General features: G+C 35.9%; 2 protein-coding genes across 4 annotated transcripts; both read left to right on the top strand.

Moving 5' to 3' along the window:
• Nucleotides 1-7,314: 7,314 nt before the first annotated feature.
• Nucleotides 7,315-63,535, top strand: LOC145688277 (uncharacterized). Of its 3 annotated transcripts, XM_081762274.1 has the most exons (5): nucleotides 7,477-7,527; nucleotides 29,041-29,112; nucleotides 32,008-32,065; nucleotides 34,772-34,856; nucleotides 63,393-63,535. In XM_081762274.1, the coding sequence occupies exons 1-5, from the start codon at nucleotides 7,508-7,510 to the stop codon at nucleotides 63,422-63,424; spliced, it is 267 nt and encodes an 88-aa protein (XP_081618400.1). In that variant the 5' UTR covers nucleotides 7,477-7,507; the 3' UTR covers nucleotides 63,425-63,535. The 3 variants fall into 3 exon arrangements, with proteins under 3 accessions (XP_081618399.1, XP_081618401.1, XP_081618400.1); XM_081762273.1 differs by lacking the exons at nucleotides 7,477-7,527; nucleotides 32,008-32,065 and adding an exon at nucleotides 7,315-7,377 and having other exon boundaries at nucleotides 63,393-63,530; XM_081762275.1 differs by lacking the exons at nucleotides 7,477-7,527; nucleotides 32,008-32,065 and adding an exon at nucleotides 7,374-7,391 and having other exon boundaries at nucleotides 63,393-63,530.
• A 56-nt stretch (nucleotides 63,536-63,591) lies between these two features.
• On the top strand, nucleotides 63,592-96,017 carry LOC145688278 (trehalase-like). Its single transcript, XM_081762276.1, has 5 exons — nucleotides 63,592-63,729; nucleotides 67,569-68,351; nucleotides 69,761-69,903; nucleotides 84,655-85,247; nucleotides 94,640-96,017. Exons 1-5 carry the CDS (start codon nucleotides 63,650-63,652, stop codon nucleotides 94,649-94,651), a joined length of 1,611 nt encoding a protein of 536 aa, XP_081618402.1. The 5' UTR covers nucleotides 63,592-63,649; the 3' UTR covers nucleotides 94,652-96,017.
• The last annotated feature ends 48,162 nt before the right edge of the window (nucleotides 96,018-144,179 follow it).

Genomic DNA, 144,179 nt, shown 5'->3' on the forward strand with positions numbered 1-144,179 from the left:
CAAATTGGTTAAAATTGTCATAGAAAGGGCGTATCCCACATATACTAGAAGACCCAGGTAAAAAATAGATATGATATTCGTGATTAGCATGTCCGAAAACCCCCATATGCCAAGTTTCATCCAAATCGGTTAAAATTGTCATAGAAAGTGCGTATCCCACATATACTATACGACCCAGGTAAAAAGAATTCTTTGCTATGTTGGAACGGGTACACCCCCTTTGCTATGTAATCTGCTATGTCCGTAGCCTCTGTGGGAAATAGGGGTGTCCACAATAGGGGTTAAAAAGGGAACAAGTACATCCCCATTATTCTCTTGTTTTTTGCTGTGTTCGAATAGGGGTTGGAAACGATGCTCATAGAAGAGAATGAATACACCCTAAACGAATACATCTCTGCTATGTTCAATTAGGGGTAAATTGAATTTGCTATGTTCTTAGTCTTTTCTTAAGGGTGGAAAAAGTGATCATGAAAGAGAATGAATACACCCCTTAAAATGACTATCTGTAGACCGTGGTTGGACGGTTCAGTAATCTTTGCTATAATGTGCTCATTGTCTATGTTAAAATAGGGGTTGGAACGAGCACACCCTGCTATGTTACGTAGTCTTATGTATTATCTGCTATGATAAAAATAGGGGTTGGAAAATAAGCTCATAAAAGGGAACGAGTACACTCCTTAAAAGTGTTCATAAAAGATTATCTGCTCTACTATGTGTTCGTAGTCTCCATGTATTCTCTGCTTTGGTAAAATAAGGGGTGGAAAAAGTACGTAGTCTTATGTATTATCTGCTATGTTAAATAGTTGTGTGCTATGGTACATAGGTGTTCATTGTCCGCTATGTTTATAGTTAAAATAGGGGCTGAAAAAGGGAACGAGTATACCCCTGCTATGTTTCTTAGTCTTATGTATTATCTGCTATGAGGTGGAAAAAGTGGTCATAAAAGAGAATGAATCCTTCCCTGCTATGTTACGTAGTCTTATGTGTTGTCTGCTCTGCTATGTGTTCGTAGTCTTATGTAATTTCTGCTATGTTCAAATAGGGGTAGGAACGAATACATCCCTGCTATGTTACGTAGTTTTATGTATTATCTGCTCTGCTATGTGTTCGTATTCTCTGTTATGGTAAAATAAGGGGTGGAACTGCTATGTTCAAATAGCGGTTGGAAAATATGCTCATAAAAGGGAACGAGTCCACCTCTTAAAATGTATTCATAAAAGAGAACGAGTACACCCCCTAAAAAGTGCTCATAAAAGGGAACAAATACATCCCTAAATCTAGGTCGTAAAGGACTGTGGCTGGACGGTTGAAGGTGCTCGATTTCCCAGGGGCTTCTGAGTTGGCCTCATATGTTTTAATGTGAGCCAGATCGATCCATTTTCTACTAGTGATACTGATTAAACGCTTTTACTCATAAATCCAACAGACCAGCAGAGTTCAATAAGAGTGGAGAAAATGTGGGTTAATTGTTATTCGTACATATTTTCTCCAATAAAAATGTTAACAAATCAAGGCATTATCTAAGGATTTAAAGACTAAAATTATATAAAAAAATATTTTGCCTGTAGTGCTGTGTACGTTAATATAAAAAAAAGAATATTAAAAGCTTTTGAAACCGAACTTTTCAGATCAGCTTCTGAGGGCTCGAGCTGACTCGGTTGGGTGAGTTGTTGGTTCGGCTCACTTCTCGCTCCGGCTAAAAAGTGAGCCGAGCCGCTCGAGTCATTGACAACCTTAAACCCGGGACGATCAGTTTTGAACATGTTTGGCTGGCACCTTATAACAATTTTTGGCTCGAGCCCAAATAGTTGCTCCTCCGGAACTCAAACCCAGAAGCTCGTGAACGATGTCCTTCCTTGCCTCCTAGACTTCTGGACGACCGAAACCGGCAGTTAACCAGTAAACAAATAATATATATATATATATATATATATATATATATATATATATATATATATATATATATATATATATATATATATACAGGGTGCGGCACGTAAAACCGGCCCGTCGTAATATTCTGGTATATTGTGTTTTTGGCAACACTTAAATAATCTACCTTCCTACCAAGAGATGGTGTGTCGAGGTCGGGTCGACTTACGTGACCTGCAGCAGTCACGTGCAGCCGCAGAAAGTGAAACTTGTCGAAACCAGTTGAGAAAAAGGCATCGCTGTGTCAAGCCGGGTGAGTGTCAGTGTGTGATAATGCCGTATTCGATACCCGAGCGTGTTGTCATTGTTGAAGGGTTCATTCTCACTGGATCTTTTGTGAAAACAAAGAATTTGTTTCGGGAGAAATTTCCAGGACGTTCTGTGCCAGAAAAAAGCACCATTCAGGGATTGATTGAAAAATGGCGGCGTACAGGATCGGTTCAAAATGCTCCCAGGAACAGACGACCATCTGTCTGCACACCTGAATTAAAGATGCAGGTGGAGGAGATAATGACAAGAAGTCCTCGAAAGTCAACCAGGAGATTGAGTCAACAGGTTCATGCTAGTGAGAGAAGTTGCAGACGTGTTTTAAGGGGACTGAAGTTAAAACCGTACCGGATAAGTGTTGTGCAAGAACTGAAGGAGCCTGACCTGCAGAAGAGGGTGCATTTCTGTTCATGGCTGTTGAGCAATGTTGCCAGTGGTTTCTTGGATCCACTAATGCTCATCATGAGTGACGAGGCGTGGTTCCACCTGTCTGGGTACGTAAATTCCCAAAACAACCGGTATTGGTCGACAGAAAATCCACACGCAATCCACCAGGTACCCTTGCATGATAAGAAGATTGGTGTTTGGTGTGCCATTTCCGCCACACGCGTTATTGGGCCCATATTCTTTGAGACGACAGTGAACAGTGACGTGTATATGGGAATCCTGGAGGAGTGTTATACACACTTGACCGAAGAGGAGCGTCAGTTATGTTACTTTCAGCAGAACGGTGCAACACGCCACACATCAGCTGCATCATTGTCCCTTGTGCACGAGATGTTTACACCAGAGAGGACAATCAGCAAAGGATTGTGGCCTCCTCGGTCAACAGACTTGTCCACGTGTGACTTTTACTTATGGGGACTGTTAAAGGGAAGAGTATACGAAACAAATCCACACACAATTGAAGAACTCAAGACCAGGATCCAGGATGTCACCAATAGCATTACAACACAAGAACTGACAAGGGTATATATGAATCTCCTCAATCGTGCTCACATGTGTGTTGAAGTGGGCGGAGGACACTTTCAGCACCTGCTGTGAAGGCTGCTGTGAAGGTGAGTAGTCATATTCAATACATTACATTTCATTTATGTGTTGTAGTTAATCATATTCAATACATTACATTTCATTTTATGTGTTCACTTTACGTGCCGCACCCTGTAGTATTCAGATATGTTTATACATGTTCTAATATTATTATTATTTGTATATTGGATAGTAATGACATTATGTAGAGAAAAACTTTAAAAATCGTTTCATACCGTATAGGTGAAAAAGAGAGAAACAAATATTCCCTTTCTTAGCCAAGAGGACAAACGAGTGTTCACCCAGAGTTGATATATCAAATTCATCTGGGCGCCTTTTCTGCACAGTCAGAAGTACCCTAAAATACTCCGACATGTTTATGACAAGTCAGGTAGCCATTTTTTTATTTTTCTTTCTCTTTGAATAGTCGGTATTGTGGGCATCTTCAATTGTACGAGTTCGTTTAGGAGCGGGCGGTGGACATGTGTAATAAACCAACATCCCCAAAGACCATTGACCTTGCCTTTGACTCGATCGTTCGAAAGAAAATTACCTTCCACCACTTCCGTAGAATGATTCAAACAGAAATATAAATAGATGACTGTATATGAGGTCAAGGCAAACGAAAAAAGAAATACGTTGTATTCTGCTGTTTGGTGGGACAAGTGGCCTGAAAATTCCCCTCAGAACGATTAATTTTTTTGTTACTCTTAAAAATACTTTCATTTGCTTGCATGCTTTATTATCAATAGGGTACCCACGAATAGTTTTGCGTAAGTGGTGTAAACACCTCCTCTGTACTCATCATATTATCTACATATCATATAATGATTGATATTGATTTCTGAGGAATGGGATAAGATGGCTCTGTGGTAAAGTATTCACTTCTGGTGCGAAAGGAGCCTTGTTCGAGCCCAGACGATGTGAATTTATGGCGGAGAATACAGTGTCCATGGGTTTACTCAGCGCGCTCCTATACTCTAATCCCAGCACTTTTCATAATAATTCACTTTCTTCATTCAGTCGTTCCTTTTAGTCCAAAGTTCATAATTATGGTATGTAAAGCTAGAAAATTTTCATTTATTTATTTTCTACCTTAAGAACTCTGAATTCATGGCTTCGTCAGACAATAGAAAATGTGATAGTAACAGCACTTTTCATATGTTCGTATCCTTGATCTATTCCGCTATGCTATAGGATACATGCTTGTGTGTCAATAATTTTGTCAACATTTTTTAAATTGGAAAATTGTCATTTTTTAAAACAGAAATTGTAAGTTTATTATACCTACATGGAGTGTATCGAGTTCTGATACTTTATTAACTTAATATTTTGTATATGACATAGATTTAATACGTGAGGAGGGTAGAGAAATTCATTTCGCATTAGGGCTAATTTAAAAAGACGTCGTTTTCATCTTTATTTTAATACGTAGTACATATATATTTGAATTTATGCTTTATTTACAATAATTTCTAAAATAATTTGCAGCATAATCCAGTCTCACTTTTGTCAATTATTTCCCTATTTATTTTTGCGTGATAGACTCTGCGCCCTAAATATACTATCCGAAGTCAAGAGAGAGATTACATTCCTTACACTCAATAGAACATAATGAATTAGAAACAACCGTTTGGCCTGCTGTAAAGGTACCATCCCACATCTACTTGCATCTGAGGAAAAACAACTTGAGCGGAATTTTAGCCACTACTAAGTCTCCTAGCCTTGACGTCATGGCAAACATTACATTATGTAATAAGTTAATATTCAACAAGAACATACTTCGAAAACAACTCGACTCAACGCGAGGGGTCCGTAAAGGAATTGGGACCTCTTTCTACTATTCTCTGTATAGTAATTAAAACTACATACAAATTTGCTTCGGGGCTGCTTCGTGGCTAAGCAGTTAGCGTGGGAGACGCAGGTTCGATTCCCGGCGGGAGCTCTAGTGGTTCGGATTCCACGTTAGCCAGTATCTCATATAACATCGCCACTGAAAAGGACGCTAAACTTAAGAGCAACTCAAGGATTTGCTTAGTTTTGGATATATGTCAATCTTGAAAGCAAAATTAATTTCTATAGCAAATTCATGTTTTAATTAAATTCTCAAACACAGGTTATCACCACTCACAGTTCCCGGGGGTCAGTTAACCTTGAGGGAGAGTTCACCCCCTTGACCCCGTCTGGCAACGGGTCTGATGCTCCTCCGAAATATAAATCCGGAACAACCCGGAACCTCCTGAACGATATCCTTGCCTCTAATAATAATAATAATAATAATAATAATAATAATAATAATAATAATAATAATAATAATAATAATAATAATAATAATAATAATAATCAGTAGTAGTAGTAGTAATAGTATCATTGATAATAATTATATTTTGTTATGTAGGACACTTGAAGAGAGTATTTGAAACTCCACTCAGGGTATGGCTCGATTCGGCTCGACTCGACTCGAAACTCGACCCAAATTCGAGTCGAGTTTCGAGTCGAGCTGGAGGAAATTTTTCGAGCCGAGTTCTCGATTCGAGCTCAAAGATGTCTGTTTCGAGTGGAGTGGAGTTTCAAAGAAAACTCGCTCGAACTCGCTCGTGCCCATCCCTATGTATTACAGAAAATATTTTATGTTACGTTGTTGCCCTATGATCATACTTAACGTGTTAGTATGATAAGTTTTTGATTGCAATTTTGACTTTTCTAAGCAATTCACTTAATAATCAAATAGTAATAACAACAATAATAATATCTTGGTAGTGGTAATAGTAGTAGTAGTAGTAACCATAAAGTATTTGTCTTGAGGCTTGGCCCACCCTACCTTTTGTTCCAGGAGCCGCCACTGGGTATAACCACTATTTGTGTATCGCTTCAGGTTCAAAAGTTAAGCTCCGGGTTGCATTATTTATTGGACACCCTGTAGTATATATTGCAATAAAATTAACTCAAAAATTCGTTATATTTATTCCATATGGGCTATAGATAGCTACCGTTAAAGTCGCCGCTAACCATTAATGTATTGACTCATTAACAAATTCGTCCAAGATAATCGTTCTAGATATCTATGGCGAAATATACAATTAAATAATTCGCTTACCTGTATAGGAAATTACTATAGATAGCCACCAGAAAAGTGTCATTACTAATATTGTAAAATCGGTTTGTAAAGTCGCCATTATCCGTTAGTTCGTGCAATAATTAATTTTGTTAACGAACTAGGCCGAAATTATCCCTCTAGCTATTTATTGCAAAATCCAGAATTCAAAAATTCACTTGCATTTATGGGATATGCGCTTTAAATAGCCACCATTTTAGTTTAGTTAATAGTTTTTGGAATAATTCTGTAAACGAGCTGTATGTTGCAGAAAACGGAAGACGACAATCAGAACGCGAAAAACAAATTTTGCGTTGAATTGATGTAAACCAAGGACGTCATTTCGTTTAAGCCTTCGCTAAATCTGTCCAGCACGAACCAACGCAAAACATGCGAAAAGCTATTACAACACTCGTACCTGTGAGCGCAAAGTTGAGATTGCTATTGGCTATGCGGATAGAATAAACGCTTTTCACATAACCCGGGTTCTATTCCCGGAAGAAGCTCATGCGGTTCGTATACCAAATTGTAAATCCATATCTCATACATATATTACCACTGCTAAGCTAAACTCAACTTTCATTAATTGCATAATGAAAAAAAAAAAAACTAAAAAGCTATTTTCCCATTGCTTTGTAACTAACAGTTACAGAATAAGGCACGAGGGACTTCACTGCGTTTTAATCGATTAAATTTCCCAATCGTGACGCAATACAAATAATGCAATAAGTAGTTATAAAAGTTATGTCATCTATCGCAAACTAACGCAAATTGCAAAATTGGCATTGTTTTGATACAAATTATTATGAAATATAGCCCATCGTACACTGTTTAACAGTTTGCGTCAATACAGCGAAAATTAGCATTTTAGTTAGTGGTGATCGGAATACCAGTTATAATTACATTTTTGTGTGTCGTTTTTATACGCAGAAATTTGCGAAGTTTGCTACGGAATGACCCACCTGTTACTTACGGTCTTCTCATATTTTGGATCTGGCAACGCCTTCCCACAATGCAATACTCGCAGCGGAGGCTCAGACAAACAGTAAATAGTAGTAAGTTTGGAAAGGTGTAGCTTCGAACAATTTTTAGAACCTAATATTAATTTAGATTTATTATGTTATTTAAATTTGTTATAAATTGAGTCAATATATGCACTCATATACCTGGACATGATGTTTTATTATGTCCGTCTTACCAGATAGGTAATCAAAAGTTCAGGGGGCAGAACTAAAAGAAGTAGCAGAAACTTCTGTAATGATAAAGCGCATAAAAAATACGTCTTCCGTGTGCTATGTTGTCACACAAAGGGATGATTATAGTCATGTAGTATGAATATCTCTTACTAGAAAGTTCACTCTTACTACCTTAGAAAATGTTTCTTATGGGAGGAGTGGCATTAATAGATGCGCATTTGGGCAAGTTTGAACTTGACTAGAACATTCATTGGAACCGATTCATCTGACCCGGCTCCGGGAGCAGTTAAGAAATCATTTCCCATGCATAATTCAACAGAGCATTTTAACAATTAGTTCCTCTAAACAGATGACCTGTTACGAGGAACTCACTCTCACACTACATCGAATAAGAAAAACGTCTTTAGCAAATGCCTCATAAAATGCTCCGGGAACCGGTTCAGATAAATCAATTCTTAAGTGTAATTAGGAATGTTAGCAAATTGTGCATCAGAAAACCACCGATGAACCTAATCTAATCCAATACAAATCTTCCGAACTATGTAATCTACAACTACGATATTTAATTCTAGAGTTTCTAAGCAAACCTCCCGACAAAACGTTAGCCAACCTCTATGTAACGTCGTCGCTACAGTAGAAAACTCGAATAACAATATCATAATTACTGATCCCACACATGAAAAAATAGAACAGCAACATCACTTATCCATCACTTCAGTTCACAGTACTGAAAAATGTTCTTTTCTACATAATGTAGTAACAGACCGAAACTCATCAGCAAATTACCATGTTCCTGTAATCAGCTGGCTCTGAAGTATTTTTATAATGAAATTAAGAAAAAACTGGAAATGTCCATTCACTTTCCCCTTAATTAATCATTCTACACTGATTACCTTTATTATATATATATATATATATTGTTATTCTCATGCTGACATATCATCTCATTCTATTCATTTCTCCGTAAATTTGCATGGGTTCACTAGAGCAGAAGTTCTACCAAAAACAAAATTTATAGGTAAAATACGATCATAATCCTTTTAAGGTTTATTCTTTACAGCCCTACAAGCATACGAATACTATCAAGCTCCATTCACCGTGAAAAATTTTTCGTAAGAGTGTAAATATAAATAATTTTTGTCAATGCATAGGGCAAGGTTCTAGATTGCTGGTCCCCTTTCCCATTGAGCAGTAATAAAGACAGAAAACAACGTGCCCTGCGGGGCTCTAACCCGCCTTCACTCACTAACGCTCGCTCGGCTATACTATGTCAATTAAATGTATATACTTTAGTACAGAAAGAAACCAACCCAGCTACTAACCTACATGGGGGACCAGTAATCTAGAACCTTCCCAGTGCGTAGCGTATTAAAATAAATTTTAAATGGTAATGAAAGTATTATAAGTGTAACTATTTACTGAAGCGGAAGGATACAAGAATGCGAAAAAGGGGGAAATAAAACAGCTGGAATGTTCTGTTCGTGTTAGCAATGGATGTAATACAAACATACCTTTTATTTTATTTTTTATGTATTTTTTTTTTACAAAGAATTGTGTGATAAAGAGAATAGAATTATAAAATTTGTGCAGCGTCATGGTATGATCAAGTGTAAAATTAACAGTGCAAAGTGCGGAAAGGAAGTAAAAATTCAACACAAAGACAAATACGATGTGAAACGTTTTTCGTAAAAAAAAAAATGAGAGTGTGAATATGAGTAGTTAATGTCAGTGCACAACATATCAAACTGAAATTTGACTGATAGTGAAAGTATCGCATGTGTCAGTATGTTCTTCCACTGTCCTCGTTTATGTATCTCCCCCGGCGTTGACTCGCCTGCTCCCTAGGACGCATCCCCTCGCTGCACTTGGGCCCCCTGCTGCGCTCCTGCTCTGACTCGATTAAATAGCATTCGTGCTTTTTTTTTTTTTTTAGTGCCACCTAGCACAAGCTGGTTCGTGTTTTACGCATTGTAGTTTTTATGCCATATGTGTGCGCTGTATTGATACTGAGCCCTCCTGAAGTCAATCTGAAAGTAGTAATGAAGCTCCTTACTTAGTGCATACTCTGTTAAAAGATATACGAAGCTCTGCCCTAACCTGAAAATGTAAGAATTATGTATCAATTTGGTAGAGCCGTCTGCTCGAGTAATGCCATTTGTGTTTCGTGGCCGCCATCTGCGGTAGTTAACGTTTGCAAGTAGTGTTTTACAAATGTAAAACCTTTACAAGTGCAATAACGTACCTAATGTTACGCGATATAAAATGTTATTTTGCACTATTCTCCTTTAAGTGCGTACTTCTATCACTAACGCGACTGCTCCCTACGGACGTGCTGTCGCCCCACCCCCCTACTACTCTCCCGTCCTGACTCGGTTAGATAGCCTTCTTGCGGCTAAGGTTCCGCTGATGACTCCCCGTGATCAGTGGAACATAAAACTCTTTCAACGTTATTTACCTAATTTCAGTCGTTCTGTTCGTATACCTTGCGCACAAATACTCTTGTTTCATTTCTCTACTTCGTTTCTAGTTATATTCCGCAAATGTTTGTTAATTTACTGATTTTATTATTCTTCACTAAGTATGCATACTTATTGTATTACTGTGCAAAAGTAGAAACTTTCGAAGTGTTTCAAACTCCCGTATGTTCACAAATAACGAAAACAATTTTCAATGGAATAATGCACTTGTTTCCTTACCTTACCACAGTGAGGAAGGAGCTGCAATTGGCTTTAGAAAGGCTAAGTATAAATGTAGCATGTGGACATATAATACATAAATCAACATAACAAGGCAAACCAACTTGCATTAGGTAGCCACTCGAAGGCACGAATGCTATGTAACCGAGTCAGGGCAGAAGCGCAGCGTGGGTCCCGCACAGAGGTGTGTCCGTAGGAAACAGATGCGATAGAGACTGTCGGTATACGCATAAACGAGAATAGTGGAAAAACATTTCATATGACATAAAACACTTGCCTTGCTTGCGGCACTTCCATGATCAATTTGTACACTGCCTTCACATAGGAGTTCGCTTCATCATCATCTTTATTATGGAGTAGTACTTAGTAAGGAGCATACTGTCCATTTCGTATATCAACCTTGTTATACGTATGAGTATTAAGATCTCGATATAATGTGATTTCTTATACAATTCTGTTGTGAATCAATTCGCATATTTCTTCCATAGATTTTACAGATTTATACTCCTTTAAAATCACAGCTTCGTCCCATTTTGTCTCTGAAGCATGCATTTAACAAGTAATGTGGAAGTATGTTCATCCGAGACACTAATTCGTTAGTATTTCGCACATATGAAATCATTGTAGAAGATTGCCATTAAATTATATCGATACTAGCAGAAGTTTCCGTTCGGAACACGAAAAGAATAACATGTAATAAATATAAAACCGGTACCGGGACTTTGAATGTTAAAGGAATTGTCCATTGTTTCCCCTTAGAAATCGAAATTTTCCAAATAGTCGAGAGGCAGAATCTGGAAAAGTCTCCAAAATAAGAAGTTGGATCAACCCGAGAGAGTAACAGCAACCGGTGGTCCTAAACCATCAAGTCCACTATCCTGATCATTTCTAAACCGCCGGTCGCTTGATGCAGCGGAAGGTCCCTCATACATCCCCTCCCCCTCTACTGAAGCTAAAAAATGAGCGTTTCAAATAAAAGGCTATACCTACGAAACTAATCAAGATATTAATGAATTTCTTTTTCCGGTTTTATCTCTAAGGTGTACTTTACGATTTTGTTTACTCATGCTTTAGATAGACCCAAAAAGTTTTCGGAAAATTTAACTTAAACATTAAAAACTGACATATTTTTTCCTTAATACTTTCTTTTTTGCTCTGTACCTCCCAAATGAGTTGAGATATGGAGAGAACATCCCTAATTAAATTTGTAGAGCATTAAATTATCTTTCCAATATTATTAGATTTACTTCCAAAACTAGCCGTACGGCAAGGTAAGTTTGAAGGAAAGTGCACTTTGATTCGAATGCTGATGTTCCGAATGGTACCATTGAATTTCAGCTCACGTCAGTCAATAAAGGTTTTCTTTCCGAGATGAAAGCTGATTTTTTCCCAATATTTGAAGAACAGTTCTCACCCTTCTTGCTTGAGCTCTCCTACGCTGTCATGATCATTTCTAGATCTCCGGTCACTTGATACGACCGTGCGTTAAAGATCACAACATTTTGAGATAAGTAGAGATGTCTTCTATAGTATTAAAATCCATTTATAGTTGATATTCAGGTTGATTCAGATTTTTCAACTCTATTTGTGTGCAGTATTTCCACCGGACGTTGAAACTAATTCCTTATTTCTTTAACAAAAATGTCTATCTTGTCATAGTGAAAAAGCCGAAAACATAAATATGGTAAGAACATATGTAAAGATGTCTTAAGTGAGGGCAAACACCATTTACAGGTGATATATAGGGTGATTGATATTATCATTGTACACCTAAATGGTATTTCTAAAGTAATGAATGGGCTGTATTTTCTTAATAGTCACTTTAAAAATATTTTTGCAGAAACCTCAATAATTCTATTTGTATGTAATTTATGAGAATATTACATCGAACTTCATTAAACACTTACTAATTACTAGAAACATGCATAACTATAATAATAATCTACATTATCGTATAAAATCTGCGAAATATTACGTTTTACGTTTCTTTAGTCTTTTGAATCCTTATGAGATGAATCATTTTCTGGTACAGTCCGCGGCATAAAATTTGTTACAAAAATTCTAAGTCCAAATGAATAACAAACTCTTGCCCAGTTTTCTTATGCATTCCCGCAATACATGTATAAATCGATTAGTTGCTTCTAGTATTTATTCCAACTCCTCCCCGTCCTCCACCTCTCCTTGTCTAAAGCAGTGTGTGTGACGTAGTACACTCTTTCCATTCAGCTGAAAAAGAAACAGGAATCAAGTTTACAAGGTTATAGCTTTAAAACAATCTTTTCCATTCGTTTGTTCTGAAATATTTTTAAGAGCCTAAATTAAAGGAAAGTCACACAATCTTCCCAGAGCTTCATAAATATCTTTAGTTTCATTCTTTTCTTTCTTTAAAGAGTGCAAGCTAGTAAGATGCTCCCTAAGAAATCTATGGAAATTGCCAAGAGCTCTAAAATATCTACGGACAGAAACGAGTTTTATTCAATGATTCATTGAATTTCTTTTCAGTAAGTGCAAGCAAATGTTTCAGGGGCGTCATTTGGGCAGGACAGGAAGGTGTAATTCCCCCTCTCTTGAGCTTCATAAATACGTATTTTTTGATCAAATGTATAGTAATACACTAATAAAAAGTGAAAATCTTATGTCGCCGGAGAATCTCTTCCTTCCCCCCCCCCCCCCCCCCGAATAAAGTCTAAAAGACACCGGTTTTAACAACAAACCTAGAGCTACGATAGCACATTACTAAAGAGCTTACATTTGGTTTCAAGAGTCGAAGGTTTGATCTCAAGCCAGATGACTTCCTGGGTGATATTCAGAGAGAGAGAGAGAGAGATTCCAGTATGGAGACAGAGAGGGATGATTTGTATACACAGATTTAGAATTGGGAAAAAAATGATCGGACAGCATTCGTATTATGACGAAAATTCTGATTTTGTGAAAGATAAGAAGGGAAGTTTTCGAACTGCGAGGATCACATTAGGCAGTTGTCGAATTAATGTGGAGAACTCTTTTTAGAACATCAGATGATTACGAAAGGAGAGAAAGATCTTCAGAACTGCGGAATTAAGATTTTAAAAGATCTGATTTCGGCGACGGGTTTCGAACCACGAACCTTGTGGTCATCGAACCATGACTTTATCCATTCTGCTACGAAAAATTCTATTACTCGTTCATGTGTGTTTCCCTTAGCTGCGTTGAAAGCTACCTTAAGGGGATATTCCAAAAGTTGACTCGGTAGATGCGCCGTTCAGATAGGACGTAAACCTGTTGTAACTTAGTTACAATGTGCAAAATGTTCTTCCTCTTCTTCACGACACTTTTTAAAGCTTTAAAATTTGTTACTATTGTTTTAATTAAGTTACATTTGATAGAACCATCTGATAAAGTAGTGCCAAGCCGTGTGCGTCATTGTCGGTTAGGTGAATGGTTAATGTAAGTTACTTTTACGTGGATGGTCCGAACTTCCAATCAAGACCATTCTTATTGATTATTTTATTTGAGCTACGGTCATACTGTATATTCCACAAGTTCAATTTTGAAGTAATGTAGTCACAGCTAGTTTAATTCGAAATAATTTTCCAATATTATATTTGTTACTAAATTTACATGGCACTCCTCACTTGTTTGTAGCCCTGCATAAATGCAAAATTGTTTTAAAAGTATATTTTACTTTCAAGTATTATTGATTTTTTTTTAAATTGTCCTTCAACTTTATTTTATAATTATTTTCTATTTCTTAATTGTAACATATTTTCTATTTACATTGTATTCTATGTTATACGTTTATTATTTACATTTTATGTCTTCCCTTTGAAGAGGAGCTTTTGACAATTCAGAGCAGCAGGGACATACACAGGATGCAGGCCTTGGCAATCCAGAGCTTTTGCCCCACGAAATCACTACTTTTTTGTTTGTATATATATATCTAATTTTATAGATGGTGATAGCAGGGGCGGATCCAGGGGAGTGTGTTTGGGGTGATCGCATCCCCCAGAATAGGGAACTTTTTATACTGTTTATTTTAAAAATAAAACATATCCTAAGTATTTTTCATCTTTGTTTTATAAACGTAAATTAAAACCTAAACTAGATAGGCCTTACTTTCTTAAGAAAGTTAATTCTAAAGAAGAGCTCTTTCTCATTTTCTATTTTTTTATTTTCTTTCTTTTCATTCTTTCGTTCTTTCTTTTTTCTTTTCTTTTTTTGCAATCCGCTCTTACCTTGATTTGACTTCGAACGACCACCCCTCCCAAACAATCATCCTGGATCCGCCCCTGGATGATAGACATTTTAGTAAAATATGCCCTCAATCGCTGAAATAAATTCCTGTCAAGCTTTCGATCGCTGAAATAAATTTCTGTCTACGGCCCTGCAAAACAGTGACGATTTTAGGGAGTGATCAGTTAGTAATGCCTCCCTGGAGCAACGACACTTCCCCAGAAGTCATATCTCCGATAATTCAGAATGTGATTTGTGCATTATCACTTTTCACTCTCAGTGTCTTGAAACGCACCAAAAAGGAACTGTTCTGAAGTATTTACTGGTTGTCCCTATGACCCCATTTCAATATGGCCAACCTTGGACATATACACATCTGAAATATCACCTTTTATGTCAGTGATCCCGAAAACTATCCATTCGACACAAATATAGGATATTTTCGATTCTTTATTCCAGTCACCCTCCCATTGTCAACTCGAAGCCAACCAAGGCTTATTTTGGACTTACGCAGCATCCACAGTGTCACTTTTCATCTTTGCACATGAATTCGACACTAATTTCGTTCGTATTTGACTACTTTTACATGTCACCTTCACCTCTTGGTAGGGATTTTTTCAGTATCTCGCCCCCACAACTATGGAGAAATTTCAACCAACTAAGTATAATTATAAATTATCATCTGAAACACAACAGTACGGGTGATCTTTTTCGCAGAGGAATTCGTTAACTACTGTTTCAATATCAATGTATTGGCTTTTTTTGCTGTCCATGCTGAAGATTGCCAAAGGGCTAAACTTCATCTGCACTATTGTGCAATGAATATAGGTTTTAGTGGTTTAATTTACTGAATACTCGCTTAGATGTTGCTCTCGTCACAGAAAAAGTGATATACAGTTATAAAAGAAAAACGAAATGAAATATCTAATTTTTACGTCCCACGTTATGCCGACTATGCTAATGGAGAGAGTAATGGTGAGAAATAAATGAAATTGTTTAATGAAAAAGTGGGAGGAAATGGGAGAAACCCGAGGACACTCATGCACACGGTGTTTGTCCATAATAAAGTTCATTCGGCGTGAGCTGGGATCGAACCAAGGATCCCATGCACCATAGGTAAAGTTATAAAAGAATAGGCGTCTAAACAAATAAGGAACACTACTATCAATGAGAGTTATATAAGATTAGATTTTTAGTTATTTCATTCTAAGTTAAAATTTCAATCAATCTTGTTCTTCATTACTGTTCGAAAACTTAAAGTTGTTGCTGCAAGGACGTGATAAATCTTTTCAGTAGACTTCGCAGTCCCCTCCACAGCTTCTTTTTCATGTAAGGCTAAAGTAGTCTCATTTTAGACATCGAGGAAAAATAGTGGAATTACGAATTTTCAATGGGCCCCGTTTTACTCTGGGCTCCCTCAACGCACTGCCGTTAGTTACGTCACTGTTCAGGATGCATGATGCAGCTTCTGCTTTTAGGAATACTTTCTAAGGCAGTACGAGTTTTTTTTTAACTGCTGTGTGAATTAAGTTGTATTTGCTAGAAGTGTCGGTTAAAGGAAACTAAAGATCCTACACTCAAACACAAATAATCTCTTTCGAAACTCTAATGGAAAACGAAACGAATCGTCCTAAACATGTTACGCTTTTGAAGAGAAAAAGAGCAAAGCAGTAGTTGCACATACGCTTAATGGTGTTTCTTGGATACAAATTTATAACTTACAAAAGTCATGTTCACGTCATGGTTTGATAGATGAAAGGTTAGTAAAAGGAATTCTTACGCTGGTGGTCGTGGGTTCGAATCTCTGCTCTTCTTGTTACTTTTTTCTCTTAGCTACACTTAGTTTGTGCATTCCAAACCTCGAAGTTTGGTTTGGATTATTTATGAAAGCAGGTAGAGAATTAATTGTAGTCGAAATTAGTTTCAAATATGAGATTATAATTACATATTTTGTCTTTAACTTATTATCGTATCAATTTTTATATCAAATTTTCCAGTCTTTATTTAATTCATCTTCCGGTGTAATACAATGAACATTTGCAGAGCGACGTCAGTCGGACGAAAGTACTATATTCCATTGTTACTCTAATATACCTAGGTATTTGTTCATATATTTATAAATTGTTTACTAAGTAAAAACTTATGGCGGTCCACATTATGTGTCATATAATAGACCGTACGAAGGCGGACATAGCAGAAGGCGTATTGCAAATATCCCTGGTGATAAAAAGTAGGGGTCTTCTTCACTAGATTCGAACCACTGTTACAGGCGGTTTTGGTTTACATAGCAAGCATAATACCAGGCCACCAAGTCTCGCACGTTAGCCTCTTTATTAATGCAGAACATACTGAGACACTTACATTCACTGGTGTCACGTAATGTATTTCATAAAATTTTGTTAATAAGTGAGTCGAATTAGGTAGCCCTCGAAAGGGCTGATGGTGTTGTGGGCGAGCATTTATTAATAGTGTGTATAGTCCCCTTGGAACTCGATTACAGCTGCCATACGCCGTAGCATTGAATCCACCAGGCGAGAGATATAGCGTTGGGTGCAACAGATCGACCACGCATCTTCAACACGCTCCCAAAGATCATTAGATGTTCATGGAGGTTTGTTAGACCAGGTTTCCCGCAATGTTCTTGCAACAGAGGCCCACATATTTTCAATAGGGTTCAGATCTGCTCCATGAGGAACCCAGTCAACTATTTCGACATCAGGTTGCCTCTGCAACCACGTCTGAACCACATTTGAATTATGTATCGAGCTATTGTCCTGTTGCAAATATAATATGCCGTCACCTACATGAGCTTTTATTTCCGGAAGCGTTTCATCCAGATGTTCCACATACTTGTGGGCGTTTAGGCGACCAGGAATCCTGTAGATTCCTCCGAAATTTGCAGCCTTGCATATCCATGCCCAACAGTGGACAGTTACATGTCCCATTCGACCAGAACGGGAAACGTATTCAGAGGCATACCTTTTTCCAGGGGGGCGGTAAACACGCTTCGGCCCGAAGTTTGCACTGGAAAATATTTTTTCGTCTGTGAAAACGACCTCGTCCCACACACGTGCAATATTTAACTGTGCAAACACCAGTCGGTCAACCATGTGGTCTTCTGTTAGTCGCTCCTTAACAGCTGCCCTGTATGATCTCAAACCAAAGGATTTGAGTCTACGACGGACAGTCGTAACATCGCCTGGGAAATTGGTTTCTCTCGTAACTGTCGGGCAGACATGAAAGGGTGCTCACGGCATTGGGCAATTACACTCTGGTCTTCTTCGGCAGAGGAAACTCTTTGTCGCCCACTTCCTCTTTTACGTCTTACATCTCCTGTTTCCTCATATCTCCTCCACCACCTCCGTGCTGTAGCACGGTTAACGCCATATCTCTCGCCTGCCTCGCTATAGTTCATGCCCGCATGCTCAATTAAAGCAATCACGCTGCTTTTAACAGAAGCTTCGTAGTGAGCCATTTTCACACCAGAAGCAAAATGATAGCTTTGCTTAGGTGTTTGAACGGAACGTGCTTCATGTGACGTCACGTAACAAGGCGGAGTTTCCTCTCATTGCTGTAGACGATATCGTACGCCCTCTGCTGGGTGTTTCGTGACGGAAAAAGTGCTTTTAAGCAGTTCATGGCGACCGCTTTGAAAGCAAATGTAAAGTATGAGAATTAAATTTGTCAAATCTGTAGTTTGGTGTAGAGACAAAACAAAATTGGAAACCAAAGGTTTAAGAACAACTCAGATTATTAATATAAAACGAGTCAAAGATTATTAACTTGTATTATCATACAAGAAATGCGAGAATTTTGAAACAAAGAAAAATAACTTAGAAATTTGCAACTGAAAAAAAAAAAAACTAACTTAAGCACACTAAAGAGTATGAGTAGGGGGATTAATGGGAACGTCAGCAATGAGGCTATAGGTCCCCGTCTCGATTAACGCGAGGGATGGATTTTACCATTTCACTTTGACGGAATAACGTAGAGGATGGAGAGGAGGGGGAAGATACATAACAGCTATAAATATAAAAATAAAAGTGACAATGTTCGGTGGTGAATAACTCTTAAACTACCCAGTCGTTCTCAATCACATTTTGAACATAGATGAAATTCGAACCTGGGAAGCTTTTTGTTATTTCATTTTGATATTAGAACTTGCGGAAGAGGAGGGGAGGGTAAATATATGAAAATGAATAAAACTTATTAACTCTTGAACAATCCGACTGATCCCAATCAATCAAACATTCAATATAGATAAGGTTCGGACCTGGGATGTTTTCATTTTTTGACTTGACGGCACAATGTAGGGGAGGGGAAGGGGGGGGCTATGCAAAAAAATAAAAATAAAAATGCTGTCTTGGTGACTTCATCACGCTTAAACCACCCAACTGATCTTAATCAAATTATCAACATAGATGAGGTTCGGACCTGGAGTGGTTTTTATCATATCCCTTTGATGGTAGAACGTAGGGTAGGAGGAGGGGAGGGGAGATATCTATAAAAATGAATAAAACTTAACTCTGGAACCACCTGACCGATCTCGATCTAATTTTCAACATAGACGACGTTCGGGCCTAGAAACTTTTGTTTTAATATTTTCACTTTGACGGTAGAACATAGGAGAGGATAAGAGAAGGGGAGATTAATATATAAAATTAAATAGAACAACTCTTGAACCATCCAACAGATTTCGATCAAATTTTCAACGAACATGACATTCGGGCCTGGGATAATTTTTGTCATACCGTGCCCCCAACATGGAGAGGGGAGAGGGATACATAAAATCATCGAAAATGACCAATATCAAAGAGTGCTTTAGTAATAGTAAAACCATAACATATTACTATTTTTCTTTAATTTAGCCCAGCGAAATCGGGGTGCGACTTAGATTCGAGGACGTCTTAAGTTCGAGTAGTTATCGAGAAATAATTAAAGATATTAACGTGTTATTGAATTACTTTGCTAATAATAATAATAATAATAACTAATTATTATTATTATTATTAGTATTATTATTATTATTGAAGATTTGACCATTCAAATATTGAAAGATCAAAATATTCAAGTACCTAAAGACAATTAAACGTGTGTCATCGCCGACTAATGATCACCAAAAATTCTAAATTTAAACAAAATATTCACACATGGTTCCGACTTGAGAACCTCCAGATTATTAGCTAGCGCCTTGAGCACAGATCCACGTTCTATATGCGCTAAATGGTATGTTTTAGTATGTTTAAATTAGATTTCCTTGCCTCCAGTTACAAAATTCTAAGTTAGTATTTTTCGTTCTTTCAAAATTTCTTTCGATTTTTTTTAATCATATAAGTCAATAATCTTTGGCATAGTTTATATTAATAACGTGGTTGTTCTTAAACCTTTCGTTCGCTATTTGGTTTCTTCTCCACACCAAACTACAGATATGATACGTTTAATTCTCATACTTGTCATTTGGTTTCAAAGCAGTCACCATTATCTGGTAAAGCAATTTTGTTCGCCACGATTCATGAGTTTTGTAACAAAACACGTCAAGAAATGAGTTAAATGAAGGCTGCAAGAGTTTATATCAAAGTTGAGTATTGTGAGCTAGTGACAAGCATGTAATAACGTCTCGTATTTGAAAATAATGTTAGCTACTTTTAATTCACTAACTGCTATTAGATTTAATTCAAGCTTAAAGAATTGGAATGAACAAACTCAGTGTAGCTTAAAGAAACAAAACGTAAGAAGAACGGACGAGATTCGAACCCTCGACCACCAGTACAAAAATCCTGTTCACTAACTCCTCACCTAACAAGCCATCAACTTCTATAAGTTTGCAAGCAAATTATACCATTATACGTTTGTGCAATCAATGTTTTGCTGTTTTCCTCTTCAAGAACGTAACATGTTTACGACGATTCGTTTCGTTTTCCATTAGAGCTTCTAGAGAGATGATTTGTGTTTGAGTATAGGATCTTTTGTTTCCTTTAACCGACAGTTCTATCAAATACAACTCAATTGAAACAGCTGTAAAAAAAAAAAAAAAAAAAACTAGTACTGTCTTAGAAAGTATTCCTAAAAGGGAGAAACTCCATCGTGCACCCTGAACAGTGACGGGAGTGCGTTGAGCGAGGCCAACAGCAAAATGGGGTATATTGAAGATTCGTAACTCCACTTTGAGGGGTTTTAATTAATTTCGCACTTTTTCCTCAATGTCTAAAATGTAACTACTTAGCCTTAGATGAAAAGGAAGTTGTGAAGGAGCTATAGACTGTGAAGTCTACCGAAAAGATTTATCACGTCCTTGCAGCAACTATTTCCAGCAAAAGGGAATAAGTACATCAGACCTAAGTTTTCAGAAACGCTAAAAAACCTTCCCGAGGCGTATTTGTATTTGTTTCAACACGTGTATAACTGATTAATTGTAGCAAAAGAACTGACAAACTCTTAAGACAAGAAGAAGAATCTTGTATTGTAGCACTGCAATTGGTGAGCAAAGCTTAAAAGTGGAAAAAATATGTTTATGTACTTATTCCCTTTTTCCAATCAGTGGTTCAATTATGAGCTTATATTTTTGAGGTGTTAAAAATAATAATAATAATAAGAAAACTTATTAACTGATAGGTTACGCTGGACTCTTAATTGTGTATATGAAATAATGGAACGTGGGGCTATACAGAGGATTTTGGATTTCTGTTGGCGATCAATTAATCTTTACCCTAGTAGGGAATACTGGTTGGTCCGGATTTCGAACAGTATTGAAGATCAAGATTAATTGAAATTTCAACTTAGAATGAAATAAATAAAAATCTAATCTTATACAACTCTCATTGCTAGTAGTGTTCTGTATTTGTTTAGACGCCTATTCTTTTATAACTTTACCTATGGTGCATGGAGTTGTTGGTTAGATCCCAGCTCGCGCTGAATGAACTTTATTATGGACAAACACCGTGTGCATGAGTTTTCTCGGGTTTCTCCAGTTTCCTCCCACTTTCTTCATTAAACGATTTCATTCGTTTCTCACCATCACTGTCTCCATTAGCGTAGTCGGCATAACGTGGGACGTAAAACTTAAATATTTCGTTTCGTTTTTCTTTTATAACTGTATCTCACTTTTCCTGTGACGAGAGCAACATCTAAGCGAGTATTCAGTGAATTAAACCACTATATTCATAGCACAATAGTACAGAATGAAGTTTACCTCTTTGGCAATCTCCAGCATGCAGAGCAAAAAAAGCCAATACATTGATATTGAAACAGTAGTTAACGAATTCCTCTGCGAAAAAGATCACCCGTACTGTTGTGTTTCAGATGATAATTTATAATTATACTTAGTTGGTTGAAATTTCTCCATAGTTGTGGGGGCGAGATACTGAAAAAATCCCTACCAAGAGGTGAAGGTGACATGTAAAAGTAGTCAAATACGAACGAAATTAGTGTCGAATTCATGTGCAAAGATGAAAAGTGACACTGTGGATGCTGCGTAAGTCCAAAATAAGCCTTGGTTGGCTTCGAGTTGACAATGGGAGGGTGACTGGAATAAAGAATCGAAAATATCCTATATTTGTGTCGAATGGATAGTTTTCGGGATCACTGACATAAAAGGTGATATTTCAGATGTGTATATGTCCAAGGTTGGCCATATTGAAATGGGGTCATAGGGACAACCAGTAAATACTTCAGAACAGTTCCTTTTTGGTGCGTTTCAAGACACTGAGAGTGAAAAGTGATAATGCACAAATCACATTCTGAATTATCGGAGATATGACTTCTGGGGAAGTGTCGTTGCTCCAGGGAGGCATTACTAACTGATCACTCCCTAAAATCGTCACTGTTTTGCAGGGCCGTAGACAGAAATTTATTTCAGCGATCGAAAGCTTGACAGGAATTTATTTCAGCGATTGAGGGCATATTTTACTAAAATGTCTATCATCCAGGGGCGGATCTAGGATGATTGTTTGGGAGGGGCGGTCGTTCGAAGTCAAATCAAGGTAAGAGCGGGTTAAAAAAAAAAAAAAAAATAGAAAAGGAGAAGTAGCTCTTCTGCAGAATTAACTTTCTTAAGAAAATAAGGCCTATCTACTTTAGGTTTTAATTTAAGTTTATAATACAAAGATGAAAAATACTTAAGATATGTTTTATTTTTAAAATAAAAAGTATAAAAAGTTCCCTATTCTGTGGGATGTGATCGCCCGAACGCACTCCCCTGAATCCGCCCCTGCTATCATCATCTCTAAAATTAGATATAATTTACAAAAAAAAAAAAAAAAAAAAAAAGTAGTGATTTCGTGGGGCAAAAGCTCTTGATTGCAAAGGCCTGCATCCTGTGTATGTCCCTGCTGCTCTGAATTGTCAAAAGCTCCTCTTCAAAGGTAAGACAAAATATAAATAATAAACGTGTAACATAGAATACAATATAAATAGAAAATATGTTATAATTAAGAAATAGAAAATAATTATAAAATAAAGTTGAAGAACAATTAAAAAAAACAATAAAACTTGAAAGTAAAATATACTTTTAAAACAATTTTGCATTTATGCAGGGCTACAAACAGTGAGGAGTGCCATGTAAATTTAGTAACAAATATAATATTGGAAAATTATTTCGAATTAAACTAGCTGTGACTACATTACTTCAAAATTGAACTTGTGGAATATACAGTATGAGCGTAGCTCAAATAAAATAATCAATAAGAATGGTCTTGATTGGAAGCTCGGACGATCCACGTAGGAGTAACTTACATTAACCATTCACCTAACCGACAATGACGCACACGGCTTGGCACTACTTTATCAGATGGTTCTATCAAATGTAACTTAATTAAAACAATAGTAACAAATTTTAAAGCTTTAAAAAGTGTCGTGAAGAAGAGGAAGTTCATTTCGCACATTGTAACTAAGTTACAACAGGTTTACGTCCTATCTGAACGGCGCATCCACTGAGTCAACTTTTGGACTATCCCCTTAAGGTAGCTTTCAACGCAGCTAAGGGAAACATATGTGAACGAGTAATAGAATTCTCCGTAGCAGAATGGATAAAGTCATGGTTCGATAACCACAAGGTTCGTGGTTCGAAACCCGTCGCCGAAATCAGATTTTTTAAAATCTTAATTCCGCAGTTCTGAAGATCTTTCTCTCCTTTCGTAATCATCTGATGCTCTAAAAAGAGTTCTCCACATTAATTCGACAACTGCCTAATGTGATCCTCGCAGTTCGAAAACTTCCCTTCTTATCTTTCACAAAATCAGAATTTTCGTCATAATACGAATGCTGTCCGATCATTTTTTCCCCAATTCTAAATCTGTGTATACAAATCATCCCTCTCTGTCTCCATACTTGAATCCCTCTCTCTATCTCTCTCTCAATGTCACCCAGGAAGTCATCTGGCTTGAGATCAAACCTTCGACTCTTGAAACCAAATGTAAGCTCTTTAGCAATGTGCTATCATATTTGGTCTAGGAATTAATTCGTGCGGGTGGACAAGAGATGGCGCAACGAACGGAGCGTCCCACAGTTCCGTGTATCCACACATGTGTTGCAAACCCCTGTCATCGCGTATCGTTCGTAGTATAGGGCAGTGGATTAAAGCGTCAACAACACCAGTTTGTAGTTAAGTGAACATGGCGCAATTTGTGCCTGATAAAGTGTTTTTGCGGGGTGTCCTGCTGCATTACTTTAACATGCAGAAAAGTGCGACTGAAAGTCATCGTATTTTGGTGGAAGTGTATGGTGACCATGCTCTAGATGAGCGAACGTGTCAGAAGTGGTTTGCACGGTTTAGAAGTGGTGATTTCGGCTTGGCAGACCAAGAGCGAGCTGGACAGCCAAAAAAATTTCAAGACGAAGAATTGACAGCATTGCTCGAGCAGGATTCGTGTCAAACGCAGGAACAACTTGCAGCAGCATTAGGCGTTGATCAAACAACAGTCTCCAAACGCTTGAAAGCCATGGGAATGATTCAAAAGATGTCACATTGGGTTCCACATGAATTGAAAGACAGAGACGTTGAAAGACGAAAAACCATTTGCGAATTGCTGCTTCAACGACAGAGCAGAAAGGGGTTTCTGCATCGAATTATTACGGGTGATGAGAAGTGGATCCATTACGAGAACCCTAAACGAAAAAAGGCCTGGGTGAAACCAGGTGAACCAGGTCCATCACAACCAAAACGAGATATTCACTGTGCAAAGGTTATGCTGTGCATATGGTGGGATATGAAAGGTGTGGTGTACTATGAGCTGCTGCAACCGGGTGAAACTATGAATGGAGAACGTTATCGACGACAATTAATGCGTTTGAAGCAAGCTCTGGCCAGAACACGACCAGAATGGGAGAACAGACATGATAAATTTATTGTTCAACATGATAACGCTCGCCCACATGTCGCAAAACCGGTCAAAACCTATTTAGAAAATGTCGGATGGGAAGTTTTACCCCACCCGCCGTATTCACCAGACGTTGCTCCTTCGGACTACTACTTGTTCGATTGCATGAACAACGATTTGATTGGACAGCGGTTTACTTCTTCAGAAGATATCGAAACATGGGTCTCTGACTGGATCGCTTCCAAGGATGAGGACTTCTTTCGCCACGGAATCCGTACATTGCCTGACAGATGGGCGAAAGTGGTGGCTAGCGATGGACAATATTTTTCTTAAGGTATTTATGTATTTTGTGTTTGTACTACAGCTTCAATGTGTGCGTACCAACCGCACGAATTAATTCCTAGACCATAGCTCTATAGGTTTGTTGTTAAAACCGGTGTCTTTTAGACTTTATTCGGGGGGCGGGGGGGGGGAAGGAAGAGATTCTCCGGCGACATAAGATTTTCACTTTTTATTAGTGTATTACTATACATTTGATCAAAAAATACGTATTTATGAAGCTCAAGAGAGGGGGAATTACACCTTCCTGTCCTGCCCAAATGACGCCCCTGAAACATTTGCTTGCACTTACTGAAAAGAAATTCAATGAATCATTGAATAAAACTCGTTTCTGTCCGTAGATATTTTAGAGCTCTTGGCAATTTCCATAGATTTCTTAGGGAGCATCTTACTAGCTTGCACTCTTTAAAGAAAGAAAAGAATGAAACTAAAGATATTTATGAAGCTCTGGGAAGATTGTGTGACTTTCCTTTAATTTAGGCTCTTAAAAATATTTCAGAACAAACGAATGGAAAAGATTGTTTTAAAGCTATAACCTTGTAAACTTGATTCCTGTTTCTTTTTCAGCTGAATGGAAAGAGTGTACTACGTCATACACACTGCTTTAGACAAGGAGAGGTGGAGGACGGGGAGGAGTTGGAATAAATACTAGAAGCAACTAATCGATTGATACATGTATTGCGGGAATGCATAAGAAAACTGGGCAAGAGTTTGTTATTCATTTGGACTTAGAATTTTTGTAACAAATTTTATGCCGCGGACTGTACATAAGTGTTTATAAGTAAGTTATTAAAGCTACAGGTTTTCGTGCACTCCACTGAAGCTCGCACACACTTGCAATTGTTTGTGTCCCACATATGTTTACATGTACACTCATGTCCAAAATTATTGTCGCATATCTATAAATATGTTGTTGTAGGAATATAATTTAGTAACGAATTCGCCCGGGATTTCTTATGATGTTAGTATGTGTATGTTGGGAAAAGACATGTATGTGGTAAATTTCATGTCAAAAGAGCAGTAAATATGAACAATAAAACGAAAATAAAACTTTCTTGTCCATTTAGCAACATTTTTTTTCACTCATTTTAATTTTCGTATTTATAATTCTTTTCCTATGAAATTTACCACAAATATACATTTCCCGATTATATACATAGTATCAGTATTAAAAGTGCCCTCCAAAATCATTATCAAACTATATTCTTACAAGAAGACAGTTATAGATATGCGACAATCATTTTGGACATGAGTGTACAAGACTTTAACTCTGGACAACTTTTAGCCATAGACATTTTAACTGGCAAACTACGAATGTAAAATTGGTACTCAAATGGACCACTCACGAGTCTATGGCTAAAAGTTGCCGAGAGTTAAAGTCTTGTACATGTATACATATGTGGGACACAAACAATTGCAAGTGTGTGCGAGCTTCAGTGGAGTGCATGAAAACCTGTAGCTGTAATGGTAACAAGTTTTATAACTTACTTATAAATACTAATGTACCGGAAAATGATTCATCTCATGAGGATTCAAAAGACTAAAGAAATATGTAATTTTGCGCAGATTTGATATGATAATGTAGAATATTATTATAGTTATGCTTGTTTCCAGTAATTAGTAAGTGTTTAATGAAGTTCGATGTAATATTCTCATAAATTACATACAAATAGAGTTATTGAGGTTTCTGCAAAAACATTTTTTAAAGTGATTATTGAGAAAATACAGACCATTTGTGACTTTAGAAATACCATTTAGGTGTACAATGATGATATCAATCACCCTATATGACACCTATAAATGGTGTTTGCCCTCACTTAAGACATCTTTACATATGTTCTTACCTTATTTATATTTTCTGCTTTTTCATTATGGCAAGATAAACATTTTTTTTTAAAGAAATAAGGAATCATTTTCAACGACCGGTGGAAATACTGCACACAAATAGAGTTGAAAAATCTGAATCAACCTGAATATCAACTATAAATGGATTTTAATACTATAAAAGACATCTCTACTTATCTCAAAATGTTGTGATCTTTAACGCACGGTCGTATCAAGTGACCGGAGATCTAGACATGATCATGACAGTGCTCAAGCAAGAAGGGTGAGAACTGTTCTTCAAATATTGGGAAAAAATCAGCTTTTATCTCGGAAAGAAAACCTTTATTGACTGACGTGAGCTGAAATTCAATGGTACTATTCGGAGCATCAGCATTCGAATCAAAGTGCACTTTCCTTCAAACTTACCTCGCTGTACGGCTATTTTTGGAAGTAAACCTAACAATATTGGAAAGATAATTTAATGCTCTACAAATTTAATTAGGGGTGTTCTTTCCATATTCAACTCATTGGAGAGATACAGGTCAAAAAGAAAAATATTAAGGACAAAATATGTCAGTTTTTAATGTTTAAGTTAAATTTTCCGAAAACCTTTTGGGTCTATCTAAAGCAGGAATAAACAAATTTGTAAAGCACACCTTAGAGATAAAACCGGAAAAAGAAATTCATTAATATCTTGATTAGTTTCGTAGGTATGGCCTTTTATTTGAAACGCTCATTTTTTAGCTTCAGTAGAGGTGGAGGGGGTAGAGACCTGCACGGGCCGAATTTTTCGGCCCGAGCCCAATCCAGCCCGATAAGTTTTAAAATTCTTGGCCCGGCCCTGGCCCCATAAATTTTTTAAAAGTTTTTGGACCGATATATATATATATATATATATATATATTTCTTTTTAAATTTAGCTCGAGCCCCAATCTTTCTCAAGATTTAATATTAAACTTGACCTAACCATCAGAAACAGTTTCTAAACTCTGGTTCACAACCTGACGCTTGCCTCCCGAATGATACCATTGCCTCCTAGAACTTTGCCTGTCATCGAGAGAACAAAAACTCCATTTCCTGTAACAAAAATCTAACTTAATTCATTTTTAGCATAAAGTGAAGATGGCAATATTGTTTAGCGACAGGCAAAACTTTCCCATCCCTTCTTGTCATATTTTGTGTTGAGTGAAGGTCAAGGTCGGAGCTCAATTTACCGCGCAATGCCTGCAATCCTCTATAGTGAAGTTGGAACCGCTAAGCAACATAAACTATAAATAGCTATTGCATTCTTTGTAACATTTTTCACGGGCATACTTCTTCAACGTTTGGCTTTATTCCAATTATCGTTTAACGAAAGTCAATGATTGTTAAATAATTGCAATTAATCGGCTCCAGCCCGGCCCGACCTGAAGAGAAATCAGTGTCGGCCCTCCCAAGCTCGGTCCCGCCCAAAGTAATAACAGAGTCTGCCGGGCTTCGGGCCGAGCCCGGCCCGTGCAGGTCTGTAGATGTTTGGTGTACGGGGAAACCTTCCGCTTGCATCAAGCGACCGGCGGTCTAGAAATGATCAGGATAGTGGACTTGATGATTTAGGACCACCGGTTGCTGTTACTCTCTCGGGTTGAACGAAACTTAATAACCACGTGTTCTGCCTCCCGACTAAAAACTGTATCACGTATTTTTAATGAATATTTTGTGTACCGAGGAGCATACGCCCAACTTAAATTCCCATATTGAGTGCTTTCTGATAAAAGAAAGAGAAATTTAAATAATTTAGTTTTTATTTATTTATTTATTTATTTATTTATTTTTTTTAAGGTGCGGAGTTCTCAAAATCGCTGAAACATGTATCTTCTTACTTTTAATTTAGATTTTATACACCTCCACCTTAAGCTAATTTTCCGATTGGGCATTTTCTGAATAAAGGAAGAGCAATTTGAATATTACAGAAATGATCCTTTCCAACCGTAAGAGCGGAATTTTTAGAAACATTTGTTTCACTATTCTTAATTAAGAAATGTATTTACCGACTTTCGTAGAGACAAAAACATGTAATGTCACATTTAGTTTTCAGTGTTGCCAAGAGTGTTGCAGTATTACAAGCATTTTATTACATATGTAATTTTTTATGTTCTTAGGTCTCCGAAAGATGTGGAGGGTCAACAAACTGATAACTCCGGCAGGAAGGAGGCTCAGGTGGCTCGTCCAGGGTAAGAATTTCCTATTTACATGTTTTTTCACTTTAGGTTTAATCAGTATTAGGTCAGTTACAAAACTGAAAATATTCGCGTTAATTGGCTCTAGTTTTATTTTTTTTCCCCTGCACTTTGCGTTTCATTTCATTGAAAACTTCAAAATGTTTATATTTACACTGAGTGCTTACTGAACTGCGACCACTTCTCCACATAAGAAAATGTGCCCAGCAGCCAAGCTGATTCATTTCTTCTTACAATTCCTTTTAGTACATTCTTAGAAATTACTACAACCATTTTCTTGTTTGATATGAACATCGTGTGAGTTCTTTATCTTAAATTTTGGTGCTTAAACTTTGTATCCGTCTGATTCGTTAGTGCATCTAACTATTTTTCCAAAGACTTTTTTATCATCAAGGTTCTTTTGAGAATGTTTGGTACGTGCACATAAACCAGTACCGAATACTTTCAGATTTACGTTATCCAATTTTCGCCCACACGAAAATGTTTGAAATAACCCGGGTTTTTCTAAAAGAAACTGAATCACCTGGGCTCATATGGGTTTTTCGGGTTTAATTGGGTTTTTTGATATATTTTAATGTCTTTGGGGTAAAAGTGTGGTTTATATTTCAAGATTGTCATTGTTACAACTCGCAACAATTTTCTATTCACTGCTGATTTTTTCAAAAAAAGTGGCCGCCATTTTGAAATTTTACATTGGGTCCTCGAGAAAATCTATACAGCAAATTTAGAATCTCTCGCGCTTCTACCCTTAAATTTTCAACTTAAAAGTCCGAAAATTGCACCCTGTATCGTGGATATTCGCTGTTTTGAAAAATGCCCGCCATTTTGAAATGTTTTCGTTGGATCGCAGCCAAAATATACCCAGCTAATTTAGTGTGTCTCGTGCTACTTTGAAAATTTCAACTTAAAAGACCTAAAATTGCGCTTTGCAGCGTGGATACCAGCTACTTTGAAAAAATAATGGCCCCCGTTTTTAAATTTTACATTGATATGCCGCCAAAATCTGTACAGAAATTTAGTGTGTCTTGTGTTTGTACCCTGAAAATTTAAATTTAAAAGACCGAAAGTTGTACCCTGTAGTATGTATGATGCAGGCAGACAAATGAACAAATTTAGATCGAATCATTCCTGAAGCCTCAGTGATGTTCATCAAATATGAATACCAAATATATATTAATTTTTAAAACAAAGATATAATTCATGTTTCATAAAATAAATTTTGAAAATGTCTTATGTCAAATAAATATTTTCAAGCGTAAAATAAATGTTTTATTGTTCAAGTTCACTTCCGATACTTTGTGCGTTCAATTGCTGGAATTTCGCGAGCACTTGTTGAAAGACGGTTCTTTCTCGAAATTAATTTAAAATAATTAACAAAGATATAATTCATATTTTATAAAGTTCATATTTTATAAAGTAAGTGTTTTAAAAGTCTTAAATGAAATTAAATATCTGCAAGCGTAAAATAAATAGTTTTATTGTTGAAGTATTCACTTCTGATCTTTGTGTGTTCAATTGCTGGAATTTCCCGAGCACTTCTTTCACGACTTTTTTTTTTTCTTTCTTGAAAAATGCAACTTTCTTTACTGCATATCGAAACTTCAACTAGTACGAAAGTTTGAATTGATCACTTGAAATAGTAAGCGTTACGTAGTCTTCGGAACTCCGAACGTTAAGCTTCTTAAATTTGACAAGAATTTTTACGCTATTTCTGGGTTGATTCTACAGAATGCTTATTTGAAAAGTAGCAACAAATGACTGAACTAAATTGTTGTTGGAAAACCAAATTTTACTGAAGAATGCTTGTGTTACCATCAAAGGTAAGAAATAATACTAATAGTTTTACTAATGTATTTACATGTTTACTGGTAGTACGGAACCTATGGCCTTAAACCCGTCAAACGTGTGAAGGATAACGTCCTTTAGTGTCGGCGAGCACACTATTCACTGAAAGTATTTTCTAAAATATAAAATTGCATATTTTACTTCAAATAGGCAATAAGCATAATCCATACATTAATTTGTTCTGTAATTATCTCAAGCTAAGGTAAGTTTTATTATTATTATTCATTCAGTTCATTCAGATCTTTATAAAGGTCTTATGTTGAATGTTGTATGCCTTGACGTAAAAGCATCTAATTCGCTCAAGGAAAGTCCAAAATCTGATAAATATCGCTTTCAGGTTAACAAAAAGCTCAAAAGCGCAGGTGGGTTTTAAGATTTTTTTTTTTCCAGGTAGGTCCAACCCGAAAAAGTCCGTCGGCTTTTTTTCGGGCTGGGCCCACTTGGGCAAACCCTGCCACATGACAGCTCCATGGGATGCTTATTTACAATAATTGGTTTCGTAAAATTTAACAATATTCTGCTGTTTCACACACTTGATACCATAAGTTACTAGATATTTCATTCTTTTTCTTCTTCTTCTTCTTCTTCTTTAGAAACTTCAACCACAGGCATAAGCTAATGAATATGACAGATTAATGGTGCAAGTTAAATTTAGTATCTTAAAGAAGTGAAAACATGCAGTTATGATCCTGCGGTTTGAAACATGTAATATAAAGTTAGCATAGCACAAAAAAAAAAAAAAAAAAAAAAAGTTTCAAATGATCAAGTTATTTTTTGCTCAGTTCTTTCTATCTGTGTTCTCGGGATCTGAATATTGATTATATACTATCTGAATTTATTGAACTAACTTTACTTAAGACCAGGCCTTTATGTTGAGCCTATTACACAATATCAAGTAAGGAGTAAGCTACATTAATTGTAAGCTTCAAAATGTAGCAATTACTGCTGTGTAATCTTAGTATTTCGATATTGAAGATTGGGATCACTTAATGTGATAACACTGTTTCTTAATCAGTGAAGATGTTTTTTGCAATTTATTTGCAGTGTGTGCCCACGTCCATTTTTATCTACAGGCATAATTTCAATCAAGGACCCTATGACCGTAAGTTACAAAGTCTCTGTTGTTGTGATGCTTTGGGCATGCATTGTGTTTTGGTTTCGTAGAATAGCATGTGTTTTTGAGGTGATGGTTTCGCTTTATTTAATAATAGCTTTTGCAAGATTTCCTTTTTTTCCCCTTTAAGGGATATGTAAAGACAGATTTAAGTAGCTCGGTGGTATCATGTAAAGAAAAGTTTTTTATTAAAAGTTCCTGTAATTACGTGAATATTGTGATATTTCTCATCTGAATATAATTTTTTTAAACTAAAACCGAGAACGAAAAACAGCTTGTCTGACCTTGTGAAAGGAACAGTACGCAAGATAAGGAACAGTATGCAAGATGGTATTTTAAGTATAAGTCAAAAATAGTTACTTAAAACAATTCCAAGATTATTATTTAAAGAAAAGAAAAACACAATTTCCTTTAAGCCAAAAAAGACAAATGTAGAATGTGTTTTCGAAACTCTAAAATAGACTTCAAGATAGTATATAAACCAACAGTTTTACACACTTGGTATCAAAAAACATCGAACATCAATGATCGCTCGTCATTCAACGATCTAACCTTCTCTGGACGTCAGGACGCTAAGCTTTGTAGCGTGTTCCAGCCAGCAACTATGGGAGGACTAAACAGACTGTGAGTATGCTTGGTGCACATCATATTACATGACTTAAGCTGTGTTAAAGAGAGCACTTAATCAAGTGAACGCTCGAGAGAACTCAAGGACTGTTTCCTTGTGATATGAACTCCGTACCACTATACTACGCACATCTTGTTGTAATTCTGCATGATATTGTTTGTACTGTATCGTTTATGTAAATTTATGATGATGTTGGTTAAATATATTCTTTTGGGTATATTTTAATAAAATTACTCTCATATATGACATAACTCGTTTCTTATGTCATAACACGCATCCTGTAAGTTATACATAAATTTAGCACCTATAATTATATTTTAATTCTATAAATCTCATGAAAACGTGACATTCAAGCATCATTTTAGTGGTATAGTGCACAGAAGACGACTTATAAATTAGCAGTCAATTAATCTTTAATTCGGACCACAGTACTAAATTTTTCGCTCTAATTTCTTAAATTAAGTCCTGCTGCAGTGACTACTTACACCTTTATGAAACATGATCAAATTATAATAGGCTATTTTAGAATACTAAAAAGGACTCCCCCCCCGCCCCCCCCGAATACTTCTTGTGGATTTCTAGTGAGAAATGATATATGCCATATTTTTGAACTGTTACTGAGATATTAATAAAATTGCCTGAACAATCATTGAGATCTTCTGAAAAAGCGAAGCCTCAAGAACAAACTACCCCAAATGGATACGTTTCAGGAGACATAGCTTACACGACATCATAGTGGTGTTAATGAGAATAATTTGCTAATATGAAGAAAACAGCTTGAGCGATTTTTGAGAAAACTGACCGAAATAAACTCATTCCGAAGAATAAACTACTACTTGTAAGTTTTTTCCAGGAGAAATAGCTTACTAATATTTATACAGTTGTTTATGAAGTATTTGTTTACGAAATATGAATAAACTCGACCGAGCAGTTCTTGAAAAAATCACCTGATAAAATCTCACCCCAACCTGTATTGTATTTGTGTGTTGTGTTATTAAATAACAACACAGATACATCCGGAAGAGGGATACTCAATTATTATTAAGGTTTCCCCCTGTACCAATTACAATGAATCAGGTCTGTCTAATGAAAAATATTACACCTGTTAGTTCATTATTATTCGAAATTTAATGAGTTGGAGTTAATACAATTTTCGTTTAAAGGATAATTTCAGGAATTAATTATTGTGAGAGAAAATTTGTGTATATTTTACTATATATGTGTATAAACGTTTCTACAAAAATTAACGATACAAAAATAAAAATCCAACTACAAGCATAAATACAACAATGTTTTCTCAATAGAAGATACCATTCCTCATTAATACAGTAATTTATATCCTTCACAGATTATAATAATATAATTCCGTTGTGCTTCGGTGGGTCACTCGCACGGGTTATGAACCACAAATATGTCATGATACAACAGACAAAAATTCACGTAAAGGTATAGAAAGTTTGATTCTAAAAAAAGTGCCAATTTAGCGAGCAAAAGACTAGTTAAAGCAATTAGCTAAATAATATAGAAGGGTTATATACTTCGGTTTTCTATTGGATCACGTAGGGCATATGGTCGAACTAATCCGTCTAATGCCGACACAAAGTTACAGATAAAGAGTTTATAGAACTTCACGTACACTCATGTCCAAAATTATTGTCGCATGTCTATAAATATGTTGTTGTAGAAAAATAATTTGATAACGATTTCGCTCGGTATTTCTTACAATGTTAGTATGTGTATAATCGGCAAAGGCATGTATGTGGCAGATTTCATGTCAAAAGAGCAGTAAATAAGAACAATATAACGAAAAAATATTTTCTTGTCCACTTAGCAACATTTTGTGTTACTCATTCTAATTTTCGTATTTATAATTATTTTCCTATGAAATTTACCACAGACATACATTTCCCGATTATAGACATAGTATCAGTATTAGAAGTACCCTGCAAAATCATTATCAAATTATATTCTTACAAGAAGACAGTTATAGATATGCGACAATTATTTTGGACATGTGTGTACATACCTGATTTCTAATGCGTACAGTGTTTTGTTTTCTTTTCTAGCTTCCAAAGTGCGTGGTAAAAAGCAGAGGGGCACCAAGAAATCCACGGCCAAAGCAGAACTTGAGAATCGCAAGAAAGTGTCGAGGTATGAATCTAATGAGTGTCTTTGTGTGGACTTTTAGAGAAGGTAGTTGTGCTCCTTTATTAGTACTATTGTTATATTAGTAACTACTTGAAACGTCGGTTCTTCGCATGAGAGGAATAAGTTTCTTTAAATATGATTTAATCTACTCACTGAGCAAAACAATACGTTTATTGTAAAAATTATTAACGTATAATAGTTTCGTCAACTATCCACTTGGCTTCATCAGACACTATCTAATGATAGTGTCTGATATGAAGCCAAGTTATGACATGAATATGAAGATAATTGTCTGGTGCAGCCAAGAGGATAGTTATCGAAACTGTTACACGTTAATAATTTTTACAATAAACGAATTGTTTTGCTGAACGAGAAGCTTAAATCATATTTAAGTCTACTGAAAGTAAAGTTTGTACGATCCGCAGCAAAAAAAAAAAAAAAAAAAAAAAAACCTGCAACATGAGCATGTAAGTTTATTGTGAAACTACGCCTAACAGCGCAGGGAATCATCATAACGTCCAAGTGTCACGAATCACGCCAGGAGAAACCTCGGCGTCCTCCCCTGCACATTTATTTTGGAGCAAAAGACTTCGTCGTTTCACAATGAACTTACATGCTCATGTTGCAGGTTTTTTGCTGCGGACTGTACAATGGAAAATATTACAATAACTCTATGGAAAATATTTTAAAAGTATATTTGCAAACACTTCTCCCCCCTTCCTAACGGTATTTATTTGAATTAAAGTTAAATAAAATAAAGCTCAGCTTGACCCAAGTGCTAACAATGTTCAAAAATGCATTTCATACTGCACAGTTACTTTTTTTTCTCGAAAAAATTAAACATTTTTCCCCTCTTAACATACTTATTTCAATCAGTCAATTTATAGAAGTCCAAATCAACCAAATTTTAATTATGTTCAAAAATTAATTTTTAATTGTTCAAACGTTTCCTCATTTTGGTCATCTTATGAATACAAAATATGAAATAAAAATATATTAAATAATTGGCTCCTAACCTCCTTTACAAGCAGAATGTTCGAGAATACTGGAGCACGTGACCACTTACTAAAAGAGTTTGAATACCTAGTTTCATCTCCCTAACATGAAAGTCTCATCAGATACTCAATTGTTGGCGTGCATGTTTAACTTCCCCTTCCCTTAAGATACACATTTTAATGAAAATGACATGATAAAATCTCGCGTTCCCACACCATATTCATCTGGTAGTTTGAGGTGCTTTTCAGGTGTTTACACTATTTTGATAAATGTATTGTTGAAATAAAATTAAATCTTTCAGTTTAACGTGACACGATTATGTCCTTTAGGCAAAGAAGACGGATGACTAAAGCAAGAGAATGATGATGGAAGAATTGATGGAATAAGAATGTGGAAGGAAACCGCAGTATACCGAGAGAACCCACGGACACGATGTTGTCCATTACAAAGTTACTTGGGGGAGGATCGGACCAGGACCCCACGCACTAGAGGTAACCGCTCTACCAATGATCCACCGCGCCCCCCTTAAAGTTGTTATTAAACTTAGAGATGATTAGGTCCAAACTATTCAGTTCATTTAATATTGAAAAAAAAAAGCATAATTTGTTGGTCGGGAATTTAGATTGAGTATCTTCCTGATATATAATCAGTGTCATCGGTGTACTTATCTAGAAAATATATTATAATTCGGTAACTTCAGGATTTCAGATTAGAAATTGTTAAAAATGATAGTCGCTAAAACAGTCCTAATCTTACTGCTTAAAAATGTTAGACGGTTGTGATTTATGGTTCAATCAAACGGAGAAGTGTATGACAGTTATCCTAAGCAAAGAACAGTACCGGAAAATAACTGAAGCAAATTAAAAAAGAAATAAATTATATTAGCGCCAAATATCCATCGTAGGAAACTAGCAAATAAGTACAATACATTATTATCGATCCATTGTTGATTGACTAACGAAGAAGGAAAATACGGTTTTTGGTTTCCATCCCATCTTTACCAATTGTCTGTGATCTGCCCAAGATACATAATTCTAGTGTCCATGTTCACCCAACGTTTATGATCGCAATCACCGTGTTTATCTGTTAGGAAAATGGTTAACAAAATGTTCATTTACTGACAGTACGTCATTCAGTATGCCGTTGATAATAGCACCAGGATTGATTTTGTGTGAACCATGTAAAACTGGCCATAGGCGCCAGTGATTTGTATACATCCGTAGCATTTGTTTGAGAAGTCGTCTTTTGATTTACTTTTTTTTTTTTTTAAACCAGCATTATCAAGAAAAACGGTTCCCCCTTTATAGTGAATATTGTTTGAAATGGTTTTGAATCGTAATTTCTAGAATTGCCAGAGTTACAATACATTCGCTGTATGTCGACAACATTCTGATCTTATATCAGTAAAATGCAGAACTACAACTTCAGCAAACTACACTGCATCCACTGTGGTTCACAATTGAACATGAAACAAGTGAGAATTTATTTGTTTCAATTTGATTTTTTTTAACCTTACGATTTCTAGACTTAGTGACAAATAAATCACTAGTTTATAGAAACATGTCTTTCAGCACACACTGTTGAGGTAAAATTCAAAAGCTTGAGGAATTTCTTTATAAGAGAAATCAAGTTCACATTATTTAATCATGAGTTACAAGGCAGAATAGAGTACTTTCTTTGCTTCGGCCAAATGAAGGTTACAAGATCGAAACATTATACAAATTGTTAGGTTGGATATAGCAATAATAATAATAATAATAATAATAATAATAATAATAATAATAATAATAATAATAATAAAAATAAAAAATAAATAAATAAATAAATAAATAAATAAATAGCAAGTGATACTGAAGGAAATTCATTTGTACAAAAAAGGAAAAATAAAGAAATTGTATTATTTCCATCACTCAAACAGCTCCTGCATAAGTACTATTTTAATGTTTCTTCTTTAAATAAATAAAATAGAAACTACTTTGTAGAATCTGACTCCTTTTGCAGGCAGCTGCGATGAAAGTTACGTAAGTATGACGAAAAAAATGTCAAAACTAGGTTAAAAGAATACATCGTTATACTAAAAGCAAAACTCTTACTTCTAGTTTATCAGAACGCTTCCAAAGAACTATCTACGAGGTCAGTCGCGTTACTGTGTCTTACAATGGGGAGGGGGTAGAAAGAGTAAGACAGGAAGAGAGAAATTCAAAAGATATTCTTTATTAATAGCCATAAATGCAAGTTCAATTTAGGCATGGTAGTTTAAAATTCAAATTCTTTATTTATTGCAAAAAAAAAAAAAAAAAAGAAAAAAAAAGAAAAAGAAAAAAAGCCAAGTACTAGGCACTTTCAACCCAAAACTACTCCCATGTGTTCTCAGTAATGGTCATGATTCAATGTTCCCCCCCCCCTTTTTTTTTTACACTGTTGGTATCAGTCAAAATACTAAGGTTTTCCTTGATTTCTTTCATTATAGAACACAATTTTTTTAATTTTTTTTTTAGTTTGTTTAGTTTGATGATATTGTGATTTTTAGTTACAAAATTGCTTTTATGATTTTCATTATCCCTGATCTCTAAATGCTGGAAGTTACTTAAATGAAGTTAATAGAAATTCTGAACAAGCATTTAGAAAATGCCTTCTGATTGTTCTGCTGATATTAAAGTCATTGATTTTTAGAAACAAGTACCGAGTTTTCAACTTTTAAAATTGACTTCTTACATGATGCAGATGCGAGAATCTTAGAAATTTGTACTATTTCTACGAATGTGAGAACTAAAGTAGGGCTGCACAAGCCAGTATGCTTGTTTGTTGAGTCAGCTTAAGTGATGTACTCACCATTTGCCTCACAATAGTACGAATAGCTCGTGGCTTATTAGTTGACTTCGGATCGATATGCACTAAAAAACGGCAAAATGTGCATGCAAATATGCGCTAAAAATCACGAAAATATGCACTGAAAATATGCAAATATTCACTAAAAAGAATAAATATGCACCATTCAAAAGTAAAGTTAAATGAGGAATATTATTTTCTGTAGAGAAAAAAAGGTGTATTGCATGAACTACATATACTTGGTGTATAACTATGATGCATTCATGCTACAATACACAGCTATGTAGTTTCCGGTATTTTCTGACAAAAACCTGTATTTGTCAGTCAAAACATTACTGTACGTGGAAAATGTTACTTCCGTGTCACGGGTTGTTAAGGGATAGTATTTCAAAGAAGCATTGCTACTGCCGATAAATCTGAAATTCTGTGTCAATTGACTGTGCTTTTCGAAAAAATGCTTGTCAAATTGGACATGGCGGAGTCTGTTTCATTATTGAATCAAACAGCTCAAATGCAATACAAAGTCCTAATCATCGCTCTTCTAACCTCGTTATGATCTTTGAAATTGAACTGAAATGAGTATTGATAAACACAAGTTCGCTTTTAATGTTTTCAGCTCCGCAAGCGTCTACGGCTTCTTGAATGCATTTGGTTTCTTCCGGTTCAAACAGCTCAGTATGTGAAACTAAAATACATGTATATAGTAATTTACAAATAAAAAAGATTAGAATGCGACAATTGTCTGTGAATAAAGAATAAACATACTCAGAGAAGTAAATAAATATTTCTGGCATAAGCATATAGTAAAACCTGCATATAGAAATTGAACAGGACTCGCAAAAAAGAACCCCGCACAATCCTTATGGAAATTGGATTTCGGTGGAATTGCTCGAAACCGCGATATGTTGTAAATACTGTGATTTTGAGAAAAAGTATCGATGGTCACAAAAAACAATCACCGACCATTTGGCCACTCCAATCCACTTTTTTCAAAATAGCAGAAGTTAACAGTATTCTGGATTTCGGTGGAATTACTTGAAACTGTGATATGTTGTAGATATTGTTATCCTGAGAAAAAGTCTCAATCGACACAACCACCAATCACTGACCGTTTGCTCATTACAGGGCAACTTTTTTTGGAAGCAGCAGAAGGTAACAGTATTCTGGATTTCGGTGGAATTACTTGAAACCGTGATATGTTGTAGATATTATCATCTTGAGAAAAAGTCTCAATCGACACAACCACCAATCACTGACCGTTTGCTCACTACAGGGCCACTTTTTTTGGAAGCAGCAGAAGGTAACAGTATTCTGGATTTCTGTGGAATAGCTTGAAACCGTGACATGTAGATATTGTGATCCTAAGAAAAAGTCTCAATGTGCACAACTACCAATCACTGACCGTTTGGCTACAGGGCGACCTTTTTGAAATAGCAGAATGTTACAGTATTCTGGATTTTGATGGAATTGCTTGAAACCATATATCGTAGATATTGTTATCCTGACAAAAAGTCTCAATGGGCACAAGTCCAATCACTGACCATTTGTTCACTATAGGGTCATTTAAAAACTGGCCGAGTACAATGACGTTCTGGATTTCAGTGAAAATGAATGAAACTGATATGTTGTAGATCTTGTCATCGTTAGAAAAAGTCTTAATGGGCATAATCACCAATCATTGACTCTTTGGGCACTACTGACTGGTCCACATTTTTAAGAACAGCCAAGTATAACGATATTTTAGATTTCAGTGAAAATGAATGAAACTGTGATGTGTAGTAGATGTCGTATTCCTGAGAAAAGGTGTTAATTTATGGCTACTGAGTAACGTTAGATCAGTTAGTAGAGCGTTTAGTCACATTCGAAAGGTTCGACCCAGGCCGATCATATTCTTTATGACTTCCGGGGTTTTCCTTTGTCTTGCAAGATGAATATCGGTATATTACCAGTGCTTAAATGGTGTTAGCTGCTACTCACCACCTCCCTTTACCGGGTTGTGTGATCGGATGAGAAGATCTAAACAGTTTCACGCTTTCATACAATTCCACCAAAATCCCAGAATATCGTTACCTTCTCGTGTTTTTTTAAGGCCTCGTAGTGGTTTCAAGCAGTTCCACTGAAATCCAGAACACCGTTACCTCCTGCTGTTTTGTGAAATATTTCGTTAAAAGTAGCCCTGTAGTGGCCAAACGGTCAGTGATTGGTGGTTGTGCCCATTGAGACTTTTTCTCAGACTCACAATATCTACAAAGTATCATGGTTCCAAGCATTTCCACCGAAATCCAGAATACTTTTACATTCTGCTGTTTTCAAAAAAGTGACCAAACAGTCTGTGGTTGGTGGTTGAGCCCACTGAGACTTTTTCTCAGGATCACAAAATCTACAACATATCACGGTTTCAAGCAATTCCACCGAAATCTAATTTCCATAAGGATGGTGTGGGTCCTTTCCATTAAAGATTTTAAAGTTAAAGAAGATAGATCTATGCTTAATAAAAGAAATAATATACATACATATAATGAACATAGTGAGGCAAAATAAAATGTACATACCGTATTCAATTACAGTATTTGTTTATGCTACGAATTAATACGCATAAAACTTAGTGAAAAAAAAAAAAAAAAAAAAACTACACACTATTTCCAAGGCTAACGCCTTTTCGGCGCTCCTTCCTCTACTTTTGGCTCCCTTTTGATCTATTTTGTATATTATGCTCCTGGTTCCATGTCTCTAGACCAGCTAGAGAACGAGTAATTGGTATTTAAAATAACTATGGAAATTGCACTTCGTTCAAAAACTCGCACGGTATCTAGGGCCTTAATGGCGGTGGACTAAAGGTTAAATGTGTAAGTAGAGTAACAAGAAAACGAAGACCTTTACAGGCAACGTAGTTCATATCCCTAACCTATCACAGAATGTCTAAAATTTTTTCTAAATGGTGCGTTCTGTAACGTGAAAATTTCCGTTAAAAAGTATATTTTAACATCTGTTGTTCACAACACTGATTCCGCCTAATCAAGATAATTTAAGTCTTTTTTTTTTTTTTTTTTTTTTTTTTTTAAGTTCACGGGACCGTGAAATATTTCCGTTTTATAAAGGACTTGTTGAAGGCAGTTTTTACTGTATTAAAACCTGTATTCAAAACCGTATGTTCTTGTTTAAAAGAAAATAAATCCATTTGAAATTACTTTTTGTATTCAATTATGTGTAGATACTAGAATATTTTCTTCTACCGTAATACTGTCCGCATCAAACAGCAATAATTTACAATGTATAGTATTGATACTTTAAATGGAATAAGTTGATTTGAGGGAGACATGGAACATGAATGGGATGAAGGTAAATTTATCGAAAACATAACAGAAAATTTAGTAGGAAAGTTAAGTTTTGAAAGGCCTAGATGCGTATCAAAACAACACAAGCTTACATTTAAATACTCTCATAAACTCCTTAAAGGAAAACTCGGGAAATTACCTCCTTATCTCAGACAGGAACTACTGCGACAAGTTTTAGATTTTGTAACGCAAATATTTTAATTAATTGTAGAGCTCATTTTCAAAAAGGTTGTTCATTTCTTCCCGAAATACATTTTTCAGAGCTTTGGGATGAACTCTGTCGAGTATGCAAAAAACGCCACATCTGGGTTACTTCATAGTTGTATAAACCCCTTACCAGACTTGAAAGTGTTATGAAAATATAAGAAGGCCAAAAGATAGGGCGGTGCTGAAGTTTGAGCTTTTACTGTCGAACAAAATGGAAATGTCCTTCTCTAAGAACAAGCTTGTTTACTTTGAAAATATTACTTGTTAACATACATTTTGCAAAATATATTTTCTTCTTCAATCCATTGTTTTAGAACGTAACTTCTAGAAGATTTTTCTTTAAGGAGGAAGCCACAGGACCACACAATTTCAAATCCATACACACAGAACAGTAGCAACTTTAACTTCCGAGATGGGTGACGTGGAAAGTTGGTTGTATGTGATTTGACATTATTATTTATATCTTCCGAAAAGGTGACAGTCATGCATCAATGCCGGGAGAATGAATCACTCACCCTTTTCTTATTCTTCCTTCACGCGACCTTGAAAGATATTCTAAACTGACAACAATGACCCATTTCAAGTTCTTGAGTCTATTTGTATTAGAAACTTGAAATTCCATTTATTAGGAAAGTTTTTTTTAAAAATTATCAATTTGACCATTCCTTTAAATATGCATTTATATGCAATAACGACATAAACATGCACTATCCTCCGAAATATGCAAATATATGCACTTTAAAACTCTGCTATTTTATCCCAAAACAGCTCAAACGAATTTCTGTGTCAAAAGCATACCAATATCACGTCAGGACAAAAACATGCAAATATGCAAAAATCCGAAGTCTACTTATTAGTAATCAAACTTTGCTCATCGTACATGGAAGACACTTCTCAAGTTCTAAGCACGTAAATTATTAGAGAGAGCAATAACAATTTTAAAATTTCCGCCTAACCCTCCCCTTTCCCTTATACTTACTTCCAAATTTCTAACAAGTAAGGCAGACATAAAAATAATAAAAATGACCGATATTAGTATCGAATCCATAGTTTTTGGTTTTGCTTAGATGAAGAGTGACACTCCAGTTGCCACTTAAGTTGAAGTTGAGCCCCCATTAGCTCCCTGGGGGTGGAAATCAAGGAAATCAAGGAGGTTATAAAATAGAGGATCTGCCCATATGTATCTTCATCCTATTAAATCAATGAAGCCAAAAAACAACCGAGCATCGGCAAGTCTGATTGGCTACTTTCGTTTCCGCCATGATTGTTGGCTCAAAACATTGCGATCTTATTGGCGGAGTGGGCAGAGTAGGGGTGGGGGAAACTGTGACGTATGGCTTTAAGATTTTCTTGTAAGGGCAGATCCTCTATTTTATAGCATCCTTGGTGGAAATTGTGACATGCAAAAATAATTGAAAAAGACCGATGTTAGTATCGTATCCATAATTTTCGAGGCCCTTAAGTTGATTGCTAGTATTCCCTATAGCATTTAAGTGTAGCTTTAATCCTCATTAGCACCCTTATGGTGATGAAAAGGGGTTGACATGTTTAAATGATAAAAACGACCGATATTAATCTCGAATCTATAGTTCTCGATGTCGCTAAGATTAATAATTATACTTCCGATAGCGTTAAAGTCTAAGTTCAGCCCCTCGGCATGCAATGAGAAGAGGTGAAAAACAAAATCTCTCAGATGAGTGAGATTAGTGTCGAATCCATAGTTTGAGTTTATCAAGCTATTAGGTAACAATCGCGATGACGCAATCCCAAGTTCAGACATGAACGAGTATGTCAGCTGGATTGGGAATATACTGAGGCAACGAGAAAAGCGTTGCTCTCACATTTATATATTTGCGTGTGTGTGTATGAATGTATATTTTAGTGTAACTCCGAAATGCTGGAACAATTTTAACCAAACATCGTAGACATATGTTCAATATAGGAGAGAAAAAAATACTTTGGGAATGAGGCACACCAAATGTGGGAGTTGGAAGGAGTAACATGCAAGAATGATGCAAAACGACTGATATTAATGTGCAATCTATATTTTTCGGGGTAACTGAAATATGCAAGGAGGCTTCCAATGTCGTTTAAGTCCAAGTTCATCCCCATCGTAAGAGGGTAGGTGAAAAATAACTAAAATTTTTGTCGAATTCATAGTTTTCGGGGCGGGAAAACATCTGACTCGTCTGAAATAACTTTTCTTTTTACTTTATATGCATTTATCTTGGATGTATTTAGCATGTTTTTTATTATTATTTTGTGTATAAACTCTTTATTTTATAATTATGATGTAATGCGTTTTATTGTATTCTGTATTATTCTTGGCGCACTTGTGGCTGTTAAGCTATTGCTGCCAATAAACTGTTTTAAATTATTATTATTATTATTATTATTATTATTATTATTATTATTATTATTATTATTATTTGAAAATTGTAACTGTAGAGTGTTCCAAGTACATAGGCTCTTGTCAGGGATTGTGGAAACAAACAACTACGAGAAGAATTAACACAAACCAGCCGAGATAAGACGTCGAAGTCCGGAACAATGGAAAATTGTAGTGCCGGCTCATAGTTGACACTTTAGCGCTAAGGGTTAATGTTCTTTGTTTGAACTCTCTTGCTGTGCAGAAGAAAGAGCAATGTTTCTCTTTTGAAGCTGCCCAAACAAAGTTTCCACAAGTGGCATTATTCTGTTGAATGAAGATTAGTCATAAAGATAGTCTGTTAGTAGTTCTTGTAACATTATTCTAAATACTGGTTTATTAATATTCGGTTTTCAAGGTATTGTAAAGGAAGCCTACACTATCTATATAAGCGAATAATTAACTTATTATTATTATTATTATTATTATTATTATTATTATTATTATTATTATTATTATTAATAATAATAATAATAATAATAATAATAATAATAATAATAATAATAATAATAATAAGTATTCTGCCTTTTGGTAGGTCCTGGGACTAATGAGGTTTTTGTTTTCTTCTTCTTCTTCTTAATTTTCAGTTTGGGCCTGGAAATCTTTCCTCCATGTTTCTCGATTTTCAGCTTCCTCTTTTAACTCCCAATATTTTCTTCTATTTTCAAATCGTCTATCAGTTGTATTCTTCTCCCTACTCCTCGCTTTCCTTCCATCTTTCATTTTATGACGATATGAAGAAGACAATTTCTTCGCAAGATGTGCCCAATCCAATTGGCCTTTCTACGAAGGATGGCGGCTAGAAGCGTCCTCTTCTCTATTATCCGTTTTAAAACGTCTTCGTTTGTTACTCTTTCTGTCCATTTTATCTTCTCCATCTTTCTCTATCACCACATTTCGAAGCTCTCTAAATATTTCTTCTCTAACTTCCGTAATATCCAAGTCTCTGAACCATACAGTCCAATGCTCCATATATAGCACTTGACCAACTTCTTCAGTCCAACATTAAGCCTGCTAGTTAAGAGTGATCTTTTCTTGTTGAATGCTTCTTTAGCTATGGCAATTCTTGACCTGATCTCTCTGGTGCAGTACGCGTCTTTCGTCAAAATACTTCCCAGATATTTGAAATGGTCAACCTCTTCGAGTACTCTCTGTTCTACCCTGATCCGTAAGGGCGTTTCCACAGAATATTCTCATGACTTTAGTTAATTCATACGAAATAAAATTAAATCTCAGTTTAACATCTTACTTTTATGCCCTTAGACTAAGGCAGACGGATGATTTAGGCAAGTGCACGATGATGGAAGAATTGGGTGGAATAAAAATGAGGGAGGAAACGGGAGTACCCGAGAAAACCATGGACATGATGATGTCCATCACAAACTTACTTGGCTGGTGATCGAACTAGAAGTAAGCGCTCTACCACTGAGCCGCTGTGCTCACCATAATTAACTCATAAATGAGTGTTTACTTTCATTTCTTTTAATAGTCTGCAACAATTATTCTTAATTTGTAATTCTGCGATTACTTTTTTAAATAATAATTTTAATGTATTGGTTAAGACTTCAGCACAGTCATGTGGCTACCACTCTTCTCTTAAGAAAATAATAATAATATATATAAAGTGAATTCCATGTGCTGATTTTAGTATTATACATTTCAGAAATTTTGTCTAGGCCAAAAGCTTTCTCGTTCACTGGTAACCTTGTCACGTTGTACGAGCATTTGAACGACCAAAGCTTTTATTAAATTTCAGGGCTAGGGGAAAGCAGATCGGACATTCGCCCCAAGAGTCCGTGCAATAGAAATCTGTTAATTGTAAGTTCGTTACAACGCAACAGAAATTAGTGACTCTTTGAAGGATTGTTTTTTTCGTTTTCAAACAAGTTAATGGATTTTACAATTATAGAAATACAGAAGTATGTCAAGAAGTATATTTAAGATATATATATATGACAGTGGTAGAAAGCAAAATTATTCCCTTTCTCACTGCGACTGCTAATAATTTTACTTGAAAAACTTGTTGTCACACAACGTTCCAACACTAGCATTAGCTACCACTGTGTCCATGCTACTTTGTGTTCTGTGTTTACAAATTAATTGCTATAGAAAACTGACATAAATGTCTTTTGTAGACTTCATTATACACATGATCCCACTTACATTCCTTCCTAAATTCTTTCTACGAACATTACCCTTCATCGATATGCCCAATAAGTATCGATGTTCATTGATAGCTGTTGTTTCATTTGAAATATCTTGTAGATTTTATGTATATATATATATATATATATGCTAGCTTTGGCTAGCTGGGGGCTTTGCCCCCAGACCACCGAGACTACTCGGCCTACGGCCTCGCATTTCTTATATATCGGCCTTTGCATCAACAGTGAATTTCGTGAACTTGCTCTTCATATTTCCTGAATCTGCCCATCCGGGGGCTACGCCCCACCACACAATGTCTTCACTCGGCCTACGGCCTCGCATCTCTTGAACTCACAATTCTGTCGTTTCTTTTCCGATTTCAACTATCTAAAGATAGGATTTTGTTTCACAAGGAAACGCCCATTTAAATAGCATGGGAATTTCTTCATCCCCCCTTAGACCCATAAAAATTAAAAATATTCACTTTGTGCAATTTTCCTGTCGGTTAGTCTTGGAAGGCTACAATCATACCAAATTTCATCCTTCTAATCCTGCCGGAAGTGCCTAAACATTTTGGGGTGTAGAAGACGCCCCATATAAATAACATGGGAAAGATTTTTCAGTTTCCCATAAAACCATTCTACGGTTAGAATTTTTTATTTCTGATGATTCTCTTAAGTAACGCTAACGAAAACGTGCAAGGATACCGAATTTCAAGTTTTTATTCCAATTCTAAGTACCTAAAACATGAGGTTATAGGCCCCAAAAAAGGCCCATTTAAATAACATGGGGAAATTCTTCATCCTCTCTTTAGACCCCCAAAAAGTTAAAACTATTCACTTTTGGCAATTTTCCTGTGGGTTAGTCTCAAAAGCTACAATCATGTCAAATGTAATTATTGTAGCCCAACAGCAAGTGCTCAATAATTTGGGGATGTGAAAGGTGTTCCATATAAATAACATGGGAAAGATTTTTCAGTTCCCCATAAAACCACTCTACGGTTAGAGATTTTTATTTCTGATGATTCACTTAAGTAACGCTAACGAAAACGTACAAGTATACCGAATTTCAAGTTTTTATTCCAATTCTAAGTACCTAAAACATGAGATTGTAGGTTAAAAAAAAAAAAAAAACATTTAAATAACATGGGAGTTTTTTTCACCCTCTCTTTAGACCCCCTAAAAATTAAAAATATTCACTTTTGGCAATTTTCCTGTGGATTAGTTCCGGAAAACTACAATCATGCCAAATTTAATCATTGTAGCCCTAGAGGAAGTGTTCAATAATTTGTCAGCTCATGTAATTTTATATATAGTTAAGATATATATATATATATATATATATACAGGATGGCCCATTTTAATCTTTCCACAGAAATATCGAAAACAGTTGAACATAAATGAACCAAACAAAGACTCAAATAGGAAATAATATGGGGCAGATCGAATGGTGATGATGTGGTGCCACCCAGGGTCGTCCTTCATGGGGGCCCGGGGCCCAACTTTAAAATTTTAAATGGAAACAAGGGGCGAGTGATATCTCATTCGATAGAACTTTAAAAACTAAAAAGCGTTGTGGGAAAAGATTTTTCATATATCATCGTATTCAAAATAGCCGCCAAGATATGTTGCTGTATCACGCAAAACGTCCAGTACCACTAATATGAAAATGGTTGAACATAAATGAACCAAACAAAAACTCAAATAGGAAATGTCACAAAGCAAATCGAATGATGATGATGTGGTGCCAGCTAGGGCCGCCTTTCATGGGGCCCAGGGCCGCTTTTCATGGTCCCAGGGCCGCCTTTCATGGGGGCCCAGGGCCCAAATTTTAAATGGAAACATGTGGCGAGTGATACCTCGTTTGATAGATCTTTAAAACCTAAAAAGCATTGTGACAAAAGATTGTTCATATGAGAACCTTAGTTTTTGCAAATTGTATTTACGAAACAAAGGTACCTGAAATGTGTTTGTATAAAGAATAGATAAAGTATGTAAAATTCTTGTTAAATGATACCTTCCATTTTGATTGCAGGCAATGATTTGATGCAAAAATGAATCAACTGAAATGCGAAACAAATTTGTCGAACAATGTGTACAAACGTTGGTTTTGTTCAACAGTCGTCTGCACGGTATTTTTTTCGATTATTTCTCTTCTACGTCTTTTTGCATGTGATTGAATATGAGCTTCACTGAAATGTTGTCCACACTTGCATTCCGAATAGCTTTCAGCGGTAATCTCAGTTGTGATCCTCAGTAACAAAACGGTACATACTGATGCACGTGCCGAGCAAACTTCTTGCACATTGTGTTAAATTATCAGGGGCGGGCAAAATGTTTGCAAGTTCCAAAACTGTATTATTCAAACCTTTGCTTCTCATTTCAGTTGCTCTTTTTTTTCCTATCCAATCACACCTCGCAATGCAAATGGGTGTTAAACTTGAGTTTCACCTTATTTTTATTAATTACAGAACTAGTCACTTGTACACAACAATATTTCACACATACCATACATATTGCAAGTAAAAGTGGGGTTCTCATTTGAGATTTTCCCATTCATTTCCGCTTCACCCATTTACGGAGGGAGATCGGAACATGGTTTGAAAAAACCCGGGCTTTTTTGAAAAAGCCCAACCCACCTGGGCCCATATGGGTTTTTTCGGGTATAATTGTTTTTTTTCGGATTTAATCGGGTGTTTTCGAAATATTTCAATGTCTTTGGGGTAAAAGTGTTAAAATGTGATTTATATTTCAAGATTGTCATTGTCACAACTTGCAACAATTTTCTACTCACTGCCGTTTTGAAAAAAGGGCCGCCATTTTGAAGTTTTACATTCGATCGCCGAGAAAATATATACAGCAAATTTAGCATATCTTGTGCTTCCACTGTCAAAATTTCAGCTTAAAAGACTGAAAATTGCGCTTCGTAGCGTAGATACTCGCTATTTTGACATTTTATGGTATGCAGCCAAAATCTATATGGTATGCAGCCAAAATCTATACAGAAAATTTAGTGTGTCTCGTGCGTGTACTCTGAAAATTTTAACTTAAAAGGCCGAAAGTTGTACCCTGTAGTGTGTGTGGTAGAGGCAGACAAACGAATTGAGTTGATTTTGAGTTTAACGTCCCTTTCAGCAGTGAGGCTATATGAGGGGACCTACTGATTAAAGTGGAATCCGAACCACATGAGCTCCCTCTGGGAAGCAAACCCAGGTCACTCAAGCCGAAAACGCGTACACTAACCGCTTAGCCATGAAGGACCTCGGCAGACAAATGAACAAATGTAGATTAAGTCATCCAGAAGCCTGACTAACGTTCGCCAAATATGAATACCAAAAGGGTCTATTAATTTAAAACAAAGATACAAATAATGTTGTATGAAATAAATAAATGTTTCAAAATGTCTTACATGAAATTAACATCTTCCAGCGTAAATAAACCTGCCATATTTTCTCCATGAGAATACGGAACACCTCAGTTTCCCCCCCCCCTTCCCCTCAACTTTCCAACACAATGCAATGAACTGTAGTCTGGTTATGAACAAAAGTATAATAGGCCGCGGTAGCTCAGTGGTAGAGCGTTCACCTCTAGTGCATGGGGTTCCTAGTTCGATCCCAGCTCGCGCCAAGTGAGCTTTGTGGTGGACAAACACCTTGTGCGTGGATTTTCTCGGGATTATCACGTTTCCTCCCACTTTCTTCATTCCGTCATTTCATTCATTTCTCATCATCACCGTTACCTTGAGCATAGCTGGCATAACCGTGAGACTAAAAGTAAAAGATTTCATTTTATTTAATTTTAATTGTTTTTCAAGAATATAATTGGCGAAAGTTCACTAAGCAGCAGCTGCTTTTCTCTCTTCGTACCCTGCAATTAATTGTATAGATAAAGATGCCTAAAAACTTCAGATGTGCTATAAAAATGCTTTTCAGGAAAACAATATGCAAATTATTTAAATCAGTGGTACACTCTACCTTCAATATTATTCGCGCGTTTAGCAATATTTATTTACATGGCTGTATTTGCCAAAATTACGTTCGTCAGTTTAATCTGATGAAAAGCTTATTTTTCTCCCTGTGTCGTGTGTAATTGTCAGGACCAGATTTACATTTTTCTAAGACCTGGACCAAAGCACAATTCTGTGCCCCTAGCCTCTGAAAAAGATTATAATTCTTGTTAACTTATCTAATGTGTTGCTGGAGAACAGGTCAGCCATCTTCCCTGTTCAGTGGTAGAGCGTTCACCTCTGGTGCTTGGGGTCCCGGGTTCGATCCCCGCCCCCGCCAAGTGAACTTTGTGGTGGACAAACACCGTGTGCGTGGGTTTTCTCGGGGTTCTCCCGTTTCCTCCCACTTTCTTCATTCCACCATTTCATTCATTACTCATCATCACCGTCTCCTTTAGCCTAACCGGCATAACCGTGGGACGTAAAACTCAAAGATTTCATTTCATTTCCATCTTCCCTGTGTTAGTAAATGTAGAAACACTGAAAGCCATTTTTTTTTTAATGTTCCGGAGAGTATCCGAGTTTCCATCAAGTGCAATGGAAAAAGTAGCATTGCAAATTTCACTCGCTATCAAGTCGAACAGGGTGGTTTAATAACTTTCTCGAAACTGCTACATGCAACAGCGTACTGTTCATTCACTAATTACACGATTCCCAGCCAGTGTCAGAATTTTTGGTTTTTCACTTTTCGAATAAGCTGATATTGATAGCAGAAATGTAACGGAGTTAAAATACGGACATTTCCCTGTCCCGACTAAATTTACCGGGACGCGGGACACTCGGGGCCCAAAAACGGGACTGTTTCGTTTTTTACGGGACGTATGGCTGGCTTAAGCGTAAAGTAAATAGTTTTATTGTTGAAATATTTATTTCCGATCCTTCTGCGTTTAATTCGGGAATTTACCGAGCACTTCTTTCACGGCGTGTACATCAAAACTTCCACTAGTACGGAAACTTGAACTCAGCACTTGAAATAGTAAGCGTTACATAGTCTTCGGAACCCCGAGCATTAAGCTTCTTAAATTTGACAAGAATTTTTACGCTATTGCTGGTGTTGATTCTACAGAATGCTTATTTGAAGAGTAGCAACAAATGACTGAACTAAACTGTTATTGTTCAACCAGATTTTAGTTGAAAAAACTTGTGTTTTAGAGCAAAGGTAAGAAATAATACTAATAGTTTTACTTACATATGTACTATTAGTACCGGCACGGATGACCTTAAACCCGTCAGACGTATGAGTGATAACGTCCCTCGGTGTCGCCGAGTCGATGAGCACACTATTCACGGAAAATATTTTCTAAAGTACAAAACTGCTTATTTTACTTCAAAAGGTTATACGCATAATCCATACATTAAATTGTTCTATAACTATCTCAAGCTAAGGTAAGTTTTTTTTATTATTATTATTATTTATTCATTTAGTGCATTCAGAGCTTTATAAAGGTCTTATGTTGAATGTTGTATACCTTAGCGTGAAAGCCTCTAATTCGCCCAAGGAAAGTCTAAAATCTGATAAAAATCACTTACAATGTAATTACCTTAGTCGTACCAATAATATACTAACAAATAGGTCAAAAACCCAGGTGGGTTTTAAAGTGGGTTTTTTCAAGTGGGTCCAACCCGAAAAATCCCACCGGGTTTTTTTCGGGCTGGGCCCACTTGGGCAAACCCTGGATCGGAAAGATAATTTTCTAAGAATTGCATTTCTTCTTTCCCATTATGTCAATTATTCTTTAATAATCTTTTTCTCCGTTGCATTATTCTCGAGCCGTGGAATGATAAATACCCTCTGTGATTTCCTATACGAGTTTTATTCTGTTCATTTATCTCCAACTGTTTTCATATCAGTGGTACTGTACGTTTTATCTGATATAAACTACATGTCTTTGCGGTCATCTTGAATACGGTGACCGATTTGAAAAATCTTTTTCCACAACGCATTTTAGTTTTAAAAGATCTATCGAACGAGGTATCACTCGCCCCATGTTTCCATTTAAAATTTTAAAGTTGAGCCCCGGGCCTCCTTGAAGGGTGGCCCTGGATGGCACCGCGACATCACTATTCGGTTTGCCCCATGGTATTACCTATATGAGTGTTTGTTTGGTTCATTTATGTTCAATCGTTTTCGAGATATTTCCGTGGAAAGATTAAAATGGGCCACCCTGTATATATATTAAATAAACGAGTGAAACATGCAGACCTAGTATAGAAAACACGTCATATAATTCCGAAATAAATGCCTTGTGTTTCACTGTTTCTAAATTTGCATGAAAGAATTATGTAACTTTTTTGTCAGATGTCAAGATGATTACTATTAACTGACTTCAATCTTGCTGCACTAAAGCGTAGATCTAATGTCAAATCTAGGGGAACCAGTCATGCATGAAAATTATTACAAAGATTAATTAAATTATTTCATTCTTGCTTAGAAAATCGCTGCATAGCTTGTCGAAACAGTATTAGCTCCAACGCATGATGGTAAACATTTTTTTGAATATAAATATATGAACAAAAACACCAGAGGTGCAAAATGTGCAGCCAAGTTCGTCAGCCTCAAAAAGTGTTGAGATGAGGATGGATGAGCCAAGTTCCTTGGCCACTGCATCTGAAACGAACACTGGAACTTGGCGCGAGGTGTCTAACATATTCGAATATATTAAGATGTATGTTCCTAGTTTCACGGCCGGGACATTTCAGCCCTAATGCTATGGTGACTCCCAAATCCACCACGCTCACAAACACCATCCCTAAGACTCGTTAACATCATTTACCTTGACACTTCGTGGAGGAATGTAAGGTTTCCTTGTCTGGGTTTCGAACCATCAAATCTTACTGCAGTATACTGTATATATGCCTTAGCGTCTTAGCTAAGTTGATATTCCTAAGGTTGGTGGTGGTCCCAAACCCACCACGCCCACCACCATTATCCTAAGGTTCCTTGACACCTCTTGCCAAGTTCCAGTGTTCGTTTCAGATGCAGTGGCCAAGGAACTTAGCTCATCCATCCTCATCTCAACACTTTTTGAGGCTGACGAACTTGGCTGCACTTTTTGCACCTCTGGTGTTTTTGTTCATATTTCACTTATTTTTGTAGTTGACCATGTCAATATCGTATATTGAGATTCTCAATTGTGGTATATTGCTGGATTTAAATTTAAAGTTGTACTTTTTTAAAGTAGTCATAATGTGTCACATGCAACATTAGTTTCCAAGGGCTCTCCCACCGGGAATCGAACCCAAGACCCTGTACAAGAAAGGCGCACATGCTAGTCACTAGAACAGCGAGAGGATTTATTCTATTTAATATCTGTCAGAGAGTTATGTCCAAACGAGATTCTAATTCATTTACCGGAACTACAAAATCACGATCGCTAATATCTCATTTTTCATTACCTAAATACGAAGAGTATCAACAGGGCCCAAAACCCTTGATTCTGAATCCTCGCTGCTACATCACTAGACATAGCGGGTGTTTCAATATAATTAATGGTTCTTTACCTTTCCACATTGCGAAATTACGTAGTTCATTACATGACGCGCATGTTGCGCAGTTTCATACTGCCTCGGGTTTTCTTACACCTTTCAAATAGCTTGTAATCTTAATTATATTTTCCACCAACATATCCTAACTGTATATAAAACTACATGAACTGACAAAAAATTAATGGGGTGCTTCCGGTTGACGTGAAAAGTTGAAATGATGAAGAGGGTGAAGAATTTCCCTATGTTATTTAAATGGGTCTTTTTTCGGACCTATAATCTCATGTTTTCGGAACTTGGAATAAAAAATTAAAATTCGGTATGCTTGTACGTTTTCGTTAGTATTACCTAAGTAAATCAGTAAAAATAAACAATTCCAACTTTAGAGTTGTTTTATGGGGAAATGAAAAATCTTTCCCATGGTATTTATATGGGACACCTTTTACACCCCAAAATTATAGGGCACTTCCTGTAGGGCTACAATGATTAAATTTGACATGAATGTAGCTTTTCGGAACTAACCGACCGAAAAATTGCCAAAAGTGAATATTTTTAATTTTTAGGGAGTCTAAACGGGAGATAAAGAAGTCCCCCATGCTATTTAAATGGGCCTTTTTTGGACTTATAACACTGGTCGGCATGAAAATCCTCCCACGAGGTTGAAAGGGTGTACCGGATAGATTTTGAGACGCTGATTACGAATATCTCATCGAGAAAGTTGCAGCACGTAAGTTTTTGGCGGGGTGCTGTTTCCATAATTGACAGAAAAATCGTATTTTTCGTATTTAATATGTGTTTTCCGTGTTTGGAGTGCATAATTCTGAAGTTTTATCTTAATATAAGAACTGTTACTATACTAAAATTCACCTTTAGTTCGGAACAAAGCGGAAGTGCAGCGTTGCCGCTGCTTAACGCGAGGGAATGGTGTCGTCTACTTCAGACCAAGGAATTCCAATGTCGAGCACTGAACAGGCAGGAAGGAAAAGAAGAAAATAGTTTCATTGTTTTGTTTTCAGATACTAAATTAAAAAAAAATATATGTCAAATAATATGAATTACGTTCACACTGTAACATTAGTTTCGTAGTAAGTTATCTAACGTAAACTATGAATTTCATAATTTAATTGCATACTGTGAGAAAGTAAAGCAAATTCATGGAAATGAAATGAGAGAAATAAATTCGTCGAAAACTTACCATGTAAGGTCAATCTTGTAGAATACTAACTCCGAGATCCTCTTCGTCTTCCATTCCTTCGTCCACTGCATTATCAATTGTTCCCTCCCAAATACCACAATAACCCTCCTCTTCAGAAGTAGTAGACGTGTTACTCTCGAGATTTATTAATGCCTTGTCGTGTATTATTTTGATAAGACCGTCTGCTTCCCACATTTCCTTTTCAACATTTTTTACGCAATCAACAACGATTTGCGGCCACGTTTTATAAATTTAAACCCCATATCAATGATGAATCTTCGAAGAGTAGGAATAGAAAACTTCGGTAGGTCACTATCTTCATTTATAACGCGCTGAATATTCGCTAAAGTAGGGAGTTCGTTTTTTCTATACATGTTATGAATTTTGCGCCGTATTGCTGCTTGTGTAAAGGTATCATATTATCATATTTCTGTAGCCGAGTCACTTTCCTATCATTCGGTCTCTTCTTCCTAGGAGTGGACACTTGACCATTATTACTCAAGAATTCCCGCTTCACGTCATAATAGTGGAGGGAAAAATGAGAGTTGCTTCAGATGTTTTTCTTAAAGTTTCTCTGACAGTTTCCATGCCCCCTTTTCCCCATGATTACGAAAATATGTATACACGTTTAACAAAATTTTTTTCTCTCCTGTAGTGAGAGGTTTATTTTGTTTCTTCTGCTGTTTGTAGCACTGAGGAGACTTTGAAGCCATTGCGATTTATTCGCAAATTGAAAATCAAGAATAACAACACAACACAACAAAACTACAAAACAAAATGTTAAACACTACCGCAAACTAATATAAAAACAATGTAGATAAAACACTTGGCACACAACCGCTCGATAACTACAAAGACACCAAAATGTCAAAGTGAATTGACAACCCGTGGCAACGTCTCCGGTCATTGTTGTCGGATTTCCGCAAAGACTGCGTGAATGCATTAAGGTTAATGTTCAAAAGCCATACATCACACACAGCAACACGGGAAATCCGACAACACTGACACCCACCCCTACCAAGGCCTACCCCATTGTCAATGAATGGTTGCTAGTGCATGACCATCCTTCTTAGAAATCGGCTAAAAGGGTGTTCTGGGATTCATCAGAGATTGCCTTACTAGGACAGTGGGGTATTTACGGTTTTGTTTCAGGGGGCTTTGCTAACTTTATTCCTTGAATGTGAAAATTGTAAACCTCATATTCATGCACTAATATCTTTGGAGAACTTGTACTTAGCGTTGTCTAGTACTGGGGGAAGAGGCTGCTTTCTTTTTCGTTTGTGAAATATATACCAGAAAAAAAAGACATAATTATGTATTTGTATGTTATTTAAGAGCTAAAAAACTAAACATTTCTTTTTTATCCCACATATTTCTGAAAATGAAATACAAATGTTGAAGACAGCCCTGCTCCTCTGATCTTCCACATTATTTTTCAACTTTATAAATATCTTAACCACCGCTTTTTTTTTTTTTTTTTTTTTTTTTTTTTTTTTAAGTAGTTTATGCGAACGCCCTTGCCCGTCACACTAATGTTAAAAACATATCAGCATCCATAGTACCATATAAAATCAATTTACAGTGGAAACGTTCTCATATTATTTACTATACATTTGTCAGAAGTATTTGTGCCGCACGATCTTAATTGCCCAGCAACCAATGGTAGAGAAGCTCAATAATAATAATAATAATAATAATAATAATAATAATAATAATAATAATAATAATAATAATAATAATAATAATATCCATAAGGTTGAAACTCTCACGCTTTTCTGGTCAGTTGCAGTTCACAATTCAGGTTGATATATTTGGAAAGAAGGAAACTTTTCTTGATCCTCTATCTCAGGGCTAAGGAATTCAGTTGTAATTCAAACCGATTCCATTTAAATGAAATGAAATCTTTGAGTTTTACGTTCCACAGTTATGTCGGTTAGGCTAAAGGAGACGGTGATTATGAGAAATGAGTGAAATGGTGGAATAAAGAAAGTGGGAGAAAACGGGAGAACCCGAGAAAACCCACGAGCATGGTATTTGTCCATCACAAAGTCCACACGGCGCGAGCTGGCATCGAACCAGGGACCCCAAGCACCGGAGGTGAACGCTCTACCACTGAACCACCGCCCCCCCCCCGATTTCCGTTCTAATCCTAACTTGAATTTTTGTATAGCCTATATCCCAGGAACATTCTTTTCTCTAGTTCACGACCCCCCGGAAACGTACCCCCTTCCCTTGGGTTGCAAAGATTTATTGTCGTTCCACACTGCATACACGAAAACCTAGGCGTTATTGACGGAGAAAGGTTTCGTAATCAACTGGCGATCATTCGTCGGCTCCCTTTTGTCTAGACGACAGACAGATTGTTGAAAACAAAGGCGCCAAGACATACATCACGTTTTCGTGTGAAACAAATCTTCGTGTTAGAAGGTGGTGTTACGCTGTCTGTGTATACCGTAGGTGAAAAATATTTTTGCGTGAAATATTGACGTTTGTGTTAAACGAACATGCCGAGAACTTGCAACAATTCGACAGATTCATTCTGCTACATATGTGGGGAAGTGATTTCCAAAGGACAAAGTAGGCCATTGTCACCGTTCCTGAAGACAGCCTACCATCTGTACTTCGGGTGTAAAATCTGCGACCATGATCGCGTTAGGGCTCCGAAACAAAGTTGTAACTCGTGTGCGCGTACTCTCACAGGATGGCTGAAAGGTATACATAAATCGATGCCGTTCGCCGTACCTATGGTTTGGCGCGAGCCCCGTGATCATGTTTCAGACTGTTACTTCTGCCTGACTAATATAAAAGGTTTCTCAGAAAACATTAAGCATAAAATACAGTATCCTAACTTGGATTCCGCGAGGAGACCTGTGAAACATGATGTTTGTCTGCCTGTACCCGTACCAGCAGACTCATACACCCTGTGCAGTGTTTCATCCGATGAAGAACCTGCTGCTTGTGAGGATGTTGCACAATCTTCGAGTACACAGTCAGATCCCAATTACGCTCCAGTGCCTGACACTAATGAACCACATGTGATAAATCAGGAAGAGCTGAATGATCTGATCAGAGACTTAAACCTTCCCAAGTCTAAGGCCCTGTTGCTTGCATCACGACTTCAATAATGGAATCTACTAAAACAAGATGTGAATATATCGAATGTATAGGAAAAGAGAGGTGAGCCTAGTTCCTAATTTTACAAAGGATGGTGATTTGGTGTATTGCAGTGACATTCCATCGCTTATGGGACAACTGAAGTTGAACTACAACACCGAAGATTCTAGGCTATTCGTAGATTCCTCTAGGATAAGTCTCAAGGCAGTGTTACTACACAATGGCAATGAAAAGCCAGCCATCCCTATTGCTCATTCTGTACATATGAAAGAAACATACGAGAACATGCGAAACCTATTGCAGAAAATAAAGTACGAACAGTTCCAGTGGTCTGTATGCGCTGACCTTAAGATTGCCATCCTCACCGGTTTAAGAGGAGGTTACACACAGCTTCTTGTGTCATTGGGATAGTCGAGCCAAAGATCAGTATACCATCACAAAATGACCGCCAAGGAAGCAACTGGTCCCAGGGGAGATGAACGTGGCTAATGAACGTCTTGTGGATCCGGAGAAAATATTCTTACCACCCCTTCATATGAAATTAGGGCTCATAAAGGTCTTCGTCAAGGCCCTGAACCGGGAGCATTTAATCATCTCAGAAAACTATTCCCAAGACTCAGCGAGGCCAATGTAAAAGAAGGTGTTTTTACGGGACCTCAAATCAGAGATGTTTTTAAGGATACTACATTTTCTTCTAAGCTTAATGAAGTGGACAGTGAGGCTTGGGAGGCCTTTCGAGAAGTGTGCAGTAACTTTCTAGGGAATCATAAGTCACCTGATTACAAAGACATTGTGGGCAGGTTAATTACTTCATTTCGTAACATGGGATGTAATATGTCCCTAAAGTTACATTTCCTGCATTGTCACCTGGACTTCTTCCCTGAAATGTACAGCTTGCGGGAGGTCTCTGACGAACACGGGGAAAGGTTTCACCAGCAAATAGCTACCATGGGGAGGCGCTACAGTGGTAAATGGAGTGTGAATATGTTGGCAGACTTCTGTTGGAATGTGACACGCGAGACACCCTGTAGTAATTACAAGAGGAGTAGGAAAACCAAGTGATACGTAAGTGCTAAACTTTAACTTTTTATGCAGTTTGATCTGCATAATTTATATTGATATTTAAATTATAACGTACAAATTATTATGGGTGGAGAATAGCATCTTTGGGCGGATATTGAAACACCCCCCTCCTCCCTGAAAACTGGTACGTCCTGGAGAAAAACGGGTTACCGATTCGAACTCAGGAGCTCGAAACCTATAGGAATCATGTATTTTCGTTTGTGGAAGCGAAAAAAAGTTTCATTTTGCGGACTAGTGTAATCTCATATTTTAGGTACTTGAAATTGAAGTACAAACGTGAAATTCGGTATGCTTGAACGTTTTCGTTAGTATTACCTAAGTAAGTCAGTAAAAATAAAAATTTCCAACTGTAGAGTGGTTTTATGGGGAACAGAAAAACCTTTTCCATGTTATTTATATTGGACGTCTTCTACACCCCAAAATGTTTAGGCACTTCCGGCAGGATTAGAATGATGAAATTTGGCACGATTGTAGCCTTCCGGGACCAACCTACAGGAAAATTGCTAAAAGTGAATATTTTTATTTTTTAAGGAGTCTAAAGGGAGATGAAGAAACCCCCATGTTATATAAATAAGCGTTTTCCTGGAATACAAAATCTTATCTTTTAGATAGTTAAAATAGGAAAAGAAACTTGAAAATCGAGAATTGTGAGCTTAAGAGGTGTGAGGAGTAGGCCGAGCAAAGGCGTGGGTGTGGGGGCGAACCCCCAGGTGGGCAAATTTAGGAAATATGAAGAGCAAAGGCACGAAATTCACTGTTGATGAAAAGGCTGATACGAAAGAGATTCGCACACTGTTCACAGATAGAGGCACGAAGCATCAAGTACACTTTTGCATAACGACTGTGGTAACCATAATATAATTCCTGGTACCAATATATTTACGAAATCAGTTACATTTTGTTGCTAGTCTCACATAAATCCGAACAATTGGATTTCTCGTTTCTTCGAAAACTTCATTAATTCCAAATATTCTCACCTCAACATTATCTTACTTATCAAATTAATTTCAATATCTATTTAATACCAATGACTGCAATAAAGGAAAAATCTTCACCAAGGAAAGAAAAAAAAAATATTGGCTTTTCTTGTTTGGGTTTCCAACCACGAAATTTACGGCAGTATGTACGTGTCTTAGCCCACGTTTTTAAAAGTTAACTGATTCACAGAACATGCCTCATTAACTTGCTTAACTACTTATTACTAGCTTTCACTTATTTTACTCGCACACTGAGAAAAATGTATATGGCGTACGTAAAAACGTTGGCTACATGTGTAAATCCTGTAGTTTTTGGACTTAACGTACACTAAACGTATAACTGAAAAAGTATATTTTAAACATACTTTCCGTATAAGTGTTCCGAATAAACGTACTTTCCGCACGAACGAAAGAACTGTATGGAGGCGGTCATGATCTCACATACAGATGGCCATATATAACTTATAGCTGACGTACCTAACATACGGAAGATTGTTAGATGTCAGACATTCTGCAACGACATTGTGTAACATCTAAGCGGGAAAGAGGGCAGTACGTGTGTAGCATATGGATAACGTATGTTAAGTATTGATTTCATTAGTAAACATAAGGATCCCGTATATTTGTACACTATACCGCTGTCCAGATAACGGATTTCTCTCAGTGACCTTAGCTCGTTTTTCTATTAACCTAGAACGACAGGGACACGAACACAGAAACATCGAGGAGAGTTAAGACTCCAAAGGCTCTTCCACCGGGAATCGAACCCAGGACCCCATACACCAAAGGTGCACGTGGTAGCCAATAGACCAGCGAGGAGGGCACCAACTCGATCACTCGGACGATTGACAACATTATCACTATACACATATGTGTTCAATAACGGTATCGTTCCCGATTTCTGATTGTAAGGACATTTTTTTTATTTTTTATTTTATTTTATTTTATTTTATTTATTTATTTATTTATTTATTTATTTATTTATTTTTGCCAATGAAAAATTTTCCATAGCAAATTTCCCAAATTTCATTCTCAAGCCGTTATAGGGTACCTTCATGGAGAGTTTCGTATCTTTATCTCATTAAGAAGTACCTAATAGCTATGAACAGTTCTTCGACTATAAAAATTTCCATAGTGCATTCCTTAAATTTGGAATCTTTTACTTACTCAAGTCATTAAGTAAGATAGGTACCATTATGCAGAGTTTCAATTCTCTATCTCATTTGGAAGCACCTAATCTATGGTGAGTGAGTAAATGAACCGATCTCTGTTTGAGTAAGGACAGTTTTTCGCCCATAGAAAATTCCATAGCACATTCCTTAAATTTCCCATGAAAAATTTCCCATAGCAAATTCCTCACATTACCGTCCTTTCTCACACACAAGTCATTATAAGGTACCTTTATGCATAGCTTCACGTCATTATCTCTTTGGGAACTAGCAAATCAATGTGATGAGTGAGTAAATGAACCGTTTTCTGCTTTGCTAATGACAGTTTTTCGCCCATGAAAAGTTTCCCATAGCACATTCCTCACATTTCGGAATTTGTTCACACTTAAGCCATTATAATATACATTTATGAAAAGTTTCACGTCTCTGTCTCATTGGAAAGTACCTAATCAATTTGATGAGTGAGTCAATGAAACGATTTCTTGCTAGGCTAAGGACAGTTTTTTGCCTATAAAAAATTCCCATAGAACATTCCTCAAATTTCGGACTTTTTCCATACTCAAGTTGCTATAGGCTATCCTTATGCAAAGTTTCACGTCTCTATCTCATTGGGAAGTACCTAATCAATTTGATGAGTGAGTCAGTGAGCCTGAAAACTGCATATTTTAGGGGTCCAGTACTCGAATGTGGTTGAAGGTAGGAATGTGAGATTTGGTATATGAGTACATATGTCGGATATCTCCTTAAATTCTAAATTTCATGTTTCTACCCTTAATAGAATCGTTTTTACAAAGCCTCGAAATCGGCGATTTTACCCAAAACTCTTGTTCGTGTATAATATGCTTACGGCAGTGCAGGCCAGTTTTCATTTTCTTCGCGGAACTTGGCTGCCATGCACTGCCGTGCATGTTGATTAGGGAAAGACAGTAGAGTCATTGGGAAATGTTATTAGTTCTATTAAAGACTATTGTTTATTTCTCTCATGATGTTACATACAATATGAAAGCGTAATTTCTAGTAAAGAAAGGGCATGTTTGATGTTCATTTTACTTTTTAATTGTTGTTTTTTTCTTTAAAAAAATCACTTTATTGTTAAGAAAGAAAGAGAACTAGGAAATTATATTCTGGTAGTCTGTTTGTGGAACAAATAATGCTCCCCGCCTTAGGCGAGTAAAAATGTCCCTTTGGGTTTGTTTGTCATAATTGTAACGTACATTGCATCAACTAAGATTATTTTGTACGTGAATACCAATACGTCATGGTCTGTCTCTGGTAAGTTGCTGAGCAGGTGGCGTTCTTGATGACCTCGGTTGGAGGTGTGCCTCTGGTAGCCAATCAGAAAGCGCAACGTCAGGGGCTCGGCTGGGATTTAACCAGTGTGGAAGCTGATGTAATACCAAGCCCCCTCGCTTTTATAACGCGGCTGAGTTCCATGAAAACATACTATTGCAGAAAGCTTTGGAGCGGCAAGTGATCGCAGCTATTCGTACTGCGTTGACGGATATTTTTATTCCTGTAGTAATTGATTGCTTTTAGTTGGAACTGACAGAAGATTTTTTTTTTTTTTCCACAGAGGTGAACACAAGGATTTCAAAGATGAGATGAAAAGATTGCGAGCTCTGAGAGGCAAAGCAAAACCAAAGAAAGGTGAAGGCAAAAGAGCTGCTGCCAAGAAGTAAGGCTTTATCAACAAGGAAATCTTGCAACTTGTTTTGTGTTAGTAGCAGTGTGCGTGTGTGAAAAACAGTACTAATTTTCTTTACTAACATCAACAAGAAATTCGAACAGTGATTTACATAAATTTATATTTATTTATATAAACTTTTTACAATGTATAATCTCACAAACATTTTTATCTTTTGCGTAACGCTCATAGCTGGATCAGTGGCTTTTTCTTCAGTATGTGAAAAGTAAGTACTATTTATTTCACCTTGTAGTGTTATTTATTTATTTCGTAATGTTTCCACTAATATAAGATTCATTGTCCAGTTCTTTGGATTTCTGGTAGCAGACGATGATATACATATTATTATTATTTTAAAGGTCTTCACAAACAATTTGAATGCACAACACGTCTTTCGTAGCAGTTCCTTGTGCGCAAATAAATTGAGGGTCAACAAAGAATTTAAGATAAGCTAACGTTACTGGATAGGATTATACTGTTCGCATTCAAGAAGTATCCGTATCTGTATTAGATTACTTTATATATATATATAATTTCCTTGATAGGATGTTCATGTAGAATATTACTCAATCAAAATTGCATTAGTTATTACATTACACGCATCAGTTAATTACGCTCAAGGCGCACAGAATAAGTTGATAAACAATATTTATTCGGCAAACAGAAAAACATAAACGTAAAAAAAAAAAAAAAAAAAAAAAAAAGTTGTTCAAGCATACATGGTATACTTTGTGCGTAGATGTAAATTCTTAGTTTCACGTAAGGGGTCGGAGGAAACATGAATTTATCGTATAAAATGGAGATATAACTAAGAAATATCAATTTTAACTACTATTTCTTTTAAGTTCAGTAATGTATTTGCAGATTGTGTTATACCTGTACAGAATAGATTCAAAGATAGCTGAGGCCTTCCGCTACTTCCTGGTTTCTTTAGCCATAAGCTTTGACCGGTCATATGAACTCGAAGGTGTTTTTTGATTACTTCTGGTCTTTCCTCTTTTTTTTTTTTCTTCTTTCTTTGAGAGTATGAGAATTTGGAATTCACGTCATTGAACACTTGTTGATCTTCAGGCTTGATCTCAGAAGCCCTACTAAGTAGATATTAAGCGTCGGCATCGATTGAGAAGAGGAATTTACTCTTCAAAATGCTGTTGATTGTGCTAAAATAGTTTTATCACCTGAAAATTGACAATATAATGAACGCTACAGATTTAGAAACTGTAATATCCTTTTTTTGTTTGTGTATGCTTCTTTACAGCGAGCCGTATTCTTTTTAATGCTCTTGTCTCGTGTTCGATACAGGTAGGAGCATTTGGTATAGACCCAGCATCATGAGACAATTTGGGAGTTACTTGAATTAAAAAAGTAGCAAGTTCGGGCTAGAAAGCAAATAATATTGGGTTCGTGAAATGATGGACCGACTGACCATGTATCTTTCAGTCTAACGTTCTGCCGATTTCACTCTTCATAATTGTAACAGTATGGAATTTACTTTAGCATTTTATTTTTCTGTAAGGAAGAGCAAAAGAACAGCGACGAAATTAGCGATGGAGGATGGTCACACTCACCAACTTAAAACTACCCTGTGGTCGGTTTAAGCCTTTTAGGATCTCATGTCAGAGAGTTTTTATTTATTTGTGTAGCTGCGTGGAATTGTTAAGTATCCTAAAATTGCAACGAATGCAATGCTTACACGGAAAACTCTCCCTGTTAAAGTGACTAGATTTCCATATGTGAAGTGTCTTTAGCGGGGAATTGCTTGCGTCAGAATCTACCTGTTTTCCTCGTAGGTTCCTCGTGCTCTTCTTGCTTAATATACTTCATCCGAGCTTTCTTTCACAGACTTCCAACTTGGAAATTTGCTTAAATCTTCAGTGATCTGGTAAGAAGCAAAATGTGCCGTTCTAATTCATCACAACAATTTTTTGAAGATGCAGTAGATCAGTGGCATACGCAGAATTTCGTCAAGGGGGGATCGAGCACTCGAAGGTAATTCAGCCTTACGCAACTGCATATAGGCCATCACTCTTTCCTCCTCTTCTATCCTATCAATGATATGAATTCATCCTATCAAAGGATGAATCAAAGCAAAATCATCATTACGTTTCATTAAAAATTTTAAATGCCGTCGTATACACAATTTATAATAGACTTCACAATACTATTAGACCAGAAAGGTAGAATAACAGTAATTACATAGAAGGGTCTAAAATTGGTGGGAGTCAGGACTGTAGTCGAGGGTATACACCGTACAACCTCTGCTTAACCTTAGTCATTAGAACATACCTTCTCCTTCAAGGCGTAGTCCTATAGCACTTTTGTTTCGTTTATTTATTTATTTAACTGGGTCATGACTCCAGTGATAAAGTGATTATATCACTTTCATTTCTGTCCTATTCTTAAATGTTGTTCAAACATATCGATCATGCGAAAAACTTTTTTTTTTTCTGACTACTCTGCGATCACAAGAAAGAGAAAGAAAATGGAAGGATTACGTGATCCGTGAATAATATCAGTACGAAAGCTTTATCTGACTGTGATATTCGCATTTCCACTCTACTCCTCACCACAATTTTCTGAAGACCTTTTGGTACATAGGGCGCGATTTTCTCTGTTCCTTCTCACAGTGGGTTAGTTTATTGTTAGTATCTACACCCATTTATGTTATTTATGGAGTGGTTTATCAAATGATTATCAAGAAAATATCATAAAATGCTTTTAGACCAGAAAACAATACCGCAGCCTTTATATTTTAATAGAATTACTAATACATACGTTTTACATTGTTCATTTAAAAACATACTTTCTGTATTGTTATACTTGTCTTTTATGCCAATTATAGATGCTCACAAAGTAGTGTATACTCTGTGAAAATTGTAGGAATACAGCACTGGAGCGATACGAGTGAGCTGATGGGGATTTGAGCTCCCTCGTGGCTAAGCGGTTAGCGTACGCGCCTTTGGCGTGGGAGACCTGGGTTCGATTCCCGGCGGGAGCTCGTGTGGTTCGGATTCCACGTTAATCAGTAGGTCCACGTCTCATATAGCCTCGCTGCTGAATGGGACGCTAAAATCCAATCCAATCCAATCCCAATGAGGATTCTTAAATTTTAAATGCATTACGATGGTTCGGATTCCACCTGAACTTCAGGTTCACTTCTCAAATAGCCGTGGCGCTGAAGGAGACACTAAATTCCAACCAAACAACCGAGTCTCTGTGGGACATTGACTTACAGCTTAACATGGAATCCTACCATTATATTCATGCTAGGAAGAATAAGTCTCGATGTCCTGCACCTCTGCAACAGTTGTAAATACGATGTACTTGATAGAGACCCATGAAAATATGCTGCTTTCTTAAATGCAACAATAGTCACCAGTACTACGTGCTAGCTGCATATAGAGGAGTAACTTGGAAACAATTATAATCAGTTGCGTTCAACTAAATTTTTGACTCATATAATTAATTGTATCATGTAAGGTACTTCAATTGACAACTGTCTGCATTTACTTTGAATACGCTTTCTTAATACATAATTATAGAAGTAACTATTGGATAATGATGTAGAATATGTTCTGACTTTATGTCTGAGATCCACATTAGAAGTAGTTTAATGTGATTCGAAGAAAAGATAAGGAAACCGTTCCGTTTGCATTTTGAAAGTTCATTAAACATGTCTAAGGATAGTTCGATAATAAAGGTAGGTAGAGACATGAAAAATAAATATCTTCGTATCACATAATTGTACGTAGATCGAAGTTTGGGTTTTTAAAGCAGTGTGTAATTTTTATAATAATAAATGAATATCTAGCATTATTTTAGTTCTATATATTTAACATTATATATTGAGTAAGATTTGAAAGAAAAGAAACTTAAAAATGCTCGTGTGTTTTAAAAGTTCTATGTATAGAGGACAATGTCTCGTTTAAATGAATGATATGAATGTTCTATTCCATTTTGTATGTGTATATGCATGTAATAGTAGAACCATACGAAATAATGTTGTATGTAATATCCGTTTAAACCAGTAGTTTGAAATAATTTTTCAGTACTTGTTTTTTTCAGTGATGCGTATTGCAGTCGTGATATTCTTCACACAGTTCAAATGGCTCACTTAACAAAAGACTCTAAAACATTTGTTGATAGAAAGTTGAAATTTCCCCCGGCGGTTGTTTTAGAAAATTTAAAAAAATTCATGAATCAAACCCAGGGGCAACCTACGAAGGATCAAATCGAGAAGTTTGTGTCGACAAATTATGGTGATACAGATACTGAATTTGAAGACTGGGTTCCAGATGATTGGACATCAAAACCCAGATTTCTTGTAAGTGTACAGGATAGACAGGTGAGAGAGTGGGGATATGCTCTAAATAAAAAAAAATGGAAAATCCTAGGGAAGAAAATCAAAGATGATGTCAAGAATAATCCAGATATGTGTTCGATAATTTATGTTCCCCATCCAATAATTATTCCTGGTGGTCGGTTTCGAGAATTCTATTACTGGGACTCCTACTGGGTTATTCGCGGGTTACTTCTTTCAGAAATGCACAAAACCGCCAAAGGAATGCTGCAAAACTTTCTCTCCATAGTAGATACTTACGGATTTATACCTAACGGAGGCAGAATTTATTCTTTGACACGATCCCAACCACCATTACTAACTCCAATGGTCAAAAGTTACGTTGATGCAACAGGAGATGAGCAGTTTATAAAGGACAGCATTTCAACACTTGAAAAGGAGTTCAAATTTTGGCTAAACTATCCAGTGAAAGTGGAAATGAACGGAAAAAGTTACAGTCTACCAATATACGACGGAACTTCACCTGGCCCAGGACCAGAATCATACCGGTAAGACTTTTTAAAATTGTATTTATTGTTTAAAATTTTCTTTTCCTGTAAAGTCGTTAGCAAAATAAATGTTACCTGAAATGCACGCTTAATGATTATAATTGAATATATGTATTTGCGTAGTTGATATTCGATGTGAATCCCAAAACAGAAAACATTTATATTTTTTTGTGATAAGATCCTAGATAATTTATATTAGTAAGTTGAAAGATCCTTTAATGTTCATCTTAAGTTTCTGGATTGAAAATAATTAATTAATAAATGAACATATGCATAACGTTTTGTCATGATACTTAAGGTTTAATGCCAAATATGTTTCATTTTTCGGTTTATAATGAGTTGTTATGTGTGATTTATGAATCATGAAGGCATTATTAGGATAATTCATCTATACGGATAATATACATCGAAGTAGTTCCAGGATTACGTTAAAAAAATAAAAAAAAATAAGATAAAGTCTGACATAAAGTGTCATGTAATATTAAATTATTGTAGTTGAACGAAGCAGAAAAATCTAACCTCATGAATTCGAATCAAATTGCTGTACATGATTAAGCATTTAGTGTTCAAAAGAATAACTAAATTTTGAGTTGTTGGTTAGTTGTTAGATAGATTAACCAGATTCTCATTTAATTCCCTTCGCTATTATTTATATTATCATCATCAATGACTTCATTTATTGGATGAATGTCAAACATTATTGTGATGTATTTCTACAGACAAAATGAATATATATATAACATTTGAAATAATATCGATAAAACTTCCTAAAAGTTAGAACTAGGGCGTGGAAATTAATCACCAAAATACGGAAGTTATATCCTCTGAATAAAATCCGATCAATGTTTTCGTTGTTACACTGGATTAGAAAACGCCTAATCTTAACCTACTTTACAAAAGAACAGTGACTTCCCGACAGTTCAGTTATCTTCGCAACTTTCTCTTTTCCAAAACTCTTCACTCAAGTAAATTGAACGATAGCTACACTTTTATATTTTCGTTTAATGAAGTAAATAAGCTAAATTCTAATATTTATTTAAGCACCTTTTCCCCTTTTTAGTACACACGTAGTTTATTTAGTAAGTAATCAATGATACCAGATCCTAAATTACATTACTGGTTGTTTTCTACACATAAGTTCAAATAATGTTAAAATACAGTTCTATTAAAGAAAGAATAAATCCATCTCTTTCTAAAGAACATAACATGTACTCTTATCCTAGATGGAATTAAATCAAAAACAAAAGTAAATCATCTTTGATCTATTGTTATCTTTATTTTAAGTTAAAGTATTAAAATCTCCTACGTACGATTGTGAGAGTATGACTATTAAAATAGAGCCGAATGTCCATTTTTTTTAAACAAGATTGTACATGTATTTATTTATTTATTTGTTTTTAAATCTTTAGTGAAGATACAGAGAATGCAGAAGTTTTCCAAATTGACGAAGAAAAACAAAAGTTCTATTCTGAGTTGAGAACAGGGGCTAAATCAGGGTGGGATTATTCTACCAGATGGTACATAAAGAACTGTACAAATGAAGTTCATACCGGTTCTATATCCATTTTCTACGTAATTTTTGTTTGCGATTTCCTGTTGCAGTACTTACTGGGCTGGGTACATGATTAAAACTTTTAATGCCCTCAGTCTCTTCATGTGAAACAAACTGTAGTAACGACAACCATAAATTCGCGTTTTAATATGCATACAAACGTGCTGAAGAACTTGTAATGCTCTCTAATCGATATATACTTTACAGTATAAAACCTACCTAATTTTTTTTTTTTTTTTTTTTTTTTTTTTTTTTTTGAGGGGGAGCGCATATAAAAATTCAATATATTTCCACTAAGAAACTTTAAGTTAGGTTAAATAATTCTCACTACCGTACGAATACTGAAGAATAATGTAGTCCATTCATCACATTATTATTCATTGAGTCACGAAGCTTTTGCCCAGTATTCTTTTAAACTCAGAATTTGAAGTAATCATGGTAGAATACATGATTTTTTATTGAAATTAAAAGTGCAAATGTGACCCTGAGCTTTTTTTTTACTATTATTTTCACTAATTTGTGTTGCACTATCAAATAACATAGAAATAATTTAGTATAGTGATAAAATACTGTAATTCCATGTAATAGAAATACGTGTAGCCTTGTGAGCACCTACTGTAACGTAGGAGAGGTAAAATCAGTTTTGGAAATAATAAGTTTGTTCACTATATGTGGTAGAAGATTTCACAAGTAGCTGTCTCATTACCTACTAGCAGGGACAATTGTGGACGCGAATCCACGTGTGGAAGTGTGACATATTTACGTCATGCCACCGATGAGAAGTTTTATGCAAGTCTTCTATCAATGATTCGGATACTTGGCACACCAAATAAGATGGTTTCAAATTCATTGTGATTCTCACCCCAAAGTTTACAGTAATTTCAACAATTAATAGTAAAGAAAAAAGTATATACAGGCCTACACACGTGCCCATCGAGTTCTTTGTGATCTAAGAAATGATAAGTTATTGAGTCATGTAAAATATAGTTCACAGATCTCGTCTTTTTCATTAATCTATCTTTTTTTCTCCAAATATCTTGGATTTGTATTAAGCATGAATATAGTGTGTTCTTTATCCCCTCTTTAGAGCTTTTATAATAGGTACAGATCAGAGCCCTGCACGGGCCGGGCGCGCCCGTTTGGTCCGGTGGATTACCCGGCCCTGCCCGTTTTAAGTATATCAAACTGGACCGGGCTCGAACCGAACCGGGCACATTCCGGGTCGGACACAAATGGTATAGGGCCGAACCGGGCACTGCTCAGTCCGGACAGGGATCGGAAACTAATACTGTCAGCCTATGCTAATCGTAATGTGTTTGGGAAACTGACTCTTGATTCAAGACTGTAAAGTAGTAGTGCTGCTACTACTGCTGCTACTACTACTACTACAACTACTACACTACTACTACTACTACTACAACTACTACTACTACTACTACTACAACTAATACTACTACTACTACTACTTCTACTACTACTTCTACTACTACTACTACTACTACTACTACTACTACTACTACTACTACTACTACTACTACTACTACTACTACTACTACTACTACTACTACTACTACTACTACTACTACTACTACTACTACTACTACTACTACTACTACTACTACTACTACTACTACTACTACTACTACTACTACTACTACTACTACTACTACTACTACTACTACTACTACTACTACTACTACTACTACTACTACTACTACTACTACTACTACTACTACTACTACTACTACTACAAAAACAACAACAAGAACAAGGAAAGGTTGGGCTGTAAGCCTAGACGCTTCGCTCCTCTCTTTGCGTGACGTCACGAGCGAGAAGAAGCAAGTAGGTATAGAAGTGTGCGAAGCAGGCAGAATATGTCTTTTTTTCTTTCTTTAAGCATAACATTTTCGTTGTCGTAACATTCTCCTATGCACAAACTACAAATAATTAAATAAATAAGCCGAAAATAAATAGGACATCTTTTTCATGCAATTTATATTATGGAAAATTAACAGTGTACCTATATTGCATGATTATTTATTTATTGAGGAGATAGATAATTCTTGATTTATAATTACATTTTAAATTTATTTATATCTGAAATGTTACTGTGAATGTATTTATGCAAAGTTACAGATAAATAAGTGTTCTACCAAGGCAATCTCTGAAATTTCAGGGCTCTGGAGTTAAAGTAATTGCGGAATCAATGATAAGGTGTGTTCCACACCCGGCATGAATAATTACTTTGTGATTACTGATAGGATATTAGAACAATGGGTAATAATAATAATAATAATAATAATAATAATAATAATAATAGATTATCTTTGTATTCAGTTGCGGAAGCCCTTTGATGTCTAGCATTTTATTTTGTTTAATATACGGCATTCAGGATTAAAGTTTAAAATTGCCAATTCATATCTGCTCCACGTGAATGTTAAAATGAAACCCATCCGTGCTAAACGTCACGTCGATTATCCACGACAGGTTATGTTTAAGGTATCCATTGTTGACGCTATGATTGCACTTCGTAACATTAATAGTATACAGTCCGGAAATTGGTTTATATCTAAATACTTTGTATGTTAACTAGTGTTGTTCACGAGTCGAGAATAGACGACAAAAAAGGTTTTCTCGTTTTGTAGCGACTCGATTTTCGGAAAAAGGTTTTTTCGTCTCGCCTGGAAGTTTTTCTATCCCCAAGTGTAAATTTAAGTACAAAATTTATATCCTGACTTCCTAATTTCAACTAGTAGTTATGAGAATCCTTCCAAGTCACGAGAGATTCACGAAGGGTGAGATGTAACAACATTAAACCATATTTATTATTGGAGTATATTGTATAATGACTTGTTTATCTTTAAATGTTGATAAATGAATGCTCTTCATTGTGTTCTTACAATCATTTTATCAATTTATAGTTTTTTTTTCTTTCTTTAAACTATGAACCATATAACACTAAATCAGTGTTTAAGGTCTAATACTTGGGTGAACTAGTGTTGCCAATGAGACTCGTGAAATTTCTAGTCTTGCGCGAAAATGAGACCTGCCATGCTTTTAGATTCGAATTTAAAGGACGCTTCTCGTCTCGTGGACAACACTAATGTCAACAATGAATTAGAACTAGTAAACCTGCTACTTTTCCTGAACGGTCTAATCTTCCTTTTTATGGTGCAAGGCGTGGGGCAACAGCCCCACACATTCTACCTAGGACTTCCCGGAATTTTACTCTGATTTCCAACTCAAATACATATCTACAGAGGACCAATAAGCAGAAAAAATACCGAAAAATAAAATTTTAAATCATGAACTTCATGCATACCAGGGTTGAAAAAAAAAAGATTTTTTTTAAAAAAAAAACAAACGTTTTTTTTATTTTTAAAACATGTTTTTTCTGTTTAAAACGTTTTTAACGTGTAAAACAAATTACTTTGTTTTAAACAAAAAAAAAGTTTAAAATGCTTATTTTGTTTAAAACAATAATCTAAATAGGCATATATATTACATTTTTACACTCTTAGGTATTGCTTACCATCTATATTCAACCGCTAGATGAAATTTCGGGAACTTCCCTAATCTCGATCTGCCCAAATCGATCTGTTGAATTCCGGAGAAAGAAATCGGGATTTTCCCGATCTCCGTTCACAGAATATGTAGTTTAGTTTCTTTGTGTTACGTTCTACTGGTCGTTTGCATTCTTAATCTTTAAACGCCCATTGACGCAACTGCTGTGTCAGGGCTTTAAACCTCAATGGCTCAGTCTTAAACCTCAAATTAAGGCTGGAAGATAGTTTTGGTACCAATTTATTCCTGAAAGATGCAGCTTTGCTGGTGTGCATTTTATGTATGTGGGAGGAGGGTAAATATCGTTTTTTTGTCTTTTTGTTTGTTTGTTTTTCAACAGTTTTTTGTGGGGCCATTCTCCCTCTTGGGGGATAGATTCATAAAAATTGTTACGTGAAGCAATGAAGTAGGCCACTACATGGTAATATCGTGTATTTGTACTTCTTGCTTATATGGGGGAGCAGGGAGGGGGCGAGTTAGCCAATTTTTGGAGTTTCAGTTTTTTGACGTAAATTACATTTATTTTTACAACAAACATCAATAGCTCAGTCCTTAATTAAGCTAGAAAGATGATTTGGTACCAAAGTATTTTTGAGGGATAAAGCTTTCCGTCAGTTGCATTTTACGTATATAGGGGGTACATATGTACGGCCGAGAGAGGGAGGATGAAGTTTTTTTTTTTCTTTAATTTTTCATCAAATTTTTTTCATCAGGTTTAGGCGGGTATTCCTCCCCCCTTTGTGGTACATCCATAAAAATTGGTATGTGAAGCAATGAAGTAGTCCCCTACATGATAGTAACCTGTATGTGTACTTGTTGTTTATAGAGGAAGAGGGGGTCAAATTTGGTTAATTTATATTTATTTTCGGGACGGTCCCATATAACACAAGATATATATTTCACTGGAGTGGTCTAAAAGCATAATTCTTGTTCGTATACATTATGTGTGCAGCAAAAATGATTTGCATATGAACGTGGTACTATAGTGGGGGAGGGGAGAGAATGTCTAATTCAATGAATGTTTTTCTGCGCATATTTTTTTAAAAAAATATTTCCTACATAAAACGAATTCATTACGGAATGGCAACAATGGCTACCATTTCTTACATTACTGTCACAAGTATGTGGCCTACACATTAGCATCATTTTGTCAGCGTAGGGTGACTGCAAGGGTTGCCAGGGCCCCGCAAAGTCAATATTTTCATATTTTTAATGATGTTTTATGTCTGTTCTTTTTCTATGAATACGGCGGAAATTTCACGAATGTTACCTCGTTGGAATTTGTGGTCTATAAGCTTTCCAATGGTGTATAACTCATGACTCTGTGATAATTAGGGGGGTCACCAGAGCCTCGAACGTGAGAGTCTACCATTTTGTTAAAATCCCTGGCGGATGTCTAGAGTTAATTGTGTTGTTATGCCGTAGACACTAATCATTATTAGCTACCCATGTTGCAGATAGAGATGTATCTTGAAAACTGTTTAGTTAAAATGTAATTTGCTTCTTGTAGGCTAGTCGCTGCTCTTTTCTATGAGTTGTATTGTATTTGTCAGAGCATTTCTTCGAGATTATGATGTGAGAACTGTTCATTATTATGGAAATGATAGTGATTAAAAAATACCCAAGTTTTGAATTTGTGAATTTGGATCTTAGAATAGTGTATAGTGTGTTTAACCTCCATTATTTTTGGAAATTAAGAAATGCTCAAATACTTCACTTGAATTTCTGTTGGTTTAGTTATACGCACACTGATGTGCAGAATTTCGTTCAGTAATTGTTTTTATAATAAGAATATTACTCTGCTTGTAATTTGCTCCATGCACAAATCCTGCGGAGGATGGGTTGTTTGTTAGAAAATTAAATTAGCTTCTTCAATCTGATGTTTTAGTTGTTTTAAACATGTCCAACCAGCATCGAAAAAACAAAAAACACGTTTAAAACAATTTGTTTAAAACAAACTGAATAAAACAACAGCCCTCGTTTTAATCATGTTCTAAACACTTGTTTTAAACATATCAACCCTGATGCATACATAGAAATTTATGAAAATGAATAAGAAAAATACTGTATTTTACTTTGAAATCGAGAACGCTATTCACATCCGCGCCTTCTGTTGATATTTCATTTCTCTGTTAGCTTTGGCTTGTACATTTAAATGTCTTATGCGAATAAATGTTCTTGTACGAACATATGTTTTTATTATGGTCAGATGCAAATGGGAGTACTTTTCACATAAAACATTACACAAAGTCTTAATCACTTCTCTTTTCTGATCGATTTTATTCCCATGAAAACCGGCGAAAACTTCTTCAGACTCCCGAACAGTAACTAACCAATTTTCCGAACAAATAATTCACCTCTTGATAATTTTTCAATCCAACCTTCAGCATTTGGTGGTTCAACTAAGGTCTCTCTTGTGGGTTGTCCAAGTGATGAGTCCAGTGAGTGACAACGATGAGGAATGTATCCTGCTAAGTAACGGAGACCTCCAGAACTCTCTGATTGCGATGAGGCGGAATTATTCTCTCTGGACATATCCCGAAGAATTATTTCATGTGCTACAGCATCACTGTCAATTGCGGATAAAGCTTGCCGTATATCTGGAGTGAGCTCTGTAAAAAGATGGGAAGTAACGTAATCTTCCTCTTTGTTCTCCATTGCAACAGGTGTCACAGAGCTTAAAGGAAAGTCGCTTTTTTTCCTGCTGATGATTAAAAGTCTCAGGCGGCTTATGAACTCCACGGGCAACGGATTGTTATATGTTCGTCCAAGTGCTCTTATCTGAGAAAAAAGATTTTCGAGACAATCCTGGTTGAACTTTGCAGTTAATAAATATTTTGTCATATTTCATTTCTATGTCAGAGAAACATCCGAGAATAGATCGAATACTCATCAAAAACCCACATTGGAAGGGAAGAAGATGTTGTACATTGCCTACTCTCATTTTTTCGCAGATAGAATGAAACTTCAGTAGCACACTTTCTTGTGCTGTGGCATAAATTCCAAATGCACTTGCTATAGGTTGCATTTCATTATGTGGCACCCTTGAATTTAATATGTCAAATGTGTCATTGACCAATTGAAAAAAAAAATAAATAAATAAAAAAAATCAGATGTTTCCTTTTCTTCGGGCAGTAGGTATGCGATGGCCTGTGCAACGTGATTCGAAAAGAGCTCACATGCCAAGTGAACACGTTGTCGTTTTCTTCCTGATACGGTCAAAAGATGAGAATTCAATTTAGGGCATATTTTTATTTCTCCATCATCTAACGCCAACAGACGCTCTACAACATTCCTACCTATTTTTTCCCACTTGGTAATGTAAAGCCATTGTCCAAAAAGTGATTGCGTAGTAGCTTCAGCAAATGAGGAACATCAGCGAAAACCCAAACTTTACTATCGGACTCACAGGGATTAGAAAAACACGGATTGTTATCTACTTTGAGATCTCTCCAGACTCTCGCGTTTTTTCCCCCCATGCCCGAAACAACGGCAACTACTTTAAAACCAGCCTCGTGAATCGCTGAAATTATTTTCAATAATAATGTCCCTGTCATTTGAACATCAAAATCATAGTATATAGGCTGTCTAAAGTTTTTACATAGTCCACGTAACATAGAAACTAATACTTGGCTATAAGGACCCAACACACTACCATTTTTTTGATAATAGCAAATGCGTGAATATATGTTCATTTCATCAAAACTTAACACATACAGTAAATCTTTGTCATTGAACTGCTGCACTTGATGGAGCATTAACTCTAATACCTCATTCAAAATTCCAGGACTACAATCAAATGAATGGGAGACCCACTTTCTTAAAGTGGATAGTCCCGAAAGTGGAAAATTCATGGTGTTTCGGATGTATAGATAGCATTTTTTTCATAAAGCGCGTATCGTCAGAGCTTTACTTACGTCATCTTTATTCCAACGCGCTCTTTTCTTTTTACTTACAAGATAGTCTATTTGCATAGGAGTGAAAATGCTTCCTGTAATTTGGTTAACACTATGTTTCACTTTATCATTAGGAGTTTTTTTCAGAGATTTGATTTCTTTACTCTTCTTATTTATGGTACAACGCAACACAGCGTTTTTCGCTTCGAGATTAATAATTTGCATTTTAAGATTTTTGTTCGACTGTTCCATAGTTATTAATTTTGTTTTAAGTTGTTCCATTTCAATATTATCTCTAAATTCTGTTTCTGTTTCCTTATCTAATTTTCTCTTTTTCGGAGAAAGTGTAGACAAGTTTTTTAGAGTCCGTTTTCTGACTTCTCGCGATTCATATCTTATCGTTCTATCATGTGAAACACGTGGAGATGAAAGACAACCTTCAACATAACTTGCTTCATTTTGTGCAGGAACTGGACTTTGCATGCCTACACGTTGCTACAGCACAAGAAGGCATTTTTATTTACACCCACAAACACACACACAAACAAAAAACAATCACTATATCACACGAAAAGAAAAACACAAATACACGTAAAAATAAATATGTACACACGTACTGAAGTTCACCACACTATCTTGCAATACTGCATGTCTGTACAGCCAAGCCCACTTAAAGAAATCTTCCGAGATATTGACTTTTCCTCTATTAAATAATATTCGTCCACGTACTCAAAAACGTATAATAGAAAGTTGTGTCCACAAACATTTGCCACTAGAAAAGAAAGTAACACAATTCAACACGGCAAAAACCCAAACTAAATATAGAATTCTGTGTTGTCTTACAAGCAAATCTTCGCGCGCCAAGCAGACAAACTCAAGTTCCTCGCTGGTAACGTCACTGTGAAGAGAGCGTAAAAGTAGAGGTTCTGGACATCAGTGATGAAAATTTTCCGGAAAATTTTGAAACGGAAAATTTTCCGGAAAATTTTCCAGAAAATTTTCCGGGAAAATTTTCCGATTCATAAAAACACACTCCACTTATTCCTACATCGTTGTTTAGCCGTGGTGTGAAGAGGAAAATTTTCTTCTATATTTTTCTGGAAAATTTTCCGTTCTTAACAAATATCAGTGATCAAGTAACAATTCCTCAGTATTCATAAAATTGATTGAATTCATGTATAGAAATGTTAAAAAGTGAAAGATCGTTTAAAGAATCTGAAAATTTTCATGGCTCAGACAATTTTCAGTACTATGTAGGAACAAGTGAAACAATTTTTCATGAATCGAAAAATTGACTATCCTATACAGTGATGAAAATTTTCCGCAAAATTTTCAAACGGAAAATTTTCCGATTCATAAAAACATACTCCACTTATTCCTACATCGTTGTTTAGCCGTGATGTGAGGTGGAAAATTTTCTTCTATATTTTTCTGGAAAATTTTCCCTTAACAAATATTAGTGATCAAGTAACAATTCCTCAGTATTCATAAAATTGATTGAATTCATGTATAGAAATGTTAAAAAGTGAAAGATCGTTTAAAGAATCTGAAAATTTTCATGGCTCAGACAATTTTCAGTATTATGTAAGAACAAGTGAAACAATTTTTCATGAATCGAAATATTTTCTGTCTTATATGGAAAAATTAAAGAACTCTTCATGAGTCGGAAAATTTTCATAATTTTGAAGCAAAAATTAAATCAACTTTTTGCGAATTGGAAAATTTTATTTCTCTGTAGAAACAAGTGAAAGGAATTTTCATTAATCGGAAAATTTTCATCACGATGTAGAAACAAGTGAAAAAAACTTTTCATAATCCGGAGAATTTTGGATATTATGTATAGTGATATTTGGTGGAAAATTTTCCACTATATTTAACTGCACATTCAGCTATAAAATTCAACTCCTGTAGAGGAAAGTTAGACAGCAACAAATTATAATTTTCCAGTTAGCTTTCGGAAACCAGAAAATTTTCTATTTTAAGTTGGAAAGTAAAAATATACAGTGTTTCTCTCTCTCTCTCTTTCTCTCTCTCTCTCTCTCTCTCTCTCTGTGTGTGTGTGTGAGAGAGAGAGAGAGAGAGAGAGAGAGAGAGAGAGAGAGAGAGAAGTTGAATTGAGTTGATTTTGAGTTTAACGTCCTTCTCAGCAGCGAGACCATATAAGACGGGACCAACTAATTAACGTGGAATCCGAACTACATGAGCTCCCGCTAGGAATCAAAGAAAGGTCTTGCATGCCAAAGGCGCGTATGCTAACCGCTTAGCAACGAAGGAGCTCGCAGAGGAAGAGAGAGAGAGAAACACTGTGTAAAATTTTACTTCTCAACTTGAAATATTAGAAAATTTTCCTGTTCCCGAAAGCTAATCGAAAAATTATAATTTGTTGCTGACTAACTTTCTTCTACAGTAATTCAATTTTGTAACTCTATGTGCAGTTAAATATAGTGGAAAATTTTCCACCTAACATCACTATACACAATATCCATAATTCTCCGGATTATGAAAAGTTTTTTTTCCACACTTGTTTCTACATCGTGATGAAAATTTTCCGATTCATAAAAATTCCTTTCACTTGTTTCTACAGAGCAAAAAAACTTTCCGATTCACAAAAAGCTGTTTTACTTTTTGCTTCAAAATGATGAAAATTTTCCGACATAAAAACCGAAGTTATTCAATTTTTCCATATAAGAGAAAATATTTCGATTCATGAAAAACTGTTTCATTTGTTCTTACATAGTACTGAAAATTGTCTGAGCCATGAAAATTTTCAGATTCTTTAAACGATCTTTCACTTTTTAACATTTCTATACATGAATTCAAACAATTTTATGATTGCTGAGGAATTGTTACTTCATTACTGATATTTTATTAGAACGGAAAATTTTCCGGAAAAATATAGCGGAAAATTTTCCGGAAAATTTTCCAAAATGGAAAATTTTCCGCGGAAAATTTTCCACCTCACATCACTACTGGACATAGGTTAAGAGCACCCTCTGACTACTACTACTACTACTACTTCTTCTATTACTACTACAACTGATACGACTTCGTGTCAGAGTTGACATGTCTGGTGGTACAGAATTTACCTTCCAAGTACAGAAAAAAATCGGAGAAATGCTAGTTATTATGGCCGCTCTGCGTAGAATGTGAACCAATGCTTGATCTACGAGGGACAACGATGGCTCAGTAGGTAAAGCATTGACATTTGGTGCTAGAGGTCATCGGATCAATCCCTGCTCGTGCTATGTGAGCTTTGTGGTGGATAATCAACCGAGTGCGTGGGAGTTTCGGGGGTAGTCCGTTTTCTCCCACTGTTTTCATTTCACCAGTTCATCCCATCAACAGCCTGAGCCGTAGTTACCTAAAGAACGTATGATAAAATAAAGTTATTGACCTACTAAGTAGAATTTGGTACGCTACCATTAGGCTACAGAGGCCGAAACCGTGAACTGGCGTGTTCATACGACCAGCGCAATTTGTAGTAATGTTCAATTAGCAAGGCAGAAAGCAAATGGTGTTACATGTTCCTGTATTGTTTATAGTATGATGCTACAAATATAACAACAAAATATAATGATCAAATAAATCACCAAGACGCCAGGGCCGATTAGGTGTTCCTGGAACAGTTGTAACACAATGACATATAACAAGAAAGTAAAAGATCTCTATGGCGGAATGTGAGGAAGTAAATCAAACAAAATCAATACATAACATTGTTGAACGAAATATACCACAAACGTCCCCTGACAAATAAATGTATAAATAGCAGCTACCGGAATTGCCTCTTAACGTCACATAAAATAGAAGGGATAGTTGATAGTAACAGAATAAAAATACAAGTTCTACGAAACTAATAGTGCAAAATGAACATAGCTTTACTGTATGTCCTTATACTCATCGAATAGCACGGAAATAGAGTCAGCAGTCTCAGGCTTTAGAGCATTTCTCCATTGCTGAACTATATTGCCTGTAGTACGAAAAGCTCTTCCAGTAGACGCACTAGAAGCAGGGATGGCCAGATACTGACGCGCTAATTTGCGTAATTTTGGTAATGTTTCGTCTTGTTGCTTCCACCATTGTAATATATCTAATTCTCTTGGACATGTTGAGGTAGATGTGTACTTCATCGTCAAATTCGCCAGAAATTGAAGGTCCATCTTCCCATTCCAGTAATTTATTCTTCTTGGTAGGTGGCTCTAAACCGTGTCTGCTTGAGCTACTATCCTTAGCAGTAGCGGCTCGATACCATAATCTGAGGTAGTTCTGCACAGTTTGTTTTTTTGTATATAATTAAATTTGCAGTAATTAATTATAAAATGTACACGAACCGCATATCCTTTAGCACTCTAATCGTTATACGTAAATGACAATTATAATTGAAATTAACAAATATATATACAACTTTCCTGTATCGCAACCAAAAGACTATTGTTTTGCTTATTGGGTGTCAGTGGCGTATTTAGGATTTTGTTTCGGGAGGAGCTATACACAGCATATGAATAAGCACTTAATTTTTCCTTTGGGATGCCTACAAGTTTAAATGAATTTCGGGGGATCTTGAGCCCGATACCTCCTCCCTAAATACGCCACTGTTTCGTGTAACAAACTTTAAAAATAGCTACCATATCAATATCGTAAGAAACACTGTTTTCAGACACCATAACAATTTCGGATTCATGTAATGTATACAGGTAGAAATTTTATTAATACTCTGAATTATAAATATTTTATCGTTTGTAAATAAAATCTATCTGACGTTTCTTCTGCTGTGCAAAATGTCCTATTACTCTATCATTAAAGTTCGGCATGATGGATATGAAATCACGCTCGATTGATAAGACAGCCAAAGCATTGATTCTTTCCTGACATATTGTGCTTCTCGAAAATGTTTGAACTACTTTAAAATTAGAGAAGTAACGTTCTACTTCAGCTATTGTCGTTGTGGTAATTAGAAGAATTATAAGGTTATAAAGAAGAATTATAGAAGAATATAGAAGAATTAAGGTTTATGTTTTTTTTTTTTTAAATTGTCACACAAATTCTGTTTGTTCAAATTTGCACAAACTTGAACATGGAATACTATTACTTTCAAAGCGCACAACAATTACACTGAACACCGTTATCAAAAACAAGAGAAGGGAGTCTTATGTACAACACGTCGTGTGTCTTCGGCTTCTTCGGAAGTATTCGTGAGTTCTGAGCTGCTGAGAGTGCAGCTCTAGTAAATCCTATCCAAGAAACAAGGAAAACGTAATACAGTGCGGCTGGTGAAGATTTTGGTTTCAATGCTAAAGCATAGGGAAATCCGTGCACAGCTCTTGCAATATTATTAAGCTTCAGAAGGTGTTTCCAGTAATACTACGATATCCAGCAGTACAATTTCAGGACACCATTAGACCAAATATTATCATTACATGTTATTACCTTGATTAAATTAAACACAATTCAACTCAATTGAAAATATATTTATGCCACTAAAATAGCTAGTAGTTCTGCAGCTCTGCAGCACTTATAGGCAAGCCGCCCCTGATCCTTAGCAAGGAAATCAAAGAAGCCAACTGCAGTAGATGACTGACGAAATGATACGACGTACTTCTGTGTGGACAGATAGTACCTCATCTGCAGACATTGCTCGGAGATGACGGTAGTTGGGGCTGAACGTCTCCACTTTATGATCCATACTAATGTCGACCTTCTCATTGCGAAACTGTTCCACTCGAAACTTACGCTGCGACATATCATTGGAATCAACTTCACTCAACTTTCCAAAGTTTGTTTAGTCTTTCAAACCAAGGCAATATTTAAATGCATTGTTACAGTTTTCTTTGCCTTCATTGCTTTGATGGCATCGTAGAAATCTTCTAAAAAATGCAGTAATTTCCTTCATTAAGGATTCATCAAGGCAATCTAAGCGCTGATCTTCTTTGTGCTCTTCTAGTATCCGCCGGAGTCGACGACTTGCGAATCCATAGATTTCAACATGATTAGTTTAGTCTTCCCTCTTACCTCACTGTCTTGGTTAACAGTGTGTGGCAGCCGGGTTACCAATCCAAACCTCTTGAGATATGTAATTAATTACCTTACTAACGCAATCAAAAAGGTTTTTTACTGATGGCAGCTCATCTCGGCGGAAGTTATATTGAAAAGCGTTACGCAAAATAGTAGTAATAGTGTCAGTGATAGTATTTTTCATGGTAGTTTAGTAGTAGCAGTGTTAGTACCAGTAGTAGTGGTGTTAATAGTAGTAGTAATAGTAGTGGTAGTAGCAGTAATACTAGCAGTAGTGGTATTAATAGTAATTGTAGAAGTAATAATAGTAGTAGTCATACTGTTTTCGTATTACTAGTAATAGCAGTAGTGGTATTCGCTATAGTATTAGTATAGTAATGAGTAGTAGTAGTAGTAGTAGTAGTAGTAGAATAGTAGTAGAAGTGGCGGCAATAGTAGAATCCTAATGGTAATAGTAGTATTCCTAATCATAATGGTAATAGTAGTATTAGCAGTAGCAGTTGTGGTATTAGTACTACGTACATTGTAGCAGTTTTACCTATCTTTTCTGTTACTCGTAACACACTAATAAGTGTAGTATAGCATAAAACCTTTACGTCCATGAGCTGTATTATATAATAAACATGGCCGGACAGAGCAAGCGCAGATAAAAAATAGACAGACAGAATAGGGATATAGAAAGCAAACCTTGGGTAATCTTTCATACAATTTTCCCATTCGAGAAGGACAAATAGACATTGCAATGTTATGACGACATATTTCTCATTTTCCATTGAATATTGAAGGATTGGCTTGACTTATCAGACTTGGTTGTTCTCAGGCCGGTTTACGTCCGGCTCGAGATTCGGACCGGACCGGGTCGGGTCGAGCCGGGCACAGAATATAGATCCAGCCGGGCTGGGCTTAAGTTTGCAGGGCTCTGGTACAGATACCACAGTTGTGCGCACAAGGATATGAACGGAAAAGCTGGGTAAATTTTTTTATTTACGAATCAGTAAAATACTCAAAAACATTTCCTGAGATCCAACAGAAAAAATTGTGCGCGCGTGTGTTTTTAGGTATAACTAACAAAATATTTTCTCGTGTCATTGCTAGAATGTTGATCATTTGTTTACTTGGATGATGAATTATGTATGTGTAAGTTTCTTAAGTAAATAGGCTGTATCAAATATCGAGTTTTTACTGCACGTTCTTAGATGTACTCAGCTTTGAATTTATAAGTTATGTCGAATGAATGTTTCTGAGTATAATACATATAATATAAAATGTACTTGACTTACAGGTAACTTGACTAACCTGAAGACCAGGTACATAATTCCTGTGAGCTTAAATGCAATACTGTATTGGAATGCTAAAATTCTAGAAGACTACTTTTCAAAACTTCGTATGTATGAAAAGGCAGCGGAATTCAACAAGTACGCTAATGGCTGGCTTGAAGCAGTTAACACGGTTTTGTGGGATGATGAAGTTGGTGTTTGGCTTGATTATGATAGAATAAATAACAAGAGGAGAAACTACTTTACAATATCCAACATAACACCTTTGTGGATGAAATGCTATGAAGAGAGCCGGAAAGATCATATTGTTGGAAGAATATTGAAGTACTTGGAGAAATCCTCAGCTTTCATGAACCCTGGTCTTGGTGTCAAGCGCTCAGGAACTTCAGCATATCCCGGAGTTGTTCCAGCAACAATGGTCTTTTCCAGAGAACAATGGTATTTTCCGAATGCTTGGCTTCATCTACAATATATTTTAATAGTAGGACTAAATAATACTGGGGATTCATCTGCCAAAGAATTAGCATACCAGCTATCTGAAACGTGGGTGAGATCAAACTGGAAGGCTTTCAACGTAACCGGTCATATGTATGAAAAGGTATGTGTGTTCCTTCTCTTGATATTTAAAATAACTCGAAAGAGTAGAGGGAACGGTTTCATAATATTCAAGTCAATTTTGTGATTTTTTTCCTGTACCAAATGACATTGTAGTCACAGAACGTATTTATTCATTATGTAGCATAATCTCACGAATAACTATTAGATTCTAGTATACTAAGAGGGAAGAAGTACAGTCTCATAAACAAGTGGATCGCGTGGAAGGAAATGATGTTCGTCAGGTTTGCTTTTGCTGTAAATTTTGCGTATTGTGACGTATTCTTTTCTCCCTTTCCTTTTCTATACTACAATATGATATAAGAAGCTAAATTAATTCATTCACTCATCAACGCTCAGCCAGAAGCACTGTGTGCAGAAACTTCAAATTAGGGCACTACTTTAATGATGTAGGCGAGGTATAAGAAAAGTTTCCAGAAGAATACTCAGTCTCTTGAATTCCTTGAATTTAAGTTAAAATAAATAAACACATATTTTGGAGTTTTTCGAAATTCAGTTCCCAAAGGAGAACAACTTGATTTCTTAGAGAACTGAAAAATGAAGTTTTACTTCCCACGATTATACCCTTAGACTGAAGGAGACGAGTGATTAATGAAAGTGAATGATTATGGAGGAATTAATAGCATAGGAAATGGAAAAACACAAACACGATGTTGTCCACCACAAATTTGTATGATCTGGGATCGAACCAAGCACTCGTCGCAGCAGAGTTGGGCGCTCTGTTATTGAGGCGCCCTGTTTCCTTCTCAGAGAACTTGGTAAACGGGGGCCAAATTGGAATCGCTATAGTTTGAAAACGTGAAATTCGGCAACTGAACTTCCTAACTAAAAATAAAGAAATCTATTTTTTTTTAATAGATACGTAAAACTTTAAAAGGCAAAGGGAGCAGATCGGCATTTCAAATAATTGCAAATTGCACATAAAAGCACGACCATTTATACAAGGGCTTTTTGATAACGCATAATACGAATATCTGATACACTTCCATAAATTTTGAAATTTTAACCTCAGAAGAATAGAAGCATTGGAAAATTTTAATTATATTTCTTTCCTAGTTGTGCGAAGGTGCAATTATTGACCGCAATAACACGCCAGTGATAATTGCAATTACTGTACCTATTGTCTTGTCTGTATATCTATGTGTAAAAGAATTGGACCAAGACTGAGAATTATTCATAGTGATGGACTTTCGTTCCTATTTCAGTTGATATTTCTCGTGTATTGTGTGTGTTGTGTTCGTATCATTCTTTTCGGATGCTTAATTGCTAGAATTAAGAATGTATTAAATAGGATTTTAGATTCTCGTTTTGACAGTGTAGTAGTTTATATATATGTTTCATTATTATATGTATAAGTAATTCTATAAAGTTACAATTTACTGTTTAAGTATTCGAGATTCACCCCAAAGAGGTAATAGTAATAGTGAGGTAATAGTAATAGCAATGGTAATAGTTATCCATTTTGGGAGATATAACATCATTCTTCCACATTTTGCATACTCAGATTCTCGAGATTCAATTTTGGAAACCAACAATGCACTGTCTATTGTAAAGTTAAGTATTCCCGATGTGCCCACCACATTACGATACACTAGCAGAAGCGCCCGTTCCTTGCACGGAAAGAATAAAATTTATGAAATATACTTGAAAGACACACACAAACTTTTTCTTGTTTTAGGATATTTGTTGACACATGTTTGGTTTAACTGGAGTTATATAAAGCTCTCATATAGTCCTTAACGTGAAGACGGGAAAAAATATAGTCCGTGTCCATCCCTTCAAAATCCATTTTTTAAGGGACCCTGTAAATGGGATTTGCGTAAGTTAGGAAGTTAAATCTATTCGTTGCACCCGAAATCCAAAGATTGTCCCTTTTTCATGGAATTTGCTCCTCAAAATTCTGTTCCCAAACAAATTTTGCAGAAGTTACCATTAAGTGTCTTTTTTTCCAGTCGCAAAACCGCCTTCTCACTGAGATGTTATGAATTCATTAAGAAAAAAAAAGAAAGCTTTAAGTCTAGAAATTCTAATAAAACATTTAACAATAATGGGAAAGTTTTTTCCCAATTCACTGTTCAAAATGGAATTTTTCAAAATTCTATTCTATCTGTAATCTAGAAACAAGGACATTTGTTCAGTTTCAACTTCCTATCCAAATGGTTTCAGAAATTGGTGAGGACTGATGAAGCATGTAATTCTTCTATCTACCCTCTGAGTTTTTGAATATTATAAAATTCCATCTTATCTATACTATGGGATCTGAGAGGAAATTTGTTCAAAATTTCGGTTTCCTTCGTCCCCCAATATCAAAGATCTGATGAAAGGAAAGGAGAAGTTCAATCTCCTTTCCTTCTTAACGATTGCATTTCGCAACAGTCTTAAGTCTAAGGCAGACTGAGATTGTTTCTACAAAGTTTTATTTTCCTGTGCTGAACAGTTTCGGAGATCTGATGAATAACGTGGGAAAGTTCAACGTTCCCTTCCCTTCCATCCACAGCCTAGGTTCCATGGACAGCAGTTGTGAACAATCTCAAGTTTGTACGTCCAAACGTTTTCGAGATCGTTCAAACCTTGTTTTCCCCTCAGGGCTTGCATTTCTCAAAAGCTCTGTCATAATCGCAGCGAAGCTTTCAAGGAGAACATTTGCACAAATTTAAAGTTACTGGTGCAACCATTTCGGAAATCTCATGAAAGGTTAGACAAGTCCAGCCCCTGATTTCCTTCCTGAGGGTCATATTTCGTACACCTCTGTCACATCCACAGCTTAGAATTCAGATTTTTTTCTTTCTTTGAATTTTCAAATTTATTACGCCCAGTAGTTTCTTAGATTGGTAAATGATAAAAAGAAACCTTCAACCATCATTAGCACCCTTATAAGTCACATTTCGCAGAATTTCATCATCTTTAAATTCAGGGGTTCACGGAAGATTTTTCCCATTTCACAGAAATCGTTACTCGAAATTCTAGCCCCCAAAACGGATTTTCCGAAAATCACACCTTCATACCTTTTCCCAGTGTTCAAACTTGATACGTATAAAATATTAGTAAAGAAATTTCATTGTTGTATGCCCAGTATTGGTTATAGTCTAAGGTATAAAGAAAGCATTTGTACAAAACTTTAGCTTCGTAAGCCGAAAATGTTCGAAAGTTAATGAAGAGTTAGAAAGCATTTAATCCTTCTTTCCTTCCTTGTAGGTGATAAATCCATCTTTTCTGTAGTTGGAGTCGGAGGAGAATATTTGTAGAACTGGTGAAGGACGAAAAAACACTTAATCTCTGCTCTCTTCCCTTAGAGTTCGAATTTCGCAAAACCTCGTCTTTCTTACTGCCGCATTATATCTCAAGTTTAAACTTATTTAACACTAGCATATATTACCGGCTTCGCTGGGTTGAAATGAAAATTTAAATGCACAACTCCGTATCTCATGTGTTTAGTAACTGAAATATGCTGTTGTAGCTTTTAATGGCATCGATTTAAACGGCATCGGAAAGATAATTGATCATCTCGGCGACCCCTAAAACCATGGATTCGATACTAATATTGGTCATTCTCGATCATTTCATTATCTCCCCCTCTCCCAAGTTGCGCGGCTGAATTTGATTTTAAACTGAATCGAAAGTATCACTGTTCATCTAAGCGAACCAGAAAACTATAAATTCGACACTGATAATGCCCAATTTCGATCATTTTTATATCTCTATTTCTCCCCCTCCCCCAAGTGGCGGACCTGATTTTGGATGTAAACCGGATCGGAAATATCACTGTTCATCTGGATGATCCTGAAAACTATCGATTATACACTAATATTGGTCATTTTCGATCATTATTTATATAGCTCCCCTTCCCCCTCTACCGTGCTGCAGCACACGGCATCAGAATTGTCACTGTTAATCTCAGCTACTCCTAAAACTATGGATTCGACACTAATTTAGTCATTTTCGATCATTTTAAATGTTTATCCCCCACCCCAACTATCAGGGCTAAACTTGGATTGAAACAGCATCAGAAGTGTCACTGTTTCTCTCATCGACCCAGAAAACTATGGATTCAACACTAATATCGGTCATTTTTCATCATTTTAAAATTTCTCCCCCTCCCCCTCTCCTACGTTACATCGTCAAAGCGAATAGTCTAAAGTAATCCCTGCCCCTAAACTCATGTATGTCGAAAATTTGATTGAGATCGGTCGAGTGGTTCAAGAGTGATGAAGTCACAAAGGCAGTAATTTTATTTATTTATTTATTTATTTATTTTACATATATCTCCCCCTCCCTCTCCTCGGTTGGCTCGTCAAAGTGAAACGATAAAAAACACCCAACGCTCGACCCTCATATATGTTGAGAATTTGGCTGAGATTGGTTGGGTGGTTCAAAAGTTATTAGGTTTTATTAGTTTTTATTTATACGTCCCCCTCCCTTCACCCTCCCCTAGGATCAACCATTAAAGTGGAATTCCAAAAATGTTTCCAGATCCGAACCTCATGTATCTTGAAAATTTGATTGAGATCGGTCGGATAGTTCAAGAGTTATTAAGTTACAAAAATAGTCACTTTCAGTCTTATATAAATTCATTTTTATATATCTCCTCTCCTTCTCCTCCCCTACGTTGCTCCGTCAAATTTAAATCATGAAAACGATCTCAGGCCTGAACCTCATCTATGTTGAAAATTTGATCAAGATCGGTCCAGTGGTTCAGGAGTTGTTTTATTTATTTATTATACCCCTTCCCCCACCCCTCAGTTTTACCTACAAAGTGAATAGCCTAAAACCAGCTCAGCCTCGAACCTCATTCATGTTACAAATTTGATCGAGATCGGTCGGGCGGTTCAGAAGATTTAATCACAAACATAGTGATTTTCAATTTTATATATATATATACTAGCTGAACCTGCGCTCTCTACACAGCGCATCATTCGCATATGAGCATAAATATCCTCATTCCTCACATCTGTACATGTCCCTTTACAGACACAAGTGAAAAAAGTCTTGATTTAAAAAAAAAAAAAAATCTGCAAGGCGTATCATAAAGGGGACTTCAATATTTCGCATTGTTTGCAAGATTTGAGCCTACTTCCGGTTGGAGTTTCTAATTCATGCATGACCAGTGTTTTCTTTCTTCTTCCATGCAGTATGTAATAAGCAAATACATTACATACGCAATTAATTATAATCGCAGTTATATATGGTGTTCATTGGGCAAATCACTCCAAAAATAAAGATTCATCTTACTGGTTAAACTGCAGAAATGGTTATCGTTCCTTTTTCATTATTATTTGGCCATGAAATAAACGCCTGAGACATATGCAACCCCTATATACAACAGCATGGTGTTGGGGTGTATAACGCGTAGGATATGGTGCTTTAGTTTTTTTTTTTTTTTAATTTCAACGTTTCCATGCGTACCCTAAAAAAATGTAATAAAGAAATAACGGCCACGTTTTTAAAATATTCAATTAGAACTGGACAATCTACGCAAAATTTCCAATCGATCAGTGAAAACGTCATCTTTCTAGAGCCTGTAGTTTCCGAGATCTCATTGTCGAAAGGATTGGGCCACAAACATATAAATTTCCACGACATATAGTTTAAAAGAACTCGGAAGATGGAAGCATAATTCATGTGCATTGATTTTCGAGAAGGCTTATTAAAATACAAAGGCTTTGAACAACAGTTTTATATCATAAACTTTATGAAAAAGATCTAGTTAACTGATTTATTTAAAGTACTCGTACTTAAAATGTTTGTCTCTGTTAAACGTGAAATCACACATAACCGTATATGAAAGATTTGAAAGCCATAGTTATACGTTGGAGCTCGGGCGCTTTTAATTGCTATTGTAGCATTTTAATAGATAGATAGAAAGGTATCCATACCACTCTGACCCAACATATATCACTGTAGCATGTTATGGCACTTTTAACTGAACTTCTTGCGTAACGATTGCGTGTTCGTGAGACATTCACCTGGTATTATCGTTGCTCCAAGCCACTCGTAGTTTGGGGGGGGGGGGGGGCTAAATGTGGAGAAAAGAAGAAAGGCAAAGAATAGGAATGGAAAGAAAAAATGATACTTTTAAAATTTGGTAAGAAAACATTGAGGCTACAAGGAGCGTGAATCCTTAAGAGCAGTCCATTACGAGGAAGACAAAGTCTATAGCAGTAGTAATTTTTTAGATTTCATTCTTGAATGCGTTATTACTTTCGTGGGCAACACCAATTTTATAATTATTTTCGCGTACTTAGTAACTAAAGCGGTATATATATTAGTCTTACACATAGAGCATATTTTAAAAATATCGTTTTGGTTATTAATGAATGGAATGCATTTTCCAATAGTATACTCGTATTCGTGTTGACTGAGTGTCTTAAGACCATTGGGAACTATTACCTGCCCAGGATATTAGTGCGGTTTTTGGCGGAGGGCGCTGCTGTTGTGTTTACATCAATATCTAGGTAAACGCGGTGGGACAGGGGAGCTGAGAGCGTCACTCTGCAGTGTATCCAGCGATTTCTAAAAGTTTGCAGTTTACATGTTATAAGAAGCCTCATCAGTTTTGCTTAATAAAGAACGCCATAAATTATTATGTAGTTGTTATTGAATGCAGGAATGGTTATTCCTGCAGTAATGCAGATGTATTGTGGATAGTGACATATGCATGGAAATTAACAATTTAAGAACAACATAGCACGCAAATGAATTTCTACCATAAGACAGGAGCAACCTCTAAAACGCAGGAATAACGATGCCAATGACTAAAGATTAATTAAGGGTTGATAGCTTATAGACGTGCGCAATACCTTGTAACTGTAAGTTTAAATCAAGTTAAGGCTCGCGATGCTTGTGTTTGTTTTAAATGTATGTTTATCGATTGACAAATAAATTATTTTCTCGAGTTTTAGCCAAGGAAGAATTCCGATACCTTTCTATCCGAGAACTGTGGAAGTCCTCTCCTTTGGTCTATTGGCTAGCGCATGTGCCTTTGTTGTACGTGGTTCTGGGTTGGAATCTCAGTGAGAGCTCAAAAATTAATTTTGCAGTCTTTCAATTAATCATCTGTCACTTCTAGCATAAAGAACATAATCATGGGACGTTAAGCTAAAGAAATTTAATATTATTTCGATAAATGTGAACTCTTTGGAGGGAGAATTTTTTTAAAGGGCTATAGGATTGGATAGCTTGCCTTTCGGGATTGATTTGTAAAATCTGATTACAGCACATCTTGCTTTTAGGATTATTATCGTAATCCAGTTTTTGGTAAATGTGGAATAAAAGTATTGATAAAACATCAGCATATGGGTAATGTAAGCGTAAATATCATTGCTTCAACACATAATAAACTCACAACTTTTATTTATGAGTACAGAAATTCTCCTTGAGCTCCCTCTGAGTTTCTTTCAGACTCTAGGTCTCAGGTGACAAAGAATTAATCCTACTATCTGTTTTCATACACAATATATTTTTAAAACTTGGGAGCCTAGTGCTATCTTTGTGTCTGTAATACATAATCATTTGTCGATTGACTTCAGAGGACTGAGTTTAGCCCGTAAGCACAAGTTGCATATAGTTCAAACATATCAGATGTACGGTCTTGTTTAACAAAACCTGCCCTCTTCCTCCTCTATTAAAATGTGTTACGTATGGTTGCAAGAGGTTGGGTGACTTTTTTTTTTTTTCTAATACTGAACTTAGGTACTTAACATTGGCACTCGTCTTTATCATGAATTGATGTAAGAAGCGACCGTGTGATTTCCGGCCAATTGTTTCATCACCGGTATATTTGAGCAATGAGATGACAGTGGAAGACAAACTCCGTTCTTCAAACTTGATACTTCGAAAAACTTATGCAAGTGGTTTTGTTATTCAAATACATATCTATTCACTCTAATCAGCTTCAGAAGTAGCATTAATTTTATAACAACATAATGCCTGTAAGAGTTACCCTGAAAATGTATTTTGTATTTCTTTTTTAATACGTAATTAATTTTTCTCTGAACTCCAGTGAAGTTCAATTCCTTGGAAGGACAAGGAACCTTCAATTATCAGGCACCCTACTTTAAACTTTAATCGCTCCCCTATCGCCTCCAATGTAACATTGGGTATATTTCTTTTAAAGTTTTCAAAATATGGCAGAAATACTGGATTTTTTAAAATTACCAAACCATGCTAAATAATGACAGGTTAGACATCAGAGAGAGTTATCTTTATTTACCATCTCAATCAGGGGCGGTTCCAAGTTTCCTTCGGAGGCGGTTAGGAGTGCGGCGGTGCAGTTTCTCTCTGACCGGATTTTTGTAGCACATCCGAAAATGATCTCAATGCAAAAGAATTTTGTTACTCAAGACACTGCTTAGACAATCGATTGGAAATCACATATTCCAATTTGGTTGCAATTTCGAAGACGTCTTATCTCAAAACTACACAATAGAACTTGCTTTAAACAATGAAAGCCCAGTTTCCAAAGTATAACTTTGATTCACAAAAATGAATTTCGAGGTTTTGTTAATAGGAGAAATAGGAATTCCTTACATTCGAATGCTACGAAGTTCTTAGTGTTTCTTTGTACAACACTGAAGTTAGTTTATTCGCAAGTTATTGCCAAATTAATATGGAGGGTGTATGTACTTTTTTTTTTGCAGTCCCTTAAAGTGTTCTGGAAATAACTTCTTAGCTTTTGAAACTGTTAGTCTTAACTTGAATATATGCGTGAAGTGGTTTATTACGAGCAGGGCAAAAATAACTGTGATAGATTAATTACAAGTAATCCGGTTAGAAACACTGTTGTTTGTATTTTAGTTCCAAAACCAGCCGCCCGTACTCGTTCGCTGGTCAGGTAATACTTGAATTCAACAGTATCAGGCTCCGATCTAGGTTAAAGATAATGGCATCGGCAACCATGAAAGTGCTCCATCTTACCGGTTGCAACATAAGGGAGCTATTTTGCTTAGTGTATGATGTGATTAAACTGAATTTAAGTAGGTAATTTCAAAGATAATGACAGATAATACTATAAAATCATACTAAAATAATACTATAAAATCATACTATTTTCTTTTAAAGCACTAGAGTTGAAACCTATATTGTTAATTAACCATTGGTCAAAATATGTTAAGTGTGGAGCCATAGCGACACCAGTATATGGACATTGTAATCATTATCTGAAAGAAAAAAATAAATAAAGTAAAATAAACCAATGTCTTTGACTATCAGTAATTTGATTTTGAACATTACTAAGGAAATGTATGCAAAAATTTGTTATTCACAATACATTGTTGCCATTACTCTGTTTTTTAAATATTATATGTAGATTGTAGTTTTCAAAATTGTCTGAGCTTAAGTTTGTTTTTCTAATTTTATTTTTTTATTATTTCTTTTCAGATAACTTTTTAAAATATTTATGAAAAAAACTTCTTGCTATGCAGCGAAACGTATTACCATATGACAGCAGTTTAAGTTCAAATTGAGAAAATGCGATCAGGTTGGAGACATCAATTTCATTGCAAAATAATGAGGCTAGTCAGACGAAAATGGCTGCTCATCTTACATTCTCAGGGTTACTTTCAACTAAAGTACTCAGTTCCTGTATGCATGTATGTATGTATATACAGCATATACCAAACAGTATTATGCAACATTGGAAGTGTTCCTTCAGGAAGTATTTGATTGTTTTAAAAGCCCCCGTTATGCGGTATAAATCTAACGTATCTCTTATATACCTACATATATATATGTATATATTCTAGTGTAAAGAACATAAAAACTATGTGTATGTTCCATTACACGTATGGTACTCAGCTATTAAAATAATACAAATAGATAACATCTCACAGGTTTTGAAACATTCTCCATCATAACAGTTTTGTGAATTGTGTTTTGAAATTAGCTACTATGTGAAGAGAGTTTAGAAAGTCCCCAGGATAAAGTAGTGTGCATATATTTCATGTGTTTGTATATGGAAATAAGCAGGGAGAACGTAAGGGAGGAAATTAAAAGTTATAGTGTGCACAAGTTAAACATATACACACAGATTTTAAACGATTTTCACAAGAGTTCGTGGAATATTTATCGCATGGATTATTTCAATTCCGGAAAAAATCTTCGGGACCTGAATATTCTTCACTAAAATTTATGGTCGAATTTACAGACTTTGTCATTTACATTCATAATTTGTTAATTTCATTAAAGCAATAAAAATTTCATAAATGAGTATTAGCGGGATGTTTAACACAGTACTGGAATTAGCAGGTTGTTTTACACACATGCACACTTCTAGTTCTCGTATTTTGTTTGTTTGTTTGTTGTTTTTTTTTTAAACAATACTCATATCAATTTACTGAGTATATTAAGCACTCAGCAGTTAGTAAATACGTAAATTGGTGTGTTAGTAGCGAGAGAGAGAGAGAGAGAGAGAGAAAGAGAGAGAGAGTGAGAGAGTGAGTGTTTGTCTGTCTGTCTGTCTCTCTCTCTCTCTCTCTGTCTGTCTGTCTGTCTCTCTCTCTCTCTCTCTCTTTGTTTGTTTGAACTTGTAGTTTGTTAACCAACAATAGAAGTTTCGTATGATACACTAAAGTATTTTCTCAAATGGTTGTGAGTTTTAGAGCGAAGAGTGTGCCAAGTACTTTGGTAGTAGAAATGATTTATGTGTATGTATGAGTACTTGGTGGAATGTAGTAGTGTTTAATATGTTTAAAACAGTTTGGTGTAATAAAATTCGCAATTTATATGGAAATAAATGTTCTGTTCGAAACGTTACTTAGCTGGAGTTGTTTTTTTTCCGTAATTCTTACAAGTACTGTTAAATTTAGTGCATTTTCCTAGTGCATAAGATTATACATCTAGCGTCCAAAAGTTTGAGATCACTGTACTTTATTTGTAACATAAATATAGATGGGTTAAAATATACTAAATGTACACTTATGTCCAAAATTACTATCGCATGTCTATAAATAAGTTGTTGTTTGAATATATTTTGATAACGATTTCGGCCGGTATTTCTTATAATGTTAGTATGTGTATAATCGGCAAAGACAATGTATGTGACAAATTTCATGTCAAAAGAGCAGTAAATAAGAAGAATAAAACGAAAATAAAACTTTCGTGTCCATTTAGCAACATTTTGTTTTAGTCATTTTAATTTTTGTATTTATAATTCTTTTCCTATGAAATTTACCACAAATATATATTTACCGATTATACACATAGTATCAGTATTAAAAGTATCCTGCAAAATAATTACCAAATTATATTCTTACAAGAAGACAGTTATAGATATGCGACAATCATTTTAGATATGAGTGTACATCTTAACATTAAAATCAAGATTGGCAGATAGATTCCTTGTCATAAAGTTAAAACATTTTAGTCGATTTAAGGGCTGCACGGTTCGTGATTCCTTTGTATACTGTAATTCATCTCCTGTATTCGTGTATTTTTTAAACAATATTTGCTATAATATTGATTGCCAAACATCATTTGAATAAAGGATTTATCGGCAAATTTCCTTATTTTCCGTATAGTTTGGAGTCCCCAATAACTTATCCAGTATACGTAGTCATGTGAATAATAATCCTTTTTCATTATTATTATTATAAACGTTTCAGGGCCTTATGCTACGATCTTTCTGGAATTTTTACCCTCATTGTTTACTTATTGAGTGAAAAGAGCAAACGATACTTACTTCATTCGGTATATAATATTTTTGTACAGGGGGAGAGTTTGTTACTTTAAATTACGAAGGTTACTTCGTGGCACTGGAATAAGTGTTGAGAGACATATATAGCCCTCAGATTATAGGTGCCCATAAAAATAATATCTCAAAAGTTTCAACCCTACGCTTCGCATTTTAAAAGGAATGAAAATAATTCAGAAGATGCATTTCGTTGAAGTCACTTTGAGATTTTCAGACTTCAAACTTTGAGAATATACGGTGAATGTTTCCTGATATGAAAGGAAATTTATTTTTTCCATAAAGTCACCCATTACAGAAATGCACTTCGTTCACCTAGGTTCTAGAGCTGTTCACCTTTAAAAAACTGATGGTTGTTCAGTAAGCCATTGTTCCACAGTACGTATATATAACAACCGCATCATTTTCAAACTTCTTCCTGCGAATATGCTGTAGTAACTTGGGGAGCATACGGAAGTTCATGGAAGCGAGGTCTGCGGAGTAGGGAGAATGTACATGTAGTTGAAACCTTGCAGAACTCAGTTGCTGTCATTTTGTGGTGACTTCTGTGATTGGTTGTATCATCGTGATACAGGAGAACTTGTCTGCAGAACATTCCTCTCCTTTTCAACCTTCAATACTGCCCGTAATTTCGGAACTAACTGTACGTAATAGTATTTCGTGACAGGGTATCCGTTGTCAAGATATTCAATGATGAGAACGCTCTTGACATCCCAAAACAGTTGCCATAACCTTAATTAACAGCAGATAGGCGGGCTATGAACTTGCGAGATCATCATCCTTGGTGCCACCACGGCAAACACATGTTTTGCTGTTTACCTTCAGGTTTTTTAGAATTGTAAGCCCATGTCTCATTACGGTTACTTATCTGGCAAGAAAGCTCTCAGGTTGCAGGGTTTTCTCAAGAAGGCCCAGCCCGAAAGGAACCATGAGTTTTTTCGGGTTGGACCCATCTGAAAAAGAACACCTTAGTATATTATTGTTACAACTAAAGTGATGACATTGAAAATGATTTTTACTAGTGCTGTTGAAATCGGTTTTTGAAAAAAAAAAGAAAACCGGTTTTTGAAAAGTGAAATTTCATAAAACCGAAATGTCGGTTTTGAAAACCGCATTTGCGGTTTCGGTTTTCAGAAAACCGGTTTTCTCAAAAAACGAAAACCGCAAATGTCGCAAAAATTCGACAGCACTAATATCAAGTTACGACGAGTAAACAGCAAAGAATCTTAACCCACTTCGGCTCACAGTTGCCAGATGGAGGGAAATTTCCCTCGGCGTAGGGAAAAAAATGCTCAAAATTTGCAGAGGGGAAAGAAGATATTTTTTTCTTAAAATGTCTTAAAGTGTAGGGAAATTCTTGCTGGGTATACTTTAACAATTGGCAGAATAAAAAAAATGCAATTTCTCACAAAGAGGCACGGCTATCGTTATTGGGAAGTAAAAAGATACAGAATAAAACATGATCGGTGTTTCCTTCACGTATGAACTATTACAGGTGTCTGCGACTTGCCATAAGAAACCAGTCAACATATGCAAAACCACATTTATCGGAGTGGCATCAAATCAACAATAATTGAGCGCAATTGTGTATTGCGATCGAAATTTTCTTTCTTTCTTTTCTTTTTTTTAAGAAAGGTAGTTTTTTTTTAAACAAAAGAAAGAGTGGCAGTACTATTTTTTTAAAAACAAGGTGAAAGAGTAATGATGATATAAAAGATCTCAGTCTAAGTGGATGAGATTTCAAATTGAATTTCATGAGTTGCATGTGTAGTGATCTTAAATAGGGATATACCTTTATTTATTTATTTATTTATTTATTGAACAAATTCCCAGATACAGCATAACTTTGCCATTTTACACAGGGACATGCTAACAAAAGAAAGAAAAAAAACAAGACAACAATAACAACAACATAGAAAAAAGAGTGTAAAAGTAAAACTATTCCGTCAAAGCTCGTTTAATTGCTCTTTCAAACACTGGGTAGCTCGAAAAAATGTCCACATCAGTTGTTACTTGATTATAACAGTTTGGTATTCTATAAAAAAGAGACCTCTGTATAACAGCCAACCTAGGACGGGCAAGATGAAATAGGTGGGTATTGCGGGTGATGCGGGAAGGGACACGTAAGGATAGTTCCTGAAGTAATATTTCCGATCTTAAGCTTCCATTAACTATTTTATGTAGATATTTCAGGTTAGAGATAATTCTGCGTACTTCAGGAGTCTGAATATTAAGATGTCGCAAGAGCTCCTTCTTAGATAATATTCGAAGTGCAGGAACACGAAAACGGACTATAGCGATGAAGAAATTGAGAACAGAATCAAGTCTGGAGAGATGTGTAGGTGCTGCCATGGCCCATATGGGAGAGCAGTATTCGATCTTGGGCGCTATTAAAGTCTTATAAAAAGTTGCTAATGAAGAAACAGTGCGTAGTTCGGTGAATCGATAAAGAAGTCCCAACATGCGCATTGAATTCTTTAGTATTGAGGATATGTGGTCAGAGAAGGTGAGTTTTGAATCAAAGATGACACCAAGATCGTTATGACTAGAAGAATGTGTGATAGGGGAATCGTTGATATGGTATGTGGAGGGGACAGGAGACTTTTTCAAAGTAATAGTAATACTGTCACATTTCTTACTGTTGAGTTTCAAGTGCCACATTTCACACCAGCCTGTAAGGTAATTTATGTCTTCCTGTAGAGCAATTGTGTCATGGAGACACGATATTTCTCTGTATAACTTACAATCGTCAGCAAAAAGCAGAAGGCCACTAGGTTGAGCTGATAAGTGCGTGTAGAGATCATCCATATACAGGACAAACAGCAGAGGCCCAAGTACACTCCCCTGAGGCACCCCTGAGATCACGGGTTGGGGGTTAGAAGTTGCCCCTGAAAGAATAACTCTCTGTTTACGGTCCTTCAAGTAGCTTGTGATTAGAGAGAGAAATTTGCCATGTACATTAAATCTATTGGAGAGTTTATGAAGAAGATGAATGTGACTGACAGAATCAAAGGCCTTCGAGAGATCAAAGTAGATAACATCTAATTGAGTATTGTTATTCATACATTTGACTGCACAGGAAAGAAGAGTACTTAAGTTTGAGAGACTTGAGCTTTTCGGTAGAAAGCCGTGCTGAGAACTATGGATGTAAGGTGAGGTGAATTTAAGTAGCCTGTCTTTGATTATTTTTTCGCAGATAATTGATATTACAGAAAGAAGAGATATTGGCCTATAGGAGGATACATGATCTTTAAGTCCTGATTTATATATTGGGGTCACGTGAGCTAGTTTCCAACTGGTGGGATAATACCCTTTCTTGAAGCATCTATTGAATAAGATAGATAGAGGAACCGCAATAACTGAAGCAGTTTTGTTGAGAAAGAGAGGACTAATTTTATCGGGTCCAAGTGATCTATGTGGAGATAACGATAGCAAGAGAGCCAGAACTTCGCCCGGGGTGGTAGAGAGAATGGATAAGGTGTCCGAACAGATGGGGTGGAGAGGGGGGAGATGGGTTGTAGAGGCAGAAACCTTATTTTCTGTTTAGCTTAGTGTTGTTATATTACCCGATTTTAGCGGGTACCACCCTATTTTCAGGTTCTATATTCGTCCCGCCCTTAAACATATTTTAATCACGAAAACCCACCCGCTTTTTGGGATTGGAGAAAAATCTAAGACGACTTAGTTGATAAAGTGTTGGTATATTCAACATAAGCCGCTACACCTCTGACAATCTCAATCGCGATTGACTTAAATTTGGACTCGCACTCAGGCTCAGGCTGTGGGCAATCTGAGCAGTGCGCGTGTGCAGGGCCATTTGCTAACAAGAGATCTGCTCTAATGCACAATGGTTTTCTATGTGTAGTTCATGTGTTTTTAATGTAATGTATTGGAGGTTCTATACGAATGAATATTCGTTTGTAGATGATGTAACAAACATACTTGAATTATTCATGCCTTCATAAGCTACAAGAATGCCGAACGACAATTTCAAGTGTAATTTTAAAGACTCTTATAGAAGCGAATTTACGTATGTTAGCCAGGGCAGAACTCAGTTTGAAGCAAAATGTACACTCTGGAAAACTGTTTCGTTTGAAAAGTAAGCTGCAGGGAAGCAAACTGGACCCCACCTGATTTTTATATATTTTGTAAATTAGACCACGATTAACACGAATATCAAAGCATTTTGACATTTCGAATTTCGGAACTCGAGATATTCGATCATAAAGTAAGCGCGGAAGCAAACTGGACCCCACCTGATTTTTATATATTTTGTAAAGTAGACCACGAGGAACACGAATCTGAAGGAGTTTTGACATTCCGACTTCCGGAACTCGAGATATTAAAACTTAAAGTTTAATATAGACGCTATGTATCTAATATAAAAAAAAAACACTATATTCTCTATACGAAACATATTATGTCCTGTGAGATATATAAAGGTAACCAAGAAAGTTCTGTCGCTTTTTGTTGAGGTCTGTGTTCAATTGGTCCTCACACCGTGAGTTGAATGCGAATGGAGAAAAGGCGAAGGTCAGATGTTGGTGTGGGTATATCCAACATTCTACTTGCTTGTGGCAGTTCAGTTACAACGTGAACTTGTGCAAGGACAGAGTGAATATGGAACCTCCACAGAGCGTCATAAGGACGTGCATGCTGTACGAGTTCAAACTTGGGTCAAATGCCACTGCAGCGGGGTGGAAGATATCTCAGGCCTTTCGTGAGGGTGTCGTGATTACGCAGACAGTGCAAGGGTGGTTTACAAAGTGTAAGGACGGTGACAAAGCACTCACGAAGGACGCACCACGTGCCGGAAGACCAACACATGTACAAAATGAAGATATTCAGGTAGCAATTGAGGCGAACAGTGGAGACATGTGAGGAACTGGGGCTAGCATTCAATGTGAGTGGAGAAACCATTCGGCAGCACACCCATCAACTTGGGAAGCACTACAAGTTGAGTCTATGGGTCCCACATGATTTGACTCCGGGCCAGAAGGCTACGCGAGCAGACATCTGTGTTTCTTTGCTGTCTCGTCTGAGGAAGGAGCCATTTCTGGACAGGATGTTGACGTGATGAGAAGTGGGTCCTGTACGAAGCTCCACGGCGTCATCATCATTGGTTAAAATCCCACGAACCGGTTCCAAAACAGCTGAAACCAGTAATACAGTAGAAAGTCCTCCTGGGGTTTGGTGGACTGCTCGCGACATCGTGGATCGGGAACTGCTACCGGCTGGTCAGAGCAAAACATCAATGCGACTGTGTACTGTCAGCAGTTGAGCCGTATTCAAGAAAATCTCAAAACCCTGGAGCCAGCACTTCTCAATCGCTAAGGGGTTCTCCCGTTACGGGACAACGCTAAGCCCCACATGGCTAGAATGATTTGGAACACCATCTTACGCCTTGGATGGGAAACATTATTGCATCCTCCATACTCCCCGGACATTGCACCGTCAGATTATCACCTGTTCCATTCCTTGGACACACACCTTAGAGAACTCCAGTTCAACTCCGTAGTAGAGGTGCAAAATGCACTTGATATCTTATTCGCTTCACGGCAAACCAAGTTCTACCGCGAAGGAATCCATGCCCATCCCGAACGTTGGCAGAAGGTCGTTGATACTGATGGGTAGTATTTTTGATCTTCCAGGTACGTCTTAGGTGACATATCGATGCTCTATGGTTATAGACCACAAAGCGACAGAACTTTCTTCGTTACTTTTATACATACTACATAAAACTACTGTATGAGGTCTAGTATCTCAAGTTCGGGAAGTCGGAATGTCAAAATTCCTTCAGATTATTGCACATTTTGGTCTAGTTTACAAAATATATAAAAATCAAATGGGGTCCTTTTTGCTTCTGTGGTCGCTTTATGTTCGATAATTTCGAGTTCCGACATTCGAAATGTCACAATTCCTTCAGATTCGTGTTCCTCGTGGTCTAATTTACAAAATATATGAAAATCATGTGGGGTTTAGTTTGCTTCCTGCAGCCGAAAAGTACATTCGAAGGCCATCAAAGAAATAACTAAAAAAAAAAGTGCGAAGGATCCCGGGTCAGTATTTGTAACACACAAATTCACATCAGTACTTACGGTTTAGAACCCCCCACTTTTCTGATTTTAAAATATGGCAACCCTAATTTAGCTGTGACTTGCACAACCATCGAACTATCCCTTTCGCACAGTGCTGCACATATTACCATAATAGTCTTGGAGCAAATAAAAAAAAAAAGTTAAAACACACACATTAATCAATACAATTGTCTCGATCGATAGATGCTTTCATAATTGTTAAAAGGTGTAATTAAAAACAGGAAAAACTGTTTCTGCTTTGAAAAGGACAAACATGGTTTCGCTTATAAAACGCAAACACGGTTTCGGGCGGTTTTCGCTTTCGAAAAGAGCTTTTGCGGTTTCGGTTTCGAAAACCGCATTTGCTTTTTTCGGTGTTCAGAAAACCAGTTTTCTCAAAAACCGAAAACCGCAAATGTCACAAAAATTCGACAGCACTAATTTTTACCAGATTTTGGACCTTCCTTGGGCGAATTAGATACTTTCACGTTAAGGTATACAACATTCAAGATATAATATAATGTAGCGCAACAAAATACAGGGGCGAGCAAAGGCTGTGAGGGTGGTGATGGGAGTCACCTAGAGTGCCAGAGAACCGTACTAAATTTAACAAAAATTAAAGACATTATTTCAATGTTAGATAATGATAGCTTATAGGGACGAATGGTTATAAGGTAGAGCTAGGTTTAAGCAATGATTATGGTTTAGTCTCACCCTTTAAAGCAGAGCTGGTTCTATCATCTTCCTCAAGGCTGGTGTGAAGGCAGTCGCTGGAGTTAACAGAAGATAACTTGTCCGTCTATAGACCGGACTCCAAACATGGCTTTATAGACCGAACTCCAAACTTAATTTATCCAAGACGTCACGACCATTCGATCGACCATCCGACTAATCATCCAGTGACCAAAATGACCACGATCATGCTTTCTCAAGTGTATTTGTTTCGACTGTCTCTCTGACGTCATACGGAAGCGAAGATGGATGTTCACCTCAAGTCAAGCACCGAACATTACCCCAAATTGACACAACTCAAGTGCACCTGTCCTCCTGCCGATGGCACAGCACCACGCAACTCTCCTTCGTGAAGAAGCTGCAAACATTGTCAGGATGGGTAGACATAAACCAGGAAGAAATGACTTGTCAAAGTACTTACTTCTGAGCGCTGTTTCCTAGTTGTGTCAATGGTACCTGGGTAAATGTACGTAGCGAGCATTGATACGACGTAACTGCATGACTATGAGAGTCCAGTAAAAACAAACTTGTTGAGAAAGCAACTGATTTAAACAGAAATTAAGAATATAGCTAACGCGAGTGAGACTGAAAGGAAAAGGGAATGCTACATAATGTTTATTACAATTTCAACGTACATACAAGAATTTCCTTGTAGCATTGCATACATAAGTTGGCTAATTACTTCGTTGTCGAAATACTGATGACTGCAACGGATGTCGATGACTGATGTAAATGACATCCTTCAGGCGATGAACTTCAACTGCGAAGCCTGCTGGGCTCTCAGAAGATGACTACTCAATCTGGATTTGAAATAAAGTCACCAGTCCTGACTTCATGCCTTCCTTGGGTGTATTAGATACTTTCACGTTAAGGTATACAACAACATTCAACATATAATATAATAAAGTATTTTCTAACAACTTTATGAAGTTCTGAATGCACTGAATGAATAAAATAGCTTAGCTTAGCTTGAGATAATTATAGAACAACTTAATGTATGGCTTATGCTTGTAGCCTATTTGAAATAAAATATGCAATTTTATATTTTAGAAAATACTGTAAAACAAAATGCAATAATAAAATTTGAGAACATGGTGACCTAGAATGTAGAAAATTAGTTTGAAACATGGCTAGGTCTTCCAGTCCACACGAAAGTCATTGAAAATGAAAAAGTTACAAAACAATGAAAAACTTAAAAGTGAAAGATAATTTCTAATTCAGTTTGAAATGAACTTCTAGTCTACAGTCACTAAACTCAATGTTGCACAATGTGAAAGGATCACCACTCCGTAGAATCTCCCTTACTTCCTGATAGTAAACGATTTTCCACAGAATTAAGTTCAGTGTTGTACAATGTGAGAGAATCACCACTCTGTATCTCCCTTAGTTCCTGACCTTAAAAATCTATATACCTTAACCAAATTCACAGCTTTTCCCACCCCATGCCTGTTTCTAATCTTATTCCATATCAATCCTAAAGTATTTGGGAAATTCCCGTGATTGAACGTACAAAGTATTGGAAGTAAATTTCAACAATAGAACTATTTATTTTACGCTGGAAGATATTTATTTCATATAAGACATTTTGAAACATTTATTTTATAAAACATGAATTATATCTTTGTTTTAAATTAATATATTTGGTATTCATATTTGGCGGACGTTACTATGGCTCTTGAGATGACTCGATCTACATTTGTTCGTTTGTTTGCCTGTACCACATACACACTACAGGGTGCATTTTTCGGTCTTTTAAGTTAAAATTTCCAGGTTACAAGCACGAGACACACTAAATGTCCTATATGTATTTTGGCGTCGATCCAACACAAAATTTCAAAATTTGATGTGTAAATTTTCTCGACGATTCAATGTAAAATTTCAAAATGGCTGCCATTTATTCAAAACAGCAGTGCATAAAAATTGTTGAAAAAATTTTGACAATGACAATCTTGAAATATAAATCACATTTTAACACTTTTACCCCAAAGACATTGAAATATTTCGGAAAAAAATCCAATTAAACCCGAAGAAACTCATATGGGTCCAGTTTTTTAAAACCCTGCAAGATTCCGTTTGAACAGGTCTAAGTTGATTACAGATGGACACTTTATTTTACGCTTTTAATCTGCAATTAACATTTCTGGGACATCCAGCAAACAGTTTTTTTCAATCTTGAGTTTTCATGCAAAATTCTTTCTATTGAACTGATGTGTGGTTTCACTTTGCGCACTGTTGTTCTCGTGTGTTACTAGATCATGTATAACTAATGTTTTCTCCCGTACACACAATTATTTGAGGACCAGCATCACTTGCATGTTCACAGCTTTACTTGCCACAACAGAATTCACGTGATCAGTTTATATATATATATATATATATATATATATATATATATATATATATATAATCACTTAGCAGATGAGGCCGCTATCACCCAACACATTAATCATTTCAGTGTACATCTCCGTTAGTGTGATGTGCCTTTGATCTTTAAGTATTTGTTCACAGCACACACTTCAGTTTTCTCCATTTTCACAATCCGGACGCACTTGCTACCTGCAAAACACAGTGAACATAACCAGTATCAGTGGTATTGTCCTACATACTTATAAAGCTTTTGAGTACAACCTATTACAAACATAATATTTTTGCAACTCTTTCTTTTCAGAACTAATTACACTGTTCAACAACGAAAATGTAAATTGAACAAAATCAGCTAATTCTTATTGATTTTGTGGTGCTGATCACGAATTTGAAAGTTATTTTCGAATATTAGCTCTACTTTTCGTTTTACAGGCATGTGTAATAATAACACTTTAAAAATAAATATATTCGCTTCGTTTGGGGTAAAATGTTACACTGATCTGGCAGCACTGGAGAAACTATATGAACGCTTGGTTTCATTGTGTTCCTTATCTCACAAGGAAGGGTCACGCAGTGGCTCCGCTAAGATCCGAACGAGACAACTGTATTTGCATTTGACATGTTATAACTAGACGAATCCCAAAGTTATACGTGCTACCGGGCGGAATGTCGTGAGTTACAACAGTTTGTAATATAGAAGCTACAAAGCTGGCAGAATAGTTTGAACCTAGTCATTTGTTTGGAAACGGTTGGGTAAATGGAAAACTCGGACAATACGTATTCCATAATTTTCAGGGGCACACTTTTTCGGATAAAAAAAGTTTGCACCAGGGTCCTCGCAGGGTCCCAGACGGGGTCCAACTCAAAATGTTCAAATGGCAAGGAGGGTTAAGTAGCACATCGTTTGAAAGCTGTCGTAAAATGAAAGAAAATGCAGCAAGTCTCGACTCTCTACAACAACTCTGTGCAAAATGGGTGAGGGTCAAAATGTAAACAAGGACTTAATTGAAAAGTCCATGGTCACCCTTATAAATCGGAAACGGCGAGACAAATGTGAAAATAGGAAAGAGAGTGTGGCATTCTTTTCAAAGTAAAACAATATAAGTTAAAACATCTTGTCTCAGGGTTCCCACAGGGTCCCAGGTGGGGCCCAACTAAAAAGTTTCAAATTGCAAGAGGGGTTAAGTAGCTCATCGTTTGCAAGATCTTGTTAAATGAAAGTAGATGGAGCAAGTCTCGACTTTCTATGTCATTCATAACAGTACAAATCTAAATCTCTTTTTTTCTCTATTATGTATTTAGAAACAATAGGAAGACTAAAGAACAATGGAATTTCGATTCACTTCAACTATTATTTCATTTGGTAACAACACACATATATTTTGTTCTTAATGCACGTTTGTCACGATTCTCTCGACATCATTTACTTGAATATAACGAATATGCGATGAACACACAACTCTGACTTCCGACTCATACTGCTAAACAAAAATTGAATACCTTCTGGTATTTTTCTAATTTTGTCCTACGTAGCTCATGCAAAAAGGACTTGCTGCACCAGTAGGTTGGGGGCTCTATTGTAACGTATTCGTGATGGTTACATTTGTATGTCATTCGTTGGTTTGATCGCAATACTTCAAGCAATACCAAATATACAAAATAATAATAATAATAATAAAATATAAAAAAAATTAAAAAAAAATCATTTGCAAGATTGGCGAGTAGTACCAAACCATGTGCAAGTCATTTCAGGACATCGAACTTCGTTGGTTTGGTCACAGTATTCCAAGAAATAACACATCTATACAAATTCATTTTTCACGCTGGCAGCCATATTGAATTACAGATTATACTCTTTGATATTTTGTGGATATTTATTATTAACCATAAACGTAAATACCACATTTCGCTTCTCCAACACCAGTAGTGTAAGCTGGACATGCGTTCGATACAAAGTGCGGCATTTTGAACTCAAGATGCCGCGTTTTTGAACATTTCGCATATTTTCGTCACCTACTAATCAACATTAAAGTCAATTTTGGTTTTCCTAGCTTCAGCAGTTTGGTATGTTTATCCTTTCGATATAGGTTTTAAGCGGCCATCTTGGATTCAAGATGGCCATAGATTTTCAATTAAGCTTTTGTTTACATTTTGACCCGCCACAATTTTGGACAGGGTTGTCGTAGAAAGTCTAGACGTGCTCAATCTTCTTTCAGTTAACAAGAGCTTTCAAACGATGTGCTACCACTCTTGCCATTTGAAACTTTTTAGTTGGGCCCCACCTGGAACCATGTGGGGACCCTGGAACAAGATGTTTTCAGTTAAATCGTTGCACTTTGAAAATAATGCCACACTTCGTTTCCTGTTTTCACATTTGTCTTACCGTTTCCGATTTATAGGGGTGGCCATGGACTTTTCAATTAAGTTTTTGTTTACATTTTGACCCGCCGCCATTTTGCACAGGGTTGTTGTAGAAAGTCGAGACTTGCTGCATTTTCTTTCATTTTACAACAGCTTTTAAATGATGTGCTACTTAACTCCCCTTGCCATTTGAAAATTTTGAGTTGGACCCCGTCTGGGACCCTGCGAGGGACCCTGGTACAAAGTTTTTTACCCCAAAAAGTTTGCGTTGAAAATGATGGGATACGTGTTGGCCGAGTTTTCCACTTACCCAACCGTTTCCGAACAAATGACTCTGTTAAAAATATTCTGCCAGGTAATTTTTTTGTAGTTTTTACATTTCAAAATTTGTTCTAACTCACGATATTTCGCCCGGTGGCACGAATAACTTTGGGATTCATCTAGTTATAACATATCAAATGCAAACACAATTGTCTCGTTCGGATCTCAGCTGAGCCACTGCGTGACCCTTCCTTGTCAGTAGTGTTCTGTTATTGTTAGAAAAGACAGGTTTAGTGCAGTTATCAGCGTTTTGGGTGTGACGTTTGTGTAGTGCAGGACATAAAAATACAACTACAAGTACGCAAAAATGCTGGTATTTCGAATGTATATTTTTAAATAGTTTTCGGAACTATTTCAAGTTACATTTTGAGGATTTCAATAAACAAAAATGCCGCGAAATTGTGTAAACAGTGCGGATAGCTTCTGTTACGTGTGTGGGGAAGTGACATTTTCCTCACAAAAGCAGACTATAACACCACTAATAAGAAAAGCCTATCAATATTACTTTGGTTGTAAAATTGGAGACCAAGATAAATCTTGGGCACCCCACATTGTGTGTAACACTTGTGCTAGCAATCTAAGAAATTGGATTAATGGGAAGGGGCGCTCAATGCCTTTTGCAGTGCCCATGATTTGGAGGGAGCCAAGCGACCACATCAGAGACTGTTGTTTTTGTATGGTTCCTTCCGTCAAGAAGGGAATTTCTACGAAGAAGCGGGCCTTGATCTATCCTAACATTCCTTCTGCAATGCGCCCTGTTCCACATGGAGAAGGACTACCTGTTCCTGACCCACCTAAAGAATACGATCTTTTTTCTGATGATGATCAAGAAGTTGAAGCTCCTGAATCAAGTACTTCGAAGGACCCTACGTTTGTTGTAGAAGATCCTCCATGTGAACCACATAGACTTACTCAAGAGGAACTAAGTGATCTAATCAGAGACTTGGACCTCTCGAAAAGCAAAGCCGAAATTTTAGCGTCACGCTTAAAGCAATGGAATTTATTGCAGGAAAAAGTAAATATTTCAGTGTATCGGAATAGGGAGAAGATGTTCACTTCATTTTTTACTATGGAAGACACACTTGTGGCATGTACAGATGTAAATGGTCTCATGAGGGCACTTAAAATTAATTACGAACTTACGGAGTGGAGGCTCTTTATAGATTCGTCCAAGGTGAGTTTAAAGGCAGTGCTTTTACATATTGGAAATGAACTTCCTTCAATTCCTGTAGGTTACGCAGTTCATATGAAGGAATGTTATGAAAACTTGGAACGTTTACTTCAAGCCATTAAATATTACGATTTTCAGTGGCTCATTTGTGGTGACCTTAAAGTAATAGCACTGTTGCTAGGTATGCAGTTAGGGTATACAAAGTATTGTTGGGACAGTACTTTGTATGTGACAGTATGTGAATGGGACAGTAGAGATCGTGGATCTCATTACCGCAAAAGTGATTGGAGTACCAGAGAAACTCTTCAGCCGGGAGTGAAAAATGTGCAGCATGAACCGCTGGTAGATCGTAACCGAATTTTGCTTCCCCCTCTACATATTAAATTAGGTCTTATGAAAAGTTTTGTTAAGAGCATGAACCAAGAGGATGAGGCCTATAAGTATTTAAGAGGACAATTCCCTCGATTAAGTGATGCCAAAGTTAAAGAGGGTGTTTTCATAGGGCCACAGATTAGGCAACTATTCAAAGATTACAAGTTCGACGAAATTCTCCAAGGTGAGGAGAAAGCTGCGTGAGAAAGCTTGAAGAGTGTTTGTTCACAGTTCTTGGGAAGACACCGAGTAACAAATTACAAACAACTGGTAGCAAAGTTGTTATTGTGCTACGAAAATCTTGGTTGCAATATGTGTCTGAAACTCCACTTTCTTCATTCACATCTAGACTTCTTTCCCGAAGATTGTGGAGCAGTAAGTGACGAACATGGTGAGCGTTTCCATCAAGATATTGCAGCCATGGAGAAGAGATATGAGGGAAAGTGAAGTTCTAACATATTGGCCGACTACTGTAGGACTATTGCAAGGGATGCTCCAGATGTAACCTACAAAAGGCAAACCAAGCGAAGACGCTCAAAATAAAATAAACATAATCCTGTACAAGAGATCACTTGAAAATTTTGTCTACATTGCAGTGTAGTTCTTGCACAAAAAGGTATTTGTACATATTTTTTCATGTTTTGATGTTAATACTGATTTTTATTACGGAATTGTTAATGTTTAACTTGACCACGGTTACTTTATTTTCTGTATCGCTGTGAAACTGGTATTTGCGCAATTTTGAAAAAGGAAGTAAAGGGTATAGAAAGCTGTAGGTTAGGGTAATCTTAATTTCAGATGCACTACAGATCATCTTCATGCAAATATATTTTTGCAATTGTAATAAGATTTTGTTCCAGCATGAAGCTCTGCAATGAAGGAAAACTTAATCAAGCATAGTAAGGAAAACTTAATCAAGCATAGTTTATGGTTTCAGTTTTAATGTTTTATAGCAGAAAGCCGCTTTTCACATGGAAAAAATAAGGTTTATGGAAAATAATTCAATATACAAATATACATAAATATACATATTTTTTTTCTAGTTTCAAGACACTTAATGCAAGTTTAATTTCATTGTAGTTACCTAAAGCCACATGCAATTGTTCCTAAATAACTTTTCATAGCTACAACGGCTATTTAAATTGATTTCTCGTGCCCTAAAGCACCGGTTTCTCAATTCACGTAAATCGATAGAAAAATTCCTTAATCTGTTCCCATTACCCATCAATGCATTTTTTTAAAGAAGTGTCGTTAATTGAATTTTAAATTTTGTGTTAATGCAGCGTTTCCCAACCTTTTTCAACTTGCGGCACACTACGGGGGTAGCTTGAATTCTCGCGGCACACTTACAGATATTATTATTATTATTATTATTATTATTATTATTATTATTATTATTATTATTATTATTATTATTATTATTATTATTTGTAAATATAAAATACCGTGGTATTTTTTCTGTGATTACTGATTTTCTCACAGAGAAGGAAGCTCGATCACTGTTTTTTTCCCCGTGGAAATCATTATGCTTATTTTTCATTTCAATTTAAAACTTCAAAACAATTGCAATGAAATATAGGACTCAGATTTTTTTTTAAAAAAATACACTTTCTGTTTCGAAAGCTGTATCCGATTTTTCACTACGAAGGAAGATCACTCAAGAACGAACGAACAAACAAATCTCTTGTACTTTTAAAACACAGTAGGTAATTTGTATGCACGTTTGCTTTGCCGAGAGGATTGAATAGTTTTTAAAATTTTAAGTTACGAAATAGTCTGCAACAATAAAGAAGCAACAATGGTCATAACAATGATAACAAATACGTTTGTCCACATTAAAAATGTACAGAAAAGTAACACGGTATGAAACTTAAAATTGTAGATTCATAGTAGAGGTTCATAGTAATATGAAATAATAAATATACATTTTCCCCTATGTCTTGCAATTTATTGCTATAGAATTAATAATTTTGTTTCGATTTCCTCGCGGCACATCAGCGGCCTATTCGCGGCACACCGGCTGGGAAACGCTGTGCTAATGCATGTGCTTTCTGGTCGCGTGGTGCCGGGTTTTTATTACTGTTTGGTCTGTTTGTCTCAAATACAAACCCAAAACCCCATTTTAATTAGTAGGTCTTTCTCATGTAACATCGGTGCTGAAGACGGAAGTTTAACTCCAAGCCATCTGTCTGTAGAAAATTTGTAGCAAATTTCAACTTCTCAGAGCGAGAAATATCGAAAACCCTTTTCCACAGTCTTAGCTGTTGAATTACTCTATTATCCTCAGCCTGCGGTTCATGGAGAACATTCGCACAAAATTTCAAGTTCCTTCATCCAGTACTTCCATGGATCTGATGAACAGTGGAAAATAATTGTAAGTTCTCCTTTTTTCCTTAGTGGTCGCATTTTGTAAACTCTTCATTTGTCAGGGAAGGGTTTAATGAGAACATTTGCATAAAACAATGTTCCAGTATCTGTATCTAACAGTTTCAGAGATGTGAACGTCGTAAAAACAAGGGTTCTCTCTCTTTCCTCTCCCGTTGTAGTCACATTTTGTCTTATCCTTAGGCTAAAGTTTCATAGAATATAGTGAGTCCACAAAAACACCCCTAGATTTTATTGTAATGAAATGAAAACCTTAGGCAATATTGTGTTCATTTTTTGGGTAGACGTGTAACAACTCAAAGTTTCATGTGATAAATGTTCATTACAGGCACTCAATGTGTGCCTCACCAGTCACACGGCAAACATCTAGGCGATAGTCGAGTTCATTCCATACTCTGGAAAGCATATCCGGCGTGATTGTGTTTACAGCTTCTGTGATTCTGTCCTGCAGAATTTCCATGGATGCAGATAGGGGAGGTACGCACACTATACCTTTTATATACCCCTGCACGCACGTTGAACAGACACAACACACTTCATTGTGTGGAATTCTAACACACACCAATTGCGTTGCTGTTTGGAGAGCGCCATCTTGAATTTACTGCTATCTAGTGGAAAAATGGGTAAATATTATTACCTGTACGGAAGAAACAAGAATATTTTGAGTTACTACACCTTCTGAAACTTACAATCATATTGCAAAAAGTTTTCATTGTACAATCAGTTTAAATCAGGGAGTGTTTTTGTGGACACACGGTATTTACACCCAATTTCAAGCTTCTACGTCTTACAGTTTAGGTGACCTGGTGAACAGGAAAATGCCTTTTAAGCTCTTTCTTGTTACCTTATAATTGTATTTCCCAAAACTTCGTCTTACCTACAGCCTAGAGTTCAAGGAAAACACTTGTGCTAGATTTGAAGTTCCTATGCAAAATTGTTCCAGAGGTTTGGTCATAGATAAGTCAATGGATTTACTCCTATATACATATAATACAGATGCTTGTCAAAATAACGGAAACACCTGAAGAAAATGCAACTTACGTGTTTAATACGACGTGAGACCAGTGCTGTCCTGCAGAACAGCTCTGATTCGGTGTGGAATGAAGACCTATAAATTATGAATGGTTTCCAAAGAAATAGTGCACACCTCTGACCATGCAAACCTAGACGGCGAAAAACAAAAACACACACAAAAAAAAAAAAAAAACAGGTCGAAAAAAATTCTAAATATTTACGTCTCTCAGATCTATGCTTACAGGGAAATCTATTTTCCTTCCATTCTGCTACGGAGTAACATGACCATTTGGAGCAGAAATATTGACTATCTGGACGTTGTAGTCAATGGAATTGCGATATACGAAAAGGTCATAAAATATGATATAAAGACAAATGAAATCAAAATCTGACTTACTGGGTGATACAGAATTCATGCTTCTACGAAGTGTAGATTACCAAGATAATAATGGATAACTTCTAAAGTGAAATCTCTTTGGTGTAGAGGTTGCCATAACGGAGTAGCATGCAGAACTTCATTTTAGCATAGGTTTGAATCGTGTTTACGATTTTTTTAAAACAAAGAATCTGCGTTCTATTGCAAAGGGTATGGATGTAAGAAAATTGTAAATGTGTCACAGCTATGCAATATAGTATACTTCATCATTATATATATTAAACCAAATATAAAATACTACTTTTTTTGTCCCTTATGTATATTCTTGAACTGAAAGTGATATAGAAAGTGTACATTTAGTTCTTCAGTATTTCACGCAAAGGGAATCATTATGTAAGAAAATAAACGGTCACTAAATTATATCTATAGTTTCAACCGCAAGCAATGGGAACAAATTTATCTTGTAAAGAATATTCCAAATGGAATAGTTACTAAAGTAATATAAAAGATTTATTGTATTGAAATATTTGAATTATAGAAACCAAAGAATATCATAGTGAATTAAAGAAAATAATCATCAAAGAATCAGTCAAGGAAGAGAAAGTAACGGGAAAATTACTAATAAGAATTATGTGTACTACTTTGCGGCATAATCAAGTGGTTAACCTACCGAGTTGCCACGCGGCAGATGAGGGGTGGAATCTTGTATCCACTACTAGTCTTTTACGTTTGGTTTCGTCATTCGATTAAAACAGTTGATGAGTAGAGGAAAACTTCATACGCATTTTATATATTGTCAGCTATTAGCATAAAGCAAATAGTATCAAAGTAATACCTGAAGAGAGGCAAAGTGTGAAGAAAAATAAGAAAATATCAAAATTGGAAGTCGAAAATATGAAAATATATGATTAATCTAGTAGATTTACACAATTATTTCAATAAAAGCTCAAATTAATAAATTTAAACGAAATTTCTAGTTTGATGTCCCAGGATCATGTTCTATAGACTAAAGAAGATGCATGAAAATAATTGATTACACTAGTGACAATGAAAATTGCCACAAAACAAACACCTGTGATTCCTATGAAGTTCAGTGCCATGATAATGAAAACCGTTTTCCCTATCACGTAAACCTTTCTCGAGAAACTCAAGTTTATCAGCGTAAGCTGTATGCGTTTTGGGTTTTGTACGGCATGGCGCTTATCAATCGGATGAAAACGTAAGACACATTCAAAGTATACTAGAGTGTTTGTTAATGACATTGCGTGGAGGGAGGGGAGGAAGAAGGAAGGGGTAGGTACCAGATAATAACTTGGTAAAAGTGTGGTGGAATTGCAGTGATTTGTGTCAGTCAGTTGATAGTGGAATCACGCAGTGTATATACCTGTTGTGTGTCGTCAATACTCCTGACCTTGAAAGTATTGTTTACATGTGGGTCCGTGTTTCTTGTGTTTAGCGATGTCTAGAAAGTGTTAATTCACCAAACAGTTTTTGTTATGTGTGGTGAGTTTACGAAAAAGTCCCAACGACATTCCATTTCCTCGTTCGTCAAAAAGGCATGCGAGTTGCATTTTGAGTCAAAGGTAGATGAAGGTAAGTGCTGGGCACAACAGAACTGTTCTCACGTAGCTTCTGCTATTTAAGATGCTGGTTGCAGGGAACACACCCATCAATGCCATTTGCTGTATCACAGTTGTGGAGGGAACAGAAAGATCGCATAACAGATTGCTACATTTTTTAACAAAAGTAAAAGGCATTACAAGTAAATCAAAACAAAGAGTTTCATATCCAAATTTGGAACCAGCAAGTTCCGCACTCTGATTCTCTTTCAGTTCCAAAACCACCAGCGACAGGATTTATCCAGAATTTTGAACTTAGGAGGGGTGTTCAAAAAATCTGGGGGGTGCAATCTAGAATGAAGGTCGTATACTATTATCGTCTTTTTATTTTTTGTTTAAACCTCAGCCAGAGCCAATTAGCTTCGACTTTCTCACTCTTGGTGTGACGTGATGAAATCGTTGGCAATCGATTGGTCAAACGTTGTTGTGACGACCACAGCCGCGTAAGGGTTGGTTTCCATTCAATCTTGCGTTGCGTGCTTTGCTTAAAAATGTATCTTGTCGAAAGTAACTTGTTTTATTCTATTCGCACTTAAATCAAGAATTCAAAATCTTTTAAAAACCAAAATAGCAAGATTTTTAATGATGTCTTCTCGTTCTGCCTAAAGGCTCTCCAGCTCTTTGTTTGTAGAAATTATTTTAAATGATCTTATATTTAGGCAGAACGGGAATTTCCTTTCTGCCTAATCTTTTAAGACAATGAATTCTGTCCAGGGAGGAGTTTCTTCAAGAGAATTTTTCTTTAGTAATTGTAACAGATTCTGTAAGAAGAATAACTATTTCTTTACGTTTTATCATAAATTTTAGATGTTATTCTACTTGTTCTTCTCGGAAAAACAACTAGATACAGTTCTGTTATTAACAGTATTATTCACGTCTATTTAAAATGAATGTGATTAAAAAAATACCTGCAGAGAAATGGAAAATTGATGGACTCAGTTGCAAGAAAACCGTTTGACATTATAGCTGAAATGAAGATAAAGCAAACTTACTGCGGTCTAGTATCAAGTCATTTCACAACAAAATTTATTCGGTTTTCCAGTAGTTCACCTCCAACATGCTAAGGCTCACAGATCAGGGGTGGCTTTAGGGTTTTAATTTTGGGTAGGCCCCCTTCCTCGTGTATGGATATATATGCACATTTAATTGATTAATGACAATAGGAAATTACTTTTACAGTGGGTATATATGCTGTTTGTTAAATAATTACTTACCACTAATATAAAAACTGGAAAATTTATTTACTCTGTTTTGTATCTTTCAGTGTTTATATATTTTTCAAAATTTTTGGGTAGGCCCGTGCCTACCCGCTAAAACCTCCACTACTCGCAGTACGTAAAAGATGCAACAGTTCACATCCTTAAGACATGTTTGGCCATATATTAAGCAAACAATGCAAAAGGATGCGTAAGACGGCATTATCTCCCAGTATCTGACCTTTTGATTTGATTGATACTACAAAAAGCATACAAGTATATCAATATTGATATTGGTATTTTGTATTACTGCTATTTACATTGACAATGTAAATAAAATAGAAGTATATATGGTACTATTTCATATAGTATAGAATTATGTATATAAGGCAAATCAGCTGATAAGGTGATGCCGAAAAAGGAGTTGTGATGTAGAACACTAACATTCTTTCTTAAGAGTCTCCTTATGCATCCTCTTGCAATGTTTACTTAATATATGGCCAAACATGTCTTGAGGATGTGAACTGTGGCACCTTTTACGTACTGCGACTCTTAGCATGTTAGAGATGAACTACCGGTACTGAAAAAGTGAATAAAATCTTGATGTGAAATAATTTGATTTTATATTGAATTTATTTTATGTTCATTTCAGTTACAATGTCAAACGGCTTTCTTGCAACCGAGTCCATCAATTTTCCATTTGCCCGCAGATATTTTGTTAAAAAAGAAAATCGCATTCATCTTTACCAAAGTAGATGTGAATAACACTGCTGGTAATAAACTGTATCCTCGTCATTTTTCCGAGAAGAACAAGAAGAATAACATCTAAAAGTTATGATGAAACTTGATGAAATTGTTATTCTTCTTACAGCCTCTATTAGAATTATCAAACAGATCATTACGAATGCAGGACAAAATTCAAGAGGACAAACCCCAAGAAAAATTCAGACAAAACGGACTAAATTCAAGAGACAGAATCATAAGTGCAGATTAATAAAATACTGATTATTTTTTTCTTCAACTATTATGCATCTAAAATATCTGAAATTTTTCACTTTACGGAAATAACATTTTTATTTAAAAAATGCTGAAAACCCAATAAAAGACGTAAGACTTTTATAGTAAGTATATATATTTCACATTTTGATCTTTGCTAACAAAAAAAAAAAAAAAAAAAAAAAAAAAAAACTTGAGCAGTATTTCAGAATTAAAATAAATATTTATATATTACTCAAAATAAAAGACTGCTATATTCTACTACACAAGAACGTCTTTTTAAAAACCAAATAGCATCACAGTTACTTTTCGTAATTAAAATGAATGGTCTTACTGTAATATGCTAAATGTATTTCAAATGCATTAAAGGTATAATAAATAGGAATGCCCAGGTTATTTGTGAAATTAATTAAAGCTAATCTGCCCTTTTTATATAACATTTTTACTTTTTCTTGAGTTTTCAGCATTTTAGAAGAAAGTAAAAGTTATTTCAGTTGAAAAAATACAGATAACATTTTAGAATATATGACAATTGAAGGGAAAAACTAATCAGAGTGTGACCTGCTACATCCAATAAACACTCCTGTGATTTTGTCCCTTAGATTTTGTCCTCGTCAAAGTTTTCCTTGCATTTTGACAGCTTGGATTTAGTCCCCGCCCTCGTTATTACACCAATTTTAAACATGAGTTCCGATCTGCATACAAACACGATAAGAGTTAAGCTTTTTCGGTGCAGTATTTCCCTAAAAATCTCCTCCTCGCACAGAATTCCCTGTCTCAAAAGATTACGCAGAACGGGAATTCCCGTACTGCCTAAAGATAAGATCATTTAAAATATTTTCTGCGAAGCTCTGGAGGACTCTAGGCAGAACGAGAATGATTTTTTTAAATATTGCACACCTCTAGTTGGGAGGTGTAAGGAATTTATTTCCGAGGGGTATCCGAAAATTTTAGGGAAAATTAAATGTAGATAAATCACTGACCAACGACATGGACACTTGAAGATCAAACAGACGATGGTAGTAACAAACAGATCACGAAGATCCTGAGTACATTACATGTACACTTATGTCCAAAATTATTGTCGCATGTCTATAAATATGTTGTTGTAGGAATATAATTTGATAATGAATTCGCCCTGTATTTCTTACAATGTTAGTATGTGTACAATCAGCAAAGTAGTAGATGGGGCGTTATGTCAACAAAATTCTCCCCAGGGGGTCTCGGAGACACTGGGGGAGATGTGTAAATGTGAAGAAATACACTATTGTTTAAATGACATATGATGGCAGGTAAGGGGTGGGGGTAAAGTTACTACACTGTTGTATGTATAGGAGTCACACAAAAGAGAATAGTAATAATGTCAAAGTTGAAAAGATATATGAATTGTAAAACAAAAGAATAATAGAAAAGAAAAACCTTGCAGATGTATTTTTTATACTTTTGGAAACTCGTTGAACAATGGTAGATTGTTATAAAGAAAAGAAAAGAATAATAGATGTACACAATACATTGTAGTTGCATGCTTTAAAAGAATTATTGTAAATAAAAGAATTTTGAATAAAAGAAAAGAATAATAAAAAAAGAAACATTGCAGCTGTTTGCTTAAAATAATAATAATTTAGTTGTTGAACAAAGGTAGATTGTTATAAAGAAAAGAGAAAGAATAATAGAAGAGAAACCCTGGAAAATCATTGAACAATGGTAGATTTTTATAAAGAAAAGAAAAAGAATAATAGAAGAGAAACCTTGGAATTTCATTGAACAATCGCAGATTTTTTAAATAAAAGAAAACAATAATATATGTACACAATACGTTATAGTTGTATGCTTTAAAAGAATTATTGTAAATAAAAGAATTTTGAATAAAAGAAAAGAAGAATAAAAATAAAAAATAAAAAAGAAACCTTGCAGCTGTATGCTTGAAAGAATAATAATTCAGTTGTTGAACAATGGTAGATTGTTATAAATAAAATAAAAGAATAATAGATGTACACAACACGTTATAGTTGTATGCTTTAAAAGAATTATTGTGAATAAAAGAATTTTGAATAAAAGAAAAGAATAAAAAAGAAAAAAATAATAGAGAAACCTTGCAGTTGTATGCTTTAAAGAATAATAATTTAGTTGTTGAACAATTGAAGAATATTATAAATGAAAGAGAAAGAATAATAGAAGGTGTATACTTACGTTTTAATAATATTTCTTGTGAGCAATGTTTCCTGTATGTTGAACATCATTGTTCATTCCTTCATGATATTGGAACTTTTGCTGTAGAACATTTGTGCAACGAAATAACTCTTACTGATTTATTTGAAGAGTTTGAAGAACAACATAGTGAAATCTCAAGTATAAACTTTATACGCAAAGCGCGTGAACACTGAATTTGTTGGACAAATTATGCCGTTTTTTCTTAGAACGTAAGCATGAAATTTTACCATGTGTAATGGATACATTATTGACATAGAAGTTTTAAGATTTCAAATCATGAATTTGTTATTTCTGAATTTTGTTTAACTGCGTGTGATGATACAATGAATTTGTATTGTTTAATAAAATCAGTAGTAGAATACAATGTATTTCCGTTAGGTTATGGAAAACAAATTGAATGGTTAACATTAAACTTTGTAAATAACATTTAACATTGTATTGTAAAGGTGCAGAAAAAAAACTTTTGTGGATTAAAATATTTTTGCAGTAACTAATATTATTAATTTGGAAAATAAAACATTGTATATCATTAAATACATTGCATGCAAACAAGATATAATAATTATTATTGTGTGTAATGATTAATAATGACATTAAGTATTACATTTTTCTTATTGTTGTAATTTTATTGTATTGTAATGTAATGAAAAAATGAAAATATAGAGAAATAAACTTTTGCATTACAATATTTTTTCTTGTTTTCTTTTGTAAAAAATTTTGTTAAAGAAATAAATAATTAGAAAAAATATTTTGAAAATGTTTGAAAGTAACGTATGTTTGATATTTATTTTCTTTTGCATTTACATATATTATTTGGTGATTAGTTTTGTTTCACATGTTTGCATTATTTTCATTTTTCGTAATATCATTTTACATTTTAAGAAAATATTTAAAGATAAATACGAATAATAAAATACTTAGCAAAAGTATTACAACTTGAAATATATATATTTGCGCTTTAGAGTATAATAGTTTTAGAACTTAAATAAAAGTTACAGAAATTTATTAAACTTCTCGTACCGTACATTATCGGAGTATCGTACGCCCCTGAGGTATCGTACGGCTCTGGGGCTCCGTACTCTTGCGGGACGCCGTACTGTTGAGGGACATCGTACTGCTGTGGTAAACTGTACTGTTGACTATAATCGTACTGCTGTGTTACATCGTACTGAACTGGGGCACTATATTGTATCGGAGTACTCTGTGGTGCCGTATAATTCTGCTCTACTTCTACTTGTGGTTGATCTTCATTTTCTGGTTTTGTAAGTTCCATGTAGTAACTGAACACAACAAAAATCATATAGAGAAGAACACCTGCAAAATAAAGAAAATATTGTAATGTTAAAAGCATGATTTGGAATGTGAAATAAGGTAATTAACTTACTATGCTTTACCTTGCAACTACATTCGCGGCTTCAGTAGGGAGGAAGAATGATACCTACTAGTTTATCAAGAGATATTATATCTGAAGTTTCTTATAAAGAGTTATGAAATGTGTGACTGTATTCTGGACTGAACCAAGTTTTAAGATATTGTAAAATTTCTTTGGTAGAACAATTAAAATATACTCGGGATTTGGACTTTCTCTTCACCTTTTTATTATAAAAGTCTTCTTATATACACACCATAATAGGTAATTCCTCTAATGTATATTTCGGTAAGATTAAGATACGAACCCGGTGACTATCGTGTGTTTTGCAGGTAATGGTCTCTCGGTGACTAAGCATCGTGAGAGGGGTCTAGATTAGGTGTCTCTCTCTCGGTGACCAGGTGTCGTGAGAAAGATGAAAGGAACCCGGTGACCAAGCGTCGTAGGCTTAAGGATGGGTACCTCTCGGTGACCAAGCGTCGTGAGAGGGGTTTTAGGTGGTTCGATCAACCTAGGTAGATTGATGCTCGTTGCAGCGTACGGCTTCCTTTTATCTTGTAGTGTCGGTTGCCATTGGTGATCTCCATCTTGCCGACTGCTGGCGATGGTGTGCGACTCCTCTTTGCGACCGTCGTCTGCTTGTTTGTGTTTATTCTTAGCACGTGTAGTAAGCATAGTTTACGTTCGTCGAATAGAGCATAAAGTAACTGTCTCACCTCGGTATACAATTGTCTGCGAATTCTATAACCATGTTTCATTAATAACGTAACACATTTTTGTTTTCTGTGCTCCAGTTTTGTCATTAACATGTAAACGATTATCTTTCCTTTCGCACAACACGCAACAACAACAGTAGATACATGCAGAAAGTTTGCAAGTAAGATAACAGTTTCATATGATCTTCGTTCTTTATCAAATTAAACTTGTATGGTAGATACATTGATTATGGGGAAATATTTATTAGCTACTAGCAGTTGAGGCTACATAAAATTTTTCGAAACTTCTTTCTAAGTTAACACACACGACAAGACAGACTCGTTGTGTTGAGACAGGCAAAGGTCGACACACGAGGTACTTGTTATAAGTATCCATGATGACTAGTTACAAATGTAAAACGTTGAGATTTATCTTGGAATTGAATTTTCTAAGGTTCAAATTATAATTTGTTTAATGGTTTCGGAAACTGGTCTGAATCTGGTTTCGGATAGCTCAAACAATCCCTAAAAGGTTGAAGAAACCTGGACTTGAATGAACAAAATTCGAAAGAAGTAGTAGCTATTTGTAATGAAATTGATCGATTTGAGGCCAGGGTAGAAACTGAATCAAACCTCAAGTAGCCATGAGCATGAAACTCGTAGATGTTGAGGAGGACACTCTGAAGTGAGTCGAAAAGTTTAGTCACATAGTGAACAAATACAAATGGTGCGATTCAGTGACAACAGGAGGTGCACAGAAGAGTTTCAAATAGCCTAAGAGGAAACACAATGTATAACATGATTTTCCTCAGTGGAATCGTCCATACTAAATTCAGAACCATGGTAAATTCCAATTGAAAGGCAAGTTGTCAATTGGCGAGTAGGACAATAATACCTTGAAATTCAGATGGACCGTATTAATGACGGTGTTATCGTAGAAGTAAAAAGAGTATCGGTATAGCAATGTACGTACAAATGAACTAGATGGTTGATTGTGAATGGGAATATCAGGAAGTGAATCTTATAGAAAATTTTGGCCGTGAATATAACAGATGAATACATAATTAAAAATTCGAATCCGTTCTTAATAATAGTGATATTGTCAAGTTGAGAAGAGTTTCTGAATGGCAATGGACCTGTAAAATTGAGGAGTCTGATTGTCAGTCGGAAGTCGAGGAAATATATTTAGAGAATAGAGATCGTGATAGTAATATTATTATAGGTAACTCAAAATGCAAATCACTTTCTCAGGTACTTGACAATTGCTCCCATTATAGTTCCAATTTCCGAAACTTAAGAGAGCTCTCGCAAGTTCGACACTCAGATATCCTAAGATGCTATCAATTTTTCCTTGAAGATATTGTAATATCCTCTGTGATGTTGTAAACAAACAACTCCAGGCATCAGTGTTTACAAACACCACCACCTGGTTCGGCAAGAGGATCTCCCACCAGATGGATCTACAGTCACATGTACACGACGGCTTCAGGCTCCTCCCACGGAGCAGAAGACGACATCGGAGCAGCAGCGCCACCGCCACCCAAAGGACCCTATAAATTGGATGGACGAAGACAACTCGATACCAGTTTTTCGGTGACCCTCCTCTAGTCTGCTACGGGATTTTGGAGTAACCTAACCCCAGGCCTCTAATCTGCTACGGGACTACGCGTATCCTATCTCCTGCCTTACCCTCTAGCCTAGCTCTGTCTGGAAATCCTAACCTCGGACGCTTAGCCTGCTACGGGGCTCTGTTGGCCATTTAACACGCCTCTGCTTGCTCCGGAGCATTGGTTCCTTGATTTCCCTCTGCTTAGCCTGCTACGAGGATTTGTAGAGATCCTATCTGCGATCTTACGGTCAAAAGACTACTATTTCTAACGTTTCGTGTTAGAGATATTATTTTGTAAAAATACTTTTATAATGGAAGCTTTTATAATAAAACTCGTAGTGGGAGTCAATTCCGAACGCTCTTTTTGTTAAATGCTCTACCTATATGAGTCGAAGTTTTACATGGTAGAGGCTTTGACCGGCTCAGTTGTTGTCTGAATACTGCCCTACCGGACAGTATTTTTATTAACTTCCGACCATCTTGCATTATTACATTCGTGGAATGAGCAGGACAAGAAAGAACCAATGTTTTTACAAGACACGACGCTCGATTTAGTGCTACAATTAAAGGCCCAGAACCAATGAGATGCACTTAATTACGAACAATTAAAGGATAAATTAGTTGGCTTGAGTAGACCAAAATTACCGGTATATCGGGGGAATTTGAACCTTTTCATGTCCAACAAGGTGAAAACGAGCCAATAGATGCGTATTTTCTCAGAAAATTAAGGGTCGTTAGACAAGTTCTGCCTCAGTCCCCCGAGGAGCAGAATATAAATTATTTATCCTTAGGTTAAAAAAAAAAAGATTTTTTGCAAAAGATAGCGCTAGAAACATTTACAACTGTTCAGGCCTTACAAATACATTTACATAATCTGGAGAAAGCAAATGACCTAATGAAGAAACGTGATTACGTGGAGTTACAACAGGCAATATATTAACTCTGCGATCGGAATTCACCAAAATCCTTAAGTTTAACGTCCCACGGTTATGCCGGTTAGGCTAAAGGAGACGGTGATAGTGAGAAATGAGTGAAATGGTGGAATGAAGAAAGTGGGAGGAAACGGGAGAACCCTTAGAAAACCCACGAGCACGGTGTTTGTCCACCACAAAGTTCACACGGCGCGAGCTGGGATCGAACCAGGGACCCCAAGCACCGGAGGTGAACGCTCTACCACTGAGCCACCGCGCCTCCTCGGAATTCACCAGTCAGCAATTTAAATCCATCAACAGTTGCAGGCGCTTCCTTCCCCGTGTATCAACAACAATTTACTTATCCATTACGTAATCCAACAACTAATTGTAATCAATACCAGCAACCAGCCCCAATCTTTCCTACACCTTCATCACCCAGCTACTGGGTGCATCACTAAATCAGTTACCTCCAAATCCCAACTCTCAAGCTGGTAATCCAAATCCCCCTCCCCTAGCACATCTAGTAATTCTGGTGCAAATAATTCATTATAGTTCACTAAATTAGCAAATAAAATGGCTGAACTATCTCTTCTGGTAGCTCAAAATGCTATAAAGAACTCCAATTTAGGAGAGGTGACCGTAACAATTATAGGTCGAAAAATGCAAATGATGGTAATCAAAATCGGAAGAAGAACAATTCTAAAAATAATATTGAAAATAATAATAGTAATCCTAGGTCGGAAACAGTTACAGTATTCGGCACATGCTATAAAAAAGGTCATTCTTCCAGTACATGCTATAAGAACAATCAGCAGAGAAACGCCTAGGGGTGCCCCAGGACAAACGCTCTCAAGAACATGTTCTGAGGGCCGAAAATCAGGAAATAAGTGAACAACAAAAATTGACAAATACATCACTTTACGCAGTGGCTCCGTTATCACATAGAAGGGAGAACATTAAAATGTTAAATCAGGAACATAAATTATTAATTAATGTAACAATTAATAGAGAAAAATGTCCTGTAATCATTGACATTGGCAGATCATTTAGTCTATGGTCTGAACATTGGCTTCCTCCAAACACAAAATTGATTCCTTTTAGCACTAATCTACGAGGAATTGAGAATTTATTTAGCTTTGATTAAATTCAGAATTGGCTCAACAACATTTACTCACTATTTCAGAACTTTAGAGCATGGAGATGTTTTGCCTTTATTCGGTGAAGACATTCTAAATCGATTACAGACCAAAATTAACTTAGAGAATAACATGTTGTCGGTATACAAGAACCACGGCCTCCGCAGTATCCAATTGAAGTTGATACTCAGGAAAAATTATCTGCTAGCGCTATGCATACAATAAAACAGCACAAGTCGGCTGATGTTTTTACAACTCGAAAGGTTACGATACCAGCCAGGTCACGTTCCTTTTTACCAATTAATGTCAAGAATCGGCAAAAGCATAATGAATATTTTTTATCTCTTCATTAGAAAATTTGCTGGACAAATACGGAATACAAACTTTGCCCACTAAAGTACCTAAGAATAATTTAACTTTATTAATATCAAATCCTACTAGTAGGCCGGTAACATTAGTAAAAAACACAAGAGAATGTTCAAGAAATAGATTTACAGGGTGATTACAAATAAGGTGAATAAAATGACGAAACATTTTATAGAACTGAACAAGAAATTAAGAGTAGGCTAGAAGAGACCAAGTTACTTTTTGACGTTAAGTTATTCGACATCAATCCAAATTTTACGAGTCAACAGATAAAAGCTATGCATATACATTTTAGATACAGATATGTCTTTTCTTATACACCAACTGACATAGGTTACTTTCGTGGTTATGTGCATAAGATAAGGATAGATAAAGGAGTCTCTTTTCATCAGAGATCACCTCCCATTCCATTGGCAGTAAGACCGCAGATTGATTTACAACTTTTAACGCTAATATTATTAGGGACTAGTGACACTTTCTATTCCTCGCCACTTCTCATAGTGAAGAAGCCAAATACTTTGGAGTTCCGCCTTGTTTTGAATTTACAGGCTTGCAATAAATTTACACAATATTTGAGCATTCCGTTCCAGTCCACAGAAGACATTTTACATGTACTTAGAAGCAAATCTTGTATTTCGACTTTTGACATAAAGTCCAATTATTTCCAGCTATTATTGCATCCCAAAACTCAACAATACATGACTTTTGAGCTTTCTCATACTGAAAAGGCGTATAAGTTTCAATGCTGCGTAATGGGACAAAACTCGTCCGCTGCTGCCCTAAGTATAGCTGTATGCATGCTTTTAGAGGGTCTAGCAACGTGCGTAACATCCTTTGCGGATGACCTCGTCATAGGGGGCAAAAATTGGAAACAACAACTGTCGGACTAGAAATTAGTCTTTAAAAGGTTAAGAAAACACGATTCTAGAGCAAACCCGAACAAGACCCATATATTATACTCGGAATTGGAAGTTTTAGGATTCACATTTAATGGAAAGGAGACCAAAATATCACTCAAAATTGCCAACGAAATACGAACTTTTAAAACTCCAACCTCTAAACGGACCCTTAAGAGTTTCCTGGGACTATGCTCTTGTTTGAGAGCACATATTAAAGATTTTACGGAAAAAGTGGAAACCTTTCAAATTCTTTTGGACAAAAATTCAAAATTTAAATGGACACCACAGCATGATGAGGTATTTGAAAAACTTAAGACGGATGTTATGCAAGCTCCATCTTTGTTTCATTTTGATCAATCATTGGAAGTACGAGCATATTCAGATGCATTGTCAACATCCACAGGCGGCACATTGGCTTGTTATGATAGTAAAACCAATCAGGAACGTGTTGTTTCCTATTGTAGGCGCCGTTTTACCAAAAGCTAGAGAAAGGCCTCAACATAGCAAAAGGAACTATATGCACTGATATATCCTAAGAAAATCCGATATTTCTTTCTAACTAGAAAATTTAAATTATTTATAGATGCTAAATACATAGCTTCACTCAATACCCATCCGGACGCAATCGGGAAATTTAGTCGCTATAACATATTCTTAGCGGAATACAATTTTGAAATTCAAAACATTAAAAGTCAGCAGCATCCTGCAGACATTTTAGCCGCTTAGAAGACAAGCAAGATATACAACAGAACGAGAATCAAGAAGTTCATAACTTCTCCGACACAGAGGACGCTAAAGTCTTTGCTTCCCACTCATTGGAACACACCTTTCAAATAGACCAGCCTATGACATTACCCAATCCAGCAGAAGAACAAAAAAAAAGGACCCTTCATTTTCGGACATCATTACTGTATTGGAAAATGAAGAACCTAACCAGTTATCTACAATCCGTGCGGCGAAATACTTTTCTCTTAAAAATGGATTATTATATAGGACTCCGAAATACCCTCAATTAGGACTGCTGCATTTACTTGCGTTCCGAAATCTTTACTGGGCAAATAGTTTGAGGCTATCCATAACAACCCAATGACACCACACTTCCGGTATACCAAGACATACCAGTCGGCGCTTAGGAAATACTATTTCTCTAATATGAAAGCTTACATAGCCAATAGAGTAAAGACATGCAATCTTTGCCAAAGACTCAAGAAGTTACCAGCTAAACTGGCGAGCCTATTGCTGCATCAGCCATCTAAACCCATTGCCACTGCCTGGCAGTACGATTCAATTGGGTGGGTGCCGGTCGGAGATGGAAAATTCAAATACTAGTGGCTATTGAAATGTCCGCGCAATACTGTCACCAGAGTTGTAGACAACATCACAGCAGAAGAAATTGAACAATTTCTTATATATGACATTATTCTTAAATACGGAGCTTCTTCATATCCGTATTTGGACAGACAGCCTGTACATAACGATAACAGGCTGCAGAACCTAGCAAATTCTAAATTTTGAATTTAAATTTTGTCCAGCGTATGACCACAAAAACCTGGGTGTAGTGGAAACGTTCCAGAGAATCATAGAGAACGTTCTTAAATTTTTTGCACAGGAAAATCAAAATCATTGGCCAAAACTAATTCCATACATAACATTCGCAATTAATGCATTCGCACAAGCCGGAACTAAATATTCAAGTTTTTTCTCATGCATGGATATGAACATAAGATTATATCTAATATTGCGTTAGCGTCAACTCCGACGTTATGTGTCGCCAAAGAACATTTGAATAAGTTGCGTGGGGTCGTACAGGATAATTTAATCGCAAGGTATAATAAACAGAAAGTATACTTTGACCGCAGATATCAACAAACTAATTTTGATAAGGGCCAGAAAGTATTGAATTTTTTCCTAATCGTCAAATTGGGATACCAGAATCATTTTCATCCAAGTATGTAGGACCTCTGCAAATTATCGAAAGAGTTAATCCTAATCTTTATAAGATCAAATTTCCAGACTCATATCATCAAACAATACAGAAGATTTTAGTAGATCGAATTAAGCCATACTATGAAGATAAAGAAGACATAGAGCAAGAATAAATAACTTCTTTTTATTTTCTACACGAGCGAAGATTTTTTAAAGATAAAAATATATGTAATAGCCAGGGCAGAGCGCAAGATATATGATCTGGAATATCTAATCTTTTACATATTTCTCTTTTTTCAATTGGCAGCTCAAAAGGAAAGAACAAGATAACTAAATAAACGCATCTAAATTATTTAACTCAATTGGCAAAGAACATTGAATAAGATAAAAGCATTTTAATCATTCTCACAACTGAAATGAAAAAAAATAAAACACTCACCACTAGGAAGAAGAAAATGCGAAGACAGCACTTCAGACGGATAAAAACACTTTTCATAGCGATACAACCATTTCCTCTTTGTTTTATAAAAACTGATTTATTATTCTGCAACTGAATGATAGAATGCTGAGAGCTCCATTTCCGCATTTAAAAATCAACTGATCCTTACAAGGACAGCAAATTTATAATTCTGCATTTTCATCGATAATTTTTTTCTTTTCCTCTGTGAACTTCATATTGTCACCGACATTATGCAACTTTAATATTGTACAGGATGTTCCAAAAGTCAGGACAATATTTACATTATACACGATGACCATGAATTCTGGACGATCATTATCACCATCATTGACATTTAAAATTGGATAATTTTATTGAAATACATATGTTTAGTACTAATATTTTAGAATGTTTTACACCTTACACAGGGTGACCAAGAAATCACGGCGTCGCATAACTGGCTTTCCGATATAAATGATTTTATATCTCTGTGTTAATAGCAAATTTTTACTATTTGTAACTCTTCTATAATTTTATATATATTATATATCCGTCTTCGCTCGATACCAAAAATATCCAAGAGACCTCGCTTAGAAATATCTCCTCCAATTCCATTGGACACATTTAATACCAATAATATGACTAACGAGCAACAGACATTACAGGCTCCATCGCCACTCACTATAAGTGAACAAATATATGTGTATTATGCCAAAGCTTAAAACAGTCCTACCTTGAGGGAAATGAAGTGACATATACTATGTACCGATCCTGCCTGTGATTAGGGACTAACTGTTTAGTGCTTTCTTCTGCTACCGTATTACTGCTCCCAAATTGATTTTTTCAGTGTTGCAAGTGTTATTAATGGTTTAGTGATTTTTTGTGTGATACCTCAGTGTTTCCAACCCTCATATAAAGAAAAATAAAATTCAGCTTATTTTTTAAACAAGTCGGGCTGTGTAATATCCTATGTGATGATGTTAAAAAACAATTCCAAGCATCAGTGTTTACAAACCACCTCGTGGTTCGCAAGAGAATCTCCCAGAAGATAGATCTACAGTTACATGCACACGACGGCTTCTAGCCCCTCCCACGGAGCAGAAGACGACATCGGAGCAGCAGCGCCACCGCCACCCAAAGGACCCTATAAATTTGATGGATGAAGACAACTCGATACCAGTTTTCCTGTGTCCCTCCTCTAGTCTGCTACGGAACTTTTGGAATAACCTAACCCCAGGCCTCTAGTCTGCTACGGGACTACGCCTATCCTATCTCCTGGCTTAGCCTGCTACGGGGCTCTGTCTGGGAATCCTAACCTCAGGCGCTTAGCCTGCTACGGGGCTCTGTTCGCCACTTAACAAGCCTCTGCTTGTTACGGAGGATTGGTTCCTTAATTCCGCTCTGCTTAGCCTGCTACGATGTTCTGTAGAGATCCTGTCTGCGATTTTACGGTCAAAAGACTACCTATTTCTAACCTTTCATATTAGAGAGATTTTTGGGGGAAGCTTTTATAATAAAACTAGTAGTGGGAGTTGATTCCGGACGCTCTTTTTATTAAATGGTCTACCTATAACCTATATGACGCAAAGTTTTACAATTTGCTCCAATAGGTATCTAATGAAAAATTGTCTTAATATCACACCTGAAAGAAAGTGCTAATAAAAATGTATTAGTAGAAAAATATCTTTTATTGCAAATTTGAGCTTTTCGTTTATAGGAATTAAAATGATAATAGGATATTTGTATTTTAAATATCGACATTGTTTGAAAGAAACTTTAGCATACTGGGCAACTATGTCTCTTGTTATCGTGCTTTAGCTGGTCTGCGATTACAGTTGAAGCATTTGAGTTGATTTTGAGTTTAACATTCCTTTCAGCAGTGAGACTATATGAGACGGGACCTCTGATTAACGTGCAATCCGAAGCACATGAGCTTCTGCCAGGAATTATACCCGGGTCTTCCACGCCAAAGGCGCGTATGCTAACCGCTTAGCCACGAAGGAGAAGTCATTGGAATCTACATTCCATAACACTTATATGAAGTCTGAAAGAGGTATGAAAGATTAATGAAGCAATCGTATTCATTTACTGTGCAAATGGAGTTTATATTGAATGTATTGCCTTAGAAGTTTCTTTTCGTGAAATAGATATACCTTCCACTACTTGAAATTAAAACTAAGAAAAAGATCTTGTTTATGAATGACAATAGAACGGATTGTAATACACTATATATATTTTCTTTCGCTACACTTAGTTACGTGTTAGTAACTATGCTACTTTCGTTTGCATTAAATTAGTCATATTTCATCGATTTTATTTCCGTAGTTAGGAGATATTTCGTAAATCCAAAGGCTGTTTTGAAAGATTACGTAACAGTTGAAATCTTGATTTGTCTTTCTAATCAATCTGATTCTCTCTATAGTAATTTGAATAGAGCGATGTTGGTTATGTAAGCTGTTCCAAATGTTTTTGAAGGCCATCGCAGTTTAGCTGATATTTTCGTTATCAATTTTCAGTTTCCAGTTGATTAAAGATTTATCTAATACATGACATGTTTGATATGTTTGTTTTCGCCACAAGTAATCTCAAAAGAATTGTCTGTTGTGTAAAGGCTATTAGTTCAATTATGTCTCATACAGAAATAAAGCACGCAATAAACGTCGAAATTTTGGGGATCGAAAAATCAAATTCTCAGAGATGTAAACCGTGGAATCTAATTACTGTTTACCAACTTCATTGATCATTAAAGAACATTGTATTTGTATTAACGTTCACAATTAGGAATAAAATTAAGAATTCACTAACGTATTGTAGTATTAATATTTTCGTAAGATGAACTGGAGTATTTATTGGGCGGTAAAAATCCCTCCCCGCGGATTTCATTTTTTTAAGTAGCTGTTTCTGTGACCGAGTAATCGTATTAGTAGTACAGATAACAAACGGATACATTTGCAAAATGTTAAAAATTACAAAATCAATATAATTTTTGGTGGGGGAGAGTATCAGCAATTTGGTGTATCGAATTCCTTATAGTCAAGCTTCAAAACTAAGAATAAATATTAATGGGATTGTTATCTGAAGATTTGTTAAAAATTAATATACTATAAATTTTAGTTAGTAATATTAGTAATAGATCTAAGAATTCAGAACTTGCATAGCGTTAGAGACCTTATACAAACAATCTATCTATCTATCTATCTATCTATCTATCTATCTATCTATCTATATATATATATATATATATATAATATGCAAATATCTTACCTTCTACAAGAAGATGAGAACCCAGAATTATGATTCCGTGATAAGTCAAACCAAGTTAAAAAAAGGTATTGCAACGATAAATTGAGTTACAAATAGTATAAAAAAAGCGAACATCGTTACGATTAACCATGGAATAAGCATATTAGGTTTCTCCTGTAATAGAAAATGAATATACAATTCTCAACGCACATTTGTTTCTAAAGACATTTAATCACACAAAACAAATATAAATATTTAGAACACTAGTTTATCCTAACATGCCGCGTAACAAAATTTGCGTGTTTAATCTGCAGCTCAATATTTATTTACTACAAATTACATAACTGTTGCTCCTGTAATTGTAACACTTGTGTATAAGTTTGTACATACACATAATCTGTATGTATAATACGTTAAAGTAATATTATAATAAACGTAAATAAGTTAGTGTTAAGGTAAAGGAAATAGGATCTTCTTAACATATTATTAAAATGTATGATTAGCGGTTGTGGAAATCATCGTCAGAAATAATTTCGATACATATCCAAGTGTACACGCGAGCACTGTATTATCAACGAAGAATTTGACATGAAAAGAATCAGTTCAAAAGTGGTCAATCACTGGCGAACGATAATTGGAAGTAGTGCACATGGAAGTATGCAGGAATATAATTTTATTTCTCTAAACCCATCCGTACATTTTTTTGGATGCATCAGTGCTGATGAGACATGAGTATTAAAGTAAGACGTTGAATTTAAAAACATGAGTTGTCAGTGCAAGTCTGTCGCCGATGTCGACGAAAGAAAGGCAGTCAGAAGAGCCATAGTGATACAGTTATTAAATCTAGGCTGAATTGTGCACAGTGAGTTCTTCCAATGTATTAGAAGATTAATCACGACACTTGAAAAATAAAATCCAGAGACATTTGTTTTGCTCAGTGCGAGAACAAACGGAAGTTGTGGTAGGATAATTGTTGACTGTTACCTCACGACAATGATTTGGAGTAAGAGTTCCACTTTGCACTAAACGCCCTTGCGTCATTTTTTACTCTGCCAAGCAGACCTATCCATTCTTGGAAACTTAAGGCTTGTGTCAACCATAACCTTAATTACAGAGTAATATTTCTACTGACTCTTCCCAGTGAAAGCTCAAGCAAATATGATGCCCATTCATATTAGGAGGGTAATGCAAGAATGTCATTTGAAGTTCTTCAGTTATACCTAAGTTTGAGATAAGCACAAATTTTAACCAATAGTAAAATATATACTATTGACTGACATATTGGCAAAGTAATGGTGATTTCAGTGTCGTGTGTAATAATCTACTAGCAGAATGCTTGAACTCTATTTATATTACAGAATCTCGGTTATTTCTTCCCCAGTTCCGTTGAAGTCAGTACTAACTACTCTTATTCTAGTTACCGAGCGCTACGGTGAGTGTGGGTGCACCCTTCGTGCATGCAACTCGAGCGAAAAATGATCCATTTAGATTTGCAACTTATATTTCCATTGACAACGCAGAGAGCGAATACAAACAAGAGCGAGTCCCATTGTGATTTGTCAATACAAATTCCAATAAAAGCATATAACCTTAAGGTTGGTTGTTTTGAGTTCAATTGATTTACGCAAGCACAATTTCGTATACGTATATGTAGAGTGAATCCTATTCTCTGTGTGATAGGCAATCCCACCGTTTGCCTGCGTTGCATACTTTTCATATCTGTAAATTTTTTTGCATTAGCTTCGTATTTCTCGTACTATAAATAGGTATGTCTTACGTACCTGGAATGAAGAAGCGCATCCGAGAGTATTACTCATATAATGTGTTTGTTTACTTCATAAGATGTCCCATAAACCTTACTTTTTCCGTGCGATGCCGGATACTTCTGCTAGTTAAGGATTTGTAAGTTTGATGGGCGTACAGCATAAGAAAAATTTTCATATTTAGTAATATTTTGACAAAGCCTTCATATTATACGAAGTTTTAATTATAAATAAATAAATAATTAAAAGTGAAACAAAGAAATTATTTCCACAAAGATATAGTCTTTAGTTTTCCCATGCACTTCTCTTGAAAAGTGCAGTTAACACATCATGGATCTATTTTTATGTTTAACAATTCCTGAGGATCATTACCTCTCAAACAATGTTTTTTTTTCTTTGGGGGGAAGGAGATCTAGTAAATGGAATTTCTCTGTCCGTCAGTTCATATGCGTTATTGATTTTTGTGACTTGTGACTCTTGTGACTAGGGCATTGAGAACCGCATGCTAGAAATAAATGAAATAAAGATGATGAAATCTTGAATTCGAGATTGGTGCTCCGATTTAAATGTTACAGTACAGAACGGAAAACAGTCTTGTACAGTTATTGTAGGAAAGACGTATACAAGTACATATATTTTAAACCTTTTCGTATAACAAAATCTACTTTTTTAAATTTATTACTTAGGTATTATTTGTAATATTTTGTAAATATTATGAAGTTCTGGGTTTCTCCTTTGGAAATAATTTTTATTTTTAAAACCACAAATGCAACTCTAAGTAATTTTACATAGTATTTATAACAAGAATGTTTCAAAACGTGGGACGTAAAACTGAAAGAGTTTTTTAAATGTAATTCACTTCTTTTTCTAAAAGAAATGGTGCTTCCTATGTTAAGGATCATCTGCACTTATAGGCTATATTGGTGACTCTGGTTTAAACCAATCTCAACTAACCAATGTTATAAAAAATACGGTGGCTTAAACCAATGTTAGGTACCTCTGAAGTCACAGACGTTCGTTTCATCCATCGCCTGCTTGCATTACACAATGTGCTTAATTACTAAATCTGAAAGAATGTCATTTCAATCACACCAATACAATACCTATGTAAGAGAAACATTTTTATCACTCAACATACCCACGGTAGTAAGGATCATATAGACTCAAGGAAAATTGATTTATTTTGCATGCATACATCTTTAACATTGCAACTGAGTGATTAAGTAAGCATCACTGAAATTAAGTCATTGATGAAAATTGATCTGATCTTTACATTTTTCTTCGCGCCTCACAGATTTTAATTGAACTACATATAATAAGAAAGTCTTACCTTGCACGCAGCAATTGTAAGAGAAATATTGACGACCACAATGAACGCCACAACTGCGATAATTACGTACAAGCAACGTAGAAAACTCTCTGTAAGAGAGGAAAATTGTTAATGAAAGTGTTTCCATATCACGAAATTGAAAATAGGGTTATTTTCAATTTCAATTTGATTGAAGACTAAACTATATGTACTTTGTAGCGAGAGCGCGGAGAACAGTGAAATTGTCGGGAAAAATAGAAAACAAGGTTGTTGGTTTTCAAAGCATTCCAGTTTTTTTTTTCAATTTGAACACACTGGATACCACAGAGACGTTCAGCCCATAATCCGGTTCTTCTCAGCCGAGTTTCAATGCATTGCGAGTTCTTTGGTCCTGTACAATAGTGCTGTGTTGCCTCAAATCTTCCAAGTCCTATGACAATGAGAAACGTACACAAAATAATTCAAAAATCCCCAACGATACGAGTGTCAGTCAATTAGATCATCTATTGTGGGTGGCCATTTCAGCATAGCTAAATCTTATGTCTTTCACGGCAGAGTTTGCTTTGCAATATAAGAATTACATTCGATTTGAGACTGAATCAGTGACAAATCCAGTATTGGTTACTGTGTGCCCTTCATTTTTAACAAAATACCACAAACAATCTTATAATTTTGGTTATGATGGTCGATTCCTCTAATATTTAATTAAGAAATAGCAAAGAATGTAAATATGGCATTAGCAAATATAATTTGCAAATTTTTAGTGTCTAAAATAAAGTATATATAATTCATATGATTATAAAAGAATATAAAATACTCACTCACTGTCATAAATAACATAATACTGTAGGTAGAAACGTAAAATGTGGACACAATTCTCCGTTCAGTAGGGGCGTAAGAAAAAACAGAGGAAATTTCAAATACATGTTCTAAGCAAAGTTGTGTTAAATTTCTGCCTGGAGATATGAAACTCACTAATTCCAGAATTTGCAGAGTCAAATTATAAACTGTAAACTTTTCGATAAATCAAGGTATTTAGACTTTGTCAAAATTGCATGTGATTAAAAGGAAACACGACTCACACATTGTTGTACGTATTCACAAGATGACGAATCTAAATATTTGATGAGTATGAAATTCATTATCCTGATTGTTAGTTTGCCCAACGGAACAATATTGGAGCGTTTCAAAAAAAATATTATTAAACTTTTTAATTCCTTCATTATTAAACTATATACAATTTTGTAATCCTCCTTTAAATCTTTACTTAGGTTTTCGCTAATCCCAACACTATTATCCTTTTCGTTAATAAACATAATGATACAAATATTCGAATTGATTATCAACGCTCCATATTTTAATTATATTGGTAATTGTTAGATTGTGACTCAAACAGAGAAATTGATAGACGAGTGTCTGTAGAAATTAATAAAAATAGCGAAACTGAACTGTTACTGAATTGCAATGTCAGAGACTTAAATTCCAGGTTTGTTAAATAGAGAAAGAAAAGTAATTACGCTTGTAGTTTATTTAGAATATAATTTAGAGAAAGAGAAGGAATGGATTAATGATTTAAAGTTCGTGAATGAAAATTTATAGTAGAATATTGCAAATGAAGGAAACGAGATATCTGTATCGAAATTGCAAATTCGAAAATTAAAAGTATTGCTACAAAGTCATGAAGTACAATAATTCTCTGAACGAAAATGTGGATAAAATTATTCAGAAAATACTTAAGAAAGATCTGGTTATGAAAACACACTTTTAAATAAAATTAAAGAATTGGGAAAATTATAATATTATATATCGATATGAATACGTCTCAGGCAGTTAATATTGATGATAATGTGCGAACAGATGTCATTATGGTCAGCTAGATAGAGGTGTGAGTAAATAAGAGCGCGTTTCAGAGGAATTCGTTAATTTGAGGGTAATACATGTTGGAATACAGTCCTGGTAGATTAAGTTTCTTTTTAAGTATAGGATGATTGATATTCGTAGTGATAGAGAGAAGTTAAATCTTATTAGGTATATGATTAAGAGAGATTTGTGGAGAACTGAAGGGATCTCTAGCCAAAAAATATGTCAAATATTAAAGGACAAAAATCTAGGAACTTTTCACATGTTGTGTAATAGGATTACGGGTATTCAAGGTGGATTGGGTTATGGATAAGGTTGTGTTAAGAAGGTACACATAAAAAGCCAAAGGTAAATTTTATAATCTTCTGTACTAAAAGAAAAGCGTTAATGCGGTTTTTCATAAATAGAACTACTTTGAATCAAAAACCTGACAAAGATTTAAATAGGGTCATGAACTGGAGACCTATCATAATACGGTATATAGTTTGTAGACCTTTTAGGTTTATTATAAAATAGAAAGAAGTAGGAAAAGTGTAAGATATAAATAAAGCACAGGAGAACTTCATTCATATTAATACTACCTGTTGAATCAATTTGCCTTAGAAACATTAATGAAATTTGGTAAGAGTAGAAAGGCAATATAGAGTATAAATCATTGCTATTTGAACGGTCTTTGAATCAGTACTCCACGGAGCCATTTTTAAACCATTTATAGAGAAATCAATCTCTCCAAATTACGTAAATGTAGTGGGAAATGTGTACAGTAATAATAATACAGAACTTAGTAAAACGAGTGTAGCGCTAAAGGTGAGTAGTCGAGTATGCCAGTGGAATTCCCGTAACGCTCTCGTCCTCTAGTGTTGGATATTGTGGTGCGAAAGATACTTAAATTACATATTGCGTCAAACGACTCACAAATGCTCATAGTTACCTTTAATAATATTTGTGGTAATATTAGACATAGCATAGTTGTAGATAAGTGTTTAATTTTTTGGTGTTTAATCTTATAGAAACTCATGAACTGTCAAAATTTGAGTGGGGATTTTATATTAAACCTTTACATTATGTAACTTTTTTTCTTTTTTAGGAGGTTCTTTTTTTAGGTGGAAGGAGAGAAATGTTTTCCTCTGATATCTGTTTCTTGCCATTGATCTTGTTTGAACTACTTAAGTAAGATCATTTTGTAACTTTTGATGCCATTCAACTTCGTCTGAATAATAACATTGTCATTCGTAAGAATTTGTTTTATTCTCTTAATTTCAGTTCGCCACACTGATATATTTGTTACAAAATTGAGATTTGGTCTAACGCCTTTCGAATTCGCAACCAAGCCAACCGCCGACCTTTTTGGGTTATTTGCTATTGCAGGAAAGGGAGAATAGAAGGTGGTAATGCACTTTTGGAGTCGTGTATACAAACAATTATAACCTTTTAATTTCAACAACATTAATAAAAAATGGATAGGTTTTAAATTTGAGACCCGCAAGTCAACAACGCCTGAACCGAAGTGAATGAAATTGTGCACAGGTATTGCAGACGTAAAATGAGAGAATACGGGTTTCGTATTTTCCTGGAAAACACAGATGGCTGGGGCACGGACCCCTCCAAACCTTTGATCACGAAATATCAAAAGTGCTAGCAACAATACAGATGTGTGTTAAGGACATAAAGAATGGAAGCGAAACTTTAACTATGAACAAGATGCAGAAAATAAATCAATACGAGTTTTTTTTTTTTATTTTCTGCAGAAAAATGTTTTTAGGGGGAAAAGGCCTCACGAAAAATTTTGAAAGTTGACGCACGAAAGGCAAAAAGAAGTGAACCTAAATGAATGAAATTGTGCACAGATATTGTAGACGCTAAATGAGAAAATACGAGTTTCGTATTTTCCTGGAAAAAATGGGAGGGTGGGGCACGGACACCTCCAAACAATTGATTACGAAATATCAAAAGTTTTTGTAACAGTATGTCAGATATGTGTAAAGAACATGAAAAATAGCAACTTAATTTTTGGATCGACCATACGCAAAAATAAACGAATACGGGCTTTTTATTTTATGCGGAAAACGGTTTTAGATGGCAAAAGCCCCCACCCAAAATTTTAAAAGTTGACGCCCGAAAAGTAAGAAGAAGTTAACCGAAGTGAATGAAATCGCGCACAGATATTATAGACGTAAAATGAGGATATGGATTTCGTATTTTCCTGGGAAAAACTGTAAGGTCAGGCATGGACCTCTCTAAACTTCGCTCACGAAAATCCAAAGTGCTAGTAACACTATGTGAGATGTGTTTAAAGAAGAGAAAGAACTGCAACGAAACTTGTGTATGGATAATACGCAAGAAATAAAGAAATAAAGGATACTGGGTTTTTATATTCTGTGGATAAAAATTAGGGGGAAAAAGCTCCACCTCAAAATTTTGAAAGTTGACGCCGGAAAGGCAAAAAGAAGTGAACCAAAGTAAATGAAGTTGTGCACGGATATTGTAGACATAATGTGAGGGAATACGGCTTTCGTATTTTGATGGAAAAAAGGTTTTTGTGGGGCACGGACCCCTCCAATCTTTGATCACGTCATATCAAAAGTGTTAGTAACAAGATGTCAGATGTGTGTAAAGGACATGGAGAATTGCAACGAAACTTTGTGTATGAACAATATGCAAAAATAAACAAATACTTTTTTATTTTCGGGGAAGATCGGGTTTGGGGGCAAAAGCTCCCGTCCAAAATTTTGGAATTTGACTCAAAAAGGCAAGAAGTATTGGATCGAAGTGAATGAACTGTGCACAAATGTTGTAGATGTAAGGTGATGGAATACGTGTTTCGTATTTTCCTGAAAGAAACAAAAAAACTGTTGAGTAGACCGAGGTCTTGACTGGCGGAAGAAGTGGAACGAATCGAATTAAATTGTATGTAGATATTGGATATGTAGAATATGGCTTTCGTGTTTCACATGTGTCATGTATCCATCCGATTTCTTCAAATTAGTCAAATCAACTACAAGCATAAACACTATAGCGTATTTTATAGTATTTCTGGATGCACCTTTAACCTTTACAATGTTTTTGCTCATAAACAAAAACACGTGTCGATTTATTTTCAGTTTGCTGTTGATCTGCCAAATTTGAAGCAAAACGAATAGGACACTTGAAAAACACGAAAGGCCTTATTTTACATAGATTCTATATCAGGGATGGAAATAACCATTCGCCCACTCTCCCGGGGCGAGTGGTTCACCGGTGCGGGCGAGTATTTAATATCATACCGAAAGTAAGTAAATGATTTCTATTGCGAGATGTGCAAAAATGAAATCTTTAAGTTTTACGTCCCACGATTATGCCGGTTAGGCTAAAGGAGACGGTGATGATGAGAGATGAGTGAAACGGTTGAATGAAGAAAGTGGGAGGAAACGGGAGAACCCCCCCAAAAAAACCACGAGCACTGTGTTTGTCCACGACAAAGTCCACACGACGCAAGCTGGTATCGAACGAGATGTGCAAGAACGCCGATACTTGGGGTGCCGGTCCACCTAAAGCTCATTTGCTCCCCTATTGTATTTATGAATATGCAATATTTGGCATAATTTGAATGCAATTTGTCTTAAAATCCTCATATATACACATTCCGCATTTGAATGAGCCCCAGATTTACAGAGAAATCGGCGTCCTACGAGATGTGCGCTGGTAGGTTATTCCTTGCGCGAGTAAAATTTCGATGCTTTTTTGCATCCATGGTCTATATAACATCTGCGCACAATTTCATTTGCTTCGGTTCATTCCTTCCTGCGCTATTACTATATTATTTACTTTTTTGGATGGGACCTAGGCCCCAACAGCCTTTCCGCAAAAATTAAACACGTTTCATTTATTGTTTTGCAAATTGTGCCTATACGAAGTTTCGTTGTAATTCTCCATATTCTTTAGGAAATTCTGACGTGTGCTTATTTGCACTTTTGATACTACGTAATCAACGCGCTCAGACGGTCCGTGCCTCACTCAACCACTTTTTTCCGGCTAATACGAAACCCAATTATCTCATTTTACGTCTACAATATCTGTGCATAATGTTATTCAATTCGTTGCACTTCTTACCTTTTGGGCTTAAAATATCACAGTTTTGGGTGGGTGGTTTCGCCCCCTAAAACCGTTTTTCCACAGAAAATTAAAAAACGTAACACCGGCAACACCGTGGATGGGACAATTAGTGTTGCAGCCCCTCTTCCCTCCCAAATTTCGATGTGGATGGTCCGTTATAGATGATGTCTTCATCACCAATGATCATTGTATGTAAAAAATAACGTCGAAGAACAGAATAATACAGCACAATTCAGAATAAGGTAAAGAATGTGATTGAGCAGCAAACGAAAAGTGAAGCAGAAGACGCCGACTTGGTATCAGATTTGGCAGACGGACAGTATCTGGTATACTTAGCGTGGCCCTCTGAAATGAGCGCTAGTGTTACTGCCACTGCGGTAGCAGTCGCTTTTATGTAGAGATTGCAAAAACAATATATTTAGCGCTGCATGGAATATACTATCATCATCATAATCGGCCGAATTATGAACTGAAAACAATTAGGAAATAACTGTAAATTAAATACGAGCTGCTAACTATTTTTTCATGAGTGAAACTAAAAGACAAATTAGTTACAATGATTCTAAACACAAAACTGAGTGTGTAATTCAAGAAGTTATTACTTTGTAAAAAATGGCTAAATAAAATATTAATTAACTTTGGGATAAATCGGAGCAATATGCCCTCTGACGCGTGTCCGGTCGGGACGCGGGACAGATAAGTCAAAAATCGGTACAGTCAGGACAAAATCAGGACTGTTGGCAACCTTGGTAAAACCTGAAATTTAAAAATCTCATTACCTTTCTTATAAACATATGTTCTTACATAGAGTGGTAAAGGTACGAACCAAATTCAATTTGTGAGTCTTTTAGCTTTATTAGTCGCATTATGGACAAGAAATAGCTCACATATCTACAAACAAAGAAAACTACAATAACAGTAAAATTTGATATTCGACAGTGAAATGTAATAATATTCAACATGGATATCAAATTTCGCGGTTAGTTTACTTGGCTTTGGATATGTTCAACTTATACTATGTGTTTTCGTGATAGTCCAAACTTTAAACATACGAGTATCAGTCTCCTTGATTTTCGTAAATAGCTATGAAGGTTATCCTAATCTTCCAAGTAAGTACAGATAAGGATAACTAAAGTTCATACTTGACCTTTGAGAACATGCTGGCCCCACCTGATATATCACATCACTACCTTTCCATTAACATAAATATCAGAGATTTCCAAATGGCGGATTTCAAATTGGCGCCGGAGATTCGTGATCTACTCTGACCATTCTTCTTTTGTGAAACTATCACCGTTTGCATTGTCTATCTTACACTATATTCACGATTCAATAGTTTATTTGATGTATTTCAATAACATAGCATAGCCCTTCTCCCATCAATTTTGACCCCTCCGTTTCTTATCACGTTCAGCCCTTATAATTTTGCACATATACATATTTCCACATCCTCTATCAGTCGCACTACGTCTCTTCCCGCAACTCGATACATCCATTTCGACCCCTTACTTCTCAGAAAATTCCTTAGTGATGGAGGAACAGGGAAAATAATTCTACAATGACTGACAAGTAACACCTCCCAAGTGTAACACTTCGATATTGGTAAAATTTGGAAGGTAGATACTACACCTAAAATAAACTAATATATGTTCTTTTTTATTTTCTGCAGAAAAACTGTTTTAGGGGGCAAAAGCAACCAAAAAAAAATTTCAAAGTTGACGCCCGAAACACAAAAACATGACGACCGAACTGAACGAAATTATGCACACATGATAAAAACGTAAAACGAGGGAGTGCGGGTTTCGCATTTGCCTGGAAAAAAACAGTTAGGTGAGGCAGGAACCCCTCCAAAACATTCATCACGAAATATTCCAAGTGCTAATAACAGTATGTCAGATGTGTGTAAGGAACATGAAGAATTGAAACGACACATTGTGTAGGGACAATACGCAAAAAATAAACTACTGCATTCTTTTCTGCAGAAAAAAAACGGTTTTATGGGGCAAAAGCTCCTACCCAAAATTTTGAAATTTAAGGCCCAAAAGGAAAGAAGTGTAACGAGTTGAATGACATTGTACGAATATATTGTTGCGTAAAACGAGATAATTGGGTTTCGTATGTTTTTTGGAAAAAGTGGTTGAGTGATTGACGGACCTTCTAAACCGTTGATTACGAAATATCAAACGTACCAATAAGCGTACGTCCCAAGTTCGTAAAGTATATCGAGTATTGCAACGAAACTTCCTATAGGGACAACTTGCAAAACAATAAATGAAACTTGTTTTAATATTTGCGAAAAACAGTGTTGGGGCCTATGCCCCATCCGAAAAAAGTAAATATTACCGTAATAGCGTAGGAAGGAGTGGAGAGAAGCAAATAAGATTGTGTGTAGATATTATATAGACTCTATGTAAAAT

The sequence above is a fragment of the Thermobia domestica genome, chromosome 6 (genome assembly GCF_964235325.1).
Source record: "Thermobia domestica chromosome 6, izTheDome1.hap1.1, whole genome shotgun sequence".
NCBI classification, from domain to species: Eukaryota; Metazoa; Arthropoda; class Insecta; order Zygentoma; family Lepismatidae; genus Thermobia; species Thermobia domestica.

Coding starts and splice junctions, on each gene's coding strand:
- LOC145688277 (XM_081762273.1), top strand. CDS start 7,335: ATGCAATACTCGCAGCGGAGGCTCAGACAAACAGTAAATAGTA. Junction 7,378..29,040: donor CAGACAAACAGTAAATAGTA/GTAAGTTTGGAA, acceptor TTATGTTCTTAG/GTCTCCGAAAGATGTGGAGG. Junction 34,857..63,392: donor AATCGCAAGAAAGTGTCGAG/GTATGAATCTAA, acceptor TTTTTTCCACAG/AGGTGAACACAAGGATTTCA.
- LOC145688278 (XM_081762276.1), top strand. CDS start 63,650: ATGTATAATCTCACAAACATTTTTATCTTTTGCGTAACGCTCATAGCT. Junction 63,730..67,568: donor TTTTCTTCAGTATGTGAAAA/GTAAGTACTATT, acceptor TGTTTTTTTCAG/TGATGCGTATTGCAGTCGTG. Junction 69,904..84,654: donor TACAAATGAAGTTCATACCG/GTTCTATATCCA, acceptor CTTGACTTACAG/GTAACTTGACTAACCTGAAG.